At 42.6% G+C, this 121,955-nt stretch overlaps 2 protein-coding genes across 6 annotated transcripts; one reads left to right on the forward strand and one right to left on the reverse strand.

Moving 5' to 3' along the window:
* Window positions 1-11,012: 11,012 nt before the first annotated feature.
* Window positions 11,013-58,085, forward strand: M1AP (meiosis 1 associated protein). Of its 4 annotated transcripts, none has more exons than XM_061572545.1 (9): window positions 11,013-11,149; window positions 14,909-15,141; window positions 25,233-25,418; window positions 29,357-29,582; window positions 32,676-32,840; window positions 38,340-38,508; window positions 48,670-48,811; window positions 51,230-51,436; window positions 56,644-58,085. In XM_061572545.1, exons 2-9 carry the CDS (start codon window positions 14,914-14,916, stop codon window positions 56,998-57,000), a joined length of 1,680 nt encoding a protein of 559 aa, XP_061428529.1. In that variant the 5' UTR covers window positions 11,013-11,149; window positions 14,909-14,913; the 3' UTR covers window positions 57,001-58,085. The 4 variants fall into 4 exon arrangements, with proteins under 4 accessions (XP_061428529.1, XP_061428531.1, XP_061428530.1 ...); XM_061572546.1 differs by having other exon boundaries at window positions 11,040-11,101; XM_061572547.1 differs by lacking the exon at window positions 25,233-25,418.
* Window positions 58,086-61,808: 3,723 nt separating this feature from the next.
* LOC133355241 (ATP-dependent Clp protease ATP-binding subunit clpX-like, mitochondrial) lies at window positions 61,809-103,617 on the reverse strand. Of its 2 annotated transcripts, none has more exons than XM_061572618.1 (17): window positions 103,394-103,617; window positions 99,959-100,064; window positions 95,397-95,596; window positions 90,228-90,420; window positions 89,155-89,306; window positions 86,990-87,179; window positions 85,789-85,830; window positions 84,671-84,835; window positions 83,320-83,484; window positions 77,794-77,882; window positions 75,869-75,949; window positions 75,118-75,201; window positions 72,417-72,572; window positions 70,439-70,606; window positions 68,410-68,502; window positions 66,767-66,873; window positions 61,809-63,985 (listed from the first exon to the last, which is right to left on the reverse strand). In XM_061572618.1, the coding sequence occupies exons 2-17, from the start codon at window positions 100,032-100,034 to the stop codon at window positions 63,895-63,897; spliced, it is 2,052 nt and encodes a 683-aa protein (XP_061428602.1). In that variant the 5' UTR covers window positions 100,035-100,064; window positions 103,394-103,617; the 3' UTR covers window positions 61,809-63,894. The 2 variants fall into 2 exon arrangements, with proteins under 2 accessions (XP_061428602.1, XP_061428600.1); XM_061572616.1 differs by having other exon boundaries at window positions 89,155-89,309.
* Between the last annotated feature and the right edge of the window lie 18,338 nt (window positions 103,618-121,955).

Below are 121,955 nucleotides of genomic sequence, written 5' to 3' on the forward strand. Positions count from 1 at the left end.
TTAAAAAATAAAAAGTTTGAACAGTTGCTCATTTTTTTTTACTCAAACGAGGCAAGGAAATTGCTCACCTCTCTAAGACATTTGAGTGCCCAAAAAAGTACACGCAGAGAGAGCCCCTGTTTTTCCATCTTCATGTTAATCGGGAGATGAGCTCTTGACGTCTCATTCTTGGCCGGATACAATTTGTGTCTGTGGCAGTGGAAGAGGCACTGCAAAGCCCTTCTGCACTGGAGGCGTGCACATTATACAGGACAGTATCGTCGTGTGCGGCGCTTCATTTCACACTGAATATATTTACCCCGGCCGCTCGCAGGCACGTGACTACTGCAGTAGCCATGGTCATAACAGCGAGAAGTATGATCTTGGTTCTTTCGGTAAAGTCACGTAGAAGGGAAATAATAAAATAATAAAAATAAAACGGAATTAAATTCTCACGACGTTTCGGCCACAACGCAAGCAGCCGTCCTCAGGTGCTAGGATGCTGTCTTCCCGGCAGCTCTGTTCTTCACCCGAGGACGGCTGCCTGCGTTGTGGCCGAAACGTCGTGAGAATTGTATCATGTTTTATTTGTATTTTTTAATTATTTCCCTTCTACGTGACTTTACCGAAAGAACCAAGCATATGAATCCCTGCAGTCACGAAAGCTTCCAAGCGAGAAGTATAGACTGGATGTGGTGTGCTGGGTGCGGATAATATCGCCCGAGTCACTGACCCGGGTGACACCAAGATGAAATAAAGCCCTGCTCCTTGCGTGTTGAATGAAGGATTGGTGGATCATCAAGAGAGTATCGTGTTCCTTGAGACTCCCACCCAGCCTTCTTGCAGTATACGTAAGGATTTAGGTGACGTCTGTTGAGATTAAAAAAAAATTGAGTTGATACTTGAATCGGATCGGGGCACAGAATCATGATGATTCATTGCATGGGGAGACGAGAGCGGGGATATAATCATTAATCCTCCACTCGTTATGCACCGAGCCAACTCAACCGTACAAACTGTTGATGCTTTTAAACGTGGTGAACAACATGACAAAGAAATATGTACAACACTAACACAAAAAATGTGTAAAAAATGTAGTTCCCCGAACTCATTATCTGCTTACAATAACAGGAAATTTGAAACTAAAACAGAACGTATTTCGTTAAATGTGTTAATAGCGTGACAATCGACGAAAGGAAATTTCAAGTGATAAAATTGTCCGAATGTTTTTTTTTACAAGGATTAATGGTATTTGGTTGGCTTATCATATTTGCTGACAAAGATTAGCGATGATTGATTATGTTTTATCACAGCATTTGCAATAACAAAAATATATATTTCCCCGGGCACTGCCAGTCATTTTGCTTGTGGGGGGTGAGTGGATCACGCAAAAACTATGATGTGGAAGAGATATTCACATGCAGGGCCAAAATGACGGAATATTCTTGGTTCTTCCGAAAGAACCAAGAATATGAATCCCTGCAGTCACGAAAGCTTTAAATCGAAATTTAAATTGAGGGCAGTAAAGTTTGTATGTTTCTGACCTGTCTGTATGGATGTGTGAACGTTCTTCCCTTGTATGGAATTCCTCTGGTCAAAATATTGAAGCGAATCTGTCTTAAAAATAATCCTTGATGTCCTGGATAAAGATCAAGATATTATTATTATTGGCACCTCCTCCACCCTCAACCAGTATATATACAAGGACTGTTTTCTTGGAATTTCTCTTACTTGATGCAGCAGTCGTGCTGTGACGGTTCCAGCTGAAGACGGAAGCTTGTGTTGCCTCCGAAACGTCGTGATTTTTATTTTATTTTTTATTTTACTTTTATTAATTTTAATTTTTTACCTACGTGACTTTACCGAAAAAACCTAAGAATATGAATCCTTGCAGTCACGAAAGCTTCAAATCTAGAATTATTATTATTGTATTATTGGAGGCCCATATTGTGAGCCCAGCAAACCCGAGTTCCATTCATGGCTAACATCGGTGGTAAATGAGATGACAGTCAGTTCTAAGCCAATTCTTCTCAAACCAGCACTGACCAGCGTGGTGAAGTATGGTCAAACAACTCCAATAACGATTACGTCATGAGCAAGCCTTCATCCTGCAGTGGATTGACAGAGAGCTGTGAATTATTATTCTATTTTATATTCTTGTTAAGTCAACACAACATTTACCTTAATTCAAAAGCACGTCTGTATGCTTTTTTTTAACTGCCGGTCAGCCTGCCATGCCGATGTAAAAAAAAAATTGCTATTATATTCTATATAGAGTGGCGCTCATTGGGCAAGCTTTTCACATCTAAAAATAATGAGAACATTCTGGAACAAAAATACAACAGGTGGAAAAGCCTTGCGGGGGCCTGTATTCGTGCCAAAGGCGCCTTGACCTCTCGACTGAGAATTGTAGCATAACTCCCGAGGGTGCAAGGCGTGGAAAACTTAAAGGGACGTTTATTAAAATAAGATGGATTACAGAGTAATTCTACGATCGTCTTGATGTCAGAAATAAAAACACGTTGGGCCAAACTCTCGCGAAATGTTCAGATTTTTCTTGGCAATGCTTCGTGAGGGTCACGAGAGTTATACTTTTTTTTTTATTCGGTTGGACCGTGCCTTGAACCCATCTCGTGTATATAAACGGCCACACAAGCCAGCGTTCAGCTGTTTGCATTGGTAATGTTTGTAATTTAAATATGAAGAAAGGCTATTTACTAGAACGTTTTTGGTAAACTTTTTGACAATTCAGCAACGAGGCTTTTACACGATGCTTGCCATAAGTAAATGCTACACTGGAGACACTGAATGACCTTCATTTAGAATCAGTTGACAGCCCAATGCAGAAAAGGGTTTTCAATCAATGCATGTTACACACTATGACATATACCGCAGATTAGAATCCACGCCTCTGAACGTCCTTTTTTTAGTTCAATTTGCTGAGCGTTATAAATGTCATAATGAATGAACGAATGATCATTATTAAGACCGGCAAAGAAAATTGAAACGGAGTTTAAATGTATGCAAAAAAAGCTGTATGGATTAGCTGCATGCTTAGAATTACAATGAATACATTTGGGAACAAACAAATCGGAGACATCACACTGACTAAAGAGTAATCACACTGACTGTTAAGTAAGTTCAACACGTAGGCTTTCGCGACCAATATCATCCATAATATAGGGGTTTTTTTGGTTAGATCGCGTTATTTATAAATGTGTCAGTAACCCTCCACCACCCGACACGGGCAATCAGTAAAAAATGTGTCACGTTGACAAAAGACAAATATCGATTTAAATCTTTCGTGACTGCATGGATTCATAATAAAATAATAAAAATAATAAAATAATAACAATAAAACATAATAAAATAATAAAAAAAAAATTTATTATGTTTTATTTTTATTATTGTATTATTTCCATTCTACGTGACTTTACCGAAAAAACCAAGAAGATGAAAAGACAAATAGTTCACTACTTTAGCCCACCGGGTTTGTTGAAGAGTGGATCCACAACATTTACAATTTGAGTAGTACGATGTTTCGCTGGAAATTGCAACCAGCATCATCGGGCGATTTACCAGAATCGTGAAGCCATCCACGTGCTTCCGGTCTTAAATAGTGCAGGATGATGACGTCATCATCGTTGAACCCCATCAGGTTTCAAGATCAGAGGCAGAGGTGGGGGTGATGTAATAGATCAGTAAAGAGCCACTTTGCATGTGACTCACCTGTAAGGAATTGCAATATGTGTTATGTATTACTTAATAATATGCTTCCAGGCCGCGCTGCGTCTAAAGCTATCACAGCGATTAAAATTATTTTAATTCTTCTCAATTTTAATTGATTCTCTAACTGATCTTGGCAAGTAATAATTCGTTCTGCATAACACTTCAACGTTATCAAAATAAATTGAATGTCCTTGTTGGCAAGCATGCTCTGCCACTGCTGACAGCTGTGTTTGTGAGAATGTAATGTTCCTTTGATATTCTTTAGTTTTACGCTAATGTTACGTCCCGTCTGTCCAATATAACACTTACCGCATAAGCAATTGATCCGATATGCACCTTCTGTTGATAACGTCGGTAATTCATCTTCAGTACAAGACATTAGTTTTTGAATTTGTGTACCGTACCAAATTTCACTTTAATAATTTTGCTTTTGCAAAACACGGGCCAATTTGTCAGTAACTCCCGAGATATATGATATTTGAATTGTTTTGATAATCTGATCACTTTCAGCAGTGTTGATGTTCGATCTTGATTGGGGATTCAATGCTCTGTTAATTTGAGCATTATTGTAGCCATTCAGTCTTAGTGCATCTTTCACATGTTTAACCTCTTTCCCTAAACTTTCACCATATGACACTGTCTTTACCCGATGTATGAACGTCTTGATGAGAGAGGATTTCTGTGCTGGGTGATGATGCGAATCTGCATTCAGATAGGCATCAGTGTGCGTTCCCTTTCGGTAAACGCTGCGTGTTATTTTGCCATTTTGACCATGTCCAAGCAAAATATCCAGGAATGGGAGTATGTCGTTCACCTCCATTTCCATGGTGAACTTAACCTTCATTATGAATAACGCTGGTCGCGAAAGCCTACGTGTCAAACATGGTCACCACATCTACGCATTTATGTAAGGAACGAAACAGGTGGACTTCTCCAAAAATCTAGCTGTCGCCTGATGAAGCTAGTTGTAATTACTGGCGAAACGTCGTACTCAGATTGTAAATGTTGTGGCTTGGCTCTCCAACACACCGGTGTGCTGTACTAGTGACGAATTGGCCACGTTCTGTTTACATGACAACCCTTACTAGTTGGCTGTGTCGGCTGGTGGCCGGTTTTAGCGACACATTTATATATTTACGCGATCTAACCCAAAACAACCTCCATTAGTGCGGCCTGGAAGCGTATTATTAAATAATACATATTACAATTCCTTATAGGGGAAACAAATACTAATTAACTGATTACTAACGTAGCATATAATTACAATAACACACATTACAACTGATTACTAATCTACAACTCACATCATAACAATTGCCTGATTACTAATCTAGAATATAATTACAATACCCCCCCCCTCTGCCTCAAATCGTTGCACTTAATGAGTTAAATGATGACGTCACCCTGCTGCTGCTCTATTTAAGACCGGGAGCAAGAGCAGAGCCCCTCACCATTCTGATGAATTGCCCGATGATGCTGGATGGAATTACCAGCGAAACGTCGTACTAAAAAATTGTAAATGTTGTGGTTTCACGCTTCAACACACCGGTGGGCTAAAGTAGTGAACTATTTGTCTTTTGTCAACGTGACACTTTTTTGCTGATTGGCCGTGTCGAGTGGTGGAGGGTTACGACACATTTATAAATGACGCGATCTAACCCAAAAACGTTGATTATGAATCCATTATGGATGTTAACAGAGTGTCAATGGGCCTTGTTAGGGACAGTTCACGTCACGAGAAGGGATAACAAGAGGATGCACCACACCGGTGAAGGAATGGCAGCCAGAGAAGAGAAGGCACCTGGGAAGACATCCTCAACCTCTGCGCAGTGGCGAGATGTTAACTGCTTCGCCTGGTATGCAGGAGGTCGTGGGTTCGATCCCAATCCTCACCCCTGCTGTATATTTGGAATCTGCATGTCTATATCCCCGTGGTCGCGTGGAGTTTCTCCTGGTCCTCTTGTTTTTCTCCTTCTCATTTAGAAACATGCGTTTAGAGTATTTGGCTGCTCTAAATGTCCACACGATAAGCCACTTTGTTGAGCTACCATTTGTGCATTTCCCATATCCCCTCCCTTTGATGCTGCTGATCCTGCATAATGCACGGGCACAAGTAGTACTAATCACATACCTGCATTTCCCATATCCCCTCCCTTTGATGCTGCTAATCCTGCATAATGCACGGGCATAATTAGTACTAATCACATACCTGCATTTCCCATAAATATGCTAAATTCCTCTTGATATGCAAATTCCTTTGTCAAGGCGCTCTTCCCCCTCCAACCCAGCTTAAATAGACGCTGCCAAGCCTGGTGGTGTTCATTCAGATGCTGTCTTTCTGACAGACCTGTTCTTCACCTGAGGACGGCTGCTTGCGTTGTGGCCGAAACGTCGTGAGAATTTATTTTATTATGTTTTATTTTATTATTTTATTATTTCCCTTCTATGTGACTTTACCGAAAGAACCAAGAAGAAGAAGAGCTGTATAGCTCGGTGGGCCTTACCTGGTAAAATAGTAAAAAGAAAATGTTATAGATGGAGCAATAACAGCAGCCATCTGCTGGGAATTAGATGGATCTTGGTATTGCAGGGCCATGAGGAATGACAACATTATGGGGAAGCCTTCATACAACAGTGGATGAGACCAGAGCTGATGACGATGAGAGCCCACTGAGATTAAAGTGTCTTGTTGGGGAGACATGGGGATACGATTTAAATAAACTGAAAGAGCACAATATTAACTTTAACAAATAACAAAATTTTATTCAAACCAGAGAGATAATCGGACATGGAATAAGTATTCTCTAGTACGAAACGGCAAACCGATAATCATTCAGCTCAGCTTGTTGTACTATTACATTGTAGCAATAACAAACTGCTTAAACGTAATCATTCATGTCGAGTGCAATGAGGGCACTCCCATTAAACGAGTCTTCCATCTGGCGTGTGTCCTGTTCACGCAGAAAAAAATCTCCTCTTTCTGACAATTCCTCATAGCAATTTTACCCATCCATAATACGTGTTTTTTTGTTTGTGTCGGGTGGTGGTGGGTTTAACGACACATTTGTATATTTACGTGATCTAACCTAAAAAAAACCTGCATTATGCATATTGGCCGCGAAAGTCTACTACGTGTTATAACCAAATCTACCCATTATGTACCATGCCACAATCGAGGTTGCACATCGCCTCGGCTTCAACAATCATCACGCGAAAAGCCAAAACAATTCCCATTTCTAAAAGGTCGGCGTTTTTTGGCGTACCTAAAACGCACATATTTGACATCCGCGTACGATAATCCTAAAAAATCTGTCAAGTAATCTCTTCTAAAGCCCGTAATTTAATAACGGGAATGCCCCCTGGTCATGTGCCCTATTATTTTCCAGCTAGCTGTGTGGTTGCTTGTCCTTGCTTAAACTTCAAGAGCTAGTTTTATTTATTTATATAAAAGGGTATAGTGATTTATAAAAAAAAAATGGTTTATTTGTTTTGGAATGACCTTCATAGCCAGCCCATCCAATCTGAACAAGTGGAGAAAATTGATTAGGTTTTTGCAGCCACAGCTAATGTATAGACGCACCTGGGGTTCGTAGCATGACAATGTAATAATACGGTACTGTATATATTTACAGACTATGTCCAGCCCTTTAAGTGTTTCTCTCATCAGCAGTCAGGCTTGCTTGTACGAGTAATGGTGAACTGCCAGCTTCTTGGTTCTTTCGGTAAAGTCACGTAGAATGGAAATAATAAAATAATAAAAATAAATCATAATAAAATAATTCTCACGTTCTTTCGGTAAAGTCACGTAGAATGGAAATAATAAAAGAATAAAAATAAAGCATAATAAAATAATTATTTTATTATGTTTTATTTTTATTATTTTATTAGAAAATAATTATTTTATTATGTTTTATTTTTATTATTTTATTATTTCCATTCTACGTGACTTTACCGAAAGAACCAAGAAGATTAATCCCTGCAGTCACGAAAGCTTTCAATAGAAAATTGAACTGCCAGCTGCTCATAAGCAAGGACTGGCTTCGATATTCAGTGTCTCATCAGCAAAGCCAGGCTTGCTCGAACCAATGCTGGTGAACTACAGGATGTTAATCGGCAAGGTGCCGTCCCTCTCTGATAGACATGGGCCGGAGTTCGACGCGCAACAATAATGATTTTCGATTTAAAGCTTTCGTGACTGCAGGGGTTCATATTCTTGGTTCTTTCGGTAAAGTCACGTAGAAAGGAAATAATAAAATAATATAAACATAAAACAATAAAAAATTCTCACGACGTTTCGACTGCAACACAAGCAATCATCATCAATAATGATATACAGCACTGAATTATGACGATTATTATCACAACGCAGAAAAGTAACGCAGAAGAGTAACGCAGAAAAGTACTTGAATACACGGCATAGAGTGCATGAAAGAAATATGCAGCCGTAACAGAGTTAATATTAATAGGTACCTAGTACGGCCTAACATTACATACAATAGAGCAATTTAATTACCGCATGCTCCACATTGTGACGCCCTCGAAAAAATGACGAAACCCAAATTGTTACACGGTGTTAATACTGCACGTGCAGTTCGGGGCCATCCATTTAGTAGGTACGCAAAAAATCTGTCAAAACATGCCCCCCCCCCCTCTCCCTCCCTTGACGCACCCCCTCCCAATCTTATAGAATGGCCGATATTTAAACTACGCAGAAACGATCAAGGATTAGTAAAATTAACGTGTTTAAGCAAACAGATAGTCCACCGCCGGACTATCTAACTCATGTGAAGGCCAATGTAGACAAATTATTATCAAGGCTTCACCCCCCCCCTCCCCCCATAACATAATTCAGGACTTACTTAATGATGATAGCGACACAAAAAAATTAAAGAGATCCCACCAATTGCCTCGTTACAAAAACAAACAGTATCATCACTGATTCAGCTTCATTAATTGAACAGACCAAACGGGTTTTCTTAAAACCTTCTGCTTCTTGACTACCCAGACTATATGGCTTACCAAAAATCCATAAAGAAGGTACCACCCCTTCCCCACCTACAAACTGGCCAGATAGCTGTATGAGACCTCGCAGCCATTCACTGGTAAGACCACCTCTTCTGGTCTTAACTCAGCTCACCTGGTATCGTCAATTAAAGACATCTCACTGTCCCCAGGTGATTTGCTCGTCAGCTTCGATGTAGATTATTTGTTCACCAAAGTTCCTGTGCCCGATACCATTGAAATAATTGAAGATTTGGTCCAACAAGGATTGAATGCCTGATGTACCAGCCCTGGTGAGACACTGCCTCACCAATAGATACTTCACCTGGAATGGAACATTCTACAAACAAACTGAAGGCAACCCCAATGGGTTCTACCTTATCTCCGGTTGTGGCCAACATTTTCATGGAAAATTTTGAGACGGACGCCATCCAAGCATCCACTCTACGCCCGTTCTTGTGGAAGAGATACGTGGATTACACGTTTGTCACCTGGCCACATGGAGGACCGGCTCTGAAACAATTCCTCAACCACATCCAATTCCATATACCCATCCAATTCCATACACCCAGCTATCAAATTCACCATGGAGGTAGAAAAGAATGGCATGCTACCTTTCTGGGATGTCTTAATCAAAAAGAGACCAGATTGCTCATTGAGCCACTCTGTCTACAGGAAAGTAACCCATACCGACGCCTACCTAAAACCTGATTCCCATCACCATCCATCCCAGAAGAATTCCCTCATCAAAACGCTACACCACTACACCATACGAGCTCAATGTATCTCCGACCATGAACACCTGAACAGTGAACTTAAACACGTACACCAGGCTCTCAAGGCGAAGGGATATTCTGACTACACAATCCGCAAAACCATCACCCCAACCGTGAGGAAGGAGCCATCTGAAGATTCAATCAAAACCATCACCCTACCATACATTGCAGACAAACACAAGATCCAGGTCCGATTTAACACAGTGCATACAATTCGTGATCTGATCCCATCTGTGAACGACAAGATTGCTGACATGCAATATCCCGGCGTCTACAAACTAAGCTGTATCTGCAGCAGCAGTTACAGTGAGGAAACCAAACGACATGTCTCGGACCGTGTTCGTGAACATAAGGCAGATCTAAAACACGGCAGGACCAATACTTCTGCTGTGGCTGATCATTACTTTAATGCGGCTGGCTCACATGAAATGTATTTCTCTAAGATGATGGTACTTTGCAAGCCGACTGGCTATCAACAAAGATTAGTTCACGAAGCCATCAATATATGCAGACACAGACACAATTTTAACCGAGACGACGGTTTTGAACTCAGCAATCATTGGAAAGATGTCATCAACCACTTTGGGTCATGATTTGATTTGTGTTTTCTTGTCAACCTCTACTGTCAGCAGTGTGTATGTGTGTAGCGAGGTGCAATGCCCCCCCATCTCTACCCCCCCCTCTCTCCCCCTACCCCCCCTACCCCCCCTCTCTCCCCCCCATCTCTACCCCCTTCCTCCCCCCATTGTCTACTCCTACATTACCATTGGCTCACTGGCTGCCCCGCCCCCTTCCTCCCCCCATTGTCTACTCCTACATTGCCATTGGCTGACTGGCTGCCCCGCCCCCTTTCCTCCCCCATTGTCTACTCCTACATTGCCATTGGCTCACTGGCTGCCCCGCCCCCTTTCCTCCCCCATTGTCTACTCCTACATTGCCATTGGCTCACTGACTGACCCATGCTGTTTTCGCCACACAGCTCTCCTCCCAGCTCTCATCCCCTGCCCACTCATTTTGGAAACCCTTAGAAGCAGTTGCACTTGGAGGCTTGCCCCCTCTTCTCTCTCCGCCTGATGAAGACCGCTTGTGTTGCCATCGAAACGTCGTGGGTTTTTTGCTTTTATTTTTTTCAATTTAAATTTTTTATTGAAATTTATTTTATTATTTTTATTTCAATTTTCTATCTACGTGACTTTTACCGAAAGAACCAAGAATTAGAATTCCTACAGTCACGAAAGTTTTAAGTCAAAATTTAAGCACGAGACAGTGTTCATATTCCTTCTGCAGTACCGATGGAAATTCCCACATTCTCATGGCAGTACTTTTTTAAAATGAGTTAATTGTGCACGCGGCCATGAGAAATACGTCGTGACGTGTGCCACGTTGCATTGCTGCGATGACGTCATAATCAAAAGTGTAAAATTACGTCATCGTTTAGTTGCGTTGTATACGTCATTGTCTCACGTCCAATCGACTTACTTTGCGTGATGTCATAGCCAGCTGACCAATCAGCGCGCAGCGCGTTTGGTTTGCCGCCAATTTTTTTGTTTATCTCCGAACTTTAACAAAAAATACGGTGAATCATTTTTGCTGCTTTCTATTGTCTTAACCTCAAGGTACATGAGTGCGATTTAGATTTTTGTATTCATAACTACCTTAAGAAGGTGATTTGAAAGGCTAAAATGTGATGTATGTTATCTATAGTTACAAATTTACCTCAGGGTCTGGTTGGTGCAGAAAATGTTTAAAGGGGACTATCCCCGTAACTTGTAATAAATGTTGACAGGAATTAATATTGTTTGTGTTTTATGCAGCTTGTTACTAGTTTGTTTATGACATCGCATTGAATTGATCATGGCTGAAGATGATTACTAGCAAATACAATACAGTATATATATATGAACCATTTCTGACTTACGGAATATGAAATTGAGTCTTGTTTATAGTTGGTGCAATTTTGATAATTATTCTAATTATTATAATCAGTCATTAATTGTATAAAAAGTAAGTAAATGTGAAAAGAAACGAGTCCGTTAATTAACTGCTTCTTGATCAAAGTCTCGCCATGTATTAGTCATGAATAATATATTGTTAAATCTTTATTTTAGTTTTTTGTTTATAAACAAACACTAGCCAATAATGCTGTATTCACAGAAAAAAATTGTTACTAGTAATCATCTTCAGCCATGATCAATCCACTGAGATTTAATAAACTATTATGAGGCTGCATAAAACACATACAATATTAATAAATAAAAATAAATACATTTTCATAAATGAAAATAAAAAAAATATTTTATTTTTACCTACGTGACTTTACCGAAAAAACCTAAGAGTATGAATCCCTGCAGTCACGAAAGCTTCAAATCTAGAATCATATATAAACTGGCTGTGGTTTATGAACAGGAGATAAGAACTGCCCGTACATACACTCTTTTCAGCGTTAAGTAACTGGCGTTTTCAGTTTTTTTTAATTCTGTGGATCAGAACTCTCAGCCTATGCACAATAAACTAATAAGTTGGATTATAAGCAGTCACTCAAAGGGTAAATTAAGTGTCGTAAATGTAGCAAGTTACCTGAGGCCACCAATGACGACAAAAGTATTATAATTGTAATACAGTACAAAAACAATGTCAATTTGTGTAACATTTCATTTCAGTTTCAGTTTAATTTATTAGGATTTACCCTGTGAGCCATTCGGCTCTTGATTTGGGTTCAACCGCAACAAACTATAAAATTACAAGAAACACTTAAAATTAATTGTACACAAATCTGAACATCACATACGTAAACAATACAATCCTACAGAAAAAGTACAACCCGCCCATGCTGCGTACAGAAAGTGCAAAAAAATTCCATTTCGATGTTTGATCCCAATAACAATCAATACAATACAGATATAAAATTTAAGTATGAATCTATACTAAATAAAAAAAATCGGGCCAAACCAAGCCCCTCTAAAACTTACTAAACAATGCTATATAAACAACGTAACAGTTTTCCCAACAAATGTGATTAAAAGTTTACAATAGCGACACACGCAAAACACACATCACTAAACCTTTCCAAGCTGTAAAATATATACAGTACAGCCAATTGGACGAGTAGTAAATGAGCCAAAGCACTAATTTCTTCACACAAGGGGATGCTTTGAAGGAAAGACTTTGAGTATATCACTTCCCAGGTCTGCATCAATAACAACGTCAGTTGTCTGGGGAATTCATTGTAAGCGAAAGATCCTGCTTTGTTTTAAATTGCCAATATCACGTGTTACGTAAAATAAGCAAGCCACGGCAATGTTTCTCACAAGATGAAAATGTTTCAAATTAATTAAGCACCGCTTTGCTCATGTTTATAAATTATTTTATCACTTTTGCAACCACGAAAATATGATAGTGCGTTTAATAATCAAACGAAAGAACAGCATGTGCAGTGTACATATTATATGTATGATAATTACAGATCTAGTTTTGGGTGCATTGTACTTTTCTCTTGTTTAATGCTCTTGCCGTTTAATTTGACTTAGAAATTCAATTCTTGTAAAAAATGGTTTAATTTATTACCTTTTTCTGAAATAAAATGTCATTCAACACATTCATCAGATATAAATGAAATGTCTTAATTGGTAAGGCATTTATTTTTTACATTTTATGTCTGGGATATGATACAAACATATTACCCTAATGATAAGTACTGTATGCCATTATAATTCCATGTACTTTTTTTAATCATGTTTTGAATAACTTAAATCTATAAATAATATCACTTTTGCACATAGGCAAAGACAACGATTCTCCATATTGCCTCTAGCAGACTCTTAGGGCAAGAGCTGTTAGCGTATGAAGGTGCTCGCTAACAATGACTTTCCATTCACCTTCACTTCAGAAACAAAGTCGCTCATCATCTTCAAGAGCCTCCGTGGCTCTGCCCCTACTTAACTCTCTGAACTCATTATCCACTACCCTTTACCAGCTTCTGTTCGAGATTAATACTGCCGTGCCAAATGTAAGAATTTACTGGGAGTGTCTCCGTCTCATGATCTAATAACTCCACTTGCAAAGTTGCGATGTAATTGCTGATTAAAATTATCCAATATATTTTCTAAACAAGAAAAGGCTCAGAATAATAATATTGTTCCACGTGGAAAGTCACTAATTGCAACATTTAGGCTTACCAGACATGTTGAGACATGTCTCAAGTCGATAACGTTTCTCCCCCACTTGTAATTAAATACATTCTCTCAATTAGGCATCGTGATTTGATTAAAACAAATCCGTATTTCTTTCAATTGTGGTGAATGTGCAGTGATGCACTCAGAGACACTAGGAGTAGGAGGCACTATTTTCATCAGCCTTCACAGGTCACAAGAGGTAACTACAACTCTCAGGACAGCTGGCAGACTGCCTGACTGACGACGTCGAGAAGGTGAAGATGTAGACGACGAAGACTCCGGCAGCACGACAGGATCCCACTCCAAGCGACAGCCCCGAGCCTTCGCTCGGGGTCCCCTTTTATCCTCCCGGCGTGGCCTCGCTCAACCCCGGCCACGCCCCCCTTCTAGGACCTACTCGCGGGTTCCCGGGCTTGCCTCACGTGCCCCCTCCCTACATCCCTCTCTCTGACTTATCACGTGACCTGCTGACAGACAGGGCTGCTGCAACTGCAGATCACCTTCTCTGCCAGCAACCCGCGCTATGCTACGTAGTGACCCATTCCATGTCACTACAAATGTAACAAGTTCTCGTGGCAATGAGAGTCATGTGAACCCATATAAGGTAGAGTTTCCCAATATGAAGAGGAATATGTACATTAGAGAATTGCACTATCTCTAAGGAAAAGCATGCATATATATGCTTCGTTGCACACTCTTCAGCTTTCGTTCCATTTTATTTGTCATGCCCGTGTTTTTGACCCATGTCACAGCAGATAATATCCACGGACTTCTTTATGCATAGATTTTTGTGGCTTTTCATTATAATGCGATATTCAGCTTTTAAATAGCACGTCTCCCTCATTATTTTAATTCCCACTTATTACTACGTTGTGGGTTTTCGCAGATTGTGCTGTAGAGCTGTCTGATGTGCTTTCAAGTTGTGCCCCGTGTCTATCGGGCACGATGTCTAACGTTTCAGTCCACGTGTTGGAAGCTTCTTCAAGAACCATTCCCAGCTCAGGCCGACATTTCACTCAGTGTGCTGAGAACTTGTTCAGCAACTGTTCCGCAATAATTTCCAAAAAGAAGCTCTCAGCACGTGGAGCGAAACTTCAGACATCGTGCCAAGTAACATGCGACGCAATCCGAAAACACATCGGAGGACCCTTATTAGTCACCGAGGCTGCACCTCCGATTCGCGCGGTTGGCATTGATACGGTGCGAAAGAAGTTTAACAAACATACACGACCATTCCCACTGTGCGTGCAGGTGTCATGAGCTCAGCGGCCGAGGTCACGCACCGCACTGCGTTCTCACGGCAGCCGTGCCGCTGCATCATCGTAGACTGCGCGCCGCCCTTCGGCACCGACTCTTGCGAGCTGCTGTGCCACTCACTGGACAGCCTCTTTTCTGTCGCGTGCCACCTTGGTGGGCCTTGCCGCATCCCCCTCTTCAGCCTCTACATCGTGCACGATACGTTTGAGTGCCTGCTTCCCTTCGTGGTGAGTGAGCTTGTGATTGCACTGAGACTCGAGTAATTTTTACGTGAATTTTTTTGTCAGCAGACTGCATGATGAACCCTGTGTCCTTAATTATATTCCCCACCATGGCTAACATCGTCCGTGAGTGATATCTGAACTAGTCCCTGGCCCCCCTTCAACACACACCAGCATGGTGAAATATTCTTATAGAACGCCCATGACCCAAGTATGATAGGTCCTGCAGTGGATTGACTGAGACCTGTAAAGTAATGCCTGTCACATGGATTGTTATATTCAGAATAAAGTATTTTATGGGACTCAACACTTTTTTTCAGGCACGTCCCACAATGGGATATTTAGCTCATTATTTTTTTAAGCAGTATTTTATTTTAGTGTGGCGGAAACTTGAGTATCTGTGCATATAGGGGTGCAGCAATTAAAGGTCCTCAGAATGCCACTACCTGGCCAAATTACAGTCTAGTTTGGCACGTCTACTTGATCTGCCAACTCTTCCTTCCATAGCATCACAGCCATGCTCCAATATAATTGGCTTAGATTAGTGGTTAGCCTGCTTGCCTCAGAACATTTGCACATTCCCTCAGTCAATGAACAATCAATAAACATTTTTGTTTAAACCAGGAGATCATGCACTGAGAAAATGGCCATGATTCATGTTTTGGCAGGAATGTGGTTATTATGTATGTTGAACTTATTTAACATCGTATGTAACCAACCGTGTTAAACTGAGGTGCAGGGGAAGAACAACAAACTAAACTAAAAAATCCGTTCTAAAGAAATGAGTTTTTAATCTAGATTTAAAAGTGCATAGCTCCAGAGGCTTCCTAATATCAGAAGGAAGAGCATTCCAGACGGCTGCAGAAGCGCATTTGAAAGCGTGCTATGCAGTGGCCGTCTTTGTCTAATGGCTAGCCAACATTCTCTGTCAGGATGACCAGAGTTTGCATAATGTTTTAATGGTTTGATGTAAAAGCAAGCAAAATGGAATAAACCATCTCTTGCTACAAACCACCTCGCATCCAACATTTACTTCTTTGTGAAGGAGACCAGATAACAGTTCTGGAAATTCTTTACTTCTGTGTATTTTTACAAATTGTACGATTTGCTTTTAAGTTAATGTTATAAAGATCCTGTGGCTTAATGCCCATGAGTAGGAGATTGTGTGGTATTATGAACATTTAAAAATTACCTGGAGCAGCTCATACTGCATTGTTGCATGGCAGTGTGTATATCTTGTGTACAATAACTAACGGTTTTCATATTGAACATTCCTCTCCATCTAAATAATGATGTGAAGGGTACGAAGCTCAGCTCTACAGTAAAGCTGTATTCATCTTAGTTCAGGCACAGCTCTGTGTTTTACGGTGAACTTAACTGACCTGACGTATAAGAGGAACTAAAGGAAAGAAAACAAATGAAACAGAAAAAATGAATGTAAAAAAACAATAACTCACCCTACAGGCAACCTTGGATAACACTGCGCTCAAGAGATGACTCCCAGGGCTCCGTGTCCCGTGAATGGCAATTTGATACAGTACTTATATTCAAACTCATCAATTGTTAAATATTTTCTTCATTACATAAAGAAATAGGTTTTCAAATGAAACGCGCAGTCGCATTTTTGTACAACACTCAAGCTGTGAATAAACTTTAAATATAAACCAATAGGTTTGAAAACGTTTCTTAAAAGGTTTGTGCGTGTGTATGCTTGGAATAATGTGTCCAGAGCACCTGAGTCAGCACCACTGAGACCCTGGGTTTAAATCCACTCAGCCACCTGTGATTGAACCAGGTACTCAAACCGCAAATGGTTGGTCTCAACCAGGTCACCAAATAGTTCGTTAAAAAAACATCCTATCATATAAAAGTTGTCTTTTTCACTTAAATTAGAATCACCCTGCTCTGACAATTAAGTATTTTTTTATTGACAAGCAACAAACACTGTTTACAGGGCATATAAAAGAGTGCTCCAGATATGGTAAAATAAGCCTATGGAAGGAACACAGGGTCGTACACGGATTACTGCAACAGTGCCAAACGTAATTGTCTTCATGCCAGCACAATTGTAATATTATTTGGGAAACAAGGAAATGTGTAAAATCATGTTTTAACAAAAACAAATGAGTACAAAATAGGGTTCAAGTTGAATAGATATTTGAATTATAATAATGCAAACAATTCGCAGATAACATTAAATTACTGACCTGTAGCTTTACTGCCTGAATACTCCTTCAAAGTAATTTATTACCATTGCATCTCAATGGGATTCCTGCTGGTATTTAATAAACGATTGGCCTGACATCCAAGCGGGAACCTGAATAAGTGTTATGTTGAAGCTCACCTGGGTAAATACATCAATATTATTATTCATCATACTTTAAATATAAACTGTTGCTTCTTATACTGTACACATTTCCATAATTCACAAACGAGATCATACATCTTATTTGGCTCTCGTGTTTGCATACACCAAAAAATATACATCTGAGGGAATAGCAGCATCTCCGACTTGCATTGCCTTTACCCATGCTCAAAAATACAGATTTTCCTGGCACAAACTCAAACATCTATAAAAGCATATTATTTCCAAAACCACTGTTCAGCTGGAGGATATACAGTGCTTTCAACATGTCGGCTCTCAAATAAAGAATATGCATCAACATCGTTTATTGTGGCAGTAAAATGCACTTTTCCCCATGCTACTCATGCTAGTCAGACGCGTTAGAATTAAAGATAGCTCATTGGCACATTTGATTAGAATGCACATTTCACGGTCAAATCTTGGTCAGGTGTTGAGTCAGCTCATCTCTCTCGGGTTCGGGGTGATCTTTTTTTATTGTGGGGAGTTTATCAGCAACATGTATATGTTCATGTCAATGTTGGTGAAGCAGTGGCCGACTTCAGGAGTAGCCTGGTGAACATCTGAAATGCTGTGAGTGAATGTTTAAAATCCAGCAGTGCCACGCAATTATAATCTACGCTTGAGATTGGTGAATACAGCCACACTACAGGCTGTTCTTAAACCTCCTTTTGGTGTGTGGGAGATAATCGCATCTGCTGCGCGATATTCTGATGGAATTCAGTGCAGACCATTATTTGGTGCGTAAATTGAAATCAGGTTCTTCTGGGGTCGGCGAATATTTAGAGCGATCATAAAGCGAGTACCACTTCGTGAGAAGTCCTAAGGAGTGATGCCACACCACCATATGAATGTAGAATTCCATCAATGGTTCAACGCTGTAAGCATGAAAGAAGTACCACTGTATATTTGTTTTAATATAAAACCATTTATATTCCATCAAGCATACCAATTTATCATTACTATCCCAAACATCACAAATGTAGTTGTTATCAGTCATTAAATATATTTCAAAGTACTTATAGAGGCAGTGTAAGGGTCTTATTTGGCAAATAAGCTCTGGCTGATGTGTCAGAATTTTAGTTTTCCTATAGCTGACTGTCCAATTATGTCTGCACAATTTAATAGGAATTTTTATCATTCCATATTTGTTGATTTATATTTTTGCCATTAATTTGTTTCTGAATTCCATTTTCATGTAACCACAAAATTGTTGTTTAAGTTCACACATTTGTTTACATGATAGCACAGTCAAAATGCTAATTTGCAATTTAATATCAGGCAAGCTGACCTTATATGATATTGTAGGTTGAGGCTTAAGGTCACATATCATTACAGCTATCCAGAAGATCCAGTATTTATTTAAAATTCATTAAGTAATAATTGAATAGCATGTAACATAACATCTGTTAGGAAAATTACCTATTGACAGAGCTGTCATTGTTTTAAATATTGTTTCTGCCACTAATAAACATTGTACATTTCCTTTCTCGTTGTTATAATGCATCTACATGCATGCTAAATAGGTGCACAGGAGCAGGCAAGACACTTTGAGAAATGCATTTGAATATTATGCATAAACTCAGACTTATTGTCATACTATTCTTACGCTATATTCTTAGGTTTTTTCGGTAAAGTCACGTAGGTAAAACATTAAAATTAATGAAAGTAAAATAAAATAAAAATCACGACGTTTCGGAGGCAACACAAGTCTCCGTCATCAGGTGGGACCGTCACACCTGATGACGGAGATTTGTGTTGCCTCCGAAACGTCGTGATTTTTATTTTATTTTACTTTCATTAATTTTAATGTTTTACCTACGTGACTTTACCGAAAAAACCTAAGAATATGAATCCTTGCAGTCACGAAAGCTTCAAATCTAGAAATATTCTTACGCTTCCAATGTAGGCATTGCTCATAAGAATTATCTGCTTGGGTGGCACTGTTTTTAGAGTGCTCAGCTTACAATATGAAGGGCATAAGTTGATATACTGGTTATTCATTCTTTTAGAGTTCACAGTCAACAGTTGTTGTTCCATGGAGAGACTGACCCCCATCATGGGAATGTGGACTTCACACCACTGGCTCAAGACCGCAAATGGAGATGAGGGCCATCACATTTCTGATTTGAGCATGCAAACACTTTTTGAGAGAGACACTGAACATTAATGTTCATATGTTGAACTTCTTTCGCACCGTACGTAGCCAACCCTGTTGCAAGTAAGCCTAACATTGCTCCACAGTAATACACTTTTTGTGTGACTTGACTCATGGCCTGAAAAAAAATTTGCAGACAAATTGACTTATGACTATTTATTCATAGGCTACCCATTATCTTCTGCAACAACGCGTAATTATTGTTTTTACAATTGTGATGTCTTGCCTGAATGGTCTCATGTAACTTAAGTAAATGGCTCTTACCAATAACATCTGGCAATACAGCAGCATTGGTTTAAAAGTCGTGACTCGCTGATAAGACCCAGAAGGCAAAAACTATTTCAACAAATGCTGCTGTAAAATATTTGTCTCGAAAGGCTGATGAGATGAAAAGATAAATGATGCAGTTAGACATACATTTAATTGTTTATATGTTATCCACGATTGTCTGCAACAGGATTATGGAATATAAGCTCTGTTTCTCGATTATTGTTTTCTTGTACCATGCTGTGCTCTCATGAAGTTGGTAAGGATAGGAAGGTGTGTGCCTAGAAGAGGAAACACAAATTGCTTTAGGATGGGAGGTGCTTGGTTGGTTCATAGAACTAATTCTGTGTCAGAGTAATGAGCTGGGCAAAGACCCATGATTAAACTGGATTCTCCAATATAGCAATTTGATGGCCTCTGTATGGTCACCAATGACTGCACAGGGAAAAAAAATAGCTTTTTCAACTCATTAAGTTTATTCCAGGATTGGAAGAAATAAAATGGTGGTTTGATCGCCTGGCAATGGATTCCTCTTATAATAGGTCATGTGAAAAGCTTTTTCACTGATAACTATGGCTAAGGGGCAATTGGACGGACCTCTGGAGTAGTTCTGTGATGTCATCTTCCAGAGGCCAATCACTAATGTGGGATGATGGACTGCTTTCTTTGAGTGTACCAAATGTAAAATTACATGTCACAAGACATGAGTCCCACAGCACAGTAGGAATAAAATTGCAAAAAATATGTTTTTGTTTGAAATAGTGTTCAGACCTGTCATCCTCTCTTATATTTTATTTGAATAATTTATGTTGATAATACAGTTTTGATACACGTTGATAGTGTTTTAACATTTATATACCTAAATTGCCAAATCAAGGCATGAGACATTTATAATTCTGGATTACCTGTAGTCAACAGAGGATGATGTCCCTTCAGAAAATGATCGTGGCAGGAAATACCAATTATTGCCATTACTTTTAACGTCTCAATCATGTTTTTTAAAGAGTGCTCCACAGAATGTCAATAATTTACGTCAGTGAATTTAAACCCTCAGATCTGAGGTAGGCTAAATTACCCATGCAGTAATTGGCATGGGCCAAGCTTGGACAAACAGGTCCATCAACACATTAAACTTAAGCACCTGATTTGATCTCTGGACTGGCATAGACTTTAACCATAGTTCTCTGCAACATGAGCTCATTGCTATGACATGTACATTAATACTCTGAGCCACCAAAACTGGCTCTCATAACTGTATTTTTTAATTTAAACATGAGCTCAAGATAATAGTGCAAGTTAGGTGATATTTACTTAGTGCCAGGCCAAGCAACAGGTGCTTCTTTGGTGTTCAGAGCTGTGGTATTTAGCCACATTTTACTGACAACAAAAATTCTACAAGGGCATCAAAAGAAGGATGACAGTGGTATTGAATGGAAGGCGGTACTGTATTAGCTGTATTTCAATCTCAACAGCAAAGAGCGGCAGGCTCCATCAGCGCCACTTGAAGACAATTGTTTTTTTCGTTATGGTTTTCAACAAATAGCTTTTGCAGAGCTCATTTTGAGAGGGGAGACCAATGATTGGGAAACAGAATTTCTAGCCACCTTGAGTGTGTGTGGTTTTGACAAACCTACCTAGATTCACCGTGGCAAGTCAATTTGAACATCACTGTGCAGGTTAGAGCACTGCAAGCAGGTTATTATGTTGGTGGTGTTGATTTTGAAGATTTAAATATTTAAAAAACAGTTTCCATTTAGCCACATGTTTATAAATCTCTGGATGATTTTTCAACTTCATGAACCACTCTTTGGATTCATTGGTGCCAAAAGTTTTACTGTGATAAAATGTCAATAGGATTTATATCCTAGATTTGAAGTTTTCGTGACTGCAACTTGGTTTTTTCGGTAAAGTCACGTAGGTGAAAACAAAAAATAAAACAACTAAATTAAATCACGACGTTTCGGAAGCAACACAAGCTCCAGCAAAATTATACGCTACAGTAATTTTGCTGGAGTTGTCACACCTGATGACGGATGCTTGTGTGAAACGTCGTGATTTAATTTAGTTTTATTTTATTTTGTTTTCACCTACGTGACTTTACCGAAAAAACCAAAGAGTATGATTTCTATCTCAAAACATGTGTAGGGTAGTGGTCATTTCACATTTACAGCCATAAGCCAGTGATTAATTACATATTCCTATGGTGGAGATTAGTCTATCCATAGGTAAAATAGTGTACTGGTTCTCCACAACATGGTATTCATTTTAACATCTATGGAGAGATGATAGGTGGGATGAATTTGTACTTGCAACCTTCCAAATGTGAGCTGTGAGCTCTAACAATGGAACCACGTGGCCGAATGATGTATGAGTAAAAGTTGTATATCATAAGGAAACATTTGCAAACACAATTAAACAATATTACAATGTGGGTTCATAAGGAATTTGAACATATCTTATTAGAAGATACTGTGCAATGGAGGGAAGATAAGGTGAAATAATTTGAAAGAGAATTGTCGAAGCACAGTTGTTTTACAAGGGTGTTTTTATACAACAGGGGATGTAAGGGTGTTTGGATAAAACACATTTCTGAAAGGAGACAATAAACAAAAGTAATAAAGTGCTGCATACGCGTAGTAGAGTGGGCTGTGATATAGCACATTTGACAGAGCAACAGGGATCCCAGTTGTGAGATTGAAAGTTAAACCCGGCCAAGGTCAATCTCAGCTTGTGATCCCTTTGGGGTCTGTAAAAAGAGCACCTCCTAGTGAGGTTACTCCACTCAATGAGAAGTCAACAGTGGCTCTCCTATGGTGAGATTGGTTCCCATCAAAGGAATATGGAATTTCTGCCACTGATCCTGGTCGGCCAATGGATAGGAGCAACAATAAATGCTTGGTTGAGTATGAGAAGATATTAAACAGGTATATAAATGTAATGTCAAGAAGTACGGTAGTGTCCCACAGGTAAAATGAGCGCTTTAATAGTTCTAAGCCACTGGTGCAAATTCCATGTCTATTCATAATGACTACTTTTATTTTTGGGCAGGTGAGCAGTTGCTTTCAAAGCGATGGCTATGGGAAGAGAGCTTTCTTGCAATCTTGTTAGGAGAGACCCCACAGGACTGGTGCCTGAGGGGCAAACACCTGACCTTCGACATTGTTCCGTGACGTGTGATTAAACTTCATCAAAGAATCCCCTCGAGAGTCCCCTCACCCTTGCTTGCTGGCCACGCCCTAATTGGTGACGGTTTAGTCACGTGTCACAGGTGGGCGGGATTCTTACAAATATCCTAAACTGAACTAAACACATTTTTTATTTAAAACTTTCGTGACTGCAGGGATTCATATTCTTGGTTTTTCGGTAAAGTCACGTAGAATGGAAATAATAAAATTATAAAAATATTAAACAATGAAATTCTCACGACGTTTGGACTGTAACACAATCATCATCAGGTGTGAAATCCACAGCAAGAAATTTTGGAAGAAAAAAATTATTGCTGTGGATTTCACACCTGATGATAATCGCTTGTGTTGCAGTCAAAACGTCGTGAGAATTTAATTGGTTAATATTTTTATTTTATTATTTCCCTTCTACGTGACTTTACCGAAAGAACCAAGAATATGAACTAAACACATTTTTTTTAATTTTACCATGTAAGGCCCACTTGAGCTATATAGTTCTTTTTCGGGCGCAACCTGGCCACAATTGATAGCTCAATGAAGTGGCTCATCAGGTGGAAATGTATAGCATCCACATACTCTAAACGTATATTGATTGTAAATGTGGAGAGAATGAGGGTCGAGATCGAACCCTAGACCTCTTGTATACCAGGTGAGGTAGTTAACATCTTGACACCTATCGTCCGGGTTATCTGTGGTCACGCTCCCGAGATAAATGAGTGAATCCCCAATTGGGACCCCGGATATTTGGAACTGGGGTACCTGTCCCCCCCCGTTTACCCCAGATAAACGGAGCTTGACTGTACAGTATATCGTGGGGCCCGTTATATCCATAGAACAACCACTTTTGACTTTCTGTAAAGCAGTAATTATTTATTTAACATCAGGGAGACAATGGGCTGAATCTCACCCCAGCTGAAATGTAAGCTTACAACCAGCCTCTATCGCCAGTGGAGATGAAAGGCATCTTGCCCTCATCTGTACACAAGGACACTTACACTCTTGACATTTCCAGGTTTTTTGCCAAACATCACATTGACATTTAAGTCAATGAGCTTGGACATGACTCATTGCTAGAAGGAATGATGGTCTTTCAGCAAAACAAGTGACACAGTGGTAGGCGAAGGAAAGAATGTACCTGAGTGGAGATGCACCACAGACATGCCGCAATGAGGTCAATTCATATGCCAGAATGAGATGGATCAGGACCATGAGGGATGGTGATAGTGTGGGGAGGCATTCATCCAGCAGTGAATAGACCATGGCCCATGATCATGATTATTTTATTGTCATACATCGTGGTACACATAGATTTCTGAAACTCCCAAATCCACTGGGCTATACGTTGGCCAGGAGATGGCAGTACAGAAAGTGGGGTCATGAAGATATGTGTGGGTTTTTTTAGTATCATCCTCTCATACATTTAGAGTTTTTTCAAATGCTCTGGTTTCTTCACGTGAAAACACTCCGTAAAAATTAATTGGATCAACATCCTAATGCAGATACATTCTGAAAAAGTAATGGAACTCAGTAAGGCTTTCATTAATAACTAAATAACATTACTATTTTGATTTAAAGCTTTCGTGACTGCAGGGATTCATATTAAACAATAAAATTATCACGACGTTTCGACTGCAACACAAGCAATCATCATCAGGTGTGAAATCCACAGTAAGAAAAAAAAATTGCCAAATTTTCTTGCTGTGGATTTCACACCTGATGATGATTGCTTGTATTTGCAGTCGAAACGTGATAATTTTAATTGTTTTATATTTATATTATTTGATTATTTCCCTTCTACGTGACTTTACCCAAAGAACCAAGAATATAACATTACTATTATTATATTCTTTGTTTTCCTCCTGATTACAATCGCTTGTGTTGTGATCAAAACGTCGTAGCTTCTAGTTTATTTTATTTTTATTAATTTGAACCTATTTCCGTGACTTTTCCCGAAAGACCCAAAGAATATGAATTCCTGCAGTCACGAAGGCTTTAAGCCAAGATGTATTACACTATTATTGCTGCAATGCATAATTTCAATGGAGACTGACTTAGTATGAGGTAGTGCAAGGATCAACGCATGGGCCTGTCGACATGTGCTTTGCCATGACTTTGCCTCACGCAGCAGGTGAAGGGCGGCCACGCACGCATACAAGAGTGCCTGCGTGAGTTGCGATCACTGGCAAGGGTGGCGCCTGTGGATCGCCGTGTGGACGGTCTCCAAGGTGCCCTGCAAGATGCACTGGCTAACTTCCAACACCACCTGCTTCAGCTGCGACAGAACGGCAGCCTGAAGAGGTTTATGCTTGAGGTGAGCGCTGCTGTTGCTATCAAAGTCATGCAGTACGATAACAAAAGGAAAACAATCTTAATCTCACAGTCAAAGGTATATCACTTTTTGTCAGACAAAATCCCCTGGAATATGATGAAGTCCAGGGCTGGCCTTATGTGAAATGGCACCCTGTGTAAACTCCACCGCCACGACCGTGATTTAATGTGGTCTTATGGAAGGTATTAAGAAAATTGCAAGGTACAAAATATTGCTCTGTCTGGTCACACGGGTAGCACAACCCTCATGCCGGCCATTTAAATTGCCTCTTATTGACACTAGGCGGTGCACATGTACACATGCCCTGCTCACATGACAATTACATCAAACATATAATTATTCTACAGAGTTGATTCTGCTGAAATAATTGGAAAAGCAAATATAATGTGGTTGTTTTGGTTCAGTCATTGATGATCGGGCTGAAACCATCTAGATTTGAAGCTTTCGTGACTGCAAGGATTCATATTCTTAGGTTTTTTCGGTAAAGTCACGTAGGTAAAACATTAAAATTAATAAAAGTAAAATAAAATTAAAATCACGACGAATAAAAAGTGTGCTGTACTTGGCCCTTCCCCCCTCTCCAACCATTATATAAACGGAGTGGTAGCTCCTGCAATCTCTCATTTACTTGATACAGCTGCCGTGGCTGTGACGGTTCCACCTGAGGACGGAGGCTTGTGTTGCCTCCGAAACGTCGTGATTTTTATTTTATTTTACTTTTATTAATTTTGATGTTTTACCTATGTGACTTTACCGAAAAAACCTAAGAATATGAAACCATTTACTTGCTATACTGGATTGCCCAGTTCAATCGCGGGTGACTGAAACGTAAATTCAAAACCAGGGTCTCAACAGTGCTTTGCTGCATGCTCTGACGTGGTATCAGCCCCCCCTAAGCCATCCAGCTACCTCGCTCACTTATTTTTAGTGCCGTTTGCCGATTTACATAATCGGCGCTGCGAGCACCACTCTCTTTATGCTCGGATCTCTGAACCCTCTGCTCAAGGTGAGCTATAACAGTCAACATCATTATCTATTGAGAAGCAAATTACACCCTCTATGCTGTTATGTCACGCGGTCGCTAAGTTGCCTGATTTATTCGGCACCACTGCAGTAGAGTGCCAGGCAGCAAAAAAAAATCACCATTTGAAGAGCTCTGACTCAAACAACTGAGAGCAAATGCTTTAAAAGCCATACTTAAGTTCTGTTTACATTTTTGGCATAATGTCAAGAGGCTCTTTTTTTTCATTTCGACAGCATGTTTGCATGGTTTTAGTGCTTGGTAGGCAGTGGTGTCAAAACTCTACGTACGCAATATGCAAAAGGTTCATCACTAATGCGTATCTGCACACAACCAAACTGTCACCACTAACCGTAATCTGCAGCACATTTGGGTTGGCACTGGTGACACGTCTATGGTTCATACTGTGTTATTTTGACAGTGATGTAACACAGCTATGGTTTGAGTGGTAGATCTGATCCACAGACCAAACAGGAAATTACTCACAGACTCTCTGATCCCTCATGGACCCACTAAATGCATACATGTCGGCAAACAAGTTGAAGTGCTAAATATTAGCCCAGTTAGTCCATAATGCAAGAAATTACTCTGTTGACCACACACCTCTCAATCTACGCTCCTTCCCTATGTTCTTTGGCTTTCAACAGCTTTAAATTTATCTTGCCCCGGCCCTAGATTGTATAACCCTGACGGCTCTGCGTCAGTGGCATTTTTAGAAATAAATAAACATGCAGCCCCTGAGGGAGTTTTGACTTTACTTTGGCTTCGACTAGCATTTCAACCCCCAGCATGATACGAAGCTGATTTCTTGACGAAATTGCGAAGCACTTAGCTTTAGTGAGCTCGCTATTATCATCAGGAAAGCGATACAAACCCCATCAGTGTCAACGTATTACAAGTGCCATCACAGGTAATAGTGTGTAGAGAGAAAGCAAGGCATGTTGTTATATACCATATCGCAGTGTTTTTATTTCATTGCTTATATAATTGCAAAATGTATTCGGGTGACACTGGTTAGAGCAAAAAGTTGTGAGTTCAGAACCCATTCGGGGATTGAATAACAATCTTTTTGGGTCACTAAAACGAGTACCACTTTTGTGGGAAGCCAATTGTGGTTATGTCAACGAGGCACCCTTAACAAGGGAATGTTTGCTGTCACTGGCTCAGGAAGGTAAACATTAGGACCTCCCGACATTTAAGCAGGAAATGAGTTAAACTGTTACAAAATATGTAAAGTCACTTCAAATATTGTGAACTGTTGCTATGCTTCACTCACTCGATATGAACCACAGGGAGGTTAAATAAAATATAAAACACAATATACTCATGCTGTGTCCAAACTAAGAGCAGAGTGTTGCTGGGTTAGTCTCGTGGTCAGCATGCTCCCCACTGAGCCAGTTAAATGTTTATGGGGTCAGGTCTTTGATTCCCACAGTAGCCCTGTAATTACTGCATGGAATTACCAATGAGTAAAATCCACCAGATGGAACAAACTTGGGAAATTATTCAGAGTAGACACACTATGTGTGTGCTTGTCTGCGGGTTGGCGCTCTGCGCTACGAACCCAGCGACCTGAGTTTGATTCCCACTCACGACCAACACCAGCGACGAATATCTGAACCGATCCTCGGCCTCCCCTAGGTCAACTCAACCTCAAATGAGTACCTGGTGTGATCTGTAACATCAGCACTCGGGAGACAAAGGCAGCCCAGAGTGGTGTTGGCTACCCACCCCCTCGTGTGCCGTGCTGGCCTTAATAGGTCTTCGCTAATAGAACTTGCTCCAACAGTCTGTTAAGGATATACAGAGGATATTTTTCTTTGTTTATGCTGGTACCATGAGCACATTTTAAAGTATCCATATTTGGACTAAGTATGCTAAGCTCAAATCATTTATCCTGAAGTGATTTGAAATTGATTGCTTAAGGCCTTTTATTTAAAAAAATGTGTGATTGTAAATGGCTTTTCATTAAAAAAATACACTGATTCATGGTGATGATTATGTGTAGCATTCATAACTCAGGCACGTGTGATGCCCATATTCATAATCCAGCAATAGAGGTGCATTTATCAATGGGCTCTCATCCATTTGAAGTGTATCTATTCCTCTCTGCCTCTGTGTCATCCTCCTGGTTGGCACTTTGGGTTAGAGCACTCAACTCACATCTGTGGGTCGCAAGTTAAAACCCCATCGGGGAGTCTACATAAGAGTTAATAAAACAAGTACCACTTTGTGGGAAGTTAATAGTGCTCATCTATAGAGAGACTAGCCTTTGCCATAGAAATTTAGAATTTCCACAAACAGGTCATTGCCTCCAAAGCAGATGAACGCTGTACCATTACTCATTGGAGCAAGAAGATACTTTGGATTAATATCTATCCACAGTCTGTCCATTTTTCCATCCAATTTTATTTTCTTCCAACTTTCCATACCTCTATTACTATATATGTATCTACCAATCCATACTATCCATATACAGGTAGTCCCCGACTTACGATGGAGATACGTTACGACGACCCCATCGTAAGTCGAAAATATCGTAAGTCGAAAATAGCCTCGCCTACCCAGGAGTCTTAAAGAATGGTGATAATTTAGCAAAACAGAGCAATTTACAGTACCGTACTGTATAAACTATATGCGTACAGTACATCCCGGCAGCGTCCCAACGTACAGTATCGTACCTCGTACGCTGCTGCGTTTGCCTGCCGCGCGAAATGTAAAATATTTAACAATTTAGTCATATCGCTATCGCCATCGTAAGATCGAAATATCGTAAGTCGGACCATCGTAAGTCGGGGACTACCTGTAGATATAGCTATACCTATATCTACTTATCTATACCTTCCCAACAACCTACCACATCAACGCCTACCCCCCTTCCCCCTTACACTTACTTCAGGTGACCGTGGTGACGTGGTCGGACAGAGCGAACATCATAAGATTGCTTCACAGCTTCCTGCCCAGTGCAGAGCTCGACTACCTCAAGAGGGTGCAGGTGGTTTGCGTGGACCTGGTACACACGGACCTGGGGGAGCAGGGCTTGGCGCTGAGAGAAGACACCAGCAAAGACAGCCTCAGCAGCCCGGAGATGATCCCCTCGCCATCAGCATTCAATGCCACCAATGGTCTGCACTGCATAGCAGCTCACTTACAGTACTGCACTAAGACACCTTAGCGACTTACATCCCGATTTAAAGCTTTCGTGACTGCAGGGATTCACCTTCTTGGTTCTTTCGGTAAAGTCACGTAGAATGGAAATAATAAAATAATAAAAATAAAACATAATAAAATCATTCTCGCGACGTTTCGGCCACAACGCAAGCAGCCGTCCTCAGGTGGAGAACAGGTCTGTCGAGGAGACAGAGTCTGAATGACAAGCCTGAGGCTTGGAGCGACTATATAAGCTGGGATGGAGGGGCGAAGAGCACCTTGACAAAATAATTTGCATATCAAGAGGAATTTAGCATATTTATGGGAAATGCAGATATGCATTTCCCACAAGCCTGGGGCTTGTCGTTCAGACTCTGTCTCCTCGACAGACCTGTTCTCCACCTGAGGACGGCTAATTGCGTTGTGGCCGAAACGTCGTGAGATTTATTTTATTATGTTTTATTTTTATTATTTTATTATTTCTATTCTACGTGACTTTACCGAAAGAACCAAGAAGATGACTTACATCCTATCAATACTTCTCATTGCGGGTTTATTAGGTAAACTATGATGGTGATGCAGTGGCTAAGCATGCTGCGCTATGAACCCAGCTACCTACATCCAATTCCCAACCATGGATAGCATCAGTTGCATGTAAAATCTGAAATGGTTTTGTCCCATCCAACCCCTGTCCCTTCACCAAACCTATATGGTGAAGTATGGTCAAACAGTATGCATGAGCGACATAGCTTGGGGGGTCTTTATCCAGCAGTGGATTGACAAAAGGTTGCATGAGTGTGGCCACACCTGTGTTATGGTCTGAAGACATTTCTAGAATTCACAGCATGTCCCATATACAAATTCTGCACCTGCGTGAACAAACAGACCATTATGATCAACAATGCTACCTCACTTCTACTTGTAAGGAAAAGAGGTACAACTTTTGGAATTACCCAGCATGAAGCATTTGGTGATTTGGCCTACTCTTAACATAGGCCATATATGATTTGTCCTGCAGTAATGGTTTTTGGAATTACATCAAAATGAGTGTCTTTTGTATGATGTGAATACAAGTCCTTGTGTTATGCTGCTGAAATGGTCTGAGAAAAATCTTGGCCTGATGGCACACTGCATACTATTCATGCGTATGATAATGGTTATGATGATGTCCCTGATATGCTATAATGTATTTTCTTTAACGTATTTTCATCACAAGGTTTACCGCAACGAAAAATGAGTACCATCATAAAACAGCGATGATGGAAACAAAATGATAACAATAATAATGAAAAATATGTGTGCTGTGCATAAGGTGAACAGACTTCATGACTTTATCAGAGACATTCATATGCTTCACCTATAATGTTCTGTGCATTGTTTAACATACCACTGTCCTGATAAAATTGTAAAATCTGCCTCCCCTATGTGTGCATTACTCAGGACTCACACTGGTTCATAAGAAAGTAGCATCATTTCTCAGCTCGGATTATCTGGAGCATATTATTGTTCAGGAAAATTGGATGAAATATTGGAACCTATGTGTAGCCAATACTCTCTGTTGAAATCTGGGAGGCAGATGTACATTCTGTCCAAACTACCAAGCTATGTCAATTTGAATATATGTGGTGCACCACAGTACAGTATGCTGCTGTCAAGGCAAAATATTCCCAAACAAAAATTGCAATGCAAAAACAACTTATTACAACGAATTAGTCATCGTCTCTATTAAACAAGGTGACAGTTCGTTGTTATGCATTCTCCCTTTTGCAAGAGAGATCTCCGTTTTTGTAGCTGTAAATTGATTGAGGTTATTTTTTTACTTTTAATAAATACATTTAAAGTCTCCAGCAAGTTTTGATTATAACAATGCCAATTATGTTGCAGGGTCGTTACCATCCACTTTTTGGTTATTCCCTGGAGGAATTACTGGGTAATTATATCTGGCATTGTACTGTTCACTCCATGCAAACCAGCGCAACAAATAGGTTATTGAATTTGTCTTTAAGTTGTTGCTTTAATAATCGAGGAAGGCTTACATTTCTGTTAAGACATAACAGGAATGTCTGAAAAGTGACCAATGTTACTTGACGGCACATTGCCGAGCAGATTTCACACTTCAACACCAACATCACCTTGCTGATTGGGCTTGGATCAAAGAACAACCACCCCCCACCCTCCGAATATCTCTTCAATACAGCCTGTTTTACCAGCAACCACTAGACTGTACTACTTCACTTGTCCCATACAAATGTTTGCACCCGTCTGTCCATTTTCCGATGAAGAACCTCAGTGCTAAGCACAACTGAATTGAAGTGAGCAAAAACTTTTTTACACCTATGCTTTTTGATAGCAGTCTTCGGTGACCATCTCGACAGGTGACACGGGCAGGGCACCAAACTCACAAATCAGAGGGGTGTCTGAGTTGAAATCTTAGTTGGGAATCAACTCCAAATAGATGCGGACTTTCCACCATTGAACTGCCAAACGAGATGGGAATTGCTCAACAGTCATTTGAGCATGGAGTTTACTTTGACTTGTTAAAGCATGCTCGCTTTTATTACAGCTAATTTTACACACGACAATTTAATGACGTGAACTTTTTCCTCATTTTATTTTACCACGCACCGACCTTGGGCGTCCACCTGCTTCTTAGTTTTTAAAGTTTTTAAATGTCTCCCTATTCAAATTCGTCATATGGCAACCCTGAGCCAAGGATTTTAATTCCATATTCGATGTCTACGGTGAGTCTCCATTCAATGAATACAGGTGATTTCCCACAAAGTGGTATTATTATTTTTTACCCTAGAGGGAAGACAGCATAACTTGACCTCTTAATACAATTTGAACTTGCAACTATCAACATTACAATTATGAACCACAACACCACCCAGCTAGATGATAATTACGTAGACAGACAAATACTGAGATCGATAGACACAGATACATATATGTGTAGATCTTTGAAGAGACAAATCAAGAGATAATTTAAGAGCTTAACAGACCGATGTATTCATTTATTAAACTACATTTCCATCTCTTCTGCTATTCAAATGTAATGTGCCTCACAGACGGTTCTCTGTCAAGCTTAATTGACGTACAAACTCTGGAGGGCAGCACTGTCATCCTGGAGGGCTTCTTCAGGAGCTGGCTACATGATTGCGAGACCGACTGGGAGCATCTGCATCTCATCTTCCCATCTGCTCTCAGCGGCGGTGGCATGGGCCAGAAACGCAGTATGTGCACTTGTAAACACTAAACACTTGCAACATACCACGTAAAGTATGTATGTAACGTACGTAGCCAACCATGCTTATCGTAATTGTGGGGGGAAGGACAAACTAAACACAAAAAGCAGTTCTGACCCATGGGGTGACTTTCCTCTGTCATATGAATGTGGAATTTCTACAACTCGTCCAGGACTATACAATAAGCACTCCACCACTATATTCATTTCACTCTACTCCTCTGTACACATTTTCAACTCCAGCAACCAAGGCTTTCTGTTGAAGCCCCCAGTCAATCTTCGCTCATTGAGAGGTCACCCATTCTGCTCTGCTGCCTCTATAGTCGAACTCTCTTTGCTCCATTCATCCATGCTGCCATCTCTCTTTTACTCTTTCATGTCCAGGCTCAAGACCTTCATGTTTCCCTCTGCCTATATGACTACTGGACATCTGTGGAAAAGAGCTTCATAGCTAATCGGATTTCTCCAGTATACGTAAATAAATATTACGATTCGGTCTCTTTATCAATAATTATACATGTCTACTGTGTCTTTAAAGCATCTTGAGATGGAGTCACGTTTAAGTTCAACTTTATTTCTTTAACCAGGTGAGAACTAAATAGACGACGATTGTCTCATTTGCAAGAGTGACCTGGATCACCAAAATAAAAAAGGCTAAACAATTAAAATAAAGTGCAGTGCTGAAGAAAATATAATTCAGAATAAAAACCACTGTCGTGTTAGAAATTTAAAATATTGCACAACCATTAACGTTTAATAATATATTCCCTGGAACGTCAGTCGGCACAGGAAGATTATTTTTAGGCTGATCATAATATAATTTCAATAAAGTTACAGAAACGTTAAGCAAAAATAGTGTAACTATAGTCCTCATATGAAAACAAACCAGGATATATGTGAACTGCAATTGAAAGTAAAGTTCTAAATAATCGACAGCTCAGCATTAAATATGGTGGTTTAGTTTGAAGAGTAACCAAGGACATTTTGAAGTGATGGAATTGCAGGTGTTTGGGGCATGAACAGAGGATAAGTGAAAACCACGGGAATTTTTTTGTTCTTGGTACAGTGCAGCTTCGAGCTGTTGAACATCTAAGATTTTTAGGATTTTGTTCCAGAATAAACACTTTGGATCGATAATGGACTGAGTTTCGTGTGTATAAATTAAATGTATATGCTATATTAAATCAAAGCATATCAGTATTTTTTTTATCTATAATGAGTTTAATTTGCTATTGCATGGGAATGTGGAGGTGCCACTACTGGCACTGGGCCACAAGCAGGGGACGAGACACGTTACTGCACATTGCCTGCCGCTTATATTTCCATTGCAAAATTACTGCGCATTAGCTGGAATAGAACTGTCGACTGAGAAAATTAACTTAGCTACGAGCTCACTAACTACTACGCCAGCTGTCAGGCCACCTAAAAATGGAAACATTTAAACACAATTAATGTCACCGAGTCTCCAGCTAGGGTATAAAGTGTGAGGAAAAGGAAGTGAGGAAAAGGAAATGGCTGAATAGAGAACTCTGGTTTATATAACTCCAGTCAAATGCAGGGTAGCTGGAAAATTCCACACTCACAACCCACACCTATGTGGCCAGTGTATTTTGTTTTCTCAAATGAGCAATGTTTATTTGAGTAAGAAGGGATTTAAACATTGATAATATGGATAAAAATGTTTTCTATATATCTTACTCAAAACTGGGTTAAATATACTGCTGAAATTTCGATTTAAAGCTTTCGTGACTGCAGGGATTCATCTTCTTGGTTCTTTCGGTAAAGTCACGTAGAATGGAAATAATAAAATAATAAAAATAAAACATAATAAAATAATTCTCACGACGTTTCGGCCACAACGCAAACAGCCGTCCTCAGGTGGAGAACAGGTCTGTCCATTCTACGTGACTTTGCCGAAAGAACCAAGAAGATATACTGCTGAAAGTTTTTTTTTATGGATTTAAGTTGCAATGAATGGAAAGAAAGGCATTTTTTGGAGTAATTTCTGCTATTTCTAATTAGAACGTCGGTGAATGACTGCCAAAATGAACCGAGTAGCTTTTATTTAAAACAAGGCGAAAGGCTACTGAAAAGGCAATATATATAATCATGCTAGAGAGACCTCGAATAAACGAAGTAACATTTTTTAAATAAGTACTGTACAGAGAAAACTGAACGCTAATAGAAACCAGATATGGTATTCATTGAGGAAAAAATATTAATTCACTTTGCTTGGGATTTGCTAGGTGGTGCAAAGGGCTTTGTTGTAATCTTTAAAGTTGTTAACTTTAGACATGCAGTTCCATAAAAATGTCTGCTTAGTTCTTGGAATTTAACCATCCATTTTCATTGGCCTATATGCTTACCACAGTTATTCAGCACTCCAATACCTCCGATTAACACGGTTGGCTACGTACGGTGCGAAAGAAGTTCAACATACATACATACAATCTCATTTTTTATTTTTGCACAACGACTTGTTTCATAATGCTTGTTATTTACAGTCGATAAACATAGCTTATGTACTGTTTACAATATTCTCTGGATTATAAGACATTCCGGAAGGTAAGACACACCGCAAACTTCGGCCAGGAGTTAATAAAGTTTTCCAAATATGGTCCAAAATGTAATACCAGATGAAATATTTTATTCAAAAGTATATGGGAAAATATGCATTTTATAATCTGGAGAATACCTTGATTATGGTAAATATATGTTTGGTCAATTTGGTCAATCTGGACCTTCCCATACTGCATGGGCCATGGGAGTTAAATGACCATACTTAACCACAGCAGTCAGTGCCGGTTAGAGAAGACAAAGAGCATGGATTTGTAACTACAGCACAACACTGGACATGCAATAATACCCAAAATATATCCAGACACAGTTGCGAATACCTACACAGCAGTATTGCCCTCTACCAGTTAGCCTTGCAGGCCCCATAACAACCTGTTTGTACGTGATGGTCACTCATCCAAGCTCTATCCACACTCAACCCTGGTTAGCGTCTGAGATCTGATGAGATTGAGCACATTCCTCGTGATTTGTTCAGAGGTATAACTGCTGCAGTTGCCTGCAGTTAGTTTCCAAAACATTTACTCTCAAGATTGCGATTAAGTAATTTACTCTGATTAATGAAATTTGATCACGTGCAGTTAGCATGATAGAAGGATAATTACTTTAGGGAGGCTTGTGTAAAAGGTATAGCCAGTATCTAAACTATGCTTAGAACACACAGTCTATCAGTATGCAGTTCACATTGCGGCACTATCCCACCTGTGCATGACATGTGATTGCCTAGTGGCAGCAGGAGACCGCATCAGGTGGTATCATGCTACAAACCAAATGCCAACATGCTGTATGGGCTGGCTGCTGAATAATAAAAGCTGTAATGCCCGCACAGTAAGGACATGTATTTTATTGACTTAGTGCCAAGGATGTTTTAATAGGTAGCTAAACGACAGATTGCCTGATAATCTTTTTATAGGGGGCAGAGTTTTCAGTGGGGAAGCAGCATATTGACTCAACTCATTTATAGGAAGGCACCTGCCTGGCCTCTCGTGTGACTGTCAGTTCTTTGAAATGTGTCTTCAATCATAAAGTCTTCATCTTTCTGTAAAAATAAACCATCCGAACTATTTTGTGCAACTTCTTGATAATGCGGCTGCATTTAGATGCTTTAAAGATCCAAATCGTATTGGATAAGCCTTCAGTGGCCCCTGCGTGCAGTGCTGACTTTGTCCATGTAGTTTAGCTCACGGCCGACCTAGCTTTTACTCGCAACTCTCGGCTGCTGCCTCCTTTCAGTTAGCAAGCCGTTAGGCCGCACGTATATGACAAGTTTAAGTTTTGAAAAGAGAAGGCAGGCGTCTGGGGAATGTCAAGCGCTTCTGTGTATTGTAGGCAAGTGGTAACACTTCACTTTTGGGTTTTTTTACTGTCTGTTGATGCTAGTTTATGATTTTTTTAAACTGTCTCCTAGATGTGCACTTTAACGCCCTCATCAACATTTCATGTTACAATCTGTTATGGTCGGTCGGCGATGTTTTATTTATTCGCCCTGGTCCGGTAAAGGTCCATGGTTGAGTGGAAGGCAACAATTTAAATCTTTTAACCATAGTAAAATAACCTCAGCACTATGTTCTAACAATGTAGACAGAAAACAAAACGATAGGAAGAGAATTTTACTTTTACGATAGTTTTCTTTTGCAATTTCAAAGTCAAAAGTCTCTTCTTGCTCAAATGAACATGGGCCGGTAATAATCGCTGCAAGCACTGTTGAGCCAGTGGTAGGATTTTTTTTTCTTTTCGATTTAAAGCTTTCGTGACTGCAGGGATTCATCTTCTTGGTTATTTCGGTAAAGTCACGTAGAATGGAAATAATACAATAATAAAAATAAAACATAATAAAAGAATTCTCATTTTATTAGGTTTTATTTTTATTATTTTATTATTTCCATTCTACGTGACTTTAAAATAATTTTCATTTTATTATGTTTCATTTTTATTATTTTATTATTTCCATTCTACGTGAATTTACCGAAATAACCAAGAAGACCAGTGGTAGGAGTTGGTGCTGACCGCTAGTCTCTGCATTTACCGATGCATTTCTCAGAACCTTTAACTTGTGCAAAAATAAGAAATATCCTTGTCAATGTGTCATTAATTCCATGTATATGGCCAACCATTTATGAAAGGGTAATGAAATGTATGTTTCCAGAAAACAATAATGTAGAAAGAACCACGGGCTCATGTCTTCCTATTTGATGGATAAAGAGTACACATTACGAAATCCGTTTATGTTCCTCAAATTAGCATTAGCTTCACTCAACAAAAGACCATCGTGATTGCAGTATTAATTCTCTCAAGCACTCTTCTTCACATTGCAAGACAAAGATTCCCCATTGAAGCCAGCGAAAAACTATTAAGGGTGATACAGCTCATGAAGCAGTAGTGTAGTCAACACCACATCTTGCCACCTTAGTCTTCCCAGTGCTGATGCTTGCTGACTACAAAAAGTGTTTGTGTTGACCTCAGAGAGGCCCAGAAAAGGTGAAGAGGTCAATAAATCACTTGCCAAGGATGTTGTTAGGAATTGAACCAGGGCCGCTGGGATTTCTGTGCGGTGTGATAATGATGATAAAAGACAAAGACAAATATCCCCCATATAACCTTTACAGGCTTCTTGTCAAAGTGCCGTTTGCGAGCATCTATAACAGCCAGCATGACACACAAGGGGGTGGGTGGCCAGCACCACACCCGACTACCTTTGTCTCCCTAGTGGCAATGTTTACACATCACACCAGGTACTCATTTGAGGCTGAATCAACCTATAGGAGACACAGGATTGGTTGAGATAACCATCACTGGTGTTGGCTATGAGCGAGAATCAAACTCGGGTCGCCGGATTTATAGCGTAGCATGCTAACCACTGCGCTACTGCTCTCCACACCCACACTCTCACACACACTTGCACGCACGCACACAGTCATACTGAAGTGTGATATTCAGGAGACCATTCTGAACCCACCTCTACTGCCGGGTACCACCAACTTCATGCTGAACATCGAGGGCTCAGCTTTGAAACGCATCCCTCCCATGACTGGAAAATCGTCTAGTGCTGCCTTGGTGCCCATTCACCACCTCAAGGCTGTCAGGTACCGTACAATGACATACAATATAAACTAAATTTTAAAAAATGGTTAGCCACCAAATACTCTCAACGCATGTTTCTAAATGTGAAGGGAAAACTGGAGGGCCCGGGGAAAAATCTACACGACAATGGGGAGACCTGTTCAAATTCCAAATATACAGGCATCAGGGTTGGGATCGAACCCAAGTACTCTTGTATACCAAGTGAGGTAGTTAAGATCTCGCCACAGTGGGACCCCATATGAGAATGCACTCTGCACTCTATATTCTACAGTAAAAAGGCCACGTTGTAACTAGGTGGTTTAGGGGGCTAATATCTCAAGACTGCTCAGTTGCTGTGTTCAAATGTAGGTTTCAGCCACCCACGTTTAAGCTGGGTTATCAAAAATAATCAGGTGATGGTTTCCATAAGCTTAACAAAATAACCCATCACATTCATATTGTCTTTTAACTTAAGTTGGCATATTCCTGTCTATCGAAGTGACTTCAGAAGTAGTTGTTATATCATCGTACTTTTATCAATCCTTGAGAGATTATGGGCTGAGTTGACCAATTATTCTCCCAGATGTAATCAAAAGTTAAATTGTGTCACTGGTGGAAGGAAAAGAATGTACTCAGAGAAAAGCCCAAGCATACTAGGGGTGAACACTGCATCTCTGATATCCAGACATCCTGTCAGAAACCTACTTGCTGTACTACTTCATGTAGGCAACTCATTGTCATTCAGGTTTATGTCTAATCAGGGCTACTTATGCATGATTCTGTGCCATATTTGTTAAGGATGCACAGTTTGATCATTGTTTTTTTACCCTTTTATCTGGCAACAAAACTGACACCTTTTTTACAAGGAGTCATGTTTGCATAGACCACAATACCTGCAGTCGGAATGCAAACAAAAAACACAACTCTGATAATGTATGCACTGTCCTTGAAGTTGATTGGTCCACACCAGAGACAGCTTTCCTTAGAGCCTAGTCTCACATGGTGTTGCCAGATGACGCAAATGAGGTTCCAATGATGTACAGTTTATGCAGAGCTGTCATGCATTTTAGAGTTGTGCCTTTTAAAACAATATGTCTAAAAGTAACACATTACTAAAACATTTGTAAAATCTACATTGCTTTCACTGGACTGTTGTCAGTGTGTCTTCTTGTGCAAACGAACGGAGTCAGTGGTCACCTCCAGGACCCTCAGCAAGTGGAGGAAATGCCAGATTTCTATGGCATAGGCACGTCCATTCATCGGACAATCGCTGTACACTTACAATAGGGTGGTGCTTATGTACTCATTTTATCAATCCCAGAGGGGTGTAGGGCTGAGTTGACCCCTTATTCGGATTTGAACTCGCAATCTTCTGCATTGGAGTGCTGTGACAATCGTACCGCCTGGCTCGATCAGTGCAGCCTCGCGAGACATTCTATCAAATAAAATGTTGTGGCTTTCATAATCTTTGCCCATTTAATAATCAGCCATCACCGCAATTTAATGCTGAATTTATTTTACAATTTCCGAGAGGCATTGTAAAATCGAGGCATCAAAAGTAATATATTTCCACATCGGTTGCAATAGTTTCAAAGTAAAACCGTTTCTACAACCACTGGTGCATCAATAATTTTTATATTGGAAAAGAATCGAGTTTTTTGCTCCTTCGTTTGTTCGTTCGTTCGTTTCTCAATCCGCTTGTCCTGATGAGGGTCGTGGCGGCAGCGTGTTGAGTAGGCCGGTTCAGACCTCCCTTTCCCTGACGATAAACTTCAGCTCTTCCTGGAGAATTTCCAGGTGTTCCCAGGCCAGCCGAGCGACATAGTCCTGCCACCGGGTCCTGGGCCGGCCCCGGGGTCCTTTTTTGCTTGTATGAAATGTTATTTCACCATGCATACTGTATAGCTATGTGGCGTATTTCATATTATATTTCTAGCATGCACACTTGTTAAGTATGTTTGAATATAAGCACAAAACACTATGATTTTCACAAACATTCCATTTAGCTTAAATCACTAATCACTAAACTGCGTTATACTCACTCACAATAACAAGCCTTCCCTTAAAAATAATTACCAGCATGCATATAATTTGGATGAAGTACATGTGAAAACAGCAGTCTGTATAATTTTAGACAGATCCATCTTCTAAATTGGTGCATTTACATATCTACTAAAACATTACATTCAACCAGATTCAAACAAAACATTCAGGAGGGCATTTTATATGAGTAATATGCACAATCATAAAGGTAGACAATGGCAAATGGTGGTAGCCTGATAACCAAAACAGCACATTAATTACAATGTTTACAAGCGTCAGTTTTAACTGTGGACCATTCCATTCACATTAAATGTGCTTATCTGCATGCCGCCATAACCAGGGTGGGTCATGGTGGAAAGAAGGTGTACATTTTAACCTAAATGTCACATTAGAGACAGTGCATTCTGGTTTGTGAGCCCATGTACTTTAAAGCTGGGAATTATGAATGTGAAAAGAAAAGATTGGTATTTTGGCAAAGCTTAATATGAGTAGACTACGCAGACTAGAAATTCACAATTGCCCCTCTCTACAAAAATGTCGTGTGTCAGTGGCCAACTAAAACTGCTTTCTTGCCTGGTGTGGATGGTGCACACATGTAATTTAGGAATACTTGTTATTTTCATTTTTTTTCTGAATCGTACTCTATGCAATTACACCAATACTAGCTGTACTACCCGGCTTCGCCCGGGACTTGGATCCACCACGCCCGGCCGCCTTTGTCTCCCAAGTGCCGATGTTAATACGCCACACCAGTTACTCGTTTGAGGCTGAGTCGACCTAGGGGAGGTTCAAATAATCGTCACCGGTGGTGGCCGTGAGCGGGAATCGAACTCGGTTCGCCGGGTTGGTAGCGCAGCGTAGCGTTAAGCACTACACCCACCGCTCCTCACACACCACACACGCACAGACACACACACAGACACACGCAGACACACACAGACAGACACAGACAGACACACACACACACAGACACACAGACAGCACGCTAAGCACTACACTACCGCTCCCCACACACCACACACGCACACACACAGACACACACACAGACACACACACAGACACAGACAGCACGCTAAGCACTACACTACCGTTCCCCCTACACAACACACGCGCGCGCGTCCATAGGTACACATACACGCGCTTGCTGCAGACACACACGACTTTCAGGGTGCGTAAGGCAGTAAACGACTGAAATAATAAAGCGGCAATGCTGTGCGAGGAACGCCTTAGACCAGCAACACATTTGTGTAATGCGAGCGTAAACACACAAACACATACAAACACATACACACACATACATACACACACATACACACAAACACATACACACACATACACACACATACAAACACACAGACATACACATACACACAAACACACACATACATGCACACAAACACATACACAATACACACACACATACATGCAGACACACAGACAGACACGTAACACACATACATACACACACATACATACACAGAAACACATACACACACATACATAGACACACACATACATACACACAAACACATGCACACACGTACATACACACATACATAGAGACACGCAGACATACACATAAAGACATTAAAAAAAACCCACATACATACACACACACATACACACAAACACATACATACACATACATACACACATACATAGAGACACACAGACATACACATAAACACAAACACACATACACATGACCCGGCTTCGCCCGGGACTTGGATCCACGATGCCCCGCCGCCTTTGTCTCCCCAGTGACGATGTTCACACACGACAGCAGTTACGCTTTTGAGGCTGAGTGGACCTAGGGGAGGGCCAGGTCCGTTTCAAATAATCGTCAGCGGTGGTGGGCGTGAGTTGGAATCGAACTGGGGTCGCTCAAGCAGCTTAATGACTGTTTGTACAAAGAACATATAAAGAATCGATTATAATAACCAGGCAAGAGTCCACATTATAGACTGCCAGTACACGCACTCAGCTTCATAAGCAGGCTAGAGTGTACATGATAGAGTGGCAGTACGCTCACCGAGCTTAATAAGCAGGCTACAGTGTACATGATAGACTGGCAGTACGCTCACCCAGCTTAATGAGTATTTGTACAGTGAACATTAAAGTAATCGATTGTTGGCGCGTTGGGTTTAAAAGTAATATTAATAGCACACATTGTGGTGGGGGTGTAGTGAAGAGTAGGAAAAACTTTGATGAATTTACCTCAGAGTGGCGTGGTGGGTGTCGAGGCCTAGTAGCGTGCAAAGCCTGCGGCCTCGCCTAAAATTGTCGGCTTGGAAAAGGCAGGGTACGGGTGGCGTTCCTTCCCCCCCCCCCCTAGCGCTCCAACAATACTGTGTAATGGCTATTATTTAATTAAATACGGAGCTTATGAAAGCGGCGAAGGCGTGGCTAGCCGTTGGCAGGGGCAACCGCCGTCCAATGAAACTGCAGCCCTTGGCGAAGGCGTGGCTAGCCGTTGCCAGGTCCAATGAAAGCGGCGAAGGCGTGGCTAGCCGTTGCCAGGGGCAACCGCCGTCCAATGAAAGTGCGTATGGGCCAAAGTCCACACACACACAGACAGACAGACATGAACGATTTTATATATATAGATTAAATCGATATTAATAGCACTTCAGATTCCAAAGAACACAGGATGAGATGTTACTATCCTTTGTGCAAGCACTTCCAAGAGTTCATGAACAGTGAGAATCTACACACACAGCAATCACAAAACAGGTATTATAATAATCGATGACTGAATAAAATAACATGGAAACACTGATGTGCAATTCATCAATTGTTACATTTCAACCTATAGATCAGCATCTTGAAGATGGGGTTGGTGGATTGCACAGAGATGGAACAGAGCTGTGTGTGAGAGACACCAACGAGCAGGAAATGGAGGTGATGCCTATAGGAGGCAATCCAGCAAATACGTTTCTGACGGGTTTCTTAGTGGAGTTTTGAGTGCCATCTCATAAGCATGGATCTTCTCTGGGCACTCTTCTTTACTTCCACATTCAGAAACGAATTATAAGCAAGCCAAATATCCCAAAGCAGACCCCTCTATTAAAAGTCGTTAAAACTCAGGAAAGATTTGGTGGGGAAATAAATCAATATTAACGTAAAAAAAAAATAGACACTGCAGCTGCATGTGCCAATTATACATGGGACGTTGTACAAGTGGTGGTTTATATTCAAATTTTGAGCCCTGCCACAATTCACAATTGTCCGTTATTACAAGAATGTCATCGTTTAATGTTAGATGTTTGTGAACACACCTGGTGCATATGTATTCATTTATTTTTTCAAGATCTGCAGACATGAACTTCATTTGACTAATCAGCTGGATTGCTGTGATCTCATCTGACAGTACAGTTAGTGTTCTGCACCTACATGGTGAGCTTTTAATAATTAAATAAACTATATACTTTTTTTCAATTAAACTTTGTTATAAGTGCCAAGAGTAACTTTGGTTTAATTATTTCGCAAACATTAGGAACATCATACTTTTTTTTTGCGCTTCTGCTGAATGGTTGTTTTCTTAGCCAAAAATAATATGGGCGTCTAAGTGACATTCACGAACTGACTTCACCCTGCTCCCATTTAGTCTGTCGTAATTGTACCGCGTTGATTGTGACTGTCTGTGATCATGACTCAAAGTGAGCAAGGATGAATGCAAAAAAAAATGAATGCAAAGATTCAAAACCAAACACAAGCCATTTCTTAGCCAGATGCACGAATCTTTTTTTTTTCAAAGTGCAATACAAAAATAAAACTCAGTGTACAGTTTCACTTTGAACTTCAAGCCAGACCAGAAAAATGCACTGTTATTTATTTAAAATGTTTCTACAGGATGCACACACATTTCGCTCGCATTGTGGTCTTCTTAAGAGAGAAGGAACGTCAACAGCAGTAAAATGCCATTTCACTTTAGGTTATAAAATTGCCTCTGCTAAATATTTCAGTGTGCACAGGCCTTTACTATTCATGGTTTATATGCAATAGTTACATATATGCCTTCAATCTATAACATTTGATGGGCTTTGTTTTAAGGATATGCATGCAGGTGTATAATAAAAAAAAAAAATTTGACTTTTTTTGAAAATGTTTACCCATCTACATGCAAATTTACACAATGTCATTGTTTTGAAATATGGTGTACTCATCTTCTTGGTTCTTTCGGTAAAGTCACGTAGAAGGGAAGTAATAAAATAATAAAAATAAAACATAATAAAATTATTCTCACGACGTTTTGGCCACAACGCAAGCAGCTGTCCTCAGGTGAAAACCAGATCCGTTATTATGTTTTATTTTTATTATTTTATTACTTCCCTCCTACGTGACTTTACCGAAAGAACCAAGAAGATGAATCCCTGCAGTCACGAAAGCTTAACATCAAAATATGGTATACTCATTGAGGTAAGCAATCTACAACGCTTTTTCTATGGGAATGCATACCCCTGCTATAGGAATGTGGAATTTCAAAGGCTCATAACAGTAGATCGGACAGGAGGACCTCCCATGCTCATATTTGTGAGAAACCACCGAGTTATCTGTCCAGGTGGTGCTGCAGTTAGATCGCTCCGCTCGTGATTGCAAGGTTGTGGGTTCAAATCGTGATTTGGGTTCACTCAACAATCATCTTGTGGAAAATCAACAGTGGTTCTACGACGAGATTTGGTCCCACTGTGGAAATGAGAAATGTTCACCGTTGTCTCAAAGCCACCAACATAACTGGCCACTTCTGTCTTGCTCATTTTGAGCAAGACAGGTTCACAAGTACGATCACAATTCTGCATTCTATTCGGACAGCAATTTGACCAGAGACCAAAGGTATTTGGGAGAAAAAAAACAATAATCCAGTTTAGTAGCGAAAGAAGCAATGCTACCATTAGTCTCGACATAAAATATATATTAAAAACATTGCAAACGTGCTCAGCATTCACTAATGAAAATGTTCTCAAAAATCCAATATCCAGGTGTCAGGTTTACATAATCTGGTGAATGGGGGTTAATTAGGATGATGTTCTCAAATATGAAAATGCCTCATCTGTCATGAATTCCTCATTACGCTCAGTCGAAGTTTCCGCTTGGACTTTAATTAAGCAGTCTTGAGATGACATTGCATTTAAAGATCTATATATTAAAATTGGATCGTATAATATTGTACTCTGCTATAGCATTTAAAAAGGTAGCCATGGAAAAATAATGACTTTGTAGTCATGTCAAAGCTACACGTGAAAGCACAATTAAAGACCAATAAAGTGCTTCTGTTCCATCCAGAATCATAATATTTATACTGGAGGGATCCGATGAGCTATAAAGCTCTTTTTCACAGATGTCCAATAGGGACGGGTCAGAATGCAACAACAACAAACAATACAAAACACGATAGGAGTGCAATTATAGGAAAGGTAAACAAATAACTTTAAATAAAGTCACGTAGAAGGGAAATAATAAAAATAAAACAATAAAATACAATTCTCACGACGTTTCGGCCACAACACAAGCAGCCATCTTCAAAACGTCGTGAGAATTGTATTTTATTATGTTTGATTTTTATTATTATATTATTTCCCTTCTACGTGACTTTACTGAAAGAACCAAGAAGATAAATCCCTGCAGTCACAAAATCGTTAAATCGAAATTTAAATCACTTTAAAATTTGTAAATTATATCGAGATTGCAAAACATAAAGGAAAATAATCCACTTGTGTGTTATAAACTCCGCTTCAAAGTTACAAGCTAGAGATTTTTTTGGTCAGTGATAGTGGTCAAACTGTCCCACAGAGTAAGATATAAAATAGTGGTTGGCTTATACTGGTAGGAACCTCCTGGTTACACCAGCCCACAGGGGATTATTGTGTCCGTCCGTCGTGCATCCAAAAATGGGAGGGGTGGGGCTGGGTGGAGAGGGGAGGGTGGGGAGGGGCTGGGTGGGGAGGGGAGGGTGGGGGAGGGGCTGGGTGGGGAGGGTGGCGAGGGGCTGGGTGGGGGGTGGGGCTGGGTGGGGAGGGGCTGGTCACCCCGTGGTGCCCTTATAAAACTCAACGTTTAACCTACTCACGCCGGCTTGTGCCCGCCCTCACAGTCGGCCATATTTGCGGAATACACCACGCCGCCATTGATCCTGGCCATTGACCGAGCAACCCAACGTTCCTACCAGCTCCCTCCGCAGGAATGTGTTTGGCTCGAGGGTCTTTTGCTTTGTTCGAACAATCAGCAGACAACTGAGCTCAAGAGTTCGAATCCAGGTTTGAACCACCTGTAATTAAATCAAACTCAATCTGTGCAAAAAAAAAACCCTATCACATTAACATGTTTTTTTTTTTCACCTAATGCAGCTTATTCCAGTTCTGAGAATTACACCATTTTGGTTGTATGGCCCTCCAACAAATGTTATTTTCATGGCTTATAAAAAGTGCGCTCCAAACGTTGATAGAGAAGCCTATTGAGGGCACCGATGTCTGTAATGTCACCTTCTGGTATCATTCCCAGACACTTAGTGATGCATTGCTCATTGTGGGAGCTCCATATGTCCCATGACAGGACTCCAAGAGTGCAATTTGAATATAATTGGAAGAAAACATTACAAAAACAAACAGAATGATTTGCTAAAAGTGAAAGTGGGCCACTTATTTGTTTTTACTAACAGACAATGCATTTGCAAACAGTGGCCTATAACCACGTTTATATTTTTGGGTTTACCCTTGTGTGGGAAAAACCATCAGTCACTTGAGCCGGTTAGCGTAATGGAACACACTCTTAATATAATGTGACAGCGTTAAGGGATGCTGGGTGTTATGTTCTGGCCTTGCCGCCAATTTAACCACTCGATCTGTGTCAATTTCACCAGCAACGACAGAGGATATGGGTAAATGAGGTACAGGTAATCAGATTTAAACATTCCTCCATTTAAATAACTATTATTATAATGCTTTATTGATACAGGAAAGCCTCACTGACTCTAAATAATCTTTTTCAGGAGGGTCCTGCATTGATATGTATGAAGATGTCGTGGGTAATGTTTCAAATGTGGGAGGAAATTGGTGCACTAGATAGCTTTTTGTCAATCTACTGCTGGATACATGCCGTGCAGATCATGTGGATTGTTGTATGTTGCTCTACCACATTGATCCAGGCAGGTTTGTGAACACAAGGAGCATTGATTATGGGGGGCAAAGAAGTACAGTGCAATAATTAACTTTGCTGTGTTAGCCTCTGGTGCGCACCATATACCCCCAGAGTCTCTAACCCCTGTTATGCAAGGTGGTTACTCATTAAAATAAATATTCAGGATAAAATCAGCTTAGCTTCTGAGCTCTGTTTGAAATTGGGTGCATTCCGGGTGATTTGGTACCATGATTAAAAATCAAATGTGAATAACACTCAAACTATAAACAACTTATTTGTTGTTACATCTGCTACAAGCCAGTCATTACTCTTTATGTGCTTTGTACATGGATGGCCACTTGATCTCTTAATGATCCACCGACCCCACTTTCAAGTTATTATAAATGGTGGTGTACAGCATTAATCCAGGATTTGTCTTAACTCCAACATTCATTTGGATATGATGTGGACAAGCTGGTTAGTGAACCCATCTCTGTGGATCTATGAGTGTTATCCCCCCCCCCCCCCCCCCCCATGTGCATGGGCTTTCTCCGAGTATTCCCATTTTCTCCCACAGACGAAATACGTGTTAAAAAGTGAACTGGTCAAACATTCAACAACACGAACTTCCTATATACATAAATAAATTACGTCATGAATACAAGTTGCCAAGTTAAAAAAATGCACCTGCACACACCTGGCATGCTTTGGTAACCGATTAGCATGGTTGACTATGTATGGTGTGAAATAAGTTCAACATACATAATACGTAAATCTACCATAGTCTTACAGGGCAGTGGCTGGATTTCAGCTATAAGACCCATGCTGACTGGCTCAGTGGTTGCGGTTGTGCAAACTGGCTATACAGATATCGTGCTGTGACGGTTCCTCCTGAAGACGGAAGCTTGTGTTGCCTCCGAAACGTCGTGATTTTTATTTTATTTTACTTTTATTAATTTCAATTTTTTACCTACGTGACTTTACCGAAAAAAACCTAAGAATATGGCTATGCTTGCTGAGGTTTGCAGCACGGTGAGTGAAGAAGGCGTGTGCGAATCAGTCCTATTCGGCCTGCCCCTGATACTCAAGCCCACCAACTGCTGGAAGCTTGACTGGGAGGAGCTGGAGGCAAACAGGCGGTACTTCCACGCCCTTTCTCACTCGCTGAAGGTGAGCCGCATGCTGCACGCAAACACGCACAGCACCAAGATGTGCACGGTCTGCTCCGTTCCTAGCATGCACATTTAAAATTCTGTGTGTCCTCCCATGCCGTAATCTAGGGTTAAGACTACTCAGCAATTGTATACCAGTTTTACCATGATTAGCGATTATCAGTACAAATTGCATCGTTCCTTACCAACGAATTGCACACTTATTTTATGTCGGGGTGCAACCTCATGATTTGCTGTTGATCTTATCACTGCAGAGCTTCATACCGTATGAGAGTCATTTTCAACTATAGTGGCTTTTTATTTTTTCACATACAAATCCTGTTTCTGATAAATGCTAACAATGTGCAACCTTCATTTAATGCGCCTTCCTACATATCTACTTGCCTGCTTACTTACATTATGGCTAATATTACCTACTTGCCTGCCTAGCTATTCATTTACATATGCGTGCAGTATCTTGTCACTATTAATAATTGACCTACCTGCCGATCGATCAACCCACTAATTGTGTGCACATGTTCTTATTATGTAAAATGAGATCGTATTCAACAATGTTTTGCATCACTGGAACCTAAAAGGCCTGGACTCATGTACAATGTATCATTGTGAGCATTTATTGTTTAACATTTATTAAAGAGAGGGTTTTTTTGTATTTGTTTACAACAAATCCAGTTCAGCCACTGGTCCCTCCAGCTAAACCTCTGCATTAAAAAGAGAAATGCTGCTGCAGCAATAAACAATGCATCTTTAGGTGGAAGAGCGGTCATGAAAATGATAATGTCGCTGACAAAGTAAAATACAACACGGTCAGTGTTTCTGCACACGTGCTTTCATCACCGCTACAGCAGAAATGCTATTTCCATCAGAACAATTTAGCCAGAATGCATGTCACGGTCAATATAGACTGGGGAAATATCCAAAGCTTGGAGAGCATCATATTTTTTACACAGCTCATCTCCCGACACAAAGCAATGCATTACAATCCTAAGACTTTCAAGCAGTTTGCCACACGTCCGATCCATCAGCTGAAAACCCTGACTCGTACACAAAGAATCCACGTCGGTACCACTTACTTTACCTGTAATCTTAAGCCACTACGACTCGCGATAAAGCTCCCGCTTACCTGTAAGCCATGTTGATTCAGAGTCAACGTCAGGGTTAGTGGTAACGACATTTACAAGTCCTCGTGTCTTTTGAGGAGTACGGTAGTTCATGGCTTTTCATGCAACAATTTCGCCAGTTAATACAATGCCACATGACCCACAACCTCCAAGCAGCTGGATTATAGGTGTGTGTCACCTTGCAGGCAATAGAATTTGCGTTCAAAATGTCAGCTTCGCTGGAGCCGTATGAGTGTTGACCTCGCACACACCAGCAGCCCACGCGCATTTATTAAGCGAAACATTATACCGGCAGTGGCAGGAGGTTTTTTTGTTTCATATTTAGAAAACACTAATATGTTCTGACACTGGTGCTGCATAGCCACGCGCACCCAGGGAGCCGCCACTGAGGTCAAGTGAGAACACGCCGGAGCTGGGCATTGGACCTGCCCCAACGCCTGTACACACTCGGCCAAGGCATTATTTGTTGGCAGCCACGCGTCCTTTACATTTTTAAGGAGAGTTCGGTTGCTCTAAGGACACTGTCGCATTTCCCCGAGACGTATGGCACTGGATGAGTCGTCGCTACTGCCTTTATACGAAAGTGGAGACTTTGACCTCTGCAGTCAATAACCAATACAGCCAGCCTGACATTATATCCCAGCATCCTTGGTCTCTCACAGGTTTTATATAAAATCCTTTCACGTTATAATTTTAACGCTGCCAACACTGTCACAGGTCGTGACCAAGGGCCGCCCTTGTGAATGCGTATATTTAGCTGGCCATTATATCAGACAGATGGTATTTCCATTGAAGACCTCAAACTTTATAGTGCACCGTGATGCTTTGTCAGTGGCGCTTTTTTCTCCATCAGAATTTTTTTTTTAATCTGAAAACAGATTAATCTTTACTTGTGTGGCATGTTGTACTTTTTGAAGTCACCGAAGAAGATATTCTGAGTGTGGACTAACATTTAAAACATGATTTGATCATTATCATTTAGTAGAATCACAAATAGTTTAAAATTAAATATGTATTTCATAATGCCTATAACAGTTTGAATTTTTTAGTCACGGTAAAGTAGATTCATATATCATTCATTTTTTTACCAATGCTGTTTGCATTTGCGTCTGGCTTAGGATGTCACACTAATTCTATATTTAGTATTTCAACATGTGGAAGAAAAAAACTAAGTACCCAGAGAAAACCATCCACACAAAGTGAGTGGGTGGACAAGTGAGTGAGTCATTTAGTGAGTGGGTGAGTAGGTAGGTGAGTGAGCGAGCGAGTGAACAATGCTGTGCTGCCATTTGTAGGTGCGGGGTCAGCAGCTTCTTGCGTCATGTGAAAGTGACAGTTCGGGCCCCCTGCGCATGGGCCCAGTCCGGGCCTACTACCTCCTGCTACCCTCAGGGGGCTTGAGCCTGCTGATAAAGTCCATTGCGGTGGCCGAGCTGCTGCTACCGTGTAACCAGCCCCTTCTGCACGAGACTCCGGAACCAGGAGCCCTGCTCGACATAGAGGCGAGTACGGGAACTTAACCCTAATGTTCAAACTTGCGTACTTTACTACGCGTTTTCCGTACTCATTGACATGTCAATTTTTTTATCTAACCCCTCCATCTCTCTGCCCCCGCCCCCTCTGCCTATTTAAGGCCACTCCACAGAGACGATCTCCCTCTCCGTACCTGTGTTACTCTCTCTCGATGTATCTTGGTGATATCTGTCTGCTTATATGTCTGTCTATAGTTTTCTGGTTAGAATTTTTGTTGCTATTTCATTTATAGCTGATGATGATTGCTTGTGTTGCAATCGAAACGTCGTATGCTATTATTTAATTTATTATTATATCTTTATACGTGACTTTACCGAAAGAACCAAGAGTAATTCCTGCAGTTACGAAAGCTCCAAAATTAAGATTGAACTTAACCCTGTTAACCCTTTCCCGTTCCAATGACGTACGTTCATGAACTACTTCTGAAATAATTTTAATTGGCCTCTTTATACATACGAGAGGCACAGATTTTTTACGCCCAGCATTGATCATTGCTCATCAATCAAAATGAAAATGTCAATTCTCAGAGCTAAAATATGTTGAATTCAGTTTAAAATTAAATATATTTTTTTTATTTTTCAATCACTGGTGAACAGGCTAACATCATTAACGTGACATACTTGAAGACTTCAGCCAAATAAGACGCAGCAGATGAGTGAGGGGAGAATTTCTGATCAACAATGCTCATGTATGCCTATGTATTATGTAAATGTGACACGAAGGTTGTTTGCCCATTGACATTGCCTCTACTCATCTAACACACACAAGTCCCATCTAATATTCTGGGTTGTATCATGCAAAATATATTTCCACCACAGAAAGAAAATCTGGTTTCTGCCAGCCAAAAATCACAATGGAAATACACCAAGTCACCTTGCAAAGAAATCGACACACTCTTGCACAATGTCATTTATAACTTTTGTGCGAAACTTTTACATTCCTAGCAAGCGCACAGCCATCACATGAGAGTAGGCACATTGCTTTTGACGTTGACTTAAATTCTGCAGTGTTACGGACTTTTTCCCTGAGTATGATTCAGAAACATAATCATGGAAACTTGGCCACGTGTGTGTGACACTGCCAACATATATTTTGCTCCAGGATGTTAGCATACTCGTCTAAAACCAGGTATGGAGATGTACCCCTGTATGCCAGAAGGCAAGGGTTGGTGGATAACATATATCCGAATTAAAATATGTATTTTATACTGACAGAATCCGATGAGCTATAAAGCTCTTTGTTACACATGTCCATATTTGTAACACTTACAAAACTGGCTGGGCTGCAATCTACCCAGAGGATGTCGGTATAAGAAATGGGTTCACAAAGCATGCATTCAAACCTTACTGTAAGAGTGTTATGCATTAATTTTATCTGCATACCTCAGTCCACTTTCAAATGCATAGAATATAGCATTCCAATGCAGGAGCCCCTTTAAACGTTTTTATATTCCTGAACAATTATATTTTATTACAATATTCTTGCCGCCTACACTCAGGACAAGAGAACCCTACTTGCTGTAACATATGTCTGAATAGTCAAATCTATAACAGCACATGTTACTACGGAGGCTGACTGTAAGGGTTCGGTAGATACAATCCTTCCTTTGCATTTCCAACTTCAATTGCAAAGTTTACATTAAATATGGTATTGCTACTTGAGCGTGAGACATCGCTCAGTGCTCCTAAACGAGTTTTGGAAATTCCTAATTCCTAGAAGCAAGGGCCAATCATCATCATAGGACAAACCACTTTCAACTTCCCACAACGAGGAGGTATCAATTATATCAACCCCAGAGGAATGATAGCCTGACTTGACCCAAAGTCAAGACTCTTACAAATCCTTCACTTACCCAGGAAGGAATTGCTGAGCGTTTAAGATGCCTTTTCAAAACGATGTTTTCATTCCGTATTCTTGTGAGTAGGAAAATTCGTGCACCGAGGAAACCCATGCAGTTTGAGGGGGGAAAATACTTCGATATTAGCACATACAAGTCAGCAACCTACTTTCTTTACTGCCATCTACTGGCCAAATGAAGTCTGAAGAATTCCCTTGCATCTCTGAGCCCTTCTCCCAAAACCGAACACTTCCAAGCGAGCCCGATTTAGAGATCATAACCCATCTCCACTTGGTGTTTCGTTTCTACGGTCCAATTAAGGTACCCGAGTTGAAGGAAGCAGCCAAAGAAATCCCCACGTGATGTGTGTTGTCCACGTGCAGTTGAGCAGATGTGTCCTCATTACTAAGGGTGATGTGTTACAGCAAGTGGGGGCTCGGCGCTCCAAAACCCCATTTCATTTAGTTTCCCTTTTAATGCCAGGCATGAGCTGCTGACACGAATCGCCGCTGATTTGCGTCAGCAAAAGTGGCAGCCAGAAGTGATTCCTTTGGTAAAATGTTCAACTTCCCCGTAACCAAAAAATTCCGTGTTAAAAGTAGAACAGTGCCACTTCACACCACCTGCCTTTAAATTGTAACCCTGAGTGGGGTGGGTTGGCCGAGGAACGATCACAGAGTGCTCACAAAACCTGCCACCTCAGAAACGCAGTGCGAGTGGAAACAAAAGGGAACCTGGTGGGTAGGTTTGAATTACTCGGTGGGAGCCACTTAACGTCACGCTGCTGAAAATCGCAGGATGGATAAAAAAAAAGCAGCTTCCTCGTGATACTTTTCACACAGCAACAGCTCAAAATGATAGAGAATGCAGGCTCGCACGATATTACCCTTCAAAACAATAAAAAGACATGGATGTGACAATTTGGGTATTTGTGGTTGCTGCAGATGGAATGAGGCAAAGTGCAGAAGTTTTGAAATGGTGAAATTAAGTTGTAGAATGCACAATATCTATGCTAAACAAGACTCCTGTCATGCATGCTGGCGTTTCCTGCTCAGACGTTAAAGGAAACGAGATTGGCGCCTTCAATGCCGATGCTATTGCCAAATGCAAAGCAGTGGATGAGGCATCTAACAAAATGAAACATGCCAATATAAAGCTTCAGCTAATAGGTCGTGCTAGCACATTATAAGTTTTATCCTAGCGTATGTGCCAGATTCAGCCCTTAAAATATGAAATTGCCTCAGTACAATTACATTTAAACGTTACCTTAGAAATGCTGCCCTTTGTGGTATGAACAAGCTTTTTAAAACCACACAGACTCAATCATCCCATTGTCCATGTTGGGAGAGTGGCATTTGAAAAGGCAGTTGCCACTGACTACTTGAGGTTTTATATGTATCAATCCTACATTCATTATTCTCAAAGGAACATCACATTATTACTTGATTAGTCTCATGATTGCTCTCTACAAAGTAACGTATCATATGTAAGGTTCATGTAGCCTGATGTTAAGAGCACAATCCTTGAAACAGTTTTGGTTTCAACTCTCTTCGGTCAGGAATGTTGGACCCACTTTGAGTTCAAAGAATCTCATCAGCAAGGCATAACCTCGAAAACCATAGCAAGTGGACGTGCTGTTATGGCCAGAAACCATGAATCAGGCTGTGAGTTTTATCAGCATGGCTTTACCTATTTACCCATAACTAGGGGACACCTTGCTGAGGTCCTCTTTCAACTTCAACTTTTTCAACTGCAATGGGTGTCAATTCTAGAGGTGAAGAACATGTTAGGGAATGACCTGCAAAGATGACGTCGCAGGGCTGAAATAATGACGTCCCTTTATATACACTAGGTGGCGCACCTTCTATATGCCCTGCCAAGAGTGTTGGTTGGATGTCAATCAACTCCATTGTTTAGTTTTTGTTATGCTTTAGATTTGTTTTCCAAATTGTGCTCTCGGTTTCGTGCCATGAGACAAAGTTATTTTCATTCAGAGCTGCCGCGGTTAGTAGCACAGTACTCTGTTTAAGAGTGGCTCTGGAAGATGACATCACAGTACTTGAGAAGTCACTTCAATAGAACTCCCTACCCACACCGAGGGCACACCAGTTAATGCCCAGTAAATAATGATTTTTATCTTTACTTGGTCGGTATTTATAAAAAGCCAAATTGTTTCCCAATTCAAAAAAGCATTTACAATCTCAAGCCAGTTGTGAAAAGGACTCCTGTGAGTATCCACAAAGTGGTACTAATTTTATCAACACACATAAAATACAGGGCTTAAATGATTTCTGACTGAGATTTAAACATATTGTAAATCGGATTCTCTAAACACAGGATCAGCCAACTGGTTCTGTACTGGGACTGTCATGTAATATAGGCAGGCTGTCTCAATGAAAAATTAGTAAAACTTACAAGATAATGATGGATGATTTTAAGGCATGCCATATAGGAATGTTTTTTTTCGATTTGCAATAATGATTACACTGGTCAATACACTTTTTCAGACGGTTTTAAGGTAATTTTGGGGTGCTGATTCCAAATCTGGCATCAGTTTTTGTCCATCACATCAGGTTTTTGAGATATCAAATATTGAATTTTTAATAAAAACTGTAGAAGAAAAATATTAAATAAATGTGGATATCTACATAAAATTATATTATACACACACTATCCTAAAAATACAGCACCATATTTTACCACTAAAGTAGTCACTGACTCGCAACAACTTGCAATCATAAGTGACAGAGTTAATTTCGGGTAAAATCAATGAAAATGGGGTATGCCGATAGCATAAAAATTAGATGTGATAGAGCAAATTTGAGATCAGATTTGGAATCAGCACCCTGAAATTAGTCTAAAACAGCTGCAAAAGTCCAGGACAGAAAAAAAAAGATTTTTTTTTGTTGACCAGTGTTATTGGTGTCATGTCATGACAAAAATAAATGTCCGTTTGCAATACCCCAATCTCAGGAAGGTGATATCACATAACTACTTCTGAGATCCCTTCAATTGCTTCAGCCACAATAGGAGCATCGTATTTGGTTACATGGCCTCCTGGAGAGGCAGTTATGAGTTGTCAAACAGAAATATTTCCCAGAGCTGCAATTTGCCAAATTAAGGGTGTGTGATGAGCTTTATACGTAGTGATGGGTGATCTGGCTGAGGCCATTAACGCGTTAGTAGTGGCAGCCCAGTATTAGAAGAACCCTGAAGCCACCAAATCACCACACTACAAAGCCCCTCCTTGATCCAGTTTTGATTTGACAACTTCTTGTCAGCAAGCCATACCCTCATTAATACCCCAATATCCTTCCTGTCCCATGTATCTCGTTGCAGACCGCCCTATCTGGCATGGAGGTGCTGCACACATACAACCCCCTAAACGTGCACAGTGGCCTAAGCCGCCACCACATGCGGCCATTGGCCCAAGGCAGCGGTGGCAGCAGGGCCACATACGGCACGCGGGCAAAGCCCACGGGGCGCAAGCCAATGACACTCACGGCCACCGTGTCGCCCCTGCAGAAGCCCCTTCCGAGGCTGCAGTTCTCCACATCCTCTACAGCAGCAGCGGCCAGGTCGGCACCGCCACCATCGAAGCGATTGCGACCGACACTGACGGATTCCACGTTGCGTGATGGTGGTACTGGAGGTTCATGGCATTATGACATCGAGGAGGAAGATGTTTTTATGTAAAGCTTGGTCCACAGGTAGAGAATCTTATAGTGGTGCTGATTGTGGTTTGGAGCAAATTCACAATGATCATCTATCTTCTTGGTTCCGTCAATAAAGTCACGTAGAATGGAAATAATAAAAAGACAGACCTGTTCTATACCTGAGGACGGCTGCTTGCGTTGTGGCCGAAACGTCGTGAGAATTATTTTATTATGTTTTATTTTCATTATTTTATTATTTCCATTCTACGTGACTTTACCGAAAGAACCAAGAAGATGAATCCCTGCAGTCACAAAAGCTTTAAATCGAAAAATGATCATCTACCAAAGCATCTTAAAGTCAATCTACATGCAAAATACTTTTTTCAGTGGTAACAGAAAGTCAGCACGATTGGAGACAATTTAAAGCGAAAAACTTACTGCGTTTGCCACCTTCAGCTTCAGGCAAAACTGGTTAGCGATATATAGAGCTACGTGACATCACGTGCTGTGGGAGCTCTTCCTGCGATATCACATCCTATCGGAGAAGCGCATACCCCGTGGTTAGGTATTGAGCTAAACATGGTACCATAGGCGTCTGGACAATCAACAAAACCATGATTTTATGCTGGATTTGAAGCTTTCGTGACTGCAAGGATTCATATTCTTAGGTTTTTTTCGGTAAAGTCACGTAGGTAAAAAATTTAAATTAATAAAAGTAAAATAAAAATAAAATAAAAATCACGACGTTTCGGAGGCAACACAAGCTTCCGTCTTCAGGTGGAACCGTCACAGCACGATAGCTATCGAAAAAACCTAAGAACATGATTTTATGGTATTGTCGTCACCTGAAATATTAATACTTGATGCAACACATGATAGAACAACAATACCACATCAATAATCATTTTTCTGTCTCTGTAAAAATCACAATACGTGGACCAGGCTAAATGGGAATGGTGACTTCACCAAAAGGCATTGCTGACTTCATTGCTTTGTGTGCCCAATATGGGAAAGCGACTCAGTTAACCATTTGAGTGGAAAGATATAAGTACAACAACAACAAAAAATGAATTGAGCTTCAGAGTTGATTAACATGTCTCCATGTTCAAATGAAAAATTAGGGTAGTAATCATCTACATCAGCAGCTCTGCACAAGCAGTGTATATTATATCTTCTTGGTTCTTTCGGTAAAGTCACGTAGAAGGGAAGTAATAAAATAATAAAACTTCCCTTCTACGTGACTTTACCGAAAGAACCAAGAAGATGAATCCCTGCAGTCACGAAAGCTTTAAATCGAAAGTGTATATTATACTTTCACATGGTGGGGAATGAGTAATTAAAACCCACCGTTTTATATTCCACAAAGTGGTAAGGCACTAAATATTTTAATGGCCGTTGCAGGATGATGGGTTTAATAAACCCCTGGCCAGGATTTGAACTCGTAACTTTCAAATTTTGAGGCAAGCATTCTAAGAACAGCGTCACCCGGATGGATCTCTTTTTTTCGTGGCACCGCAGGTCGCTCAATGTACCATGATACCCGCTCAATATCTCGCCCCTGGGATTTAACAAAATGCTCCACACGCAGCGTGGACATTAAATGTTAAACATCTTGTATTTCTCCTTCTCACCATTGCTTTAATTCCCATTTTCGTTTGCTCCCCATATAGATTTCACATTTAATCTTTTCCCTTTAAGCAATAACATACATCGGAGTTATATTAAGTGGGTTATAGGACCAATATTTATTTCAAATGCATGATTTCCACCCCCATCCACCCCACCTTGTTGTGCTCGTTAAAAAAATCGAAACAGATGTCATGGATTAAATGTGAATTATTAATGAAATTCAGGCTAATAATGCTCCTCTGAGACCACTTATTAGTAGATCCACATGAGACGAGAAGCACCTGCCTGCCTGAGCCAATGAAACATTAATAAGATTCTATAAATGCATTAACATTTACACAATTTCAAGGCGAACCTGAAACCCCCAACGCTATCAGAGGCAAATTCCCTGTATTGCATTTCATTTAAACTTTTTATGGTTTTTTTTTTCCAGAAAAAAGTTCACCAACAAATCTTATTTCCCTTCGGGGATTTATTACAATTTTGATTACAACGCATTCTGCACGCAGAAATCCCGAGTTTACGTTTTTATAATATACTCTGAATTATGTTATTCTTTTAAAAAGGATATCATTAGAGTGCACATTATATAAATGCTGTCAACACAGCATAAAAAACATAGAGGCACATCAAAAACGCTATAAGCACCAACGCCCAATTAATATTACTTGTGACTACACAAATTGTATATACTGTATACTCTACAGACTAAACAAATAAAAACAATTTTTGAGCTCTAACAAGCTTTAGGTGGGGCGCATCTCTACTGGTGATGCTGAACCAGAAGTGGAGATTCCACAATCCTATGGAATGGATCAGTCTAAAAAAATAACTACTGCCGACTTCCCAGTACAATTAAAATAGTGCAGCCGTGCATTTGAGTAAGCAATTGCCTCAGTGGCACATTTGAAAAATGTTTGTCTATTTTTCTTCTTGACCAAAGCTTCAAACTCATGTGAGGCCACTCAGAACGCACAGCCGAGATAAATATATACGAGAGCATCTTTGTTTAATTAACGTAACACATTGTAAGGATAACAGTCTTAACATCCTAATTTATTTGCAAAACATTATTCTATAGCAAAGCTTCGAAGTTGGTAAAAAAAATGTTTAAATTGTCTCTAATACGTGAGTTATGTATTCGTATATGAAAAATAGAGACCACTTTTTTGCAAACAGTGCAACGCATGACATTTTTGTTTGTCAATATTTAAACGCTAGCATCGTTACTACCTGTTAGAAGAGTTCACAGAAATCGTTTCTGGCATTTTAATTTTTATTACAATAATTATTTATTCTGCAAAGTTGTTTGGCCAAAAAAAACTGAATTACAATAAAGACACTATGTGAAATAATAAAAAAAGCACTTCACGTTATTTCATTAGATTGATAAAGTGTGGAAAAGCTGACAGCCTGCTGTTTATAAAACAGCAGGCAGCCGGTTCGTTCTACAGACTTTTAAACAAACCCAGCAACATGTGACTCACCGGCCCAGACACTGGCACACCTATGGATTCCAAAGCTATCTACTGCTGGACAAAGACCATGCAAACTCCACAGCACAATGATCACAACATATACTAATCTCTGTTAGCCATTCTCTATTTACTGATATATGCTGGTATTGCTAACACCTACACCATTGAACCATGGCAGCTGCAATGCTTAATTTTCTGTCAATCACACTCGTCCCTGTTCAATTCCCATCGCTCCATCTCTCACTCGCCCAGTCTCTTCTCAGCTCACGTCAGCCACACGCATGTCAACCTCATCGGAGTTCACAACTGGTTCCGCCAACAAGTCTGGGAATAGTGGAACCAGTAGTTCGTTCCTGAATGCGCTGGTGTGAAAGTGTGACAATGCTGCATCCACTACACCCCCACGCATCAACAATTCCGCCTGTTTGTTGACAACATTGAGTCCCGTTAATAGTGGCCAGATAGGGAGGAAAATAAATAAATAAACTGGTTCCGGAGCGGTTTGGGCTATTTTAAATAACCCATTACAGCCCACGTCACGGATGTGCTTTGCTTTCAGCATCCGTGTGTTTTGAAGCGCCTCGCGCTAAACATTAAAAAAAAATTTAAACCGCCCGACGCTGAGTAAAAGGGGCATGGAGTCGGCACCTTTTGTGGCTTCCCGTGGGAAAATGACAAGTCCAGAGCGTGTGTAAAACGGGCGGCAGTCAGGCACGATATTTGTTCTGTATGGGTCTCCTAAGGTCAGAGTAAATAACTCCCATTGTGTGGAGGCAAAATTAAAGTCAAGGCTCCCCGTTTCCTTCAATGTTATCCTTCCAGCGATTCTGGATTACTGTGACAATTTCTCGGCTGCTTTTTTGTTGTTTTTACAATGAGGTAGGTTTATTGCTTGAGAACCATAACAAATTTAAAAAGTGGACTTTAAAACACACAAAGTACACGCAAATGTAAACACAATAAGACTGCGCCACGCCCTGCCACCTTTGTCTCCCCAGTTCTTACATTTACACACCATATCAGGTACAGTACTCATTTAAGGCGGAGTCAACCTAGCGAAGGCCCAGGACCAGTTCAAATATTCACTGTGAGCCATGGCCGGGAATCAAGCACAGATCGCTGGGAACGTAGAGCAGCGTCAACCACTCTACCACCGCTCCACACTCAATGAGAAGCATTACCTTCAACACACTACACTTTACAAAACTGAAGTGGCCGTATATTGTATAATGGAATTCCGTTTTTCAAATGCTGTGATGATCACTGACATTTCTTTTTACAATAAGTTTTTGGCCACCAATTTCTTTGTATCTTGTTTTAGCTTACTGGCAGAAAAACTACCTACCCAGCACACTTCTACAGCCAATAGAAGCATTAATTGCAGCAACAACGATGAGTTGCACGACTGGCTCATGTGGGGAAACCACATGGGCAAAATCGCTCCATAAAGTTTAAGTGAGACAAAATACGTAGGAATTTAATTTATGGACCTATGGCTGATGTCAAATGAAACTTTATTTCTTCTAAAAAGTATCCTGTGGTTTATTTTTTTTTTAAATGAAACAAATACATGTATCTGCTCTCTTATAGATTCACAAGATCAAACAGTATGTAATCGTTTAACTTCTGAACCTAATTTTCAGACCGTGGTTCTTAATTTGGCTTTTAAAACAAAGTACCACTTGTGCCCAACTGAGCCTCAACATAACAAAGAATGCACACCTTGGCAGCATCACAAACACATTTTTCAAACAAAATTTTATTCCCATCTAAAAATCAGTCCTGCAACATTGCTTGTACAGGAGGCAACTATTACATTGTGCGGATAATGCAAACATTTTTTAATACTATGACAAAAAAACCATACATAGCTCAACACACAGGGTGCTTGCACATGTTTCACCAATGTAGTTCTCGTGCTGTCAGGGTTCATTAATATTTTTGATGTTTCCTCCATCCCGATAATTTTTAAATAAACAAATCAACAATGTGGGTTCATGCTTCAAAATGCAAAGCACTGAGTGTCAGCGGTGAAGTTTTAGCCCAGGTAAATGCAGATGTGGCGAATAACATTCACAAAACGTTGCCCTATTTGTAATTAGACTTTTGACAGTGGAGGACCTTGTAACGTCTGGCAAAATGACAAAATAAACACTTGAAAAACACAACGTAAAACTCAGTAAAATAACCAGTCTTCAAGTTTATGAGATGATATCATCAGTGTGTTTTTCTTTTAAAAACCCGATTAATTACTCCAAATAACCAAATAAACATTATCAGGCTCTAAAAGCAGCTGTGCCATGAAAACTTGTCGAATTAAAACGTCATGGATGGCTGCAAAGCCAACTTGACGACCAAGAATCGGCAAACTTTTTATTCGAAATAACCTCGACACGAATGTAAAAATGTTTGTACCCTTGCATGCGTGGCGTGCATTGTGTTTCGTCTTTATCTGGAGGAAACCGCGTACGTTAAGTTTTGCATCCACGGCGTTGCTTAAGGTTGTGAGGAACGCGCACAACCACAAGCCATTTCCTGCCACCTTCATAAAACAGACCCAAGCTCCGGAAATGTTGTTCAGGAAGTCTGAGGTTGAAATTCAAACGCGGTCTCTCACACCGGTGGCTTTAACGTTACGGTGTAAATGTAGCACCCATTTCTGCTCAATTCTCACTTATAGTGCACACCTCGGATGAAAACTAGATTATAAAGTCACCGAAATGAAAATGTTTTACAAAATACAACACGCCACAGCTATTGCAGACTTTGGTGGATGCAAAAGCAGGGTGTGCTGACCAATTATCCTAAGTTATTTTACTTGCCTAACTGATTGCAAGGGTCAACAACCTATATTTATTTAACCAAATTACAGCCCAGTTAGGTTAATTTGCAAGGTAGATCTGCGAAATAATAGTTGGATATGGATAATTCGTGAATACAATGAATATCAATTTGGCGATTTTAAATAAACTTTTCAGAATTTGAGATGTGGGTTCTGACATAGTACATAACAGACTGCCATTGTGAATGGTGTCACAGAGTCTTTGACACTCAGTATATAGCAGCCAGTGCACGCACTTTGGCAATTCCCCCTAGGGATAGTGGGTGGCTGAAGCAGGAAAAGAACACTTAACTTCATGAAAACCATCTTGGGAGGCAAGCATTTCTGTCCTCATCACCATAAGTTTGAGACCACGATTCAATTAACAATGAAAGCCCGCATACCAAACGGTGGTGATGAGACTACAAATGCCTTGGAAGTGAGGTGTTGACTGCTACTGCTGGGACATCATACAGAAGGAATGAAGCAATCGTGAGGTGATGGCAATCACAGCAATGGACACAATGTACTTGTTACTTTTGATGCTTACTAGGCACGTAATGATTTGTTCATTCAAATAGATTATTACGCTGATGATACGTGCATTGAAGTGTGTGTGAAGAATCACTTCCAATGTTGTCTGACTAGTTCATACAAACCCTCCAGCAACTGTAGATTACATTTAGCCCAACAACATTGAATCGTGATCGCAAATCACATCCACTGAATCTTGGCCGGGTGAATCATTACATGCCTATTGCTCTCACCAAAGTGTGCCCCGAGCCATAGCGCTAGAAACAAACTCACTAAATTGTGAACTTTACTCGTTGAGGTTGTTCATTTTTCAATTGGACAAACAGCCCAGGCGATCGGGGCTCGCCTCCCCCCCCCCACCTCTACATCCGTCGCCTTACCCCGTTCACCCACCCGCACGCACGCCGACGTGCACGCCCGCCAAGTGGCTTCCAGCCGCACCAGTGTCGACTCAAATCTCACAGGGAGGAGGTCAGCTGCTGGCAGCGTCTACCTGCCGATGCCAGCTTTCCTCCAGCGCTCCCCTCTGGAATTTCTCCGCGCTGCCTTCCTTGGAATTGGTGCTGGTGTTGACGGACAGGAGAAAAAAGCAACATTAAACTAAGTTATAGAACGCTCGCTTGCATGCACGCACGCACCGCAGTGTTGATAGTGAATTTGGTTTTACACTTAGATATACGAGTGTAGAGGCGTTTTTGTGTGTATGTGCATATTTGCACATGGGCAAATACATGCATGTGTGTCGGCAAGCGCGAACAATATTAATTAATATTAGCAGGTTGCTATGCACACATATATATATACCTGCACCAAAAGTCTATCAGGCTAAATTGGGTTCTTTGACACGTAGACTTTGGCGACCATATTATTCATAATATAGGTTTTTGGGTCAGATCGCGTTATTGATAAATGTGTCGTAACCCTCCACCACCCGACACGGCCAAACAGTAAAAAATGTGTCACGACAAAATAATTCACTTAGCCCACCGGTATGCTTCATTAAATAATCATTATTAAATAAATACAATTACAATTCCTTATAAGGGAAACAAACACCAATGAATAACAATTTAATGATTACCAATCTATATAATTACAATACCCTCCCCCTCTTTGCCTCGAATCACTGCACCAAATTGAATTGAATTAAATGATGACGTCACCCTGATGCTGCTCTATTTAAGACCGGAAGCAACAGGAGAGCTTCACCATTCTTGCCCGATGAAGCTGATTGTAATTATCAGCGAAACGTTGTAGTCAAATTTTAAAATGCTGTTGATTCTCTCTACAGCACACCGGTGGGCTAAAGAAGTGAATTATTTTGTCCTTTGACAAACGTGACACATTTTTTACTGTTTGGCCGTGTCGGGTGGTGGAGGGTTACGACACATTTATAAATAACGCGATCTGACCCAAAAACCTATATTATGAATGGGTTCTTTGATTCGTGTGTGTACATATGTGTATGGGGAGCGGTAATGTAGTGGTAGTGCAAAGGTAGTGCGCACTGCACTACAAACCCGGTGTCCCGAGTTCAATCCCGCTCACGGCCAATACCCATGACAATTATCTGAACTGATCCTGGGCCTCCCCTAGGTCGACTCAGCCTCAAATGAGTACCTGGTGCGGTGTGTAAACATCCCCGCTCGGGAGACAAAGCAGACCAGACATGGTGCTGACGACCCACCCCGTCGCATGCTGTGCCAGCCTTCATAGGTGCTAGCTAACAGCGCTTGCCCGAACAGTGTTAAAGCACTACGGCGATTTTTGTCTTTTTGTATACGTGTACGTACATATATGGGTGAATTCTCGTGGTGGGGACCGTTGGTGCTGTGGTTCGCACACTGTGCTAGGAACCTCGTGACCTGGGTTCAATTCCCACTCCAGATGACACCAGTGGCAAATGATACCTGAACCTGTCCTGAGCCTCCTGTAGGCCAATTCATCCATACATGAGTACAGGGTGTGGGATATAATCATTAGCATTGGAGAGACAAAGGCGGCTGGATATGGTGCTGGCCACACCACTCGCTCGTGTGATGCCGTGCGTCACAAATGTTCACTTTCTCTTGAGCCTCTAAGGCCATTCTAAAACTCACCAATTACACTAATCAATAACAACAGTTTGAATGTTTATTACTTATTTAAAAGTGCTCCCAATAAATAATTTACGGTGGGTTTTTTTTACTCCTCGGTGTAACTTGTATAGATGTTTTTTTTGCATTCTGTCTATTTTATCAAACACGTGACTGCAGTAGGAACACGTCTAATTAACTTCAATTAAGTGTGCGCAGAGGTGTTGCACACCAAGCTGTGTTTGTTCCATTAAGTTAAAAATGCTAATTTGAAGTCAAGATTCATGCTAATTTAGACTTACATTAAATAGTTCACGACGATACACTCGGCTACTCCTGACACAATTATCTGGCTCAAGTTACCTCAATGTAAAATTTCAGTAGTTGCTCGACATCAATTGCAAAAAAAAATACTTAAGTGTGCATGTATGCATATGTTTTATATTTTTAAAAAACGTATACATATGATTTTACATTTGTTTTATTTTACAGGCTCGTTCGAGATACTGTTCTGAATTTTGCATCATTCACATTACGTGATATAATGTAACGCGTCATCGTGCAAGGATGGCATCACCCGATTCTGCATGACGGGAAAAGCACGGAACTTTCAGAATACAAGTGACGTTATTTCCCGTCACGTCATACTTTTTTCGAATGAATCTGAAACATGTTTGTTTCTTCCTTGGATCATTCAAAATGTCATATCGAGGGCTTATGTTTGGATTGAATACACCATTAGGTAACATATCCCTTGCTTCATATCAATAAAATCAATCTTGTTTAGAGTCAGGTATTTCACTCACGAGCCACTCTTACCCGAACAAAAATACAATTCGGGAAAACGTCCACTTAACAAAATTCATGGTTAGAATAGGAAGAACCCCCCCTCCAATAATAGCGTCATTTGTTTACCCACTGAGTCAATTTGCTTATTTTACTAGGAGGGTCCTGCTAGAGACATTTGGCCAGCATCTCATCAAGTAATTTTGCACGTGGGAGAAGTACCAGTGTGCCCGGAAAAGTTGCGCGTGTATGAGGAAATAATGCTCATTGAACTCCAGTGAACAGCAAACAGTCGGCCTGCAACAGCTTCCATAAACAAGTCGGCTGTTGAGTGAGTGAATGAATAAATAAGTAAATGAATGAGGGAGTGACTGAATGAGTGAGTGAATACAAAATGCCGCTGCCTTAATCATCTTTAATCTCCCCGACCACTCCCCACGCATCAAATTAAAATAAGATAACAATGAGATCATGATTCCCCACCGGATGTAGGCTGCCTCTTTCACACCCAGCACCACGTCCTCGTCCACGCGCACCGCCACAATGTCCGAGCTGGGAACTTCAAACATCGCGTTCAGCAGCAGGTTCTCCTGCCGAGACACCGAGACAATAGAAAGGCGTAGGTGAGACACTGGGTGAGACTCCGGGTGAGACACAGATAACACAGATGCATAGGTGAGACACCAGCGAAACACGAAGACAACAGAGAGGCGTAGGTGAGACACTGGGTGAGACATCGGGTGAGACACGGAAAACACAGATGCATAAGTGAGACACCAGTCAGACACGGAGACAACACAGAGGCATAGGTGAGACACCAACGAAACTTGGAGACAACACAAGAGGCATAGGTGAGACATCGGGTGAGACACAAACAACACAGATGCATAGGTGAGACACCAACGAAACTTGGAGACAACACAAGAGGCATAGGTGAGACACTGGGTGAGACATCCAGTGAGACACAGAGACAACGAGGGCAACACGGAGACACAGATGAGGCACATATACGGTGAGATGTGACGACACAGATGAGACACGGGTGAGCTATGTCATCTTTGACACCAAGGAAATGTGGGTGACACAAGCAGAGGCACAGCAGGGAAGAGACAGGTGGACATGGAGACTCTCAGTCCATGATTAATCACTATCATTCTAAAATGCATGCAGTGAGCACCAAAGAATGCTCTATGTATGTGCACGCAATATTATTGTGTAATTCATAGTCCTTTGTTAAATCCACTGCTGGAGGAAAGGATCCCCCCCCCATGCTGTGTCATGTTGGACCATACTTCACCACGCTGCCAATGCAGGCTGGTCAAGGGGGAGCCCATGATTGGTTAAGTTATCACTCAATTCTGACGTCAGCTGTGCCAGTGATGTAAATTCTATACTCTTTTGGCGAGGATCAGTAACTTCACAGTAAAACAGTTGACACCTCACAAAGTGGTACTCATTTTTAGCCGACGCTCAATGGGTGATGATGATGGACTGAGTTAACGTCTCAACATCCGACATCCGTGAAAATAGCTTCATAGCTCATTCAATTCCTCCAGATTTCGATTCTGACCCCACATGGAATTTGAACTCACAACGTTCCAACTACAAGCCAAGCACCCTCTAAACAGAGCTGCCCAGCCAGATGGGAAAAAAAAAACACTTCCACCTGAGGTACTCATTTCATCACTGGCCTTCAGGCAGAGGTCGCAACCGGGTACCCGATACCCGTACCCTACCCGATACCCGGCTACCCGTACCCGGCCGGGTACGGGTAGCCGTTTGCGACCCTGGTACGGCCGGGTACGGGTAGACCGTGAGTCACTGGTGAGTAACTGTTTGTCACTCATTTCCCAACGTCTTGTCTCTTCTCACAATTCAAGTTCCTAGAATCAACCCACCCGCGCCTGCAACATGGCTTCATCCCAGAGGTCGCAATCAGGTACCCGATACCTGTACCCTACCCGATACCCGGCCGGGTACGGGTAGCCGGGTATCGGGTAGGGTACCCGTTTGCGACCCAGGTGCGGCCGGGTACGGGTAAGGAATCAAAACCCGTTTGCTACCTCTGCCTTCAGGTACTCAAGCTCGTGGACACAAAAGGTGGCAGGTGGGGGGAGGGGGGTTACCATGATGGAGCGCAGGCCACGTGCTCCTGTCTTCCTCTCGAGGGCCAAGCGAGCGATCGCAGTCAGTGCCTCCTCATTCACAAACAGATCGCACTAGGCACAAGGCGACAAAAAAGAGGCTTCTGTTACAGTGAGTGAATGCGCGGCGCAGGAAAAACACCGCCGTTATCATCATCATCATCACCGTTCGTCATCGGAAACACGAAATAACAAGTTGTCATCATCGCCGCTGCAGTGAGCATCATCTTCAGCCGCAGTCGTAGCAGCACGAATAGCACCACCATCTTCAGCAGCACCATCAACATATTCACAGCAGCAACCTAAGTCCTGCTATGATCATCAGCAGTTTCAACTGTGTCATCATGATCATAAAATTAGCACTATTAATATTGCCATAGCTCGCATCATCATAATCATAAAAATCACCAGCAGCATCATTGTCATCATCATCAATCTATGTCATCATCAGACACAAGTGTCAATCATAAATATCGCGATGAGCAGTCATCATTACTGTCATCATCAGCATGATCATCACTACCAGCATCACAATCATCAGCACCATAACCACGTCTTATTAAGTACACGTTGCAGTTACATATTGAATGTGATCCTAAACCTATCATATTTACTTACGTTCTCTCGGTACCAGTCTAAATGGGGATTCATAGGTTAAGCAAAAGTTTTTTTTTCATTATTACTTGAAACATGAAATGCTATTTGGGTTTATCTTTTGGCAGAAAAATAACAACATCTCATTGTTTTGGATTTGCAAACCAGCGCTTCAACTAGTTTCAGAGTTTAATGGAAACAAATCTAAGAGACGAGAGGAATTCTGCCATTATGCAGATCCAACAAGCGCACGAGTTAACAACTCGATACCTAAGAGGATTTATGATTGCTAGTATATTAAATAAGCAACTAAAAGGCACACAAAATTATATTACAATGGCTCTGTGTGGAATTATATAAATCAGAGCAATGGTAATGACATCAAGCATCCACTTTAGGTGCTTTACTGCCACCCATTATGAAAGACAAAAAAAGGAGAACCTTTGGACAATTCAATTAAAACAAAACTCGCGCGCAATGTGTTACGCGCCGAGTTAATGGACCACTGTGGTTTAATGGCAGGGTACATCGCCGTGGCAAATGGAGGGGAGGCTGAATCGCAGCTTGTAAATTAATTGAATCTCTGTCTTGAGGGTTCCAGTTTATGACATTAATAGAGGTTTTGGAAAAAGGTGGCTAATGAAATGGTGCGAGAGCGAGTGAGCGTATTTGTGTTGGTCTGTGCATTTGTGAGCAAACCCCTAACACCTGCGGGTCCTGTCGGCGCTGTATCGCCAACTCTTCGAAATGCACCTGGCCTGGCATGAGCGGTGTAGCGATGTCACTGGGGATTACTCAGAAACGGTGACTGTTGTTGCGTGATTGATGGTGCAATGGATTTAACAACACACCAAGGGGTGCAATGCGTGTTTGTTTCCAGCCTGCATTAATGCTTCTGTCGTGATAGATTTCCGTGTCTTTCTCACATTTGAATTGGCGGTGCAATGGTTCGCGGCACTGCGTTACCATCCAGTCGAACCGACTGCGATTGCCTGCCACAGCTGACATCAGTGGAAAGTGATACCTGAACTTCTTTTGGGACCCGGCGAGGTCAACTCAGCCTTGAATGAGTACAACTGTGAAGTGTAAATATCAGCATTGGAAGTCAGAGGCAGAGTGGTGCTGGTCACGCCAATCCCTCACGCACCGTTTCGGCCTTAAAAGGTTTTCACGAACAGCATTTGCCCCAAAAGTCTATAACCCCATGTGAGGCATCTGCACCTTTGAGTGTTTATGCGATAACCCCATACCATCAGGGAGCTCTGTAGCGCGGGAACTCTCCGCAAAGAATTGCTTGCTCACACGAGCGAGCGAACAATTTGCTGGGCTGTAGGTTTACCTTCACCTTTTAATCGACCAATCATCTGCGCTCCACCCCGGTCTTGACCCCTGACCCACCGCCCCCACCGTGCCTCACCTTGTCCATGCTGAAGAGGGTGCGGTACTGTGGGATGAGCGCGTTGCGTGGCTCCGTGAGGATGCGCACGAGCGTCGCCGTGTCGAGGCCGTGCAGCGGAACGAGCACGGGGAAGCGGCCCACAAACTCGGGGATCATCCCAAACTCGATGAGGTCGCGCGCCTCCGCCTGAGGATGGCCACGGCACAGGGGGCATCATCAGTGGTGGGAGAAGCAGCAGTGGCAGCAGTAGCAGCAGTGGCAGCAGTAGCAGCAGTAGGAGCACCATCGTCATCATCATCATCATCATCATCGCAAGCAACATAACCATTGTTGTCATCATAGCAAGCAGCATCACACCATCGTCGTAGCAAGCAGCATCATCATTGCAACCAGCATCACCATTGGCATCACCAACATAGCAAACACTTTACTGTTAGGTTTTTTCGGTAAAGTCACGTAGGTAAAAAAATTAAATTAAAAGTTAATAAAAGTAATCATGGAAATAAAATAATAAATCACGACGTTTCGGAGGCAACACAAGTCTCCGTCATCAGGTGGGACCGTCACAGCTAAATTTACTGCATTTAGCTGTGACGGTCCCACCTGATGACGGAGACTTGTGTTGCCTCCGAAACGTCGTGATTTATTATTTTATTTTATTTCCATTTGTACTTTTATTAACTTTTATTTTTTTTTACCGACGTGACTTTACCGAAAAAAACCTAACAGTATGAATCCTTGCAGTCACGAAAGCTTCAAATCTAGAAATAGCAAACACCATCATCATCATCATCGCAAGCGACAGCATCAGCATCATCGTGACCATCATCAGAAGCAGCAGAAGCACACCACTGTCGAACCACCGCCCATGAGCATCCTCAGTCCTAGCAGCTTCATCTTCAATAGCTACATTGGAAGTGGAGCTGGCAGCACCACTAACACTGTGGGCGTATTAGGCATAGAGAGACACGCCATCTACTTCACAGTGAACGTTCAAGATGTCGCGACGTCAAGCGTAGGCCATTGTGTGCCGGAGACGTGGTCCACATTTGCCACATTTGAGAAATTATCAACCGGAACATAAAAAAAATATCTAAAAATATTTAAAAAAATAGAACATTCGACCCCGACTGAAAAACATTGGGCAGGACCCTCCTGAAAAAGAGTCATGAGGCTCATTAAGGTGTTCCTGGATAAATCGGAACAAAAAATATTGAAAAAAATTATCCCAAGTATAATAAATTATGATTACCATCCCCACTACCTCACCTGCCAAACTCAACAAACAGCAGCAAGAGTAGCAGCAACAAGGATCACATCAACATCATCTTCATCGAGTCCAGGACCACCATCAACACCAAATTCATCAGCACCATCAAGGTCACATCACCACCACCACCATCGCGACCACACAGACGTCACCATCACCACCATCGCGACCACACAGATGTCACCATCACCACCATCACCACCATCGCGACCACACAGATATCACCATCACCACCATCACCACATCGCGACCACACAGATGTCACCATCACCACCATCACCACCATCGCGACCACACAGATATCACCATCACCACCATCACTACATCGCGACCACACAGACGTCACCATCACCATCATCGCGACCACACAGATGTCACCATCACCACCATCACCACATCGCGACCACACAGATATCACCATCACCACCATCACCACATCGCGACCACACAGACGTCACCATCACCACCATCGCGACCACACAGATGTCACCATCACCACCATCGCCACCATCGCGACCATCGCGACCACACAGATGTCACCATCACCACCGTCGCGACCACACAGATGTCACCATCACCACCGTCGCTACCACACAGATGTCACCATCACCACCACCACCACCATCGCGACCACACAGACGTCACCACCACCACCACCGTCGTGACCACACACACATGTCACCATCCCCACCATGACCACCGCCAAGGGGGACAAGCAGCACTCGCCTGCCGAACCAAGCGATCCCTCTCGTGCTGCTCCCACAGAGCGTCAGACGCAACTCCTCCGAGCAGCGCCGCCGATGCCGACGATGGCGGCGGTCGCGGTGACATGAGGGTTGCGTGGACCCCATCATCCCCGCTGCGCAGATTGAATCCCAGGCTCTGTACTCATTGTATTCACAATAGGGGAAATCGGCAAGAACGTGGAATTGCTATCGACATGGATTGATGCGGCGTAGCGTTGCTTCTTACATTTCATAGGGTATAATGTCAATTGCGTTTATCAGCAATGCCGTCCAGATCAGGTCTCCAACGTAGAGGCCAAGCATCATCTATTAGCATACCACTGATTTGAAAACTCTTCGTATATATTTATTTCCAGTAAAGTAATAAAAACATTGTTTTTTTTATCCATAGAGATGATGTAAAAAAAATAACCATGTGCAGTCTCATTGTATTTGCAAATGAAATGCTGCGAAAGAACTTAATACACGCATGGTTTGCGTTGTGTTGAGCTTTTAACGGTTACAACCTTGACGAGTCTATACGCCTGCAAACAAAATAAATGCATTCTGTAACATTACTTAGAGTAAACCTTCAACCATTCAGTAAAAAAAAAGGTCACCTTCATGCAACCCTAAAATGTAACCCTGCCATTTGTATTTATTGTAAAGCTCTGTTCGTGCACTTTGTAGGACATGCACTCATAAGATGATTAGTGCACTGCACTATTAACCCAGTGGCCCAAGTTCAAATCCAGCAAACACCAGTGGCGAGTGATATGTGCACTGGTGCCAACAAAGTGTGGGACCCCCCCCAGGTTGTGTGACTGGCACAAACAGGGAAGGCCTTCATGCAACGGCTGTAAATTATCGTTTGATTTGTAAACGATCAATACTCGCATATGATTTGATGCATGCATTGTGAACATATGGATCGCTTTCAATTGATTGTTACACGGCTATGACACAATGCGAAATATAAACACATGTACCAGTAACTACAGCGCGATGCATATTGTTTGTCCATTCCGTGCACAGCCTTTTCCAAACACGCGGCTGATTCATACACTGCGTGGCGGCAGTGCCGCCGATCAATGTCGCGAATAAGCCTATTATTGCTAGAGACCAGTAAAAATTCCCAGCCGCGGTCCGCATTGATTGCCGATGGCAATCACATCGGGCCGGCCGACTCATTAATTGATGACTCGCGAAACAGCGCGCTGGCTCGATGACGTCGCGTGACGCGCGCGCCAGGACGACTTAGCACGATCAAAATGTGGAGTGCAAGCAAAGCAGGGGCAATTTACGGGGATTCCCACGAGCAGAGGAGAGACCGGCGAGAGGGTTACAGGCTCGACGCCGGCGCCAGACTTAATACCGTTAAACGGCGGACGAACTCGCGCCTCGAAAATCGATCGCGCAAAAACAATAGCACAAACCGTCGCCGCAGATTGCGCGGGCAAAGGTCGAATGCAACGAAGGCAGTATTTGTGTTGTTTTTATTGTTACAGTGAGCACGGCAACGCAACTCTTAATGTTGGGAATTTTTAATTGAGACAAAGCTGATGCTGCGACGGAAAGCGTTCGACTGGCAATTTAAGAGGCGAGCTCAAATCCCGTGTGGAAGTCGATTCGGCCCGTTATCATCACCATCATCCATCTGGTGTCTGCCTGTAGCAGAGTGCCACTTCACGGCAAGTCAACAGCGAATATCCTATGGAGACAACGGGCCTCTGCCATAGAATGTAAAATTTCCAGCACTGGCTCACAGCCACCGAGAGAAGATGAGTGTTCGCCCCATGCTTGTTTGAGAGTGGGGGAGATGCGCTCTGGGCCAGATGGACTTCCCGACCCGCTATCTGATTTTTTTTGTTGTTGTTGTGCAAATGCGCCGATGCCTCCATCACCAACAAAGGGGGAAAATTGGCCAGGCGACGCATTCAGCCTTTTTTCATAGAGAAGCGAATCTGGGCCCCTCTTGACTCTAGAATATAAAATAAAAATTTAGGAAGGGGAAAAAGTCTGTACTTTTCCCTGAATTTCCTCCAATCTTCCTTTAGATGGCTACTTTCAGTGGGTTCTCGCCTGGTTTAAACACGGGTTACGTGACAATAGGCACTGATTGGGACAAAACGCGACAGACACACGCATCAGAAACATTGGCACTGGTGAAGAAAACGGTAGAAAGACTTTAAAATGCGCACAAAGTAGCCATCGTGAAGGCTTCTTCGTGCACTTGCGAAGGAACAATCCACCTAGCTACTGCATGCGAGCTCATTTTCATCGCTCCATCTCCATGGTGAACGTCCTCTTTGTTGTGTTCCTTCCTTTGCCTGCCACTACACCAAGTCTCGACTACAATCCGTCATCACTTTTAGCGATGTGTCCTACCCAAGTCCCACTTACCTTTCTTTACAGTTACGATGAGGCTTCTCACCTGTGTATTTTCTACAGTCCACTCGTGACTCTTCCTGTCTCTCAGTGTCATAATAACCGTGCATCACTCCGTGATTATTTGCTCACTTTCAATCTTTTGTTCCGCATGAATTGTAAGTAATAATGCCTTGCACTTATTAGATGATTCATGTATTCATGACTCGTTATGTCACTCGTGCTGGTGCCGGGTACATGATGGCAAAGGCCATTGTGATTTCACCGAGCCACCCACCCATTACCCAACACCATCATTACGGTTATCACATTACCTTTTGGTCTTTGCGTAGACTCACAATCTTCTCAAGGCCATTGAACGCTCCAGACGCCATGAAAAGAATATTGGTTGTGTCAACCTGTGCACAATAACACATCAACGCAAGCCTCGCAAACACTCCGAATGTTCCTCAACCACGACATCCAATCACACCTTGCCGACTTTGCTTGCTAGGCAGCTGCTCTCACCACCACCATCACCACCACACTACGGAACTGGTTGGACATTTCCGGCTGAGTAAACAGTGGATATCCATGACAGGTAAAGAAACATGATTGTATCTGGATAGGGATGGTCGGTAATAGGAACTGCATTTATGAGATTTTTGCACCGTTAAACACGATATTGATTACCTACCGCCAAAACACTCGCGCGCTCACACAAGCACGAACATAGAATGCACGGGGCACGCAGATACAAAGCTACCCCGTATAGCCTGTAACGGGCTGTTGGGGCAAGTGCTGTTAGCAAGCACCTATGAAGGCTGGCACGGAACACGAGGGGGTAGGTGGCAAGGACCATACCCGACTGCCTTTGTCTCCCCAGTGGCGATGTTTTTACACAACAGGTACCCATTTGAGGCTGAGTCGACCTCGGGGAGGCCCAGGACCGGTTCAGATAATCGTCACTGGTGTTGGTTGTGAGCGGAAATCGAACTCAGGTCACCGGGTTCGTAGTGCAGCGCGCTAACCACTGCACTACCGCTCCCCAAATGCACGCATGCATTCATGCGAATGCGTTCGTACCTGCACAGTCTCTCCGCGGAGTCTCCGTGAATTTTTCTCGGGCACATTAACAACCGTACCCTCCAGCATCTTGAGCAGAGCCTGCCGAGAAGAAGAGAAAAACGACAACGAACCACCAGAATGTAGCGTGTTAATAAAGGGCACGTAAATCTATGGCCATTTTGTGACTAAACTGCTGGATGAGGGCCTCCCCACGTCATACTAAAGCCGGCAGCGGAGACATGGGAGGTGAGAAGCACAGTGTAGCAATGGATTTTGTTGCACTGCTCTCTGCTATCCAAATGGCCTTGCCGCCCTAAAACACCCTGTTTATTCAAGGTGATCCCCCATCCAAGCACTAGCCAGGCTCAGTCCTGCTTATCTTCGGAGATTCGATGAGCTCAGGTGCATTCTGGATGCTTTGGTCAGTGGAAAATAATGAACAACCTATATTCTTAGGTTTTTTCGGTAAAGTCATGTAGGTAAAAATTTAAAATTACTAAAAGTTAAATAAAATAAAAATCACGACGTTTCGGAGGCAACACAAGCTTCCGTCTTCAGCAATCGTGCTGTGACGGTTCCACCTGAAGACGGAAGCTTGTGTTGCCTCCGAAACGTCGTGATTTTTATTTTATTTTACTTTTATTAATTTTAATTTTTTACCTACGTGACTTTACCGAAAAAACCTAAGAATGACTCCTTGCAGTCACGAAAGCTTCAAATCTAGAATGAACAACCTCCTTTATTTATCCACACAAGCTTCACCGAGTCGTGAAACTTTTATTTCAGGAGGGTTTTTCTTGAGTGTGTTTGACCATTATTTTTTCAATTAGTTAATTGCATGTGAGATAAAGCCAGAATACCTGGCGAATACCCACACACAAGAGGGGAAAATGCTGAAACTCCACACAGATAGGTCAAAAAATCACTATGCCAGTTTTAACAAAGGGACACTTTGATTTAACCTTTTGCAATTGTGTCTAATTACGCACGTCCTCAAGAAAGCCGCCTTGTTTGGTACGTCCTAACTCAGGTGAAGAAAACAACAGTGTGCAATTAGTGGGAAAAGTAATGCCACTGGCCTTTGTTAATTAAGTGTTTGAGGGCACACTCAAAGGGCATATTGTCATAAGGGAACTTTATCTTGTGAAGCGGTGCCAGTGTGAAGGTCAGGATTTTCCCGCTGTCAGAAGCAGAGGAAATGCAAGTCGTGTGTGGGGGATTTTGCACGCCAATAACACAGCACTTTAGAAGCAAGGTGGGTGGCTCATGCAGAGACTATGATATACTGTTCAGGCTCCCAACGTGCGAGACTGTGACCATTACAGCCACCATCACACCTAGCTATTGGCGATGAAAAAATAATACGTGAAGATGAGCGGAGATTCAAGCGTGCATTCACACACTTACAAATACAAATGTGCACGCACACAAATACCAACGTGCACACACACCTATGCATGCACACACAGTCACGTGAAGAAAAGACATAGAATGCCCATATAGCCTACATAGACTGTCAGGGCAAGTGCTGTTAGTGGTTAATCTATTTAATCAAGGAATTATTTCAGCACTGTCCTGCAAAAATAACAAAAGCCGCCAATTCACGACAAAGTGGCGGTGATGTCACGGTGGCGAATGTGCCCGGCTAAATGTACTTTGAGGCCATGTGAGGTGTCACACGCTTGCTGGCAAGAGATCAAGGGACAGGGCCAAGCGTCAGGGGTCAAAATCACTAAGATGGCTGACTCTCTCATTCACAAATATCCCCTCGCATAGCCATAACTGACTTTTTGGGCAAGTGCTGTTAGCGAACACCCATGAAGGCCGGCACGGCACACATTGAGGTGGGGTGGCAATGTTTACACACCGTACCAAGTACTCAGTTGAGGCCGAGTCGACCTACATACTCTCTCACACGCGCGCACACACACACACAAGCATACCTGTTGCACACCTTCTCCTCCGACATCTCGCAGCTGGTGAATGCCTGGCACACTCCCGATCTTGTCAACCTCATCCAAGAAGACGATACCTGACGACAATTACAGACACATCACGGCAGCCACATGGTTATTGTACGATCGCCAGTCCACGTGTCTCCCTGCTCCAGTGAGTGTGGGCAACGCAACTCTCCACTGGTGCCTCTGAGCCCGTGGTAGAAAATCCACATTGCTATGGTGTCGGCCAGTTGTATGCATGCGTATGTACGTTGAGCTTCTTTCGCACCATATAGAGCCAACCATACTAATCGGAGGTACGGGGGAAGGACAACAAACTTAACACAAAAAGCAGTTCTAAAGAAATTCGTTTTCAACTTAGTATAGTGGTGGAATATATAGTGTAGTGTATAGAAGTGTAGTGTATAGTGTAGTGTATAATAGTGTGTATGTTATATGTATTGTGGGGAGCGGTAGTGTAGCGGTTAGCGCGCTGCGCTATGAACCTGGCGACCCGAGTTCGATTCCCGCTCACGGCCAACACTGGTGACGATTATCTAAACCGGTCCTGGGCCTCCCCTAGGTCGACTAAGCCTCAAATGAGTACCCGGTGCGGTGTGTAAACATCGCCACTGGGGAGACAAAGGCGGTCGGGCTATAACAGGCTGGGTTTACCACCAACCAGGATGTGTATCATGCATCTACTAATGCACCATAATGTCCCAATATTCATCAATATAAGAACAATTCTTCATGAAGCAAGAAAACATTGAATGAGTCTCAAGCCAATCATTCTGGAGAATCCTGCTGGCTATATTTGTCCAATTCCATAAATATATATTTTTGTGAGAAGAAGTCTAGAGGATGCAAAAAAAAACCCACCCCACACATACCGGGGTGGGTGGGTGGGGTCAAAGACTGCACACAGATGAGTTTGCAACCTCATTTCTCTTCTAGCATCAACCATCTTCTTCTGTCTGCCTTACAACCCTGGAGATTAGGAGTCTCGCTGCACTGACACTTCCATTTAAAAGGATGCCATTTACCTACCAAAAAGACAAAGACAAATATCCCCCGTGTATCCTACACACACACACCTATTGGGGCCGTGCGGTAAGCATCACGCCCGACCGGCAGCCTGGCTCCTCAGTGACGATGTTTACACACCGCACCGGGTACTCATTTGAGGCTGAGTCGACCTAGGGGAGGCCCAGGACCACGTTAGATATTTGCCGCTGAAGTTGGTCGTGATCGGGAATCGCTGACCACTATGCTACCGCTCCCCACGTACGTATGTGCGTGTGTGTTATGCCGGCCATCATAGCTGCTCGCAAACAGCACTTGCCCCTGCAATATGTGAAGGCTGCACGGGGGATCCGTATCTTTGTTACACATATATACTTATAGATCCACACTCATAAGTATTCATCAGGAATATTTACTAATGAACGCCAATCACATTATCAGGGAATTGAATTTAGGTGAAACCCTAAACCCACAGCCACACTTGCTAACCCAATAAACCACCCAGTTGTTTGATTAAAATACTGTCTCTATGTTATTAAATCAATATTCATTAGCACTAAAATAAACGCCGGGCAATATATCAGGCTCAATAAGCCTGATTGATCGCTGATACACAGGCCTGTTGCCACAGTTAAAAGAGATCAGACCCACGCTGTGCTGAGATGTTCCTGGTACACCTGAACACAGGTAACTTCTGGTCCCAACACTTCAACTCTGTGAACCTAGGACCCCCCTTCCCCCACCTCCATTGGCCTTGCCCCCTCCCTTCCCTTCATAGCAAGGAGGGCGACCATCGTATTTAAGGTTTCACACATGCTTCAGTAATCTATCAGCGCCACGGTGGCGAGATGTTAACTACCTTGCCTGGTATACAGGACGTAGTGGGTTTAATCCCGACCCTGACGCCTGTATATTTGGAGTTTGCCTGTCTCTTTCTCCCCGTGGTTGCGTGGATTTTTCTCTGCGACCTCTGGTTTTTCCCTCCACATTTAGAAACAACATGCGTTTAGAGTATATACATGATAAGCCACTTCATTCAGCGATCACTTGTGGCCAGGTCGCTTCTGAAAAAGAGCAAAAAAATCTCAGTGGGCCTTAACTTATAAAATAAAAAGTTTAGTTTAGATTATTCTTGCTCATAATGTGTCCTGAAATATTTCTTCTTAACAGTGGAAAACTCATGTACGATCTCCAATAAATGTGTTCCAAGCATGCGCCCCCCATACTTCTTTATACACTTTACGACATTTCGCTTTTAACTGTGTCCATGATTTTTATCCCTGTGGATCAGAAACAAGTAAAGCCTGTGAAAATAGCTCAGTGTGGGAATTACAGAGCTAAAGCAGTGCATAAATATAAGCGCTAGTAGCTAAGACACTAAACATTTTAAACATATATTCATTTTAATGAATATATGTTTCAAAGTTTATATGGTTGGGCAGGGGCTTGCCTGGTTATCATGGTTGTAATTGCCGTTTTACGTGTAAATTTTCACAACATTTCTTACTGCGCATGTCTTGTGTTTAGATGTGACACAAATTAAACCAGTTGCGGCGATAATAACTATAATACAATACAACTTAAATTGTTATTCCAAGGTAAAATTCTGTGCATTTCACACGTCGTGAACGTGTCAAATTTAAAGGGCACATTTGCAAGATCACGGCATATAATTATCACGCACTTATCTCGGTGTGAAACGCAGCCCTGTTCTTAAGAAATTAAGTGTTTTGGTTCAACAAATTCAGCAGATTAACACAGTGGAGCACCACTACCACTTTACGGGAAGTCCACAGCAATCACCCCGTGGAGTGGCTGCAGATTTTTAAGTCCAACTTAAAAATGTCTCACACTTCATATCGGGGTGTTCGCACAGGGGAAGCGGGAACTCCCACAGACCGCTCAGACTAGACCCTTTGTAGTCACGTGAGCCAGACAGTCAAACTTTCAGAAATACAGCCATTAACACAGGGCATTGACGTAAGCCAACACAATTGCGCAAAGCAGTGGCAGCATTTTGCCTTAGAAATGAAGACTGCACTCCAGCTTGTAACCATAGCAATAAACACCAGGCTCTCCAGCCCACAAGTTAAAAATCACACCAATAGGGACACTACATTTCTGCAGTGCATAACACGTTACACATCACTGGATGAAACACACTACAGTACCGCAGCACATTGTACACGTACAACCTTTTAATTAATCCACTGCTGGATGAGGGCCGCCCCATGCCGTGCGGGTTGCGGGCATTATTTGATCATACTTCACGCCGGTTTAGTGCAGTGGAGACGAGAAACAGTTGTGGGAACTTAGTAACGTAAGAAACAAAAAATATCTACACCAACCTCTGCTGCCAACATAACAGAATCATTATTTAACCTTTCCCCTATGAAAAAGAAAATCCCTACTGACTCCCACAATGTGGATTTTTTTTCTGCCAACCAGCTAAAGGCCACAGCAGAGATGAGCAATGCCCAACTGCTCATTCAAAAACGAGACTCCCTTACACTGAGCACGACTGCCATCTGGTGGAACTGCAGAATCACGTGCAGATTCGAACGTGGATACAAAGCTGGGAACACATTCCTTGCGGAGGGAGCTGGTAGGAACGTTGGGTTGCTCGATCAATGGCCAGGGTCAACGGCGGAGTGGTGTATTCCGCAAATATGCCCGACTGTGAGGGCGGGCACAAGCCGGTGTGAGTAGGTTAAACGTTGAGTTTTATAAGGACACCACAGGGTGACCAGCCCCTCCCCACCCAGCCCCACCCCTCCCATCCCCCATTCAGCCCCACCCTCCCCATCCAGCCCCTCCCCACCCTCCCCACCCAGCCCCTACCCACCCAGCCCCTCCCCACCCAGCCCCTCCCCACCCTCCCCTCCTCACCCAGTCCCACCCTCCCCACCCAGCCCCTCCCCACGACGGACAGACACAATAATCTCCTGTGGGCTGGTGTAACCAGGAGGTTTTTTGCAGTGAGCTATGAACCCAGACATCCGAGTACAATTCCTGGGCACGGATATCATCAGTGACTTGTGATTTAAAAAAAAACAGCTCCTGACCTCACCCTCCCCTTATAATACTATTTGAATGCAGTTTAAAAAATGTGATCACATTTTAAGATGCTGTTAAGAGAAAACAGGTATAATTATTTTCTTAACAACACTACTTAGAAAGGTATTTATTTTATTAACTTTCTTAAGGACAAATTATTGCCATTTGTATTGCTGCCATACATGAGGGGCGTGCATGACATATGACATCACCACCTTGGCCGACAAGGCAAATCCTAAAACAGATGGTTTAATCGCCAAACTTTGAGCAACCCTTTGATCAATTTGGCAGTCTCTTTTCTGAGATAAGCCCCTAATAGCAACGTAACATTGCGCTAAGATATTATTTATATTGGTTCATCTTCGCTTGAGTTATCGCGCCATGCCCCCCATTACAGACACACAGACAAACAGAGCGAATGCTGATAAAAAATACTTTAAAATTTAGTTTGAAAGCCTTATGTAAACTAAACTAAAAACTATTTTTATTTTACCAGGTAAGGCCCACTGAGCTGTAATAGCTCTTTTTCAGTAGCGACCTGGCCACAAGTGATAGCTCAACAAAAGTGGCTTATCACGTGAAAGTTGCAAGCTGCCAAATGCTCTAAACACGCGTTGATTATAAAGTGGAGGGAAAAACCGGAGGCATCGGAGCAAAATCCACACAACCATGGGAAGAACACGACCTCCTTTATACCAGGCGAGGTAGTCAACATCTCGGCTACCGTGGGATTGATTTTTTTATAAGGATATTGGCCAAACATCTCAAGGTTGGTGTACGGTGTTTTTTTCTGCAATATTTTGCTGTCTTTTCTTGGATTTTCTGTTTGCACTTAGTCACATATTCACTTTAAGATGTTTTTTGTTCATGTTTTTGTTTTTTGCTTGTTGCGGTTGCACCCGATTCAAGAGCCGAATGGCTCACAGGGCTATACCTAATACATGAACTTGAACTTGAAGGAGGACCCTCTTCAAAACAAGCCATGGGACTTTTTTCATTCGCGGGGTTGTTTTTATTCTTCCTCTTTGAATCTTTCATTTTGTTATATATATAAACTAGCTTTACTACCCGGCTTCGCCGGAGACTTGGATTCTTGTCTTAGATTAACACACGGCCTACGCGGAGGGTGGGGGGGGGGGGCGTGACGTCAGCAGGCACACTGCGTGACGCTGCCGCATGCGGGTGACATCACAGAAGTGACGTCACCGCTCACTTGCCGTGCAAAATATATACATTATTGCGCCCCCCCCCCCCCAAAATACAAGTCTATTTTTATACTTTTTTCATTGTGTACAGTCTGGAAGCTACCCACATGCCACATTTCAAGTTTATTGCATGTCGGGAAGTATGCTAAACATTTCGAACAGACACACATAATCACAAATTTCCCTTTTATATATATAGAGATAAAAACCATCAGCAGAAAGCTCCAGGCCAGGCCTCGCTCACCCTGCTGTGCGCGGTCCACGCTGTACTCCGCGTCCTGCAGCAGCTTGGCCACCACGGACTCCACGTCCTCGCCCACGTAGCCGGCCTGCGTGAGCCCCGTGCAGTCGCAGACGGCAAACGGCACGTCCAGGCAGCGCGCCAGCGTCTGAGCCAACAGCGTCTTGCCTGCCGACAGGAACGCTCGCCTATTAAGAGCGCATGGCTGTGTTATAAAGGCACCAGGGCTGAGTTACAGATACTCTGGATTTAAGATGACCTCGAGCTGAGTATACATTCCTACGAGTGCTCGTAATGGATATATGAAAGACGCTGAGCTGACACTATTGCAGACTTGAACTCAAGCCCGGTGCTGGGGTCTCTCTCAGGTGATCACATCGGCACTGCCGGCAATCTGGGTTAAAGCCCTGGAGCTGGGTGTGTCTCTCTCAGTATGTCAAACACTCGGGGTGCATTCCTGCTGAAATGAGCACTGGACCGACAATCATCTCTGTTTGGGGGCACGACGCCAAGTGGAAATTACTGAGATGACTGACAAATGCACCACCTGTGCCCCCTACTGTGCCACCTTGCTGCATTTATATTTCCACCTGGCGCTCCGCCCGTCGTTGTGAGCGTCGCTCCTTTGCACTCCGTTATTGCTGGACAGCGACTGCTTCCGACTGCCCAGAAGCGTCCTTCAAGAGCCTGCTCCACAAAGTCTGACCTTAACACCGGTGGCAGCAGTGATAGGGCAAGCCTTACACATCTCCAGGTCCTCCTGCATCATATCAGCCCATCTCCTCTCTAGTCCTTGCCACATCCATTTAGACCCCTCTATGAGGCCAAACAAAACCTGCCTGTGTATAGCCTTCACAAACAGTATCAGAATATTTATTCATACTCAAGGAATCTGATGAGCTAGAAAGCTCATTTTCACAGCCTGTAACAGACTGCTGGGGCAAGTGCTGTACTCGAGCACCTATGAAGGCAGGCACGGCACGCAATGGGGTGGGTGGCCAGCACCACGCTCGCCCGTCCTTTGTCTCCCTTAGTGGCGATGTTTACACACCGCACAAGGTACTCATTTGAGGCTGAGTTAACCTAGGGGTGGCCCAGGACGGGTTCAAATAATCGTCACTACTGTTGGCCGTGAGCCGGAATCCAACTCGGGTCGCCAGGTTCTTGAGTGTACTACCGTGTACGTATCCATACATAGACAAAGATCTCCCGTACAGCCTTCATAGACTTTTGGGGGGCAAGTGCTGTTAACGTGCACCTACGAATGCCGGCACGGCACACGAGGGGGTGGGTGGCCACCAACACCACACCACATACACCACACACACACACATACACACGTGTGCCCCCTTACCACAGCCCGTAGGGCCAATCAGCAGGATGTTGCTCTTGTCGAGGTGAATCCCGGCAGCGCTGGCTCGGTCCAGGGCCTCGCTCGCCCAGCGCACCGTCCCTGCGGCTCCCCCCATCGTCGGTGGCGAGGACGCAACTTTCTGGCTCCCCGTCATCTCCAGCAGCTCTGCGGAGGCAAGGCCGGTTGGTTGGCATCACGACGTACCGCAGCGGAGCATTTACCACGCGGAGGGCGGGTAAACGAGACGCCGACGTTAATTAGGCAGCCAAGACGGACGGTTATGCTTTGGGGCGTCTGTGTGTCATGTACGACTGCTTTGTCAATCCACTGCTGGATGAGGGCAGCACCATGCTGTGCGGATCGTAGGGGTTATTTGACCACAATCCACGATGTTGGTCATTGTGGGTTGGTGAAGGCTGGCAGCATAAACGTGGAATCATAGAAGCACATTTTAATGGAATGTTTCTGCACTCTCCCCTGCTGTCCACAATACACCTCTGCAGACTGTTATTTTGTTATGCAGGGTGGTCCTTCATCCAAGCACTGACACGTCTCAACCTGCTTAGCTTCCCAGAGCTGATGAGATTGGAACGCATTCCAATTGACTCTCAACCAGGGTGGCAAGTTTGAATCGCCTGCCGGAAGTCGATCCAGCCATGGTCGATAAAAATTAACCCGTAAAAACAAAGTTTTTCACTATAAATCCTTTATATGCGTGGTGGCTAGAGTCCTCTCGTCCTCTGGCTTGGCTGCCACCTATGGGTCAGATGATTGCCTGCCACCATTAAGCAATTGGTAATTAAATATAATTAATTTTTTCCTAAAAAGTGTAAAATTTAGGAAATTTTTCCCGAAAATAAATTATCACGCACAACGAGTCTGTGTGCAAAATGTCAGCTCGATTGGATCACGGGAAGTGGGTTAAAAAACGACCGAAAGATTTGCACGGTCGTAAGCGCGCAAGCAAGCAAGCAAGCGAACTTAATATAAAGGATTTAAAAATGAACCCCAATTTGTGTTTTTCTTCTGAACAGACTGGCACTCGCTGATACTGTACACATGTGTAATTTGTACCAGGATATACAAGGTGAGTGAATGCTGAAATCAAGTCAACGTACTTGTTAGCTTGTAAAAATCTGCCCGCCTTCCCGTTTCTACTTCTGCAACAAACAAAAAAGGAAAGAGACTGTCAAGTCAGCAGAAAGACATGGGGATGTATAACCAAAAATAAAAACTAGCATCAGCAAATAAACACAGGGTTCATCAACAACAAGAATATCAATATGCAGGAGAAAACAACCCCTGGTATAAACAAGGAGGTCCACATGGACCCATCAATCTTCAACTAATGACTGGACCAAGGCATAAATCAAACTGCACTGACTCAGATGCGGTATCCAAATCAGTTGTGTTGAGTGAATTACAAATTATTCTAAAACGTTGTGGTTTCATCTTAAATATGTGCCGCAGGGAATCCTAAATGATGAGAAATAACACGATCGCAGACAATTTAATTGGGGAAACATCGAGTCCTATCCAGTCAAATATGTTTAACTTCATAGGCATAAGCGTCACTTCTTAAGCCTTATTTCACAAGCAGCAATATGCTGGGTAAGTTATATTTAACTCGGGCTCACAATATTTTCCATCACTATCGTGTTTTTTATTTTGTATATTTCAAAACTTTCCAATTGTGCTATCATCATGTCCATGAATGAAGCATCCATTCAGAACTCTCCTAAGAGTGCATCACCACCTCATGTTAAGAGAATGGCCCATAAAAGGTGATGACACATACCCACTTCTGAAGTCTCTTCAAGTGGACCTCTCATCCACACTCCGAGGGGTGCTTCACCTTCCCACCGGGAGGTGTAGCAAGTGACTCCAAGTGTGAACTGATGAGCGAGTAAGTGAATGAGCGAGGCGTTGGGCGAGTGAACAAGTTGTTGGGCGGGTGATAGAGTCAATCATTCAATCAGTGGTGGACGTGAGTGGTTACGATAAGCTGGTGGGTGAGCGAGTGAATCTGGGTAAATGAGTGCGTAGGTCAGTTACTTAATGAGTAAGCGAGAGATAGGCTAACAAATTATGGAGTATATGACTCGGGCAGCGTGTGCTATTTGATGAGCCAACCAACACGCGCCCATACAAATCTACACCAATTAAAAACTCAAACATGGCTCATCCTTCAAACTAACCAATACCCGCGAGCTACATAATATAAGACACAAACAAAGTAACGTCCCCGAAGTACATCACGCCCTGTCAAGCCTGCCTTAATCCACCATGGGATGTCAAATCTCAGCAAAAAGGTCTCACCACGTGGGGCTAGCACCGGCTGTATCTCAGCTGGGCTACCCTCATCCTGCTGCTTCTGCTGCTGCTCCTGCTGCTGCGAGACTGAGCACAGGTTGCTGTGCACGCGCTTGTAATGGTTGTACACCGCCACCGACAGCACCTTCTTCGCGTGCTGCTGACCAACGACGTGTAGGTCCAGAAACTCGCTGATCTGTGACGAGATGCGGGGAGGTAATGTGTCAGCGATATTCGGCGATCTTTTTTGTTTTTAAATCCTTTATATTAAGTTCACTTGCTTGCTTGCTTGCGCGCTTAGGACCGTACAAATCTTTCAGTCATTTTTTAACCCACTTCCCGTGATCCAATCGAGCTGACATTTTGCACACAGACTCGTTGTGCGTGACAATTTATTTTCGTGAAAAAATTTTTTCCTAAATTTTCCACTTTTTAGGAAAAAAAAAATTCATATTTAATTTCAAATACAAATGTGATAAAAATGAAACTCTTACTCAAGAAAAACAGAAATGATAATTAAATAAAACCGATGCCACGCATATAAAGGATTTATAGTGAAAAACTTTGTTTTTACGGGTAAATTTTTTCACCCTTTAAGACAAGACACATATTCGTGTTGCAAGACACGGAAATTCCCATCTTTCCGCGAGCAAAGACATCATAAGGCAGCTATAGGTGCTTTTTTTGTTTAGTTTGTTGTCCTTCCATCACACCTCGGATGAGCGCGGTTGACTACGTATGGTGCGAAAGAAGTTCAGCATACATACATCCGATAATTATAGATTTGAAGCTTTCGTGACTGCAAGGATTCATACTCTTATGTTTTTTTTCGGTAAAGTCACGTAGGTAAAAATAATAATAGTAAAATAAAATAGTAATAAATGAAAATAACTAAATTAAATCACGACGTTTCGGAGGCAACACAAGTCTCCGTCTTCAGGTGGGACATCCGATATTTTATTCAGAAAGTTTGCTCTGGAAGTTGAAATAATTATAAAGGCCCTTAGAGAAGACCGCGTTTTTCTCCTGGCTGGAACATTTTATTTTCAAGCACGATGACAGAGGTTACGAGCAGAAACAAAATTGCTTAATGCCATATAATTTTCTTTACATTTTGAATCTCCTCCCCTTGTGTATATTCTTTGGGTTTTCTTTATATTCGATTGGGATGGCCTTTGTGATCCTGTTTATTTCAACAAGGAACAGGATTGTATAAGTGACTTGATTTTAAGAAGCGCTGTGTCTTGAATATAGTGATTAGTCTAGATTTTGTTCACATGATGGGAACTATTACATTTACGTGGCGTGTTTGGTCACGTGTTGTGTGGATATTTTTATATTTTTACTTCATGTTAATGCTGTTACTTTTCATCAAGGAGCTCTTGATTATATATTGCTCAGCAAATATTGTTCAGCACATGTCAACAGAACCAAATATTTCAGAACTATAAAAAAGCGAACATAAGCCAACTCGTAAAATATCCTGGGTATTTGTGGTGTGTGTGTCGTTATCGGTAACCAATCTGTGGCTTAATTATGAGCATCACAATTGCACACACTCAGTCATCTACCAATATATTATCCCCCATGCCACCGCGCTCAAAGTGATAATGAACAACCTCTTGGTCTTGTTCAATTGGTCATCATCATCATAATGAGCCATGACACATCCACTGCTGGATGAAGCCCCATCCGAGTCATCGCCATACAATAGCACTACACTGGAGCGATTTCAGCCGCATCATCTCTACATAATAAAAAGGCTCAGTCCCTTTTACACGCACCTTTACATCATCCGCACCTAGTTTACACAACAAAGGCTCATTCCTATCAGCGTGCTTTAGCCGCACCGAACCTCACAATAATAATATCCAGGGCCTACCTTGGCTCCTCCCACCCTCAACCAGTATATATACAATTACTGTGTTCTTGGAATTTCTCTCACTTGATACAGCTATCGTGCTGTGACGGTTCCTCCTGAAGACGGAAGCTTGTGTTGCCTCCGAAACGTCGTGATTTTTATTTTATTTTTATTTTACTTTTATTAATTAAAATTTTTTACCTACGTGACTTTACTGAAAAAACCTAAGAATATGAATCCTTGCAGTCACGAAAGCTTCAAATCTAGAAGCACTACACTGGACAACAACAACAACGTTCAGAAAGTTCACCTTCTTGGGCGGGGGTGGTGGGCGCTGTGGGTAGGAGAAACGTGGAGCCTCCTCCTCCTCGTCAGAGGCCTTTAGGCCTCGTCTCCAATCGGGATCGGTGAGCACCAAATAGAAGTGCTGGCACTTCTCGCACTTGACGAAGCGTGCCGACGCTGCTTTTCACACGCACGCCGGCGGGCGAAAGCGACGCGCGGGAGACGGGAACGAAAAGGCGGAGTAAACCGAGGCGGCCCTTCATCAATAATCTCGCTTGCAATAACTTTGAACGCGCAAGTTGGTCCGTTTACCACCGACATGGGAAACATATGGGAAAAAGTATTGTTTTGCAGTCAGCAAAATGCATAAACAACAACCGCTGTTCGCCACTAAGTGGCGGTGACGTCACGACAGAAATTGTGCCATGCTCGGTGCACTTTGAGGCCACGTGAAGTGTCGAAGACCCGCTGGTAAGAGGTCACGGAACAAACCCAGGTGCCAGGGGTTAACTGACTGAGATGACTGGCAAAATGCATGCACGTTTGTACACCAACATTTAGAATTTGGTGTGTTTTTTTTTACGGTGGCTTAAAGTGATCACATGGGTGGACATGTGTCGTCATGGCAATTACACCAGCAGTGAATGAAACAGGGATATGTTTTACGGGAATAGCATTTTTTAAATATAAATCATGATAGGCACATCATTACGCAAGTTAATACTGCAGTCCGCTCAGTCATTTTCCACATTTTATTTTTATAAAATGGTGACACGCACACATTTCATATACAGCTCTGCCGCTCAACCAAATGAGCTGGTGATGATAATGGTGGTGGTGATTACGGTGATTGAAATGGTGCTTGTGGTCGTAATCATTTTGCTGTATGATGCTGCTAACTAATTATAATTGGGCTCATTTGACCTCATTTGGCCTACACCCATAATCTTATAACTGCAAGTCTTGTTGCTCTAACAAATGGGGCCATAGAGCTCATCTCTGTGCATGCACATGCTTGTGTAAGTCTACATGACGATCGAATAAAACAAAGGACGGATGATCTAGTGGAGTGCAACCAAGGCGTAGAACAAAACTCACACACAAAAGTTTCCACGAGGGTGCAGGGATCTCCGCATTTAGGACAGCGAGGTTGCTCCCCATCACCCTTTCCCGAGCCAGAGCCAGAGCCTTGCCCTGCCCCCAGCCCTGCCCCCAGCCCTGCACCGAGCCCTGCCCCTGCCTTTGATCCTGAGGCTGGGCCTTTTTTGCCTCCTCCCTCCGATGAAGATTTCTGCACAAAACGGACGGAAAAGGAACAGCCTTGTCACCTCATTTGCCAGTAAAAAATATGATAATTGTTTTTTTACCCTTCTATCTGGCAACAAAACTGACACCTTTTTTACAAGGAGTCATGTTTGCATAGACCACAATACCTGCAGCCATAATGCAAACAAAAAACATAACTGATAATATATGCACTGTCCTTGAAGTTGATTGGTCCACACCTGAGACAGCTTTCCTTAGTCTCACATGGGTTGGACCAGATGACGCCAAAAGGCGCACAGCCTTGTCATTTTACATCCACTCTTCAGAGCATCTCCAAGCTCAAAAAGGGCACTGGGCATCTCGTTTGATGGCCACGAGCGGGCGATGGGCATCCGACATGACTCCTACTGGGGCCAGAGTCATGTGAACACCTCCGATGGCTCGCTTGATCAAGAAGATGCGTGAAATAGACTTGTGGTTTTAAGAGTTGAACGGAAATGCAACTGTGCATACTTTGCAAGTATTGCGGCACAATAGTCATGTTAATGAAAACAGAAACCACATTTTGTGTAGGTTGCTCAGGCTGCCAAAGGAATGGGAAAAAAGCTGTCTTTAATGATCAATTTGTACTGAGGCCAACAGATGCTTAATATGAGCTGTGCAAACACATCAGCGAGATGTTTACCAGATTTAATCTCGGCACTCCACTATGCACACCCATTACAAGTCGGTTACATTTCATTAAGGGCTCAGCTTAATTGCATTTTGCTAAGAAGTCAAATGCTTGATTAAACAAGACTGTACACGTTTCTAACATGAGCCTTTACGACGCCACTTACATTAAAAAGTCATTGAAATTTGCCAGTAAAACGTATTATTTTTATCGATTTAAAGCTTTCGTGACTGCAGGGATTCATCTTCTTGGTTCTTTCGGTAAAGTCACGTAGAAGGGAAATAATAAAAATAAAACATAAATAATTCTCACGACGTTTCGGCCACAACGCAAGCAGCCGTCCTCAGGTGAAGAACAGGTCTGTCGGGAAGACAGCGTCTGAATGACGCTGTCTTCCCGACAGACGGCTGCTTGCGTTGTGGCCGAAACGTCGTGAGAATTATTTTATGATGTTCTATTTTTATTATTTTATTATTTCCCTTCTACGTGACTTTACCGAAAAACCAAGAAGACGTTGTATTATTGTTCGTAAGAATATTCATCCCTTTGTCTCCACAAGCCGTGTTGGTTATGGGGGATGTTTGACCATACTTCACCACGCTGATCAGTGTGGAAGGGGAGTGCCAAGACACAGTTCAGATATAATATGCCACTGACGTTGGTTGGCTGTAAAACGGAAATCAAACCGAGGTTACCGGGTTCATAGTGCTTCAAGAATCCCCGTGTTCTAATACCATGTCACAAAAAGTACAAGATGTTTTTTTTTACCATGCCGTTTCACTTCTGACTCCAGTGTAATAAAAGGACTCGGACACTTCCTTCTGTCTTCGTGTCTTTTATTGGGTTCTCGTCTTCACCCACACGGCACTCTGTTATAACTCTGTATTTGTAGCCCCCGGCTATTCACTGCTATTATAGCTTCTTCTTCCCTCTGACTCTCTGCTTCATCTACTGTAACCTCCTCCCTGCAGACTCGCTGCTACCTCTATGCAGACTCCCGCTGCTACCCCTATGTGCAGACCCTCTGGCTGCTACCGTATGCAGACCCGCTGCTGACTCTGTATGCAGCCCCGCTGCTGACTCTCTGTGCAGCCCCGCTGCTGACTGCAGCCTCCTCGCTGCTTCGGGTCGGTCACCGCTGGCCAACGGTGCCGATCCTCGCTCCCCGTGTTCGTGGCGATCTCGCCACCCTCCGCTTCGCCCTTCGTGGCCTCTCTCTGTTCCTGGTTCCCCGTCACTCTCGTCCTCTTCCGGTTCCCCTCCTTCTATAGCCTAACCCCTCACCCCCCCACGTGACCTAACTCCTCCCCTCCTGACGTCACCTCCGGAGGGCCGTTTACGCCCGCATTACACTTGTATGAAAAGCAAAGTCACATTTTCAAAATTGGACCTCAAAAATCCAACTCGCACCCAAACGTGGGTTGTTCACATGGATAAAAGGGGCAATTAAATTTTAGGCAAAGGTCGCTTCTGTGATTGGTTCCCTTTTAGCCATAGTGACCGCCAATGTTAAATAAATGAACTACAAATTCACAGATTCACACGAACAAGAAGAAATGTAATTGCACAGAAATCAAAGCTTGCTTTTCAAACGACCTACTACACCCATTTGAAAGAAAGTCACACCTCGTAACCTTAGCAACAAACATACCCCAACCAACAAGTTCCAAATAACACCTCGCATTCACGGACTGCACTCCATCGTACACTCGCAAACAAGGTAACAATCTTAATATATGCTCTCAATTACACGTGCAGAATTAGATTTTTACTGTGCCCAACAATGTTTGAACATTTTGACATTGTCATTCTATCATACAGGCTCCCCTTGACATACGCGATCGATGCATTCCCGGAAAATCGCGGATGTCAAAAGCAATTTTCCCATAAGAGGTTCGGTGAATTCACTATCGCACACATAGCCGCCTATATAATCCTAGGCTATATCAATACAATAAATGTACACGCGATATAATACTTTAAAATTAAAAAGAAAATCATTTGAAGTCGAATATACTTCCGATGAAAATAAATAAATACGTTATTAATGACTTATACTCTTAGGTTTTTTTCGGTAAAGTCACGTAGGTAAAAATAAATAAATAAATATTAAATATCTTTATTTATATAAATATTTTTATTTTTTTATTTTAAATTTTATTTCTATTATTTTATTTTTATTCTTTATTTTTACCTACGTGACTTTACCGAAAAAACCTAAGAGCATGAATCCTCGCAGTCACGAAAGCTTCTAATCTAGTATTAATGACTTGTAACCACGCCGGAGTAGCGATGTGGAGACAAAGGGAAGAGGGCGGGTGTACACGATGCTGTACGGTGCAGTACACTTGGTATCGTACTGCACTGCCTGCTGGCAACACCAATGGGTCGCGGTGCCAGGGTAGGGTTGCGTACGTCGCGTTGCGGGATGACGTTATACCGAAAATTGCCTCGCGTGTGTCAATAAAAGGTCTAAATGTAAAGCGCGCGTTATTCCTAAATGGTGTACCACAAAAGCGCACAAACCGAGGATTGCCTGTGCTATCTTCTTGGTTCTTTCGGTAAAGTCACGTAGAAGGGAAGTAATAAAATAATAAAAATAAAACATAATAAAACAATTCTCACGACGTTTCGGCCACAACGCAAGCAGCCGTCCTCAGGTGAAAACCAGGTCCGTCGAGGCGACAGAGTCTGAATGAAAGCTTTCAGACTCTGTCGCCTCGACGGACCTGGTTTTCACCTGAGGACGGCTGCTTGCGTTGTGGCCGAAACGTCGTGAGAATTGTTTTATTATGTTTTATTTTTATTATTTTATTACTTCCCTTCTACGTGACTTTACCGAAAGAACCAAGAAGATGAATCCCTGCAGTCACGAAAGCTTTAAATCGAAATTTAACTGCCTGTGCTATGTTTGATTGTTTTTAAATCCTTTATATTAAGTTCGCTTGCGCGCTTACGACCGTGCAAATCTTTCGGTCGTTTTTTAACCCACTTCCCGTGATCCAATCGAGCTGACATTTTGCACACAGACTCGTTGTGCGTGACAATGCATTTTCGTGAAAAAAATCCAAAATTTTACACTGTTTAGGGAAAATGTTTTAAATATTTCATTACCAATTATTTAATGCTGCCAGACAATCATCTGACCCATAGGTGGCAGCCATCTCAAGCCAGAGGACGAGAGGACTCTAGCCGCCCCGATGCCACGCATATAAAGGATTTATAGTGAAAAACTTTGTTTTTACGGGTTTACTTGTTTAGTTTTGCTGGCTGGTTGTCGTGCGGGCAGGCAAGTGCAGGGCGATGACGTCGCCCGCATCCCACAGCGTTGAGTCGGGTTCTTGCATCGCGCCTCCCCTCCCCAATCCCCACCACCCACCACCCCGGGCCGTGTATCCCGTGCAAATACGTGAGCAGTACTAGTATTTTATTTATTTCACAAAAACTGACATAAGCACTTAATAATATTTACAACTATAAACACTGCAACTTTGATTTATTAAGAGCTCTGCTGAGCAGAGGGATATCAGAGGTAGTTCTGTGGTGTCCACTTCCACGAGCCATTCTTGAACACACAGGGCTGCAGTGTAGATTTCGATTTAAAGCTTTCGTGACTGCAGGGATTCATCTTCTTGGTTCTTTCGGTAAAGTCACGTAGAAGGGAAGTAATAAAATAATAAAATAAAACATAATCGAATCAAATAATATAATAAAATAATTCAATTTCGATTTAAAGCTTTCGTGACTGCAGGGATTCATCTTCTTGGTTCTTTCGGTAAAGTCATGTAGAATGGAAATAATAAAATAATAAAATAAAACCTAATAGAATCAAATAATATAGTAAAATAATTCAATTTCGATTTAAAGCTTTCGTGACTGCAGGGATTCATCTTCTTGGTTCTTTCGGTAAAGTCACGTAGAATGGAAATAATAAAATAATAAAAATAAAACATAATAAAATATTTCTCACGACGTTTCGGCCACAACGCAAGTAGCCGTCCTCAGGTGGAGAACAGGTCTGTCGAAGAGACAGAGTCTCTGAGGACGGCTACTTGCGTTGTGGCCGAAACGTCGTGAGAATAATTTTATTATGTTTTTTTTTATTTTATTATTTCCATTTTATGTGACTTTACCGAAAGAACCAAGAAGAGGGCTGCAGTGCTCTGTGAGAAATCCAAACGGATTCTCCGTCTCGTGGCACGACGGCGAAAGCGCTCTCAGGATACAAATTAAGGGAAAAGTATATTTTTTTTTTTTGTAAACGATCGTTGGGTGCTGTGAAAACGTGGGAGAGGGTGATGATGCAAGGGGGCTCGCCCCGCGCCCACCTTGCCGCCCGTGGGCCCTCCCTGCTGCTTGGAGGGCGGCGGCGGTGAACGAGGTGTGTGAGAGGGAGGCTCCCTGGCCCTGGAGACGGAGGGGGAGAAGGAAAGAGTCCTTGCCGGAAGCCGCAGGAGCGGCCATAGCTGCTTGGGGGTAGGGCCGGGCCACGGGGAGCAGCCAGCGAACGCGACACGCGCACGGCCTCCTGTTCAAGGGAGGGGGGGAATACACCGGATGTGACAACTGCAGTGTTGTTATCCTGGAAAAAACTTGATGATCCACATTTTTAAATCCTTTATATTAAGTTCGCTTGCTTGCTTAGGACCGTGCAAATCTTTCGGTCGTTTTTTAACCCGCTTCCCGTGATCCAATCGAGCTGACATTTTCCACACAGACTCGTTGTGCGTGACAATTAATGTTCGTGAATTTTTTTTTCCCAAAATTTTACACTTTTTAGGACAAAAATATTATATTTAATTACCAATTGCTTAATGGTGCAATGCAATCATCTGACCCATAGGTGGCAGCCATCTCAAGCCAGAGGACGAGAAGACTCTAGCCGCCACGCATATAAAGGATTTATAGTGAAAAACTTTGTTGTTACGGGTTATACTTATTACTTGTTTCTTTGATTGTTTGTTACTTCCCACAGCCTCCCCAATGTATTGCCATCGGTGTCATGATATAAGTATCCCTTTGGATGTCTTGCAGAGCAATCCAATCCTCTGTTAGAAAACGGCCCATGTAAGTGGATATTACAGCACTGTGTCTGATAACCCTCCAAATAACCTGGTTCAGAGAGCAAAGGACAGCACTTTGCCACCTGCCCAGCCATATGACGGTGATGTTTGTCACATGACAGCTAAAAAGAATTGTAATTATCATTCCTGTTCCCTAATTTAAGTAGAGAACCAAATACAATATTACAGTTACACTATGAGATCTCCTTTACCAGTGGAAAAATATAGCAATAGGTTTTTACCCTTTTTACTGGTACAAAATCTGACACCTTTATACAAGGCATCATGTTTGCAATAACCTCATCACAAGAAGTAGAGCGATATCAGAGGTAGCTTCTTGTGTTGAGGTTATTGCAAACATGATGCCTTGTATAAAGGTGTCAGATTTTGTACCAGTTAAAAGGGTAAAAACCTATTACAATATTACAATCTTAATTTTAGGACTTTCGTGACTGCCGGAATTATTATTTGGTTCTTTCGGTTAAGTCACATCTAAAGATAAAATAATAAATTAAATAATAGCATTTTACGACGTTTCGATTGCAACACAAGCAATCATCATCAGGTATAATGAAATAGCGACATACCTGATGATGATTGCTTGTGTTGCAATCGAAACGTCGTAAAATGCTATTATTTGATTTATTATTTTATCTTTAGACGTGACTTAACCGAAAGAACCAAATACAATATTACAGTTGTTTTGTGCATTGGTGACCAGCAAAGTTGATTAAACTCACTGCGCTCACTGTGTTTTATCACTCATTTTACCACCAGCAACAATACGACCACACAATGAAACATGACCGAGTTCCGTGTTGATATTCTGGAGGGCATGAATCGCCCCTCCCCCACCGCGAGTGCATTAAAGCATTGTATACACTTTAGGTAAATATTTAACTAATTTTACACGATCTAACACATTTAAATGCATTTTATTTCATATGATGTATTACAGAATGTACTCTAAAATATTCAGTATGTGCATTACTTTATAACATGTACAATTGATTCTTGCATTTAAAATGCATGGATTTTTTGTTTATTCATTAGACGATCTTGTTCAGCCAAATGTGAAATCCAGATAGCTCGTGTCCGGCTCACCGGGTTTCTATTCTAGTGTAGAGATAAAATACTAATTGAATGCAAGAACATTTACATATTCAACAAAAGGTTTCCAAACAAACTCTACTTCGTAGGTTCGATGGTAATCGGAATTATTGACCGGAAAAAATGATGTAACAAGCATATTGGTTTTCTTTCTTTAATGACAATACGGGACCTTTTCTCCAGTATCAAAGCATGAAAAAATAAGAACAGGCTGTACCTTTCTGGCAATAAAACGGGTGTTGACATGTTCAAACACCAACCAAAAACCTCTTCTTGGTTCTTTCGGTAAAGTCACGTAGAAGGGAAGTAATAAAATAATAAAAATAAAACATAATAAAATAATTCTCACGACGTTTCGGCCACAACGCAAGCAGCCGTCCTCAGGTGAAACCAGGTCTGTTGAGGCGACAGCGTCTGAATGAAACAGCACACAACGCAAGCAGCCTGAAGACGGCTGCTTGCGTTGTGGCCGAAACGTCGTGAGAATTATTTTATTGTTTTTTATTATTTAATTACTTCCCTTCTACGTGACTTTACCGAAAGAACCAAGAAGATGAATCCCTGCAGTCACGAAAGCTTTAAATTGAAAACCAACCAAAAACGTTTTGCAAGGAATCAAATTCACATTAACCACAGGGACGTGTGTCGAACATGCAAACTGATTGTTCTACACCAGGGACAGCCTGATTCAGGGTCTAGTCTCTACCAGTGTTCGCCTTTTGGGGTTCTCTGCTCCGACACTGGTGAGACTAGGCCTCTCAAGAAGGGGTTCTCTGGTGCAGGCCAATCAGTTTTAAAGACAATGCATATTTATCACAGCATGTTTGATTGCATGTTCACCGCAAACTTGATTCCTTGAAAAAGGTTTCTAGTTGGTGTTTGAACATCGTAACGCCTATTTCATTGCCAGAAAGGGTTAAACCCAATTATGTTTCATACTTTAACGACCATATTAACAACAGTGTTTAGTTCTTTTCAGCTCAACTCGCAGCCGGAGCTCTCACGTTCGAATCCCAGTCGGGGTTGGTCCCATCATCAGTATTCTCATAGGGGGCAATAACATTTTACAGCACCACTCTGTCGGATGTCAACTGTGATGTTCCTCTAAATAAACTAGGACCCTGACACAGAAATGTGGAATTTCCACCACTGGCCCGGGGTAGCCAAGAAAAATCTTCACACAACCCAATGCCCTTTTTAACAATGGAGGCTCTCCTCTTTGATGTTGACGATTTGATTTATTTAGTACAGGTAGTCCCCGACTTACGATGGTCCGACTTACAATATTTAGATCTTACGATGGCGATAGCGATATGACAAAATTGTAAAATATTTTTCATTTCGCGCGGCAGGCAAACGCAGTAGCGTACGAGGTACGATACTGTACGTTGGGACGCTGCCGGGATGTACTGTACGCATATAGTTTATACAGTACGGTACTGTAAATTGCTCTGTTTTGCTAAATTATCACCATTCTTTAAGACGCCTGGGTAAGCGAGGCCATTTTCGACTTACGATATTTTCGACTTACGATGGGGTCGTCGTAACGCATCTCCATCGTAAGTCGGGGACTACCTGTACTGCATTGCTTTCACCTCCTTTTCTGTACCTTCTGCAGTGATTCCAGATCTTATTTATATATATTTAAAAAACGTAATAGTGGCAACACATGAAGACCTCAGCTGATTCAACACAGCCGACTGCTAGTTGATGTGTGTATAATTTGCGTTTGATGTTCAACAGAGTGTAAATGTGCTTTCATGGCAAATTGGCTCAATAGACAAAAGGGCCCGTTTCTATGACACGTCCCATGTGTCTGCCTTGCGTTTGTAATTCTATTACATAACAGATTAAATGACCCAATAGTTTGTTCATTTCCTCATATAAGCTCGGGTGAACAATTAAAATGGCGTTCAAATCTCGTAAACTTTTACATTGCCTAGCTATAGAAGGAGTACAATCATCCTCTGCAAATGTTATTGTGCAAAAATAAAGCTTGTTTAAATTGACGATAAAATAATTACTTTTTAAATAACATAGATCTATATTCATATATAGCTATATGGTGTGTATAGGAGGAAACCAAAAATACCAGGAGCAAACCCACACATTAAAACACTAAAAACTCCACTACCCAGATGTCCTGCTAGAAACACACTTGCTGTACTGCCTACTACAGGCACATCACTACGCTTTAGGTGGGTGTCTCACATTTGTGAGGACTCTTTGATTGACTGGACAAATCGTCGACAGGGAAGGAATGACTTTCAATGCCGACACAGAATAATGTTTTTTCCTGTTGACCAATTGACCTTCACAAACAGTGGGTTTACAAATCATTTGTTTAAATAAAGGCAAACTGGACCAGTCTATCTCATCTGAGTCTTATAAACAGGCTTGGGGCCCGTAAAATAAATCATGTGTGGGCCCAATAATAAAATGTTCAGCAATTACTGCAAGAATGTTCAAAATCATTCAGTGGAGCCCACACCCAGGCGATGAGATTCAGATAAGATACACGTTTGCCTTGATTACAGAAACTGGAAAGCACCCGTCCAGAAATCCCACTGTGTTACGCACCTAAATTATTATTTTGGTGATAAAAACAAATCCCATGTCAATTCATCTACATCCAAATCACAATCCGCAAAAAAATGGGAGAAAATGATTTTAATTGGTGAACAGGTTGGGTGGATAATTTTATTGGATTAATTTACCAGTGTTCACCGCGGTGGCCCCGAGACCCCAAGCATAGCGCAGGGGTCGCCCCGATCTTTGCAGCGCACAAGGCATTCCTCGCCGTGTGTCTGTCACCTCCGAGAACTGGGGAAACAAACGCGAAACTTCCATGATGAACATAATGGTGATTGTGATGGGAGGTGATGATTATGATGTCGATGATGGTAATTATACAGATAATGCTGATGATGAATAATGGTGGTGGTGGTAATTGTGGGGATGAAGACGACGGTGGTGACGATTTGCAAACAGTATAAGTGTGATGTGACAGTGGTGTTGATGACCATGTGAATGGTAAACTTTAATAATGAATTCGTGAATAGGGGATGATGATGATGGTTGACACTAATGAGCATGAAGGTGGAAAGGATATCTTTTCTGCTGTTAGTAGGTGCTGATGATGTTACTAATTATTGTTGTGATGACAATAATGATGATATTCTCCATTGTCAGTCATTACCTACAACTGGGAAAACAAAGTTGGAACAGCCGATGATGATGCCGTCGTTACAAATGTGATCAAGGATATTACGATAGTGATAATAGTGATCGTCATGTTGCTGACCATGTGGTAATTATTAATATAGTAATGAATAAAAAAAATTACGATAACAGTGATGCCAATGATGATGATGACGTGACAACGAATGTGGTTATTTGAGTATACTGTGCAAATTAATATTGTGACTGTGTTAAGAATTATTTGATCATAATGGTAAGGCTGTGATGATGACGATGACGATGATGATGCGGTATAGGATTATGGTAAATATAACGAAGTGATCAAGGTAAAGAATGTAACAGTGACGACAGTGCTGTCAGTTTCTTGGACCATTCTCCTGGGATTAATTGCAAAACAACAGCCCTAACAAACACGCAAACGCTTCCAAACTTGTGTTATAGTAGGCAGTTACACATATCGACAGTAACTGATTTAAAAAAATGTATTTATTAAAACAAAAGCACCTCATGATCCATGCACACAGCCTTTTGTAAGACCACTGGTAGGTGAGGTCATTTCACCATACTTCACCAAGCTCCCCTCTGCTGGCGAGATGTTAACTACCTCGCCTATAATAGTAGGTTTTTACCCTTTCAACTGGTACAAAACTGACACCTTTATACAAGGGATCATGTTTGCAATAACCACAACACATTCAAAATGGAAACAAAAAGAAAACTCTGATAATGATATGCACTGTCCTTGAAGTTGATTGGTCCACACCCGAGACAGCTTGTGTTGTGGTTATTGCAAACATGATGCCTTGTATAAAGGTGTCAGTTTTATACCAATTGAAAAGGTAAAAACCTACTATTATATTTTGCCACTGGTAAAGGAGGTCTCATAGCGTAAATACCTCGCCTATTTTGATTTAAAGCTTTCGTGACTGCAGCGATTCATATTCTTGGTTCTTTTGGTAAAGTCACGTAGAAGAGAAATCCACAGCAAGAAACATTTCTTGCTGTGGATTTCACACCTGATCGTGATTGCTTGTGTTGCAGTCGAAACGTCGTGAGCATTTTTATTGTTTAATATTTTTAATATTTTATTATTTCCCTTCTACGTGACTTTACCAAAAGAACCAAGAATATACCTCGCCTATTATACAACAAGGAGCTCGTGGGTTCGATCCCGACGCCTGCTGTATATTTGGAGTTTGCGTGTCCCGCTCCCCGTAGCCAAGTGGATTTTTCTCCGGGTCCTTCGGTTTCTCCCTCCACATTTAGAATCAACATCACCACGCGTTTGGAGTATTTGGCTGCTGCCATCAATGTCCACGTGATGAGTCCACTTCGTTGAGCTATCATTTGTGATGGCCAGGTCGCTTCTGAAAAAGAGCTACACAGCTTACCTCGTCAAATAAAAACACATAAAAACACATTCCTGCGGAGGGAGCTGGTAGGAACGTTGGGTTGCTCGGTCAATGGCCAGGGTCAACGGCGGCGTGGTGTATTCCGCAAATATGCCCGACTGTGAGGGCGGGCACAAGCCGGCGTGAGTAGGTTAAACGTTGAGTTTTATAAGGGCACCACGGGGTACCCAGCCCCTCCCCACCCAGCCCCTCCCCACCCAGCCCCTCCCCACCCAGCCCCTCCCTTCCCACCCAGCCCCTCCCCACCCAGCCCCTCTCCACCCAGCCCCACCCCTCCCACCCCCTCCCCACCCTCCCCACCCTTCCTTCCCCACCCAGCCCCACCCTTCCCTCCCTCCCCACCCTCCCCACCCAGCCCCTCCCTGCACGACGGACGGACGGACACAATAATCCCACGTGGGCTGATGTAACCAGGAGGTTCCTACCAGTACAATAGTTTAGTTTAATCACCGAGTAGCCCCGCAGCCGCCTATGACACCTGTTATGAGCAGTGTTCTCCTAACCAGGCACGACCCAGGCTCAACCCCGCTTAGCATTCAGGGTTGAGTTGGTCACAGGCAGATTCCAATTAGAAACCCCTCTGTCGAAACCACTTCACACACAAAACAAGTATAACCCGTAAAAACAAAGTTTTTCACTCTAAATCCTTTATATGCGTGGCGGCTAGAGTCCTCTCGTCCTCTGGCTTGAGATGGCTGCCACCTATGGGTCAGATGATTGTCTGCCACCATTAAGCAATTGGTAATTAAATATTTAATTTGTTTTCCCTAAACAGTGTAAAATGTTTGAATTTTTTTTTCACGAACATTAATTGTCACGCACAACGAGTCTGTGTGCAAAATGTCAGCTCGATTGGATCACGGGAAGTGGGTTAAAAAACGACCGAAAGGTTTGCACGGTCGTAAGCAAGCACGCAAGCAAGCGAACTTAATATAAAGGATTTAATAACATGTACACACTTCCTAACACTCTCAATCATCATGCGCTCACCTCCGTTGACCACCAGACACAACTGAAGGACCATTGCCCGAAACGTCGCCCATTACATACAAGCACTTTGTTTTCAGGCTACAATGCCATTGACGCTATTGTACATATGGCAAAGGCATAGGAAGCCGAAATAGCCATATTAACAACAAAATCATATACTACTGACAATAAACACGTACTTTCTCTGCACGTGAGAATAACTACAATATACAACATTTATAATTATCAATATGAAGGACCATTGGATGACCAAATCTGGCTGTTTGCCTGATAAAGCTCGTCGTAATTACTGACGAAACGTCGTACTCAAGATTGTAAATGTTGTGGCTTTGCTCAGCAACACACAACCGGTGTTGCTGTACTAGTAACGAATTGCAACGTTCTGTTCACGTGACAACCCTCACTAACCGGCTGTGTCGGGTGGCGGCGGGTTTAACGACACATTTATATATTTACGCGATATGATTAATACATATTAAGTAAAATCGTAGAACTGTACTTGTAATAAGGCCCAAAGCTGCCGTGGTGGTGGTGGTTGGTGGTGGTTACCTTGAAATAAGAGCGCGTTGAGTGCCGTCAGACCGCTCAAAAAAACGACAAAAAAATCATCGAGACGGACGAAGGCGATCGACGAAGGGGAAGAAGATAAAAACAAAACAAATTCCTCCTCTTGAGGTGAAATTCACCGGGAAGCGAAAAGTTTTGCCGGCACTGAAACACTCACGCAGCCTCGACACCATCGGCCGCCGCCATTGTTTGTTTACGCGGTGACGTCACTCGCGTCGTGTCGGCGAGATGACGTCACGCGGTGATGACGTCACCCGGCGATGAGTTTGTCGGCCATCTTACGCAGGGGAATGGTTAACGTGTCAGTAACACAACAGTTCAAGTTCATGTATTAGGTATAGCCCTGTGAACCATTCAGCTCTTGAATCGGGTGCAACCGCAACAAACAAAAAACAAAAAACATGAACAAAAAACATCTTAAAGTGAATATGTGACTAAGTGCAAACAGAAAATCCAAGAAAAGACAGCAAAAATATTGCAGAAAAAACACCGTACACCAACGCTGTGTGCAAAAATCCCAGTGGGATGCAAGTCAAACAACAACAACAACCACAAGACAACTTAGATTAAGGCCATCAGTCTAACTCTGTACTACAACAACACAAACATGGCTAAACCAATACACTTTTCGAAATCACCAAAATAAAGCCATGAAAGCAATGAAAAAGCAATCATAGGAACTGTGACGGAATTTTCACAATAAATGGCATAAACAACATGTACTACCAAAACCCTGCAGCCATAGCTGGCTGCATGAGTCACTCCACAACAGCAGGAGCATCAATCGGAGTATTGTAAATTTTCAATGCACCTTTAAGATCAGCACACTAAATCAAAACACAGGTCATACTTTGTAGCGATCATCCAGAGCGAAACATTTTATTTTAGGTCACTGAATAGCACTGGCAGCTAGGGGTGTACAACTCCTCTAAAGCAGTTTTGAGTGAAGATCTCATAGGTAGTGACTCAAGTTTCAATTTATTTGCAACAGCATTCCAGACCCTGGGGGCATCAATAGCAAAGGCCCTTCCTCCAGTATATGTACGGCAATAGGGAATATTAAGCTGGTAAATGAGTGTAGACCTTAGGTCAAATTTGTTCTTTGAAACAGAGACGAGATCCAGCAGGTAATCTGCAGATTTTTTTTGCAAGTACATCATGAATAAATAAGATCTGGTGCACAAGCCGTCGAACATTCAGAGATGTTAAGTTTGACCCAATGTAGAGATCACAGTGGTGAGTCCTATATGGGCAGTTCAATGCAAATCTTAAGGCCGAGTGATACATTGAGTCAAGCTTCTTCAGTACAGTACTTGGGGCTGATTTATACACAATGTCACAGTAATCAAGTAGACGCAGTATGGTAGCTTTAATCAATTCCAAACGGAACATAGGGGGGAAGCAGTGCTTGTGTCGATATAGAAAACCAATTTTAATTTTTGTCTTTTTCCCAATATAATCAATGTGATCTTCAAAATTCAGTTTTGAATCCAGGATGACCCCAATATACTTATAGATCTTGACTTGCTCTATTTGATCATTATTTAAGGTATGTAATTGGGGGAAAAATAACTTCCCGCTTTAGTCCTGGTGAGAAGCATAGCACCTTGGTTTTGGCAGGATTTAGGACTAGTTTAAGAGCAACTAGCTGATGTTGTAGTTTGTTGAAATCACTCTGGAGCTTAGCAATCACGTCATCCGGAGAGCGGCCAGAAGTAATTAGTACCGTGTCATCTGCAAAAAGATTTACCCTGGAATAATCCAGTTCAGTGCCCAAGTCATTTACATAAAGAGAGAACAAGAGGGGGCCGAGAATGGAACACTGTGGAACCCCTTTTGTTATCTTAACACTGTTTGACCTCCAACCCTCTGTGAATACAGTTTGGGTGCGAGAAAAGAGGTAATTTTTTAACCATTTTACTGTGTTTTCGGAAAAACCGAGGCAACTTATTTTACTAAGCAGGATGTTGTGGTCTACTGTATCAAAAGCTTTGGACAAGTCAAGAAAAAGACAGGCGCAGTACTGCTTATTATCAAGGCTACTGTAAATGTGATTCAGAGAGTCTAATGCAGCAGATGTGGTGCTGTATTTTTTTCGGAACCCAGATTGTTTTAGATGTAATAGATTGTTGGCGGACAGGAAACTGCTAATTTGGTAGGTCAATAATTTTTCAAAAATTTTCATCAACGGGGACAAAATTGAGATAGGTCGGTAGTTATTTGGATCATCTTTAGGGCCCCCTTTGTGAAGTGGACGAACATAGGAATGTTTCCATTCTAGAGGAACTGATGCTTCTTTGATGGACAGGTTGAAAATATGGGCTATAGGTTTGTATATTAGGTGACCAACAGTTAGTAGAGCAAAGACGGGAATACTATCTGCTCCGGTAGAGGAGGACCCTTTGAGGTAGGACAGTTGTTTCAGAACATTACTTTCGTGGATTGGCTGAAAACTAAATTCGCTTAATGTTTGGACAGGAGTGTAGGAATTTGCATGAGCAGGGGTGACTCCCAATACATTATCAAATAGGGTACCAGCTTCAGAAAAATGAAGGTTAAAATTGTCAACTATTTTTTGGGGATCTGAAAAATATTCCCCATTTCGGTTAAGCTGAACGGGCAGATGATCTGTTTTGGATGCCTTTTCGATACATTTGATTGTTTTCCAGAAAATCCTGGCATTTCCATGAGATTCAAGGAGAGTGGAAGAGAAGTAGTTATTTTTTGCATGCCGTATTTTTTTGACGCATCTATTCCTTAAAATCCTGTATTTTAGCCAGTCATTGACCAAATTACTTTTCTGAGCACATGCCCAAGCCTTGTCCCTAGTTTTCATGAGCTTTGTAATCAAAGGATCAAACCATGGTGGACGGTTGCCTTTAGTTTTAAATTTAACCAACGGAGCATGTTTGTTAAGAATTTGGAGAAACGTGTACCTGAAGGTCTCCCAAGCCGTAGTCAGGTTTGGAATATCACAGACCTTGTCAATATCCGAGTGAAGCACATCATTAGTAAATGCCTGAGTGCTGAAGTGTCTCATGGAGTGCTTCTCAACCAATTTAGGGGGGGCTTTGGGTCTGGCTGATGATCTCACCCCAAAAATGAAGGAGTGATCACTAAGGTTATTACCTAGAACACCAGTCAGTGCGAAATTGTGAGGGGCATTTGTCAATAGGACGTCAAGCAGAGATGACTGTCCCGGATTTTTTAGGTTGGGTCTTGTGGGGACATTTATTAATTGAAACAGGTTAAATTCATCTGCAAAATTTGTGGCCACGGCCGGCGGGTTTAGCCAATTCCAATTTAGATCACCCACTAAAACTATTTCACCTTTAGGGAGGCCCCCAAGAAGCTCTCTCAGTGCAGATGCAGCTTCAACATCCTTCCCACTAGGCGGTCTATAGCAGCACACTACCAATATGTGTTGATTATTAGGGAGAGTTATTCTGAGAGCCAGACCTTCAAAGCAACATATTTTAAACAAGGAGTGAGCTGGTGAACATGCAATAGTATTACGAACATAGATGGCAATTCCACCTCCTTTAGATCCTCGGTCAAGCCGAAAAAGATTGTAGTTGTCAATCGTAATCTGCAAGTCATTGACGGCAGGAGTGAGAAATGTTTCTGTTAGGCAAAATATGTCCGGGTCAAGATTTGCTACTTCTAGTTTTAGTTGACTTAATTTAATCAAAAGCCCTCTGATGTTGACATGTAGAACACCAACACCTTTTCTGCCAGAAAAATCTACAGAATTATATGAGTTCTTTACATTTGGTCCAGGATGAAGCTCAATACCACCCAGAAATAAGAAAAGTAGAATTAATAGTTTGCACAGGTATTTTCTGTGAAAGGATGAAGAGCGACGAACCTTGGACGAATAGCAGCAGCTCGCAGATGGTGTTATTTTTAAGAGCAGAATGAAGTTTGGAAGGAGTGCTGGTGAAGTAATGGGACAAAGATAGGGTTTAAAAGGATATAATGATGGAGTGTAGAAGTGTCTATAAGTTGTTTCATTAGCAGGTGTAGTTGCAAATTTTGCAATAAGTATTGACGCGAAGTAACGCAGGTAGCCGTTTGTAGAGTTGAGTGTGGCACTAGATATGGCCGGGAGGGACAGCAGTAAGATACACAGCAGGTGAATTGACATCTTTAAAACACTAAATTTAAACACACACACAGCTCACTCACACGCAGCTCACCCTCACCCACTCTCACGCACAGCCCACACCCATGCAGCACAACGCACACGCGGCCGCACACGCCGCCGCCATCTTGCTGCTGTTGTTGTTGCAGCTGCTGTTGTTGTAGCTGCTGTTGTTGCTGCAGCTGCTGCTGTTGTTGCTGCAGCTGCTGCTGTTGCTGCTGCTGCAGCTGCTGCTGTTGCTGCTGCTGCTGTTGCTGCTGTTGCTGCTGCAGCTGCTGCTGCTGTTGTTGCTGCAGCTGCTGTTGTTGCTGCAGCTGCTGTTGTTGCTGCAGCTACTGCTGTTGCTGCTGCTGCTGTTGCTGCTGCAGCTGCTGCTGTTGTTGCTGCAGCTGCTGTTGTTGCTGCAGCTGCTGTTGTTGCTGAAGCTGCTGTTGTTGTTGTTGTAGCTGCTGTTGTTGTTGTAGCTGCTGTAGCAGCTGCAGCCGACCCAACTGCAGTTGCAGGAGTCATACACGAAGCAGCCGCAGCTGTGTGTACTACAGCAGAGCAGCAGCGGCCGTGCGGCCTGGAGGCGCCGAGGCTGAATAGTTGCGTGATATGGACGTGGAGAGACGAGATGTTTGGCCCATCAGCTTCATTGTTCTGCTTCCATTTACGAGCGCCCTCCACGTAGGCCTCGACGTAGGCCCCCACGTAGGCCCCCACGTGGGCCCCGACGTAGGCCTCGACGTAGGCCTCTATGTAGGCCTCCACGTAGGCCTCGACGTAGGCCCCGACGTAGGCCTCGACGTAGGCCTCTATGTAGGCCTCCACGTAGGCCTCGACGTAGGCCCCGACGTTGCGTTTGGATATTGAGTAAATATTAATGTGTCGTTAAACCCGTCACCATCCGACCACACGGGCAATTAGTAAGGTTTGACGCGTTACACAAAACGTGCCGATTCGCTGCTAGTTTTTTTAACACACACACCCGATGTGTTGGAGAGTAAACACCCCACGACATTTACAATTATTCGAGTACGACGTTTGGCTAGTAATTACAACTGACATCATCATCAGGCGGACAGCTAGAGTTGTGGAGAAATCCTCCCGCTTCGATCTTAACGTAAGAAAATTGGCAGCACTTGAAATGTAACTCCCCCCCCCTCCCCCTAGTAAGATGGCTGCCGTGAGGTCGAATGATCGGAAATCGACATAGGCCGGAAACGCGTCATTCCAGGGACGATGCTGTTAGTCCTCTACTTACGAACACTCCCCGCATCTTACGAACACCGCCCGCACTTACGAACACCCCCCGCACTTACGAACACCCCCCGCACTTACGAACAACACCAGTACTTACGAACACCGCCAGCACTTACGAACAACACCAGTATTTACGAACACCCCCCGCACTTACGAACAACACCAGTACTTACGAACACCGCCAGCACTTACGAACAACACCAGTATTTACGAACACCCCCCGCACTTACGAACACCGCCCACACTTACGAACACCGCCCGCACTTACGAACACCGCCCGCACTTACGAACACCGCCCACACTTACGAACACCCCCGCACTTACGAACAACACCAGTATTTACGAACACCGCCCACACTTACGAACACCGCCCGCACTTACGAACAACACCAGTACTTACGAACACCCCCAGCACTTACGAACAACACCAGTACTTACGAACACCGCCAGCACTTACGAACAACACCAGTATTTACGAACACCCCCCGCACTTACGAACACCGCCCACACTTACGAACACCGCCCGCACTTACGAACACCGCCCGCACTTACGAACACCGCCCACACTTACGAACACCCCCGCACTTACGAACAACACCAGTATTTACGAACACCGCCCACACTTACGAACACCGCCCGCACTTACGAACAACACCAGTACTTACGAACACCCCCAGCACTTACGAACACCCCCGCACTTACGAACACCGCCCGCACTTACGAACACCCTCGCACTTACGAACACCGCCCGCACTTACGAACACCCTCGCACTTACGAACAACACCAGTACTTACGAACACCCCCAGCACTTACGAACACCCCCGCACTTACGAACACCGCCCGCACTTACGAACACCGCCAGTACTTACGAACACCCCCGCACTTACGAACACCCCCGCACTTACGAACAACACCAGTACTTACGAACACCTCCCGCACTTACGAACACCACCCGCACTTACGAACAACACCAGTATTTACGAACACCGCCAGCACTTACAAACACCGCCCGCACTTACGAACACCGCCCGCACTTACGAACAACACCAGTATTTACGAACACCGCCAGCACTTACAAACACCGCCCGCACTTACGAACACCGCCAGTACTTACGAACACCCCCGCACTTACGAACACCCCCGCACTTACGAACAACACCAGTACTTACGAACACCTCCCGCACTTACGAACACCGCCCGCACTTACGAACAACACCAGTATTTACGAACACCGCCAGCACTTACAAACACCGCCCGCACTTACGAACACCGCCCACACTTACGAACAACACCAGTACTTACGAACAACACCAGTACTTACGAACACCGCCAGCACTAACAAACACCGCCCGCACTTACGAAGAACACCAGTACTTACGAACACCGCCCGCACTTACGAACACCCTCGCACTTACGAACACCCCCCGCACTTACGAACACCTCCCGCACTTACGAACACCCCCGCACTTACGAACACCCCCGCACTTACGAACACCGCCCGCACTTACGAACACCGCCAGTACTTACGAACACCCCCGCACTTACGAACACCCCCGCACTTACGAACAACACCAGTACTTACGAACACCTCCCGCACTTACGAACACCGCCCGCACTTACGAACAACACCAGTATTTACGAACACCGCCAGCACTTACAAACACCGCCCGCACTTACGAACACCGCCCGCACTTACGAACAACACCAGTATTTACGAACACCGCCAGCACTTACAAACACCGCCCGCACTTACGAACACCGCCAGTACTTACGAACACCCCCGCACTTACGAACAACACCAGTACTTACGAACACCTCCCGCACTTACGAACACCGCCCGCACTTACGAACAACACCAGTATTTACGAACACCGCCAGCACTTACAAACACCGCCCGCACTTACGAACACCGCCCACACTTACGAACAACACCAGTACTTACGAACAACACCAGTACTTACGAACACCGCCAGCACTTACAAACACCGCCCGCACTTACGAACAACACCAGTACTTACGAACACCGCCCGCACTTACGAACAACACCAGTACTTACGAACACCGCCAGCACTTACGAACCAGCTTCCATGTAACGATGCTGTACTGGACTATATTCGGATTTTTACAACACTGCGACAATTTGCTGCCCCGTAGCCCATTGTGTTTACGGCATGCCGGTAAAAATAAATCGAGGGTTCCAAGGTTTTTCCACGAAACACGTTCATCTGCGCTCGTGGTTCGTAATGTCACTTGAGAAAATAATAGAATGGGAAAATTCCATACTCTCAAAAGCAGCCGAAACTCCAGGTTTTTCCAGGACAGTCCTGGGTTCAGAAAGTCTATCCAGGTATCCCAAAAATAATTAGGATTTTGACCCGGTTTAAAATGTTCTGGATTCTTACTCAACTCATGATACAGATCATCGGTTATCCAGCGCCTTGGTGGGGGGGAGGGGCACCGGATTAAAAAAAAACGATGGATAATCACATCATTATTTAAAATAGCTTATGTCTGGGCATTCTTTTATGACATGTTTTTCGGTGGTGTGTTTTTTAGTGTTTTCAATTTGTTTACTATATAAAACTAGGGGTTGTTTGGGGGTGCCTGCGGTGCCCCTCACAACCATTTACGGCATTCGGCCAGGAAAGTCACGAAAAAAGTTGCACACACAAACGACATATTCACGTCTTGAAGTTTTAAAATGAAACATTTTGAAATTGTATTGTTTTGAATCAGATAATTGTATTTCTTCATTAAAAGCTTTTCTAATTTTCCATCTGGAAGACTTAATTGAAAACAACATTTTGTGTGAATTTTCTCTTGTCGCTAAGTACATGGCCTTGCTGGGGGTTCAGTTCGATGCGGACTTTCACCCGTTTGGGATTGCGGGATCGATAAGGCGACAGAGCTGGCCGTGCGAGAAGACCGCCATCTGCAGATCGATTCCAACGTGATCGAACGTCTGTCCCTGCACCTCCGTCGTTCAGGCAGGGGGCGCGTAGGCTTGCAGCGCCCCCTACATGAAAACGACAGAAAGTGCAGCGTTCACAGATAAAGTTGTGCGCTTATATAAGAGTATTGGCATAAACAGACGAAACAATATCCTGTAAAAAGTTGCTGTATTTACTGTACCGCACTTACCACTCCAATCTTGCAGGCTCTGCAGGCAGTGATACTTTACGCGTACAGTATTTTCACGAAGGTGTATGGAGTGCAGTGGGTTCTTCAACTTTACTGCAGCCTGCACACTTTTAGTTTTCAAAAAGGGCATCATGCCCCATGTTAAGCACCATTGATGTAGTGTATAATTTACTCTATATATTTAATAACTGAAATCAAGCGGAGCTACTTTTTTGTCATGCACATTGTGCCGATCGCTGGACTGGTACAGCATATGGGGCATTTTTTTTGCCGGTTTCGCCGGATCGGCCCGGGACCGCCGTATAATGTTGGAAGCCGGATAATTGCGCGCCTGCTTCCAGCAGTTTACTGACAAAGGGCTGCAGAGTTGAACAATTTGAATTCAGAGCTGTTAACTTACATCAGTATGCAAAATGTTCAATGGGAATGCAAAAATCATCACAGATTAGGTTACATAACCTCAAATGATCTCGTTCGTGGTTCACTTTGTCCTCATCGACATAACTCTTAAAATTAAGACACTAAGTATTATGGAAGTGGAAAAACATTTGAATGTTTAATTTCGTTTTTCATGCGATCATTGCCCTATGTATGTTGAACTCCTTTCGCATCGTACGTAATTGGAGGTACGGGCGCTCATCACTATACAGTACTCGGGGGAACCTGGCTGAAATTCAAGTGCATGAAAACCAGATTAAAATCCATCTGGGTGAGCAGTGCCGACTCAGTGTTCTGGCATGGCCATTATGAGCCCCACTGAGCCACGCAGCGATACATTGCCACAAGGCTGTTATCACAAGGCAAACCAGATGATGGTACAACTCACACGTACCCAGCATTAACAAACACGTCTTTGGTATCACAAGGCAAACCAGATGATGGTACAACTCACACGTACCCAGCAGTAACAAACACGTCTTTGGTATCACAAGGCAAACCAGATGATGGTACAACTCACACGTACCCAGCAGTAACAAACACGTCTTTGGTATCACAAGGCAAACCAGATGATGGTACAACTCACACGTACCCAGCAGTAACAAACACGTCTTTGCTATCACAAGGCAAACCAGATGATGTTACAACTCACACGTACCCAGCAGTAACAAACACGTCTTTGGTATCACAAGGCAAACCAGATGATGTTACAACTCACACGTACCCAGCAGTAACAAACACGTCTTTGGTATCACAAGGCAAACCAGATGATGGTACAACTCACACGTACCCAGCAGTAACAAACACGTCTTTGGTATCACAAGGCAAACCAGATGATGGTACAACTCACACGTACCCAGCAGTAACAAACACGTATTTGGTATCACAAGGCAAACCAGATGATGGTGCAACTCACACGTACCCAGCAGTAACAAACACGTATTTGGTATCACAAGGCAAACCAGATGATGTTACAACTCACACGTACCCAGCAGTAACAAACACGTATTTGCTATCACAAGGAAATCCTGACGATGTTACAACTCACACGTACCCAGCATTAACAAACACGTCTTTGGTATCACAAGGCAAACCAGATGATGGTACAACTCACACGTACCCAGCAGTAACAAACACGTCTTTGGTATCACAAGGCAAACCAGATGATGTTACAACTCACACGTACCCAGCAGTAACAAACACGTATTTGCTATCACAAGGAAATCCTGACGATGTTACAACTCACACGTACCCAGCATTAACAAACACGTCTTTGTTATCACAAGGCAAACCAGATGATGGTACAACTCACACGTACCCAGCAGTAACAAACACGTATTTGGTATCACAAGGCAAACCAGATGATGGTACAACTCACACGTACCCAGCATTAACAAACACGTCTTTGTTATCACAAGGCAAACTAGATGATGGTACAACTCACACGTACCCAGCATTAACAAACACGTCTTTGGTTACCAAAATTTATTGGGCTACTCCAACAAACAAAAATGTTTATTTTTTTTTACACTTTTTTACATTCTTAAATCTAGGAATAAAATACATTGCACAATTCAAATACTGACTCCAAATAAAAACGTTGTAAAAGGGTGTGCTGAAGAATGTCACGACTTCTCTCCATACAACCACTTAAAATAGGCCACAGCAGAACTTCAGAAGCACCAGCAATCACATTCAGGCGTTTTATGTAATTTCGGTTTCTGCAAGAACTCAGCCGTTAGCTTAAATTACGACATTTTTGTCCACACAATGAGAATTGCGAACATTGCAACCTTTTCCAGTGGCAGCACAGTGGTTAGATCACTGTGCTATAGGACCTGGCCACATGAGTTTGATTCCCACCAACCCATATTGATCAGCATTAAAGTACAACTAAACAACTCCCATGATCAACACAGAGTGGGGAGGTCTTGAGAAAACGGTGGATTGTTACGTTATTAATATGGCCCTTTAAAATACTTAAAAAGTGCAAGTCTCCATACTCAAAAGTGTTTCCCATTGCTCAATCATTGGTTGCCCTAAACAGTGTTGCAAATTTAACATTCCTAGGGGAGTAACATCACTCAGAGGGGCAATAAAATACGCTTATTAAGGTGAGGAAATGTTTCATGATCACGATATTTACCAACTCAGCTGTATAAAGTGTAGGGCTCTCATAGAATGTATGAATAGTTGACGCCAGTGGTTCTTCACCTGGGGTGCACGCACCCCCAGGGGGTGCGAGACATGCCTGATACTGGTAGGAACCTCCTGGTTACACCAGCCCACAGGGGATTATTGTGTCCGTCGTGCAGGGAGGGGCTGGGTGGGGAGGGAGGGGCTGGGTGGGGAGGGGAGTGAGGGGAGGGGCTGGGTGGGGAGGGTGGGGCTGGGTGGGGAGGGGAGTGAGGGGAGGGGCTGGGTGGGGAGGGTGGGGCTGGGTGGGGGGTGGGAGGGGTGGGGCTGGATGGGGAGGAGCTGGTCACCCCGTGGTGCCCTTATAAAACTCAACGTTTAACCTACTCACGCCGGCTTGTGCCCGCCCTCACAGTCGGGCATATTTGCGGAATACACCACGCCGCCGTTGACCCTGGCCATTGACCAAGCAACCCAACGTTCCTACCAGCTCCCTCCGCAGGAATGTGTTTAGGTGACTTCATCGAAACACAAATTAAGCATGGGCATGTAAGTACAACTACCTTGTTTCATCAAACCTATGTATTTATTTACGTAAATTTTTGTTACGATTGAGAACCAAAGGACTACATGCCTGCAGTCAAGGTTAAGAACCACTGGATTACACCAATCGTACTGCAAAGTTTTTTTTTGTATTTCCTACAGATGTTAACGCTTTGTCATGTGCTGCTGGTGCTTAAGAATATCTGTGGGTGTCTGTTCAACGTAAAAATGTTCATCACCGATTCGCTGCAATTCATAAAACACATTTTACAAAGGGCAGTCGGCGATTAGCAGGCTCCAGACACATCCAGGTCAGATCGGGTCCCAAATTCCACGCCTGCCACTTGGTTGGCTTTAAGTACTGTCGCGTGCATGTTTGCACGACACAAAAAACGAACCCACAATAGATACGAATCGAGAAGCGAGAACTGGAATGGAAAGCAGGAATATATTTAGCCTTTGGCTAGGTGCCTGTGAACATTTCCTTTAACTTGTCATGCTTTATTTCGATTTAAAGCTTTTGTGACTGCAGGGATTCATCTTCTTGGTTCTTTCGGTAAAGTCACGTAGAAGGAAAATAATAAAGTAAGAAAAATAAAACAGAATAAAATAATTCTCACGACGTTTCGGCCACAACGCAAGCAGCCGTCTTCAGGTGGAGAACAGGTCTGTCGAGAAGGCAGAGTCTGAATGACAGACCTGTTCTCCACCTGAAGACGGCTGCTTGCGTTGTGGCCGAAACGTCGTGAGAATTATTTTATTATGTTTTATTTTTATTATTTTATTATTTTCCTTCTACGTGACTTTACCGAAAGAACCAAGAAGTTGTCATGCTTTTTCGATGTCAGGGTTCAACTGGTGACCTCGCAGGCCAGGTGGACCCCACAGAAACTCTTAGGAAGTGGCCTACAGAGCTTCTGCATCAGTCACTGGACATCAAAACGTTTGCGCACGTGGAAAATGCACACAGATGCTCGCGCGAGCGAATTTTCCCATGCGGCCTGCCAGATAATAGTATCGTTGCAGAGCTCTGCTTTATGGAACCCGGTCACTGGAGCACGGAGTCACGGGTTTCAAGGTCTCCCTTTTATCTCAAAACCGTTCACAACGGAAATGTGTGGCAACCGTGTACTGACTAATAGGATGACACAGCCGGTTGACCTGATAAATGTGATAAACGTTGCAGGCACTGCTGTTTGCGAGAAGGAACACTGTACAACAAGACTGCAGTTTCAAAACAAAAACTAATGAGATTGGTAGGCCGATAGTACACGTGTTCCATAAGCAATGTTTTCAAGAGTGAATAAAAAGCCTGCAGAGTAGTGGCGTTTACATTAAAATAAGGTTAAAGATCAAAAAGCGCAGATGCATAAATATGACCAACCTTTATCATCAACACTTGGCAAGCAATAATTTAAACCCCCCCTCCCCTTCACAAGTGATGATGAATTGTCACAATTCTGAGTCACGAATTGATTCAAGAATCGATTATTTTTAAATCCTTTATATTAAGTTCACTTGCTTGCTTGCGCGCTTACGACCGTGCAAATCTTCCGGTCGTTTTTTAACCCACTTCCCGTGATCCAATCGAGCTGACATTTTGCACACAGACTCGTTGTGCGTGACAATTTATTTTCGTGAAATTTTTTTTTCCAAAATTTAACACTTTTTAGGTAATTTTTGTATTTATTTAACTACCAATTGCTTAATGGTGGCAGGCAATCATCTGACCGATAGGTGGCAGCCATCTCAAGCCAGAGGACGAGAGGACTCTTGCCGCCCGTTTCAAACACCAATGTGGGCTGGGTTGTGGCCCATTGAACACGCATATAAAGGATTTATAGTAAAAAAAAACTTAGTTTTTACGGGTTAATTTTTCATCTCGTGATTTTGCCCGTCTCGTTTGTTACAGCAGCTTCCTTTGCTACATCAGGGCCAAAGTGTAAAACTGACGTGAACATTTCATTGTCATTTGCAAAAGTCGCTCATAATGGGGATCTCACACGACCTCCCAATCGATGCCACGTCTCATGAACGGAATAATCAATTGTATTTGATTAATTGTTGCATTGTTTCATGCCAAAGGAGCACCTTATAACATAATTAGATTCAATGTATCTTCTTGGTTCTTTTGGTAAAGTCACGTAGAATGGAAATAATAAAATAAAAATTTAACATAATAAAACAATTCTCACGACGTTTCGGCCACAATGCAAGCAGCCGTCCTCAGGCGGAGAACAGGTCTGTCGAAAAGACAGAGTCTGATTCTTCTTGTGGCCGAAACGTCGTGAGAATTGTTTTATTATGTTTTATTTTTATTATTTTATTATTTCCATTCTACGTGACTTTACCAAAAGAACCAAGAAGATGAATCCCTGCAGTCACGAACGCTTTAAATCGAAATTTAGATTCAATGTAGTTAGCTAACCGAATTGTGCAACAGCACTTAAGAACTCCGATAAAAGGCCTATTCATGGTAAATCTATTTTAAGTCCACAAATAGTGTCCAGAGAACGGACAGTGCTAGAATGGTACCCTGCTAGGGGTGTAAGGACGCATTAATTCATACATAATGTGTCTAAGGATCAATTATTTGGATTCGTACACAGACAAGATTGACCGCAGGACCGAGGCCTTCATGCAGCAGTGAATAAACCACGGCCAACGATGAACCTCAAAGTTAATCTTTCAATATTATTATTGATATCCTTGATATTATTCGCAAACCCAAATTCTGACATATCCTGAAACGGCGAGGGAAGAGAATAGTTACGGAACAGGTCAGCGATTCCCGGCTCCAGATGCGGCGAGTCGCCGCACCACCGCTTTCAATGATTACCAACCATCATATGCACCCAGGGTGTCCAGCGGCAGAGATTGGGAATCACGAAAAGTGGACTGGTGTGTCACAGGGGGTCATCACTAGGGCTGGGGTTGGGCAAACGCTTGCCTAATATGTGTGTACATTACCAGTTCCCCTGCTCACGTGAGCAATAAGTGGCACTCTACTCTATCGGAGGTCGTGTGTCAGTAGTGTAAATTCCACATTCCTATGGCAGGGTCCAAACAAAGTGTGTCAATGGTGGCGATTTTTTTTTTTTTTTGGTATATGCTGGTACATCGCTGGTCTCCAAAGATTTTATTTCAAGTGTGCGTGTCTGTAATCACGTCCGCGTGAAACATTTCCAACCTGAAATAATATATAAAGCAACTGAAATACATGCAAAGGAGAGTAAAATAATTCTTCCTGCACGGTTAAAAAAAAAATTCTCATCTGCCTGCTACTGTACCCGCTCAGTGATTTTCAAAGACACGTGGAGGCGCGCCACAGATGCCCCCATCATCCGTGTGCTACAAAGCGCCCAAGTAAAGGAACGTGATGCTCCTAAGAGCACGGCAGGACAAAACTAAGTTCAACCAACAGAGGCGAAGGTTATCGAGAGTTTCTCTGGTGGTGGGAGGGGGGAGGGGGATAAGTTAGATGCTTAAAAAAAGAGCAATAAAAATATTAAATTCCGATTTAAAGCTTTCGTGACTGCAGGGGTTCATCTTCTTGGTTCTTTCGGTAAAGTCACGTAGAAGGGAAAGTAATAAAATAATAAAAATAAAACATAATAAAATAATTCTCACGACGTTTCGGCCGCAACGCAAGCAGCCGTCTTCACCGGAGGACGGCTGCTTGCGTTGTGGCCGAAACGTCGTGAGAATTATTTTACTGTTTTATTTTTATTATTTTATTACTTCCCTTCTACGTGACTTTACCGAAAGAACTAAGAAGAATAAGAAATATTCTCCATAGTTAAAAGACCCCGTGGGAAGCAGCATTCTAAGGATATTGGCGGAGAAGCGGTAAATAAGAAGAGCAGCACTGTACAGATTTGAGGTTTGTATTGCAGTCTCGGCCAAAAGACGTCAGCTGAATTTTTGTCTTCCATGTTTTATTCCCTTATAAATAAATACGACGTCGGTGAGACACGTAAGTACGCACGTTATTCGCGAAAAAAATCCTAATGCGACAAGCCTGAAATAATAAGTACGCACGAGGTTTAGAGTACCTGATTCATCGGAGGGGAAAAAAAGAAGCCGATAAACAATAAACATGAATCGTATAAACGCGCAACGCAAAACCGTACGCAAGAAGACGCCGTGCACCAACCGTGTACAGACACATTTAAAAAAAAACTTTCTCGTTGAGAAACTCTGAAGGGAGATTTGAGCAAAGTCGTTTTCTGAAAATGAGTTTGCTTTGTATGTGCGTGTGTAGGTTGAACTTATTTTTCACCGTACGTAAGCCAACCGTGCTAATCGGGGTTTTGTTTTCGGTCGGACTAAACCTACAGCTCGCATCCTCGTAAACCACGCTTGGAGCCATAAATTATAACGACTTGCATTTAGAATCCGCTGGCTTGCGTGCTAATCTAGTGCTCGTTAATTCGTGAACTGGTACTAGAGGTTCGAACCGAGACATCGGAACCCATGATACTGACACACAAACGTCATTATCTCACAAGCTGTATTGGGAGAAGCCAACAGGAATGTGGAATTTACACCTCTGGCTTAAGAGGCCGCAGAGATGAACACCACTCCATACTTGTCATAACACAAAGACAAAGGTCTCCCATATAGCTTTAACAAAACTCTTAGAAGTGCTGTTAGCGAGCACCTAACAAGGCCGGCACGGGACATGAGGGGTGTGGGTGGTCAGCACCACGCATTTTGTCTCCCCAGTGGCGAAGATTTGACACACCGCATCAGGTACTCACTTGAGGTCGAGTCGACCTAGGAGAGGTCCAGTACCGGTTCAGACAATCGTCACTGGTGTTGGCCGTTTTGAGCGTTGCTTGTCTATTAAAGAAATCGGTGTGATCACGGAATACTTGAAGTTTTAGAACGTAGTCCTGGAATTATGAATTACGTGATCCGATTACTTTTCTTCACCACCATAGCATCTGTACATTCGTGTATTAGTTTAGCATTAACCTCAGCTGACCAAATATTGCCAATGACTAAATCACTCGTTGCGCCTGATCTCGTCGCACTCTCGGAAGCTCAGCAGCCACCATGCACAACATGTCGTCGTCGTCGTAGGCTGTGGTGGTGAGCACAAGACGACAGTGCAGAACACTCCATTGTTGTACCGTACTTCTGTGCTCCGCACAGTGAACAACCCGCAATCAACAGTGTAAAGTCTCATCCAGTCACGCTCACGATCCGCGATGAAGTCTCCATCCAGCAGCGGATTGCCAAAGGGCTGTACATGCGCCATACCAACACTAGCATTGTTACAGGCCGTGGATCGTGATCTGCCATGCTGTGTGTTCCGCACACACCCCCATGTTGCTGATACAATAATTTCACCCCATCGAATAATTTGGGAATATTTAAAAAACATCTTTAAAAGGAACACTAACCATAATAGTAAAATAAAAACGTTATCGAGCAGGACATGCTTTGCGACCGTAACCTGATTACACACCGAGAGCAGAGTGATAATAAGGGATTAGCAGACCTCGCTTTTAGCTATTTGGTTACCGTGACACGCTCAAGCAATTGGGCCAGCTGTTCTTTCCAAGGGCACGTGCTCGTTGGGGCTAAAACGGGCCCGAGTCATGACACGTTTGTGAGAACGGAACAGAAAGTTGCGCTGCCTAGCGTCACGGTGGGTGGTGTGGGGGGGCGGCGTAAATCTGACCGTGACGCACAGCTAATACTGCTGCCCGCCAGAAAGGCACAGTGGTCGGTACAGCGTGCAAATGCGTGACACTCCAAGAGACATCATCATTTTCGTCACAGTCTCATCACCGATGGCTCAGGCATAGGTAGGGGGGAGGTTTTTAAAACTGTCTTTTTCGACAAATGCCTCAATGCTCGTGTCGGCTTGGATAGCTGGTGGCGAAATAAGATGGTGAGCTTGCGATGTCCATTAACAAGTCACTTATTGCAGTAGGCTGGCTTCTCCTCATCTGTATGAATGTTTCGATTTAAAGCTTTCGTGACTGCATGGATTCATCTTCTTGGTTCTTTCGGTAAAGTCACGTAGAATGGAAATAATAAAATAATAAAAATAAAACAAAATAAAATAATTCTCACGACGTTTCGGCCACAACGCAAGCAGCCGTCTCCACCTGAGGACGGCTGCTTGCGTTGTGGCCGAAACGTCGTGAGAATTATTTTATTTTTTATTTTTATTATTTTATTATTTCCATTCTACGTGACTTTACCGAAAGAACCAAGACGATGTATGAATGTTAAACTTCTTTCGCACCTTACAGAGCCAACCTTGGCAATCGGAGATTGCAAACACACTGGGCTGTGTTCAGCTCATGGTCCACCCAAAGCCGCATCCACTGCACAAACAAATAGCAGACGCGGATACCTGATGCCCAAATAGAAAATGTTAAACTCTCCAATGCGCGACAGTGGTCAACCAGAGCAGACTGTGGTCTTCCAGAACATATAACGACACGATGCCGGATCGACAAATATTGAGGCATCATAGCAATACACTTCGCTGCTCTTGACGCGGTTATCTGGCTTGAGCACCTGAATGTGAAGTTGAAGTTGTTTCTCTGAATCTACATCAGCTGTACGGATGAAGAAGCCATTAGAATGACACACGGGAGGTGCGACAACCTCCTCCATAAGCGTGCAAGGAGCCGACTAATCTTGACTGTACACTATGGGAACCTCATTTGCCAGTAAAAATATGATAATTGGTTTTTTACCCTTCTATCTGGCAACAAAACTGACACCTTTTTACAAAGAGTCATGTTTGCATAGACCGCAATACCTGCAGTCATAATACAAACAAAAGACATAACTCTGATGTGTACTGTCCTTGAAGTTGATTGGTCCACACCCCAGACAGCTTTCCTTTGTCTTGGGTGTGGACCAAT

Source organism: Lethenteron reissneri, chromosome 50 (genome assembly GCF_015708825.2).
Source record: "Lethenteron reissneri isolate LAM-NWPU_2019-01 chromosome 50, ASM1570882v1, whole genome shotgun sequence".
Classification (NCBI taxonomy): domain Eukaryota; kingdom Metazoa; phylum Chordata; class Hyperoartia; order Petromyzontiformes; family Petromyzontidae; genus Lethenteron; species Lethenteron reissneri.

Bases quoted from the DNA above. Each gene is read 5' to 3' on its own strand.
- M1AP (XM_061572545.1), top strand. From the start codon at position 14,914: ATGAGCTCAGCGGCCGAGGTCACGCACCGCACTGCGTTCTCACGGCAG. The intron at 25,419-29,356 runs GTGAGCGCTGCT...CACTTACTTCAG, and splicing joins TGAAGAGGTTTATGCTTGAG to GTGACCGTGGTGACGTGGTC. The intron at 38,509-48,669 runs GTACCGTACAAT...TGAGGTTTGCAG, and splicing joins CACCACCTCAAGGCTGTCAG to CACGGTGAGTGAAGAAGGCG.
- LOC133355241 (XM_061572616.1), bottom strand. From the start codon at position 100,034: ATGCCTTGTGCGCTGCAAAGATCGGGGCGACCCCTGCGCTATGCTTGG. The intron at 68,503-70,438 runs GTGAGGCACGGT...CCTTGTGCCTAG, and splicing joins CCCTCTTCAGCATGGACAAG to TGCGATCTGTTTGTGAATGA. The intron at 63,986-66,766 runs GTGGGGAATCAT...CGTCAACACCAG, and splicing joins AAAGAGGCAGCCTACATCCG to CACCAATTCCAAGGAAGGCA.